Source organism: Dipodomys merriami, unplaced genomic scaffold (genome assembly GCF_024711535.1).
Source record: "Dipodomys merriami isolate MVZ:Mamm:240054 unplaced genomic scaffold, mDipMer1.0.p SCAF_97, whole genome shotgun sequence".
NCBI classification, from domain to species: Eukaryota; Metazoa; Chordata; class Mammalia; order Rodentia; family Heteromyidae; genus Dipodomys; species Dipodomys merriami.
Genome location: NW_027206590.1, coordinates 4,143,487 through 4,283,915, shown reverse-complemented (window position 1 = coordinate 4,283,915; position 140,429 = coordinate 4,143,487). Strand labels below are relative to the sequence as shown.

Sequence of the window (140,429 nt, the reverse complement as noted above, 5' to 3'; positions counted from 1 at the left end):
GCAGTCTGTGGCATCATTCCGTTCTGAGATATGTTTGGATGGCCTAGCCCTTGGGGAGTAGCTTGTAAACTCTTCTCTACAGTGACCCCTTTATAAACATCTCATCAGCACTCTGCTCTTGTGCAGACTTGAATGCCCAACAAATAAATATTGGACAGAATCTTCACTCTTTTTCTTCAGTGCTGGGGATCAAACCCAGGACCTTTTTAGATGCTAGGGAAAAGGTCATACCCCTTCCACAGCAATAGCTCCTCCCCTCCCCCTTCCCCTCTCAGAAGCTGCTGGCTACCCCAGCCATAAACTAGGGGCCCATACTGGGAATGGATCAAGCAATACAGTCACTCAGTGCAGTGATGTTTGTCATCAAAGACAGGGAGCATTTCATCCCTGTGTGACTAGACAGCTAAAGCAATGCAAGATACCAAACCAATGCAGAGCTCTCATTAATCCTAAGGGAAACTGGGTAAAATGACCTCATGGACAAGCTTGTCCTGGTTTTAAATTGGAGGTGGGGGGTGGGGGGGGAAGGGGGAGGCTGGGAAGGGAGGTGAAGGGTAAACAAAGGAGGAGGCTGCATGCTTGGTAAGAAATGTATGCATTATCCTGCCCATGTAATTGTAACCCCTCTGTACAGTATGTTCACAAATAAAATAAAATAAAAATAAAAATAAATAAAAAATAAATTGGAGATGGCCAGAAGGACCTTAGGCATGAAGTTAAAATGTCTGGAGAGAGCAGCCAATGACTGCCAGAACAGGTCTTGAGTATGGCCAGACAGGACAGAGTGGAGATTGGGTGGCACAGAGGAAGCAATGAATCACAAGACACTCCTTATGTCCCCTCTGCACAGGGCAGTTTGACCACAGTATCTATGCTCTCAGCTGACTCCATACAATACAAGAGGAAGTGCCAGCCCTGCTCACAGATGCTACTCAGGAATGGCAGAACTAGAGCCAGAGAAATTAAAGTCAAGGGTAAGATCTGAGAGCCTGGAAGAGCCAGTCACACGCAGAGGAGGGGCTGGAGCAGCTTGGCTCCAGATTGCAAGTCTGAGGTTTGCCCAGGTTAGGATTCTGATCTTTAGGTCAGACCCAGCTTCAGCATCCTTGGCCTGAGGACTCCCCTCTCCCATCCACACCCCGTCTTCTTCTTCTGCCCCAACAGGCTTTTGGAGCTCAGCACACACCAACACTCAGGTACCTTCTAGGTCTGTTTTCATGCTGCTTTTTTGTGGGGTTTTTTTTTTTTGGTTCTGGTCGTGGGGCCTGAACTCTGGGCCTGAGCGCTGTCCCTCAGCTCTTCAGCTCAAGGCTAGCACTCTACCACTTGAGCCACAGCCACTTCCGGCTTTTTCCTTTTTGCTTATGTGGTGCTGAGGAATCGAACCCAGGGCCTCAGGCATGCAAGGCAAGCACTCTACCACTGAGCCACCTTCCCAGCCCCTGCTGCTGTGTTTTTAAAGCCCTGTTTCTCCCCCAATTCCAATCCCCATGCCAGAAAAGAAGGCCAGCCTCGCCATTTTGGTCCCTCAGCATGTGTACCTGCCAGCTGCTTGCCTGCTCAAGGGGCAATGACCATGTCATTTACCTCACTTGACTGTCACCCGCCACCTCACGCAAGACACAGAGGCTGCCCAGGGAGGACATAAGAAGCATTATAGCATGGGGTTCAGACCCTGCCCTCTCTGTGTTGCTCAATGGCCTTGCCTACAAGTAAAGGTCACTAGCAATGTCAAGTGTGACCACAGTGTGATCGCCACCCTGGTCCACCTGCAGAACAGAAGATGCAGTCTGAGAGGGAGCCAACCTGCACCTTGTCAAGATGAAAGGCTAACAGAACCGGAAATCCCACCCTGGATGTAAGTACCCACACGAGCCTCAAGTCTGCCTTCCAGACAGACAAGCCAGCACACACAGTTCTCATTCTCTTGGAAGTGATCAGAGAAGAAATGGTCTCTGCGCAGGAGTGAGTCAGAGGAGCTCAGCTTCAGCCCCTCATCTCACTGTTTCCAGGTAGGCAGGAAGGTCTGCACAGAACATACTTGTGATGAACAATGGCTACTGGTGCACTGGGGGGGGGGGGGGGGGGGGGCGGCGTTTGTGTTGGATAGTCATCCAGTCACCCTCCAGCTCCCCGTTAAGTGCTTTCATTTTTTCATGGTATCACTTTTAGATACTTTACCCCGCACAGATTTACCTCAACATGCCTTAATACATTTCGAATCCACTTTTCACTTGAGATGGCACATATCTCAATGTACTTTACCAGATATTTTATTTCACTGACTTTTAATTTTGTGCATTCTACCTGTTGAAGGTAAAACAAACAGTGGCATCTGACATTAGTACAACAAGGACTGGGGCCCTGGTGTGCTTTTTCTTCAACTCTAGCACATGCTCCCATCCAGGACTCAGACCCTAAGCTTCTTCAGTGATAAGCTAAGGCACAGAAAAGCACACTACCCTACCTGAGGCCACACAGCATGAAGATGACCTGCCTAGGTCCCAGTCTCTTACCTACTTCAAGGCCCAGCAGGAACCCAGGGTCCCCAGATACTGAAGTACCCAGACCTGTCCTGGGTACTACATTAACAGCTACTCATGGTCCCAAGTGCAATCCCACCAACCAGGGACTAGTGTCACCCATGTATAAATCAGGAAACTGAGGCATTGAAGGGCCCTTTCCTGTCACCACTGCTGGTGACACTCACAGGGCACAGTCCCACAGCTAGCTGGACTGCTCTTAGTGGCAGGGACTGGAAAACTTTATTTCTCCTCTGAAACATGAAGAAACTGAACAATAGGTCAATCAAACACTTTGCACAGAAACCCCACCTCTGTGGTGGTCCATCCGAAAAGTCAGTCTGTGCGCTACAGAGCCTGGTCTTGCCCCTAGCCCCCCCTGCCAAGGGCAGCACGGGGACAGGCCTCCAAAGGCAGGGCACCCAAGGGTCTGAACACACCACGCCCAATGACACGACAGCAATCCGCCCAAAGCCCATTTCTCAAGATGCAGCGGGGGAGTGGGCAGTGTCCAGGGACAGGGCAGGACCTGCTGGTTGGCCCTCCAGGGCAGAGCGCAGTGAAGATGGAGGACGGCGCAGCAGGGAAGCAGTGGATGTGGAGAGGCAGTGGGTGCAGGGACACTCCGGCCGGAGGAGGGACGGGAGCTCACTTGAGGCGGTAGAGCACTTTGCGCTGCATGCGGTGCTGGACCTCCCCGCGGCGCAGCATGAGCTGCAGCACCTTGTAGATGGCGTGCTCCGGGTACTTCTGCAGGGAGACAGGTGTCTGTGAGCATGTCTGTACCCAGGCCCCCCTCCCCCGGGCTCCAGGGGACTTCACAGCCTACAGAAAGCTTCTACCTGTAGGCATCAGAACACTGGAGCGGCTGCTGTGTGCATAGCACTTACTGTCTCCACATATGTGAGCCAACTATTCCATGTGGCCGGTACTAGAACATTCCCATTTTATAGAGGCAGAGGAGCTAAGTCACTTGAAGTTACTAGCAAATAAGTGCTGAGATTTAAGTCTTTGTGACTATAGAACTCACTCTTTTGTCAACCTTCAGCTTCGCTAAGCCTCTCTGCTCATCCACACTGCTACATTAATGTTCCCAGGGTCCAAGAGAGAAGATGCATGGGGAGGTGGGCTCTTTGTCCCTGTGTTCTTAAATGCAACAGGTACACATGTGCTGTACAGGGTGGGGTCTAGTGGGAGGGAGGAAAGGAGGGCAAATGGAGAGGGTGAAGAAGGGTGAATATGGCCAAGGTATTTTATGTCCAAGTGTGAAAATGGAATGAATGAAGCTTATTGACAATGGGGAAGGGTGAGAGAGATGAATCTGATTAACGTAATACATGCATATATGGGTATCTCAAAACCCCATATACAACTGACCCTAATAAAACATGTGGGAGGAATGTTAGAATAAATGACTCCAAGAATGATGATGTGTGCTGGCGTTGGGGCTTAAACTCAGGGCCTCAACTCACTTGGCTTTTTCCCCTCAAAGCTGGCAGTCTACCACCTGAGCCACACCTTTACCTATGACTTTTTGCAGGTTAACTGAAGATAATTTCAGAGAGCCAGATCGTGGCTTCAAACCACGATCCTCAGGTCTCAGCTTCCTGAGCAGCTAGGATTAAAGGCAGGGGCCAGTAGTACTCAACTAACTAGATTCTTCTTACCCATAGACTTACAGATTACTAAAAATAAAAGCATAGACAAAGGTGACAGGCTCCCAAGTATCTAGAAAGCCCCATGTCCTCCAGGGGCTCACTGGGGCTCAGGTTACTGAGTACAACTTGCCACTCTGTATGCAGCCAACAGAAAGGATGAAAGAGACTGGAAACCCAGATGTGACCCTCCCAAGCCTAGCCACCCTTCTCTGTTGTACAACGTAAAAACTCCCCTTGTCCTGACTGAGCCTGTCCCTAGAGAGGGAAAGATGGCTCAACAGGGCAAGACAGGACAAAGAACAGCTCTCTGTCCCCCAACTAGGGCCTATGGGCTGAGTAAAAGGACACTAGTGCTGGGTGGAACCAGCCTGTCCAGAGTAACTTGCAGGACCCCACATCCCATGCTGGGGGAAGGCCTACCTGCTTGGTGAAGTCCTGAATGATGCTGTGCTCCGACACTTGAGAGCCAATGGCGAAGCGGCGCTTGAGCTGCTTCTCAATGCGGCTTAGCATCTCCTGGTCCTCCTGGCTGGTGAAGCCCTCCACTCCTGTGAGAAGTCAGATGGTGAAGATCAGGGCACTGGGGACCTCAGTCTGTCCATTCTAGGCTAGACACAGAAACCTCTAACCCAAGACAACTTGCCTGAGCTAGACCTGGGAGGTAGCTACAGAAAGAATAGTATGGCATGCTCAGGGACGGTGAAAACCTGCTCAGGAAGAGCCATGATAAGGCCAACATGGAGAATAACATCCTAGGCAGAGAGCACAGCGCGTGCAAAGTCAGAGGTAGCAATGCACCTGATTCATTCAGGTCAAGGCTAGGGTGGCAGGGACATGGCCAGGGTGGTAACTAGAAGCCAGGTGCCATAAGCCCCTGGGGACCAAGTGAGAGGCTGGCTTTGATTCTGGCAAAAGAAGCCACTGGAGGCTCTGCAGGAAACAATGAATTGCTTTGGCTGACAACTGCTAACAAGCACGAAGTCACTTGAGCTCTTAACACCGGACAAGATCCTGAGGTTGATCTGAGCCAGAAAGCGAGGTGGGAGCCAGGAGGGAAGACAGGCCATCCCAAGAGCCACACCTGGGTGGTACCCCAGAAAGCCCTAGAACGTAGGGGCTTATTTCCAACTTTTTTTTTGTCAGTCCTGGGGCTTGAACTCTGGGTCTGGACGCTGTCCCTCAGCTCTTCAGCTCAAGGCGAGCGCTCTATCACTTGAGCCACAGCGTCATTTCCAGTTTTCTGGTGGTTAAGTAGAGATAGAAGAGTCTCATGGACTTTTCCTACCCAGGATCCTCAGATCTCAGCTTCCTTAGTAGCTAGGATTACAGGTGTAAGCCATGGGCGCCCTACTTTATTTCCAACTTTTACTGTAGGTGAGCATCCCTGTTGCCCAAGCCTGCTGCCTCCTGGGTATGTGACACAACAAAATCCCTCCCCTTAGGGAGCCACTACCACCCCTGGAAAGTAGCATCTCTCCCCACCAAATACACCTGGCCCTGCCACTGCCCCTTTTACCACCTGGACTGAGTATCTGTCCTCATAGTCTGTCTCTCCTTGGCAAGCAAGAGGAGAGGCCAGGATTTGCTCTGTTATCTCTAGTACCTAGATGGTGCCTGGCAAGCAGGAAGCTCAAAGCATTGGCTGAGTAAGAAATCTCTTTTGCAGGACAATCCAGCAAATCACCAGTGCTTGGAAAAGTCTGCTGAAAGGTTAGGCAGAAACAGGCAATGTGAGTTCAGGGTAAGGGACCAGGAGCCTGGATTCCTGCTCAGACTGGAGGTTCTATGTGCTACCAAAAAGGCTCTGTAAACACCGATCTTTCTGATCTCTTAAGAAGGGGAAAGATGACTAGGGAGTGGCTGTCAAGACCACGCCAGGAGAAGCACTGATTGACATGGTTCAGAGCTCAGCACACAAGATGCTGATTGATGGACTGCTATTCCTCAGCAATGACAGGTCACAATACTGTGAACAAACTGGCTTAAGAGGATGGCATTCAAGGGTCTAGAGAGAAGCTGATTCCTCCTATTTTGAGGGGGAAATAGCTACGGGAGAGATGAGGGAAGATTTACTGTAGAAGATGCCCAGGAAAGCTCAGCACATACCGAGAAGCAGCACCCTGCCCTCCGACCCCAAGACTGTGGCCCAGCACCTACTCACCTGACAGGGTACCAGATAAAGCAGCATCTAACGTGGACACCTGGAAAAGCCTCAGGGCCTCCTCCACATCTGCCTCGGTGGCAAAAGGCTGCAGCTTCATCTTGCTCAGGGCCTCAGAGATGCGCACAATGGCCTCTAGTTGCCTGTAAGAGAAGTGGGGCGCTCAGGGGACTTCACCCAACTTCTCCTCCCCTAGACACAGAGAGGTGTGTCCAAAGGAGACAAAGACTATAGTGGAAGACTATAGTGGAGACTGCCAGCTGTCCCTTCACCCATCACATGCTCCTCAAGAGCCAGCCCTGCACCCCTGGGCCTCTGCTCTGTATTGCTTCCTACATCTCGCTCAGTGAAGCGAGGCCCGGCTTCCTGCTCACCGCACAGTGATGGGGATGCTGGAGCGGCGGTCGCTGTCCCTCTCATGCTGACGGGCCCCGCTCCGCATGATGATGTAACGGTTCTTCAGCTTCTCTGCAGCTTCGGCCGACAGCCGGGGGCCACACCTCCTGCAGGATGGATAGGGAGCAGCAAGTGTGAGACCACGAGGAAATTTCTCAGGGACTCACTCTGCCCTATACCCTCCACTGGCTTTCCCACCCCAACATTGCTGCTTGCTAACGGGGATGACAAGCCATTTTGGAGATTCAAGTGAAACCTGCCTGGCTGGCTGTGGTGGGCAGGTGCCACAGAGATCAGTAACAGGTGGGAAAAAGTCAGGCACAGGTGCAACAATGACAATTATACCTCCAACTAAAGAGTACTGTCAACACTGCCTCCAGCAGTCACTAGGGGAGCAGCAGGCATCCACTAGGTGGCGGGCTTCCTGGAAGTCTGCTCCTCCACAGCACACATCTGACTCTATTTCCAATTAACCACCAATAAGCTGAATATGGAGCTGTGGCTCAAGTGGTAGAGCACTAGGCAAAAGCTGAGGGTCAGTGCCCAGTCCATGAGTTCAAGCCCCAAGACTGGAATAAAAAAAAAAATGTGAGCCAGGCTCCAGTAGCTCACATGTATAATCCTAGCTACTCAGGAGGTTAAGCAGTAGGGTTCAAAGCCAGGCCAGGCGGGGAAGTCCATGAGACTCATATCTCCAATTAACCACCAGAAAACCAAAGTGGCACTGTGGATCAAAGTGGTAGAGCACTAGCCTTGAGGAGCCCTGAGTTCAATCCCCAGGACTGGCATTAAAAAAAAAAAAAAAAAGATTACAGAGATTGAGTGTGGGGATCCATGCCTATAATCTCAACATTCAGGAGGCTAAGAAGGGAGGATCCTTAAATTCCAGGCTACAAAGTCCGCTTCACCAAAGCAAAAGGGAAAATAAACCCTAGGAAACATAACCTAGGAAATGGAAGCTCAGAAGGGTTGAGCAGCTGGGCACCAGTGGCTCACACCTGTAATCCTACTCAGGAGGCTGAGATCTGAGGATCATGGTTCAAAGCCAGCCCAGGCAGGAAAGTCGTGAGACTCTCATCTCCAATTAACCACTAGAAAACTACAAGTGGTGCTGTGGCTCTAAGTGGTAGAGCGCTCACCTTGAGCTTAAGGGTTGAACAGCGCCCAGACCCAGAGTTCAAGCCCCCTGACCGACAAAAAAAAAGGGTTGAGCAACTTATCAGGGCATGCTACGGTATAGGTGGGCATTATTAAGATTGCATCTACAATGACCTGCCAACATGGTAAAATGTGAGGGAGCTTCACATTAAACTCTATTAACCTAACTGAAGATGGAGAGACTAAGGCCAAGAGCCAGTGGGATCTGTTCACGGCCAGAGAAGACAAGAGCAGAGCAGATACCTCAGAACCAAATCCTCAGAGGGGCCCTGTTAGGATATTCTGCGCAAGAAGGTCCAAGCCCGGTAACTAGGCTCTCTCCCCACTCAGGGAAGCCAGGCAACCTCACCCCACAGGGCCTGTGTCGGCACTCACGCTCGGCAGTAGGCAATGAACTTCTTCAGCTTGGCCAGGTCGATCTCGCCTTCCACAGCCTGGGTCTGTGTCAGAGCACTCACATGCAGAGTGATCACATGTTTGGCCAGCATCTAAGAGGCAAAGGGGACACTCATCAGCCCACAGGCCCTCCTGAGCCTAATACCCCCCACAGAGGAGGGTCAGGCTGGAAGAGCTGACTGGGCCCCAATCGGAGCCAGAAGGGCCGTTTCTATCTCAGGCCCACACTGCCAGCCAGCCTGGCCCCACTCTCCCAGAGCATTGCCCCCACCCACCTGGGACAGAAGTCTGCTTTTCAGATGGATAGTGGATCTACTCAAGCCAGTGACAGTTCATTCTAGGGCTTCTGCTGGAACTACTGGCGCCTCCACTCAACAGAGGAGTAGTAAAGCTATCAGATGGTAAGACAAAAATCATAGTTTTGTCTTTACCACAGGAGTAGTGGTCCAAGGGATTAAGCCTCCACTAAAGGGAGCAAAAGGGAGACAGAAACAAGAGCTGTCCAACAACCTAGATGCGTGCATTCAATCTCTGGACTTGTTGATTCTTTGAGCGATGAGATTTCTTTCAAAGTTTTACTATCAGCTCAAAGGTACTTTGCCTAACATGTGTGAAACCCTGGGGGAAAATTTACCAACCAGAACTGGGGTTCTCCTACTTGTACTTTCTGTTCATATGTAAAGGACTGAGCCCAGAGAGAGAGTCAGCCACGGATCACCCAGACCCTCAGTGGCAAAGACTGGCCAGGCCACAGGACTCCGGCTCCCTCTCCAAAACTGCAGGTGGTGGCTATGTGACCATCAGGAATGGCCAAGTGCCCTGCTCACCTTCCCCCAGGACCATGAGCCTGTCTGGAGCGGGGCCCTGTGGTCACCAGGCCTGCTGTAAACATACCACATCCCTCTCCTCGTTATGCTCATCCTTGACAATGAAGATCATGTCGAAGCGGGACAAGATGGTTGGCATGAAATCAATGTTGTCCTCCCCCTTCGTCTCATCCCAGCGGCCAAACACTGAGTTGGCAGCAGCCAAGACAGAGCAACGCGAATTCAGGGTGGTGGTGATCCCAGCCTGAGGGGACAGAGGGTGGGAGATGACAAAGAACCCCGGGATACTCACTGACTGACTCTCTTTCCTTCCCTTTCCCTCCCCTTTCCTTCTTCTCTCTTTCCTTCCATCCCTTCTCTCCTAGGCCTACTGCTGCCAGCACAGCCCTAGTCCAACAGGACTCAGCAAAGCTGCCCAGAGCAGCTTGTGGAGAGTTATCCATGCTGGGACACAGCAGGGTAGGCTCCCAGGAAGGGTCGTTCACCTTGGCTATAGAGATCGTTTGCTGCTCCATGGCTTCGTGGATGGCTACACGGTCATCTTCTCGCATCTGCGTTGGGGACAGAGAGGTCCATGACACCCATCCTCCCGCCCCCCGACCCCAAGCAAGAGACAGTGGCAGCAGAAAAACAAGCTGCAGCTACCATTCCCAAGTACAAAGAAAGATACTGAGTCACCCATAATCATGGTGACCCACATATGCATGGCTTTCCTCTTCCCAGTCTCCAGATAAACTGAGGCTCAGAGGAACAAAGCAATTCTCACAGTAACCACAGAGCAATTGACCCAAGGACAGAACATGTCTCCCAAACCTGTGGTAGTATAAGCCAGCCCCACCTGCAGTCACACAGCCTGGTCCTGACTGTGAGGCCCAGACTCACCTTGTCAAACTCATCGATACAGACGACCCCACCATCAGCCAGGACCATGGCGCCTCCCTCCATGATGAAGTTCCGGGATGAGGGGTCTCTCATTACCGAGGCGGTCAGGCCAGCAGCACTGCTACCTTTCCCAGATGTGTACACCTGAGAGAGGAAAGACAGGGAAGGTGTCAGTGCCCAAAGCTTTCTCCAGACCAAGCTGACCCCATTAAGTCAGAGGGTGTGCAGAAGCTCCAAGTCACACGTCTGATTATAGAGCACAGAACAGAAATCAAGATTTAATTGAGGGCTCTTTGCGCTGGAAGGGGAGGCCACCCTAGATGCTGTACCCTAGAGGAAACATGGCTTACCAGAGCCTCATCACAGTCTTGTAGGTGAGCACTGAGACATAAAGGAATGGTCACTTGGAACTGGCCTCGGAGCTGGGATGGGACTTCATTATTACCTATAATCTTACATTCTACATGTTGCCACTGAGACCTCAATATGTGCTAAAGTCCTAGCTGAGATGCCCTTAAGAGCAAGACACAAGCTGGGCATAATGGCCATAATCTTAGCTACTGGTGGAAGCTGAGATCTGAGGATCAAGGTGCCAAGCCAGTGTAGGAAGAAAAGCCCATGAGAAATCCAGGGACGGTGGCTCATGCCTCTAATCCTAGCTACTCAGGAGGCTGAGATCTGAGGATCGAGATTCAAAGCCAGCCTGGGCAGGAAAAGTCCATAAGACTCTTAAACCACCAGAAAACCTGAAGTGGCGCTGTGGCTCAAGTGATAGAGGGCTCGCCTTGAGCTGAAGAGCTCAGGGACAGTATCCAGTTCAAGACCCACGTCCAACAAAAAACAAAAAAGCCCATGAGACTCTCCAGTTAACAACCAAAAGGCCAAAAGTGGAGCTCTGGTTGAAGTGGAAGAGCACTAGCCTTAAGCAAAAAAAGCTCAGGATAGGCCATGAGTTCAAGCCCCAGGACTGACACACACCCACAAACATACACACATAAAAGAGAACACACAGCCGGGCGCTGGTGGCTCACACCTGTAATCCTAGCTAGTCAAGAGGCTGAGATCTGAAGATCATGGTTCAAAGCCAGCCTGGGCAGGAAAGTCAGTGAAACTTTTTTTTTTTTTCTTGGGGGGGGGGGGGGGGCGGGTCCAGTCGTGGGGCCTGAACTCTGAGCCTGGGCGCTGTCCCTCAGCTCTTCAGCTCAAGGCTAGCGCTCTACCACTTGAGCCACAGCGATACTTCCAGCTTTTTTCTTTTTGCTTATGTGGTGCTAAGGAATCGAACCCAGGGCCTCAGGCTTGCAAGGCAAGCGCTCTACCACTGAGCCACCTTCCCACCCCATGAAACTCTTATCTCGAATAAATACTCAGAAAATCAAGTGGCGCTGTAGCTCAAGTAGTAGAGAGCTCGCCTTGAGCTGAAGAGCTGAGGGACAGTGCTCATGCCCAGAGTTCAAGCCCCACGACCAACAACAACAACAAAAAGAGAACACACAGAGATCATGGGGCTTTTACTAGAAGATGTAACTTGACAACACGGTTCATATTTGCAGGTCACAGGATTTCTAGAAGACAGTGCCAGTATGAACAACTTGATATACTGCCTCTATCCAAAAACAACCTCCTGCTATACAGCCATAACCCACTAACCACAGTAGTCAGAAGCCCTTCCCTGTTGATCCTCCTAGACACCCCATTGTGCAGCAGGGACCCCTGCTCATCAACAGCAGGACTTTAGGTGAGACACTGTACACTGCTGTCCCTGTGTCTTCTTACGTACAGCACAGTGCTGAGGTTGCATGAGTAAATTCCCATCAAACGTAGTATCTAGCCATTGATTGTAGCTAGTATCATTCTAAGTATCACCCTTGCAACAACTGGAGAAGATGAGGTTCAGGAACACCAGGTGACTGTTCCAAGCCCACAGCCGATCAATGGCAAGGCTGAGACCAGAAGTGGCCAGACTCAGACCAGCGCTCCCGCATGTCCCAAGTCTACGCATGCCTACTGGTTCCTCCTCACTACAGAACCCGACCACAGCCAAGGGGAACAAGGAGATGGTGCTGGGTGTGTCCTGCCCACAGGTGTCCTAGGGACCAGAAGCTCTGCCTTTTTTCTTGCTGCAACAGGCAAGGGGGGGAGGGGCAGGGGGAGAGTGTCCCCAGTACTTACTCCAATGGGAGAGCACTTCTCCACAAACTTCAAAAGCTGGGACTTGGCTGTCCCAGGGTCCCCCAGCATCAGCAAGTTGATGTCCCCACGGCGAGTGAGTCCATCAGGAAGCCTGGGGAGAAGGGGCAGGCGAGCAAGGTAGAGTTCAAACGGCAAGCCAGCAGTCACCCCATCTCTAAGGAGCCTCAGATCAAATGGGAAGGTGGTCCAATCCCATGTTCACACCCATGCCTGGGACTGTGGCAGGCTCTGGCTAGCAATGAAGATAGAGCTTCCTTCCAGGGAGGGAGGATGAGGCCTGGCATGCAGAGCTGCCCTCAGGCAAGCTGCCATCTGATAAACACTCCTCCCAGAAGAAAAAGGAAGCCATCTGTGGGCTGGGCACATGCAGAGGACCAGCGCCACAGGGCAGCCTCCTGGCTCCACCCATGTGGCTAGGAGCAAATCCCTTCTCTTCCCCATTTTTCCCTCATCTACAAAAGCAACATCTTTGGGCTGGGGATCGAGTCTTCATCAAGATTTAGAATAACGTCAGGACTACAGTTAAGAGTATTATTATTGCTATTGTTTATATACTATTTTAGAGTTCCAAAAGAATACTGATGGCCTTTTTAAAAATTTTTCTTAATTTTTTACAAGTAAGCTCTTGCTCTGTAGTCCACGTGCGCCTCAAACTCTTGATCCTTCTGATCGCTTTTTTTTTTATTTTTGGTCATGGGGCCTGGGTGCTGTCCCTCAGCTCTTCAGCTCAAGGCTAGTGCTCTATCACTTGAGCCACAGCGCCACTTCTGGCTTTTTCTGCTTATGAATCAAAGCCAGGGCCTCATGCATGCAAGGCAAGCACTTTACCGCTGAGCCACCTTCCCAGCCTGATCACTGTCCTTTAAGTGTAGGTTTTTCCATCTGTTTCACTCATGTGAAAGAAAACTTTTAAGTTCAGAAAGATGGGGTTGGGATCCCATCTGAGAACATACAGTAACTAGAACAGAGAATAAATCTTTGGTCCCAAGATTCAAAGCTCAAAGCCCAGTCCTCTTTCACGGCCTACCCAGAGCCAGAATGGCCAAGGACCTCTGCCACAGGTGGGAGGGTAAGCAGCTGCCCAAGCCAGGGAGTAGGCAGCAGGCTGATGGTCCAGCAGAATGCGGAGAACAGAACCCTGTTTACCTGACAGCTCTCCTCCTGTGGACCATGTCCTCATCCCCCCACTTTCCCCCCCACTCCTACCTCCCCGCCCCCACAGCCACTCACCTCTTTCGGGAGCCTCCAAAGAGCAGGCAGGCAATGGCCTTCTTCATGTCCATGCCCCCAAAGATAGAGGGGGCAATGCTCTTGGAGATGACCTCGTATACATTGGGGAGGGCAGCCAAGCGACGGAACTCCTCCTCCTCCTGCGGGCTCACAGTTCCCGCAAAACTGCGGCCTAGGGTGGGGAGGGCAGGCGCCTCAGTGATTATAGGGATGCCACTTCCCAGCCTGGCCACAGTTCAGGAACTCCCACAGGGAGGCCCTTCTGGACAAGGCCAGCCAGGAGGCTCAAAGCAATCCCACATTTCCACAATCTCAAGAGAGCCTGGCCTCTTCTAGGTCCAGTAAGTAGGGAAGGTCTGAGCAATCAAAGGCAAAATCATGCTGGCCCATGAGGACCACAAGTCTCCCATTTGGTCAAGAGCCGGGAGAGACACTTCCATCAAGGAGTTATGTCTTTGGTCACGTTACCACTCACAGGGGAAGTCAGAGGTAACAGGGAGGATCTACAACCAGGCAGGCACAGGTTCAGATGAGGGACAGGTGGTGAATAGCGGCCAGAACCTAGATACAGTGAGTAAAAGGGGGAAATCAGACAGATGAGGTGGGAAGATGAGAGAAACAACCATAGAGGATCTGGTGGGGGTACAGGAGTTGCTGAGCAGCTAGAAGAGAGGAAAACGTGGAAAGAGAGCCAATGGAAGGATAGGAAAAGATAGGTCTGACTATGTTCTCTTCAAGATCTAAGTGGACACACCACATCAACAGCTAAATAAACAAGCTTTTACATACACTAGATCATGGACAAAGCCTGAAAAAGCCTCCCTGTTAGACTGGTCAGATTTAGGAGCCAGAGGCTATAATCACCTAAGATTTCTCACTGTGGTTCCTGCTGCTCTGGGTACAGGCATGAGCTCTCCACACCAGTTGGGAACACAGGACTTTTACAAGGCCCAGCCATTCATTCATTGTCCAAACCCCTACCAGCCCTCAGCCTCTCAGCCAGACCAGCGTCTTCAGGTCCTATCATTCTCTCCACAACTCTAACCTTCAAAGGCAATTTGGAGACTCCTCTTGGAAAAAGCCTTCAGACAAGGCCCAGCCCACCCTTTGCTTCCTGAGGTCCTCAGCCTCTCACTGGAATTCCACAGGATCATTTCTCCTCAGTTGGACTCTAAGCACCTATCTATCCTGAAGCCTGCATTCTTGTTCGACTCCTGGTACAGGGCTGAGATGTACACAGCACTCCCAGTGGATCATGATTAACTCTCCATGGACTGCACTGAGCCCTTCAGCCGTGAGCCCTAGGTCTCTTGAGCTTGCATTTAGGCAAACGCCCTCAGTGCAGGGACCACAGCTGGGGACACGGCCAAGACCAAGAGGGGTATTTACTCATTATAAAAAGGAACATTCTAGCTGGATACCGGTGACTCATGCCTGCAATCCTAGGTAGTCAGCACAGAGTTGGTTCAAAGCCAGCCCATTTAACCAGCAAAAAGTCCAACTACAGGCATGGTTCAAGTGGTAGAAAATGAGGTCTGGCCGGGCGCTGGTGGCTCACACCTGTAATCCTAGCTACTCAGGAGGCTGAGATCTGAGGATCGCGGTTCAAAGCCAGCCCGGGCAGGAGAGACCGTGAGACTCCTATCTCCAATAAACCACCAGAAAACCGGAAGTGGCGCTGTAGCTCAAGTGGTAGAGCGCTCACCTTGAGCTGAAGAGCTGAGGGACAGCGCCCAGGCCCAGAGTTCAAGCCCCATGACCGAAAAAAAAAAAAAAAAAAAAAAAGAAAATGAGGTCTGAGCAAGAATGCTGAACAAGAATGCCACTCTAAATTCAATCCCTAATACCAGCACAAAAATTAAACTGATGTAATCAGCAACCAGAGGATGACGGTAATGAGGTGCCTGTTAAGGGAGGTGTACAAGCTTGCCAAATGGCAAGGCCAAACCAACTCACCAGAGCCATCTGTATCCACCTGGATGCCCAAGACACGGATGTAGGAGCTCCGGATGCCCACACCCACCCTGTCACGACCCCTATTGGCTTTCAGGCCAAACTTCTTGATGGAGTAGATGCCCATGATGGTGACCCTATTCCCGGGAACAACTCTGTCACACAGGTACCTAGGAGGGGAGGAGAAAGAGAAGAGGAGGAGGTCCTGGGGCAGTGATTCCCTGGACCACCACTCCTACTGACTCACTGCCAGCTTAGCATTTCCCCCAAGCATCATAGCCAGGGCTAGCTCCACTCCTACAGGGCATAAAGAACCCTCTCCCTTTCCCAACCCCCTCAAGCCTGGATGGCTGAGATGTTTGGAGCAATGCATCGACAATGGCAGGGTCCTAACTCTCATGTGCTGGTTGAGGTCTCCAGAGGCTTTGTAACCCAGCCGCAATATGTTGGATACCGCACATTCATCTCAGGCCTTCAGCCATCTCAGAGGAAGACTTTTTCCTCCTGCCCTCCCACCATCCTAGCTAGGACCACGCCGTTTTCTGTCTCTGTATGATCCCATTTCAGCTCAGCCAAGTCAATCTGCCTCTGGGTTTTCATTTCCTCTTGAAAATGACACGAAAGAAGGAAGTCTCCAAGCTCCTCTAGAGCCAACAAAGCACAGATGGGGCAAAGGGCAACTGTGTGACATCAGAGAAGCCACTGAACCTTTCTGGGCCTGAGGAGAAGGTAAGATGACCTGTCTCAACTGTTGTAGAATCAAGCAAGGCATAGGAACAAGGCCCAGTTCCTCTGCTTAGAAAGTCATTTAAAAGCCTGAAATCCTAGCTGCTCAGGAGATCTGAGAACTGCCAGCGCAGGCTTAAGGTAAGTCTGTGGGACTATCTCCAATTATCTATCCAAAGAGCCAGAAATAGAGCTGTGGCTCAAGTAGTAGAGTGCTAGCCTTGAACAAAAAAGCTCAAGAACAGCAGCCAGGCTCTTAGTTCAGACCCTCAGACCAGCACCAAAAAAGAAAGTCATTTAACTATCTCACACTTCCACACCCACAATATGGTGCGATGAAGTGCCCTGAAGGTGATCAGAAGCACCAGGCACAAACGAATCATCCTCTCCTCCACACCCTGCACACTCCAGACCCAGCCACACCCAGCATGCACATTAGGGATGCAGCAGGATGCACCCATCTTTCGGACCCTCCCAACCTACCTGTCACAGTAGAGCTGCATGTGTCTGGGCATCTCGCCGTGGGGCACGGCATCAGGCAGCTCCTGCAGCTTTAGGGTCTGGAAGTCCACACACTTGCACTTGTCGGGCATGATGAAGTATGGGTCCAATGGGCACTTGGGGCGCCCAGCCTGATCCCTGTGAGAGGAGTAGGGGTCACCAGAGCTACCAGGAGAATCCAAAGGCTGGAGCTCATCCATTGAGTCAGGAACAAGATGTGGCCAACAGAAATTTAAGGTGGAACTGGGACCAGCTAGGGAAAGGCCTCAAAAGGAGGCCGGCTCCATGGCAACTGGAGTGCCATTGGAGGGTGGGAGGACTGAGAGGCCCAGCTCCTCCACTGGCATGCTGGAGGTGGCAGACAAGTCCCAAGCACAGTCTGTGGCCCCACAGGTTAAGAGCAGCTAGACCAACTGGGTTCTGCCATCTCATATCTGTGATCCTAGCTATTCAGGAATATGAACTGTGATCGGAGGATCATAGTTCAAAGCCAGCCCTAGCAGGAAAGTCTGTGTAAGTCTCATCTCCAGTAATCACTAAAAAGTTGGAAGAGGAGCTGTGGCTTGAGTGGTAGAGTATCAGCTTTGAGTGAAAAACCTAAGGGACAGTCCAAGTCCTGAGTTTAAGCCCTAGAACCATGCACATGCACACGCGCACACACACACACACACACACACACACACACACACACACACACACACACACACACACACACACACACACACGTGTGCATGTGTGCGCTGCTAGATTCTCAAGCCTCCTACTAAATAAACAAAACCCATTCACAATAATAGTCCAGGATTTTCTTCAGTGAGATTCTAGAGAGCATTCTGAGCATCTAGGTCTCTATGGCCCTATATAATAAAGTTGAATGAAGATTCAACAACTTTAATAGCAACATATGTAATACCACTGGAGAAAAACACTATACTACAGATGTTACTCCAGGTGAGGATTTACAGTAGTAGATTAAAAACCCACGCTCTGTGGAGCTAAGTTCTAATCAGAAGACCGAAAAGCACGTACGCAATTAACTACATAATGTAGCCTAGGTCTGTGTTCTGAAAGAAAACAAGGTATGTTATGTTGCAAAACAAGGCGGATGAGTGACCAGGCACGTATGTCAAATGTATGAAGAGTGAGGCCAAGCACTAGTGACCCACACCAGTAGCCCTAGCTACTTAGGAGGGTGAGATGTGAGGATCAGGTTTGAAGGCAGAAAGTGCAAAGCTGAGGCCACCTAGCTGCAGGGTGGAGAGCACTCGGGGAGGGAGAATGCTGGGGACAGGGAAGAATACTCTGCAGATTCAAGTAAGACTGACAACAGCTGGAATGAGGTATAAGCTGAGGAGCAGGCAGCAGAGAAGGCTGAGTAAAGGCAGCCAGAGTAAAGGAGGAGTCCTCTAGATCAGGGCTGGAAAATACTTGCTCCTAAGAACCGGGCAATAAGTAATGTAGTTCTTCAAGCCAAGAGACCACACTCCATCTCTATACTCGTGGGCAACACATTAAACAATGGAGTGTAGCTGTGCTCACTGATTCTGTGGCTGCTGGCATGCTGACCTGGCCTAGTAAACAAGTTTGCTGTAGAAGGTTCTGACCCACATTTCCTACCCAGCTGAGATCTATCGGGCTGAGCATCCTGGTGGAGAAAAGAGCCAACACCCAAGCGCCAGCCCTCCTGCATGAGCCTCTAACAGGCAGCCGCAGACAGTCCTTGCCACTGTCTGACTTCCAGATCTCCACTCCAAGGTTCTCCCTTGTGACCCACTCACGTGTTGCACTTCCTGGGCAGGGCATAGCCCTCCAGGCCAGGGCGCATGGCAATGTTGGTGAGGGTGTTGCGGCAGCCGCGGCACTGGATGGAGATGCGAGTGGCCTTTGCGCGGACGGCGGAGGCCGCAATGATGATGCCAGGAATCTTCACCAGGTGTGACATCATGTCTGACTGTAACAGAGCCATTAAGAGGCTTATTGTTAAGGAGTCAGGAGACAAGGAAAATTACCTAAGCAGCACTGGAGGAGGTGGCAGAGCTGTGGTAAGGGCCTGCAGCTTAAAGTTCAGTTCAAAAACTATCCAAAGGGACTGGGAAGGTGGCTCAGTGGTAGAGTGCTTGCCTTGCATGCATAAGGCCCTGGGTTCGATTCCTCAGCACATAAGCAGAAAAAGCTGGAAGTGGCACTGTGGCTCAAGTGGTATGAGCTGAAGAGCTAAGGGACAGCACCCAGGCCCAGAGTTCAGGCCCCATGACCAGAGAAAAAAAAAAAACTACCCAGAGCCAGGCACTAGCAGCTTATGCCTGTAATCCCAGCTACTCAGAAAGCTGAGATTTGGAGTTTGAAGCCAGCCCTCGCAGAAAAGGCCATGAAATTATTATCTCCAACCAATCAACAAAAAAAGCCAGAAATAGAGCTGTGGCTTAAGTGGCAAAGTGCTGGTCTTGAGCACAAAAGCTCAGGGACATCACCTAGGCCCGAGTTTAAGCCCCAGTACTGGCAAGCAAACACATACATACAAAATTTCTTTGAAGAAAAACAGAATTTTGCTTAAAACTAAATTGCAACTATTTAGTGATAAAGTATCATGTCTGCAATTTAAAGTTCGGTAGCAAAATAACAAAAAAGCAAAGCATTACCAATTAAATCCACATGAAGATATATGGATCACTAGTCTCTTTTTCTTCCTGTGGGGTTGAAACTTTTATAATAAAAAGCAAAAAAGAGTAGTAATAATTAAATAAATAAAAGTTCCTTTTGGCATTTTTTTCTTCCTACTCCAGGAAAGATGCTGTACTGGATTCTGGGAAGCCCTGAGTTGGGAGATCACCTCTGGTAAATGGAGCCAGAGCCCTGTCCAGACTCCGATGGCAGAACCCTGGAACAAGGCCTAGCACATGCATGTGGCACAGCTTTCTGAAGTCCGCCAGGGTGGCAGGAGAGGAAGAAACTGAAATTTGTCTTAGCCCTCTTAGGACATCTCCAACAGGCAATTTCTTCTGGCTGGCCCACCCTCATTGAGAACAGGCCATTCATAAGAACTCCCAGCAAGGAGGCCCTTCAGGGTAATGACTGCCCCATACCAGTCAGGCAGAACCTAGTGAAACTTAAGTTTGCTTCCATACATATTCAGAGCCTTCATGACGCCAACAAGCCCCCTCCAGAGCCTGCATACCGAGCCCAGGGCCTTGTTTCTGAAGTCTTGCTACTTCCTCTCCCCACACCACCACCCACAGAGCAGCAGACTGGAGGTCTACCAAACATGAGCATGGCTTCCTGGGAGTAGTGCATGATGAAGATGGCATCGCCTGACTGTAGATTCCACCCAGCTGAGTCACATGTATCCTAGCAGACCTAAAAGCAGTCCACACTTCACTTTCTCCACACTGCTTTCTCAGCTTCTACCCCTCTTCCACACAGCAATCAGGGAGCTCTTCTGTAAATCAAGTCAGGGGCTGGGGATATCATCATTCAGGGGCAGAGCCCTGTCCTAGTATGTACAAGGCCTCAGGTTGTATTCTTAGTACTGCTGTTAAGAAAGCACAATCAGGGCTGAGAATGCGGTTTGGTAGTAGTATGCTTGCCTGGCATTCATGAAGCCCTAGGTTCCACATAAACAGAAAAAGCTACAAGTGGCAATGTAGCTCAAGTGGTAGAGTGCTAGCTTTGAGCAAAAGAGTAGCTCAGGGACAGTGCCCAAGCCCCAGGACTGGCAAAAAAAAAAAAAGCTGGGCACTGGTGGCTCACACCTGTAATCTAGTTACTCAGGAGGCTGAGAGGTGAGGATCACAGTTCAAAGCCAGCCTGGGCAGGAAAGTCCATGAGACTTATCTCCAATAAACCATTCAGAAAACTGAAGTGGCACTATAGCTCAGGTGGTAGAGCACTAGCCTTGAGCTGAAGAGCTCAGGAACAGGACCCAAGGCCCAGAGTTCAAGTCCCATGACCGACCAAAAAACAAAAAGAAAATAGAAAACACAATCAGACTGTTCCTCCTACTTAACCCTTCCAGTGCCTTCTGTGTTCCAAACAAAACCCATACTTCTGTGAAAAGAAGGGTCTGGCTACCTGGCCTCTTCATCTTCTTTCCTCTAACCTTATGACACTGTGCACCAGCCACACTGGTTTCTGGTCCTCCATACAGGCCTCCACCCCTGCTGTTCCCTGAGCATGGAATGCTCTGACCCTGCTGCATCTGGTAGGGTACATACTATTCAGAGAAGAGGCCTTCTCTAGCCACCTTCACCTCCCTCAGCCATGGACACATTGCCCTCATTTTCTTTTCTTCAAACCTCTATCACACTAACCATACTAATCATATCATCTAACCACTCCTTGGCTTTCTCCCACTGAAAGCCCAAGAGAATAAGGGCCAGTTTTATTCAACATAATGAGTAGCCAACCATGGGACAGGAAGCAGCCTCTTCCCCCCCCCCACACACACACACACTGCTTGCATGCTGCTATCTCCTCAAGAAGCTTCTTTCTCCCTAGAGGTCCCCACACTTTCTTGTCACTCTCTTGATTGTTCTCATTGCATTTACAACCATCTAAAGTTATAATGGGTGATGTTTACAGGTTTCACAGTCTCCCCACAGGAGACCAGATATTTTACCTTTAATCTCTGCAGGGTCGGACCAAACTCAATGCCCTCTCTCCAGAATGAGTTCAGTAAACATCTGTCCAATGAGTTAGTTTTGCAAAAAAGATACAGACTCAGAATGCCAAATGCCTTGCTCAGCGCTCAGGGTCACACAGCTGGTGCCTGCGGCTGCCTGTCTCCAAAGCGCTCTCCCTAGCCTCCCAATGGACTCACTTTCAGGCTTCGAATGCTGGATGGGCTGGCGTCTGACTTGAGCATGACCTGGATGTCCTGGAGTGCCTCCTCGCCAGTGGGCCGGGGCCGGGTCACCTCATCAGCCACCTCCTTAGCAGCTTCCTCCAGCTGGAGAGGAACAAAGACACAAGCTGTTGGTGACAGGACAGGACCAGGCGGGGGGGCGGGGGGGGGCAACTCCAGGCCAGATCCCACTCACCAGCTGCAGGTGCTCGGCTGGCTGCTTGTACAAGTAGTCAGCCAGATCCTCATCGAAGCTGGCCAGGTCCTCCATCTCCACCTCAATCCAATACTCTCCCAGGTTGTAATGCCTCTTGAGTTCATCTCTGGGGACAGCACACAGACAGCAAGGATGCAGAGGAAGAAAGTAATGCTGGCTGAGGTACACACAGACTCCATCCTACCTACCCACTACTCTGTCACACACAAACACCTAGTTCCATATCATCCCATCACCAAGCCCTAGAGAGATTCCCTATTGCCAAGAGAGGCACTCTCCAAAGAAAATCCCTGAATTTTCAGCATGGCTGAAGGACAGTAGTGCAGTGCACACAGCAACAAACAAAGCAGGTCTTCTGCTGCAGGATGTTTCAGAGCCTTGTCTCGCTCTTCGAGACTGAAAGGGCACAACCTCAAACTCTGAGGCTATGTCTAGCCATGGACTACTATCACAAGAACCTATTTGGGAACCGTGACCTATGTACAATATCACAGACCCCACTCCCTTCTACCTCACATCCAACAGCAACAGAATACCCAGTCTGGCACTGAATACCCCTTGCTATCAGTGAACACTCCAGACCCCTTAGAATACCTTCCACAGCTCAAAAATGCCAGCTTCTCTGGGAGCTTACCTCCTTCCATACTTCCCCACAAAACAAAGATTCACTGCCAGTTTCTACCCTCCATTCCTGACTTATGAGCTTGAGAACAAGGTTGTCTCTATGCTTGGCACACAGGTGGCAGTGCCAGTTGCTGCACAAATGGAGATAGAAATGGCTTTACTCGTCTTTCTGATGAAGACTGAGGCCCAGAGACTGACACATGGAAGCCACTCAGCTAGAAAAGGCTAGGGCCCAATCCTACACCTACAAACCATGCCCTCACACTTTATGGTCTCCAAAGTAGAGGTAGGACCACAAAATTTAGTGATGTCACATGCTGAGTAAAGCAGTCAGGTGTCCTGGCCCAATCCCAGCTAGTTCAGGGCCTGGATGTGCAAGATAGGGATGAAGTTCACCTTCACAGCACCCAAAAGATAAATCCCCAGGGCTGGGAAGGTGGCTCAGTGGTAGAGCACTTGCCTTGCATGCATAAGGCCCTGGGTTAGACTCCTCAGCACCATATAAGCAAAAAGAAAAAAGCCGGAAGTGGTACTCTGGCTCAAGTGGTAGAGCGCTAGCCTTGAGCAGAAGAGCTGAGGGACAGTGCCCAGGCCCAGACCTCTCCCCCCCCCAAAAAAAGATAAATCCCCAGATCATCAGACATCATGGAATCAGACAACATGACTAAAGACCGACCAGCTGGGCACCAGGAATCCTAACTACTCCGGAGGCTGAGTATCCCAGTGCAAAGCCAGCAAAGACCTGAGGATCCCATTAACGAAGCCAGCCGAGACAGGAGAGTCCTTGAGACTCTGATCTCCAATTAACCACCGAAGAGCAGTTAGTGGGGTGTAACTCAAGTGGTAGAGTGCCAGCCTTGAGCGCCAATGCCCAGACTTGAACTCTTAAGAGTTCAAGCTCAGTTCCCCGCCCTCCCCCCACCCCCAGGAAATAGACAGAACCAGGGGCCAGGTGGCTCCACCCGGGTTGCTGGGTGGCCAACTCAGCAGGTGGCTCACCCCAAAGATGCCCCTGAGGTCGCCCTACGGCGAGGCCCCGTGGCCCCCCTCCGCCTTGGCGCCCTTCTCCCGGGCTCCTCGCGCGCCCTCCCGGACCGAGGTCCTCCTCGAGGTATCCCCAGGCTCCCACCTGTACTTGAAGGTGAAGCCCGTGCGGTCGGTGCCCACTCGGTACTGCCGCAGGAACTCCTTGAAGCGCTTCTGCAGCTGCGACTTGCGGGCCTGCCCTTCGTCGGCGCCGGGGTCCCCCCCGAAGCTGTCGCTGTAGAAGACGCCAGGATCGTCGAAGCCCGACATGACGGCCCCTGGAGAGGAAGCGGAGTTGAGCGGGGCTGGGGGGGGAAGGGGGTGAGGAACGCGCGCGGCGGTCCGCGGGAACCCCGGCCCCACCCGCCGCGCCCCGAGACGCAGCACCCTGCCCACCCCCACCTCCCAGGGAGCCCGCCCCACTCCCGGTCCCACACCGGCCTCACCGCTCCTTGACCGCCCCACGCACACCAGCAGAAACAAGCAGCTCCACGCTCCCGCGGCTGAGTTTCGCGGGAAAAAAAAAAAGTTGTCGCGTTCGCCGCCGGAAGGTGCGCTCCTATTGGTTCTCTTAGGCCCCACGGTCAACGATTGGGCCGCTCGGTGCCTTTAAGTCCCGCCTTCCTAGACGGATTCCCGAAGCTGATGGGCTGCCTTGCTCGTGACGTCACACGCCGCCTCTTTCCGGGTTCCATTTTGTGTGAGGAATAATTTGGCGGGAAATTTCTGAGCGGGGAGGAAGCCACGGCGGGAGCAAAGATGGCGGAGGGGCGGGTAGGCCGGGGGAGCCGGTGAGTTTTATCCTTAAGTCTTTTTTAAGTCCTGTGCGAAGATGAGCCATTCCAGAGCCACCAAAAGAGGGACTAGGAGTTCAGAACTGGTGAGGCCCGATTGCTCCGTGAGGCCCAGAGAAATGCTTTCCCGCGCGGCCGGGCCCTGCTCAGGCGCTTTCCCGCTCTCTCTAGGACCAAAATCGTCCCAAACTTGGGACTCTGGTGTCTTTTTTTGGCCCCGAGCCAGATAATAATGCAGAGTGCTTAATCCCCAGCACCAGGGGAAAGAAAATTAACAATGACGATTGTAGGATGTTTGTAATTCTTTGGCAATACTTATATATGAAAAACAATCAAGACCACACTTCTAAATGGAAATCTTGAGAAGAAAAAAAAAAGGAAGACTTGGGCTGGCAATGTAGCTTAATGGTGGAGTGCTTGCGTAGCATGTGTGAAGCCCTGGGTTCAATTCCTCAGTACCACATAAATAGAAAAGCGCCAGAAGTGGCGTGGCGCTGTGGCTCAAGTGGTAGAGTGCTAGTCTTGAGCAAAAGAGAAACTCAGGACAGTGCCGAGGCCAGGCCCTGAGTTCAAGCCCCAGGACACACACACACACACACACTCACATATGGAACACTTGGCATAATTTGTCTTCTGTTGGTTCTCCCTATGCAAAAAGAACTGTTATTTTTGCCATCATATCTATATTAGGAGCATTTTTACAGTTAGTAAAAATAAAAAAGCCCTCCATAGACAGAGACTGGAGGATCAGGAGTTCAAAGATAGCATGAGCTATACAGCAAGACCCAGTCTCAAAAAAACGAGTTGGGGGACTGGGAAGATGGCTCAGTGGTAGATGCTTGCCTTGCATGCCTGAGGCCCTGGGTTTGATTCCTCAGCACCACATAAGCAAAATGAAAAAAGCCGGAAGTGGTGCTGTGGCTCAAATGGTAGAGTGCTAGCCTTGAGCTGAAGAGCTGAGGGACAGCACCCAAGCCCAGAGTTCAGGCCCCACAACCGGACCCAAAAAAAAACCAAAAAACGAGTTGGTACTGTATGTTACCTACTTGTAATCCAAGCTACAGGTGAGGTGAAGGAAAGAGGATTGTGTTCAGTTTTGAGCAAAAAGCCTCTCTTATCTGAAAATATAATAAAGCAGGGGGTTGGAGGTATGGTTCAAATGGTTAAACACCAGAATAGCAAGAGAGCAACCCTGAGTTTCTAATGGTTCAGTTCACATTAGGAAATGACTATAACCCTAGTCCCTGTTCCAGCCTGTGGATCTGATCCTAATTTTCATGTTTGCCTGACACAACTGTCTCCTGGCATTCACACTGAGTTTCCCATTAGTGGCATTTCACTTCCCTAATTCTACTCAGTCCCTCAAAGAACACTTCCCCCTTTCCACTCCCTTCTTTTAAAATGCCTGGTTGGGCCAGGCGCCCATAGCTCACACTTGTAATCCTAACTACTCGAGGCTGAGATCTGAAGATTTTGGTTTGAAGCCAGCGGAGGCAGAAAAGCCCGAGAAACTCTTAGTTCCTGTAAACTACTCAGATAAAGCCAGAAGTGGCATTGTGTCTTAAGTGATAGAGCACTAGCCTTGAGCACAAAGAGGCTTAAGGCCAGGCCCAGAATTCAAGCCCCAGGACCAGAAAAATAAAATAAATGCCCAGTTGGATGTAGTGGCATTAGTCTTAGAAGCTGAGGCAGGAATATTCCTTAAGACCCCACCAGAGCAAAATCCTGTTTTAACAAAAACATACCATTTACCAATGTCCAAATTGAAGTCAACTTCCATTTTTCTTGAACACTTCCCTATTTCAACAGCTTTTTACTGATTAAAACCTGCCCTTGCTGTGTGCTAGTGGCTTACACCTGTAAACCTAACTACACAGGAGGCTGAGATCTGAGGGTCCCAGCTCAAAACCAGCCTGGGCAGGAAAGTCAATTTTATTTGTGAACATACTATACAGAGGAGTTACAATTACGTGGGCAGGATAATGCGTACATTTCTTACCAAGCATTGCAGCCCCTAAGACTCTTTTATCTCCAATTAAACACCAGAAAACTAAAAGTGATAATGGCTCAAAGTAGTAAGAGTGCTAACCTTGAGGAAAGAGCTTAAGGACGGCACCCAGGCCCCAACACACACACAGACGCACACACAGACACACACACAGACGCGCACACACACACACACACACACACACAATGAGTCAGGCTTTTTTAGCTTTAAACAATTGATAGTCTTTGACTGTTCTCCTCTTGTACAATTCAAGATGGTTTCTCTCCCTCCCTCCTTACCTCCATCACATAATGAGTATGTGGCCTGTTTCCACAAGAGGAAACTGGGCCCAAGGTGGGAGAGCCACAGCAGTGGTCTGATCCCTAGGGTTTGCATATTTGCATGCATTCTCATGATATGTATGTCCACAGTGGCTGCTAGACCAGAAGCACAATGGAACCTTCCAGCATGCCTTTCACAAAGGCAATTGGAAGCCCCTCCAACACCCACCCATCCCCAGCCAGATCTCTAGACCAGAACACAGATCCCTGGGTTCTTTTGTATCTTGGGGATAGGGGGTGGGAAGTGTCTCTGATGTATGTTTGTTTGTAATGTTTGTTTAACAGATGTGGGAGGCAGCTATATTGCTCTCATTTTTCCAATAAATAGGATGAGAAATGCTAACAAGGAGGGTGAATGGAGGTGAATAAGGGCCAAGTAGGCAGTAGGCATTGATGGAAATGGAACAATGAAACTTGGAAGTGTTTGGGGGAAGGAGCCTGGTAGCAGGGGTGAGTACCTGAGTGGAAATGTCACAGTAAAACCCATCACACAAAATAAATGTATGTATGCTAACATAATTAGTAAAGAAGGGGCTGGGAAGGTGGCCCAATGGTAGAGGGCTTGCCTTGCATGCCTGAGGCCCTGGGTTCCATTCCTCAGCACCACATAAGCAAAATGAAAAAAAAAAAAAAAAAAACGGAAGTGGCGCTGTGGCTCAAGTGGTAGAGCACTAGGCTTGAGCTGAAAAGCTGAGGGACAGCGCCCAGGCTCAGAGTTCAGGCCCCACGACCAGACCCAAAACATAATTAGTAAAGAAGATGTGAAGCAACCTGGACTGGGAAGGTGGCTCAGTGGTAGAGCGCTTGCCTTGCATGCATGAGGCCCTGGGTTCAATTCCTTAGCACCACATAAGCAGAAAAAGCTAGAAGTGGCGCTGTGGGTCAAGTGGTAGAGCCCTAGCCTTTAGCTGAAGAGCTCAGGGACAGTCCCCAGAGTTTAGGCCCCATGACCAACCCAAAAAAAAAAAAAAAAAAGGTGTTAAGCAACCTGCCCAAGATTCCAGATTTAATGGCAGAGCCAGGAGAGACAAAGATCTCCAGTCCCAATCCTCATGTGCTGCTGGCTGTCCCCTGCTCTGCCCACCTACCTCCCATGAAGAGTTTTTACTTCTATAGATTGGGAAGCCATATGTTTATAGTCTTTCAGGGGCTTTTGTGACTACGGGAGGTGGAGGAAGGGCCTGGATTTGGGACCTGGTTCCAGTCCTCCCTGACCCTCAGTCGGGTCCAGTTAACTGTGAGAATGAACACAGGGTATGAGGTGACTCCCACAGTACAAGAATGAGAAGCACAGGTGAGAGACCACAGAGCCCATGGCAACACTTTCGGTTACTGTTAGACAATGTTGTTTATTATTACATACCAACATGGAAACCAAAGCCACTCTTGTTAAACATCTTCCCCCTCACCCCACCCTCCCCATCCTCCCCAAAGAGATAGCCCAAACTTGTTATATAAAACAACAGAACGTAAGATATTACCATACTGTTCAAGTGGAACCAAGAACAAAGAGTGGATCCAACAAAAAAAAAAGAAACACAAGACACAACATCACTGCACATAGAAAAAATGCCTTTCATGACCCTTGAGAAAGCCGTCATGGTCGTGGCCAAGGTAGATACAGGGACAAAGGACATAGGAAGGCTCAGGATAGCTGCTGCTTTCAGCCAGGCCATATCTTCTGGGCTCTTTTGTAAGAACCAGAGCCACTGGGTTTGGATGTCTAGGCCACTGGCTGGATGTGCTACATATGCTTTCCAGGCAGGAGCGGGGGACATGCCACAAGCACCTCCCTCCATTTCAGAGGGATATGAGGAGAAGGTTAGAAGCCCTGAAGGCTTCCAGTGTCCCAAAGTGAAAAATCAGGCAAGAGATTCTGTGCCTCTCCAAGGAGAGGGTCCTTCACTGGACAGTTCATGGTCCCTGGGGACCAGCACACTGGCATTCATATTGCATAAAGTCCCACAGCCACTGTTGCCACCAGAAAGCTGAAGGTGAGGACCCATCGGAGGAATGGCGTCTGGGAGAGTCTGCTGAGCTGGGCGTTCCCTTTAGGACCCTCTGTGGAGTCTGAAAAAGAAAGGGAAGCATGGTCAACCCCAGGTGGGCAGAGTGTCTGACATCACAGATCTACAGAACAGAGGGACCTTGGCATCTGTGCTACAGTCCCAGTCTAAGGCCAGGATTCTGCTAGAACACAAATGGATTGAGTGAATCCCTCCAGAGATGGGAAGCTCACTACCTCTCCAAATCATCTGTCCTTCCATGCTCAGCCCCTGTGGGTTCCTTCTGGGCCCAGGGCATGTTTTCCAGACTCCTGCCTGTGATCAGGAAGGCCCTCCCTTTAAGCTTTCCTGGTCACTAGGTCTGAGCTGTACATCTCAGATGCTGACACATTTAGTAAGAACGGGGTAAGGTAATAGGCAGGATGGGAAATAGAGTGACACCTGTGGGGTCAGAATTTTAAATTTAATCCCAGGGCTACAAGCTCTGGCCCTGGCCCCACTAAACAGAGAAACTGCTACCACCCAAGACATAGACACATTAGCCACCAGAAGTAACAGGGATCTGACTTTTGGAAAATTGCAGTAGAAATTCATGAGACAATGAAATTCCAAAAGAGCAAAAAAATAAAAACAAAAAACACTAAGCTGGGTGCTGGTAGCTCATGCCTGTAATCCTAGCTACTCAGGAGGCTGAGATCTGAGGATCATAGCTCAAAGCCAGCCCAGGCAGGAAAGGCCCTGAGACTTTTATCTCCAATTAACCAGAAAATTGGAAGTGGCACTGTGGCTCAAGTGGTAGAGTACTAGCCTTGAGCAAAGGAGCTCAGGGACAGAACCCAGATCCTAAGTTCAAGCCCCACAACTGACAAAAGAAAAAAAATCTTATGTCCTTTCCTGCCTGGGCTGGCTCAAAGTGGTACAGCACTAGTTTTCACAGAGCCCAGGCCCTGAGTTCCATCCTCATAACTGACAAAGGAAAAAAAAAAATCCAATAAAACAAAACCAAACCTCACTGATCGTCTCCACTGCCTCCCACCCCATACATACTGTTGAGAACCATGACCTTACTGCAGAGTCTCCTTATACCACCAGGTGGCTACCTAGTCCCATCTGACTGGCCGTAAACTAATCCTCCAGGCCCAATCGTGTCAGTGGGGTCCCCTTGTGACCCTGGCAGAGGACAGGGGAGTTCAGTTGCCCCACTCCCCTCTTACGGGTGCCTGGCTGGGCAAGGGCACATTTTGTGGAATACTTTGGCCTTGTTGGAAGTCGTCAGATGTTTCTACTACAGTCATACCTTCCACAGCTCCTGGGGAGCAGGAGGAGGAGCTGACAGGCAAGACCCAGTCATACTGTGTCCTCCCAGCATTCCTGGTGGGGTAATAACTGCAAACAAGTCCCTTGCATCCAGCCTCACTTGGAGACCTGCTCATCAGTTCCCAGAGTCTCAAAAAGAGTCTAAGCCCATCTCAACAAAAATAGCTGGGTGTGGTGGTATAGGTTTATAATCCCAGCTGCATAGGCATTGTTTGTTTGTTTTTTTTTTGGTCCAGTCATGGAGCCTGAACTCTGGGCCTGGGTGCTGTCCCTCAGCTCTTTAGCTCAAGGCTAGCATTCTACCACTTGAGCCACAGTGCCACTTCCGGCTTTTTTCTTTTTGCTTATGTGGTGCTGAGGAATCGAACCCAGGGCCTCATGCATGCAAGGCAAGCACTCTACCACTGAGCCACCTTCCCAGCCCCCCAGCTGCATAGGCATTGTATGTAGGCAGCTTGTGGATCTAGGCCAGGCAAGGCCCAAAAACCCCCCACAAAACCCTATTTGAAAAGTAACTTAAGCAAAAGGACTGGAGTGTGGTTCAAAAGTGGTAGAGCATCCACCTAGGAAATTCAGGCCCTGAGCTTAAACCCATAGCTCACACCTGTAATCCTAGCTACTGGAAGGAAGCTAAGATCTGAAGACTGCAGTTCAAAGCTAGCCTTGAACAGGAAATCTGTAAGACTCTTATCCCCAACTAACCACCAAAAAGCAAGATGTGTGAATCTGTGGCTCAAATGGCAGAGTGCTAGCCTGAGCACAGATGCTCAGGGCCAGCACCCATACTCTGAATTCAAGTCTCAGGACAGCACAAAAACAAACCCTCCAGAAAAGAAGTCTAAATAGAGACACTGCCTTCTAAGCAGTGTCTGTGCACCTGAGCCAACAAACTAGACCAAACTCATTGTCTCTTGATTCTTGAGGTAGGGAAACAGTCACATTGAAGATTAACCCTGTGGCTCCTTGGCCTGCAATCCACTTGTCCCTTAAAACATTCAGAAGACAGAAGAGTAAAGAAATCCCAGAAAGCCAGGTGCCTATGGCTCACACCTGTAATCCTAGCTATTCAGGAGGCTGAGATCTGAGGATCATGGTTTCAGCCCTGGTAGGAAGGTTCATGAGACTCATCTCCAATTAAGCACCAAAAGTGAAGTGAAGGTCAGGCAATCATCAGAGCACTAGCCTTGAGAAAAAAGCTCAGGACAGCTCCTAGGCCCTGAGTTGAAGCCCTCTAAAGCAGCACACATGCAAAAGAAGTACCCAAGATGAACAGCTAGGCCATTTCCCTCCAGCAAGAAGAGATACCCTCCTCACCTTGCACCCTGCTGCTGGCTCGCCGGTGGAGCCCAGGAACTTGAGAGGGGCTCTGGTCCTTTGAGTCCTGGGTCAGCAGCCCCTGCAACTCCTCAAACAGCTGGAAAACAAGATACACACACCCTTCAGTCAGTGAATACTTCACCAGAACCCAGCTGTGGATAAGGCTTTAAGCTTGGTTATAAAACATTGTGGCAGGCTAGGAATGTGGCTTAGTGGTAGAGTGCTTGCCCTGGGTGAAGCCCTGGATTCAATTCCTCAGTACCACATAAACAGAAAAATCTGGAAGTGGCGCTGTGGCTCAAGTGGTAGAGCACTAGCCTTGAGCACAAAAAGGCTCAGGGACAGTTTCCAGGCCCTGAGTTTAAGCCCCAGGACTGGCAAAACAAAAACAAACAAACACTAATGGTGCTGTGGCTTAAGCGGTAATGCTAGCCTTGAGCACAAAGAGGCTGAGGGACAGTGCCCAGGCCCTGTGTTCAAGCCCCACAACCAATAAATATTAAAAAAAAAAAAAAAGTATTTTGGCAATAAAAAAATTAGAAGAAGCCGGGCGCTGGTGGCTCACGCCTGTAATCCTAGCTACTCAGGAGGCTGAGATCTGAGGATCGCGGTTCAAAGCTAGCCCGGGCAGGAGAGACCGTGAGACTCCTATCTCCAATAAACCACCAGAAAACCGGAAGTGGCGCTGTAGCTCAAGTGGTAGAGCGCTTGCCTTGAGCTGAAGAGCTGAGGGACAGCGCCCAGGCCCAGAGTTCAAGCCCCACAACTGACCAAAAAAAAAAATAAAAAAATTAGAAGAGCCGGGTGCTGGTGGCTCAAGCCTGTAATCCTAGCTACTCAGGAGGCCGAGATCTGAGGATCTAGGCTCAAAGCCAGCCCGGGCAGGAGAGACCATGAGACTCCTATCTCCAATAAATAAATCACCAGAAAACCGGAAGTGGCGCTGTAGCTCAAGTGGTAGAGCGCTCGCCTTGAGCTGAAGAGCTGAGGGACAGTGCCCAGGCCCAGAGTTCAATCCCCACAACCGACCAAAAAAAAAAAAAATTAGAAGAAAATGTAAATGCTCATTTATATTTTACTCAGCTTATCAAATATGTAACAGGTACAGTCCTGCTCTTCCCAAACATGGAGTGCCCCTGACCCAGGCCCCAGAGTAACTAACAGCTGTCCTGAATGCAGATTCACTGCAGCCATTCACGCCTTTGCCATCCACATGTGTAGCACTGCTCTGCCAGTGTTGAACAGCAGATGGTATCTGTATTGTGAGCTTCCCAGAGCTTGGGATGGAATCCACAGCTCCAGGGAAGGAAGGTTTTGTCTGAGTCAGGACACAGAGCCAGCTAAAAGCTATTGGATTTTTCTAGAAGTGACTGGATTTGGGGGAGTGATGGGAAAGGCACTGCTGTAACAAGTGTCTGATCAGTCTCCTCTGGGACCCCCAGCTGGAACTTCTGGCCCCGTGGTACCCTCAGTAATGGTATACTATACCATCTGGGGTGAAGAGGACCCCGCCCCTCAAGCTCCATCCAAGAATTCATCTTCAAGCTAAGCTCTGGTGCCTCACACCTGTAATCCTAGCTACTCAGGAAGCTGAGATCTAAGGATCGAGATTCAAAGCCAGCCCAGGCAGGAAAGTCCATGAAACTCTTATCTCCAATAAACCACCAGAAAACTGGAAGTGGCACTGTAGCTCAAGTGGCAGAGTGCTTGCCTTGAACTGAAGAGCTGAGGGACAGCACTCAGGCCCAGAGTTCAAGCCCCATGACCAAGAAAAAAAAAAAAAAATTCATCTTCAAGGCCCTGCTCCAACCTTACTTCCTCCTTCCCTTCCTCCTTCCCCCAGGACTGAAGCAGCTGTAGAAAGAAGTCAGCCACCCTCCTCACTGGCCTAAAGACAGGCCTTGTGTCCAGTGCCTGAAACTCTTGCAGTGCCAACTTGGTCACCCATAAGGTGTGGACACCTTAGAAGCTCCCCAGATTTATCACCACGGGATGGTCACGCCCCATAGGAACAGCAGCTAACATTGCTGGACAGACATTGTGGCCAGCACTTCTGCAGGGACTTTACTGGCACCAATGCCTTCTCCCTCCCAATGTGAAGATGGTGTTATTATCATCCCTATAATGCAGATGAGGAAACTAAAGCATGGAGATATTATGGGATTTTCCCAAGATCACCTAACTAGGAAGTGGCAGAACTACGACCCTGGTCCTTAAGTGCCGGCTTAGCCCTGACCAATAACATTAATGACACTCAGGGCCTGGAGACTCAGCAGGGGGCAGGACATCCTGGGCTGTGGGTTCCTCACCTTGATATTGAGCAGGAATGCGGTCTTGGCCTCTTCAATCACTCTCTGCCTGATCTTGGGGGTCATCTCCAGCGTATTCATGCGTGCACGGTAGAGCTGCTTGAACTTGGTGGCACTCTCGATGTTGGGGAAGGTGAAGAAGGCCAGGCCTTCACCAGAGCTGGGCAGGTCCAGGGCCTTCTGTGCAATCTTCTTGAGGACCTGGCCCCCAGACAGGTCACCCAGGTAGCGGGTGTAGGCATGGGCCACCAGCAGCTCGGGCTCGGAGACCCCTACCTCGTGGAGTTGCTTCACATAGTGCTGTGTGGCTGATGTGTAAGGGATGGTCTCCTGCCAGTGGGGCCCGTACCAGAAGGCCATGTCCTGCTCCAGGGCGGCCTTGCGGTGCAGCTCCTCCGGGAAGTAGAGGGGGGCGAAGACAGGGCTCGCCTTGTTACGCTCAATCTCCTCCTCCAGAGCCGTGTAGATATGGTACAGGGAGGCCATCACCAGCTGGAAACACAAGGACAGGTCTAGCTGTCCATTTCTGCACCTGGCTCATACCTGTCACCCCCCCCCCTCCCTGCCTGGGCCCCTGCCTCCTAGGACTCTCCAGTTCTCTCCAGGGGTATCTCCCCAGGGGAACATTCCACCATGGCTTTCTCAGCTAAAAACATTTTTAACCTTACTAACACATGCAGCCTTGGTTAATTCTTACACAAATACATTAAGGGTGATTCTGTTCCCATTTTACAGAAAACTAAGGTTCAGAGAGTGTTTGAGATCTTGGGGTTGCACAGTGACTAAGATATTAGGAGCAGGGTGCCGGTAGCTCATGCATGTAATCTTAGCTACTCAGGAGGCTGAGATAGCTCAGGGCCAGCGCCTCCTGGCTCCTAGGTCAAGCTCCAATACAGACACACAAAAAAAGAAAGTAGGAGTCTGATGCTACCAATGAACTACCATGGCTCTGGAACAGGGCAGAATACGGTGAAAGTGCTCAGAGGAGACTGGCCAGGCATCTCTGGGGTCTGGGGAAATGGGACCTGCAGAGCACAGTTCTCCTTCCTGTGGCCCCAGCTCTGCTGTCTTTGGGTACTGAACTGAGCAAGAGGTCCAGCACTCAGAAAACACCAGGTATACGTTAACACTCCAGGCTTGAGTTTGCAGGAGTCAAAGTTAGGAGTTCTCGTTAAGGCGAGTTATTTCTAAGCCCAAACATTCTTTTTATTATTTAATTTTTTTTCTGGTATGGGGCTTGATCTGAGGGCGTAGGTACAGTCCCTCAGCTCATGTGCTCAAGGCTAATGCTCTACTCCTTGGAGCCACAGCTCCAAGGTTTTCTGGTTGTTAATTGAAGAGTCTCATGGAGCTGGGGCGCTGTTGGCTCACGCCTGTAATACTAGCTACTCAGGAGGCTGAGATCTGTGAATCACGGTTCAAAGCCAGCCCAGGTAGGAAACTCCGTGAGACTCTTATCTCCAATAAACCACTAGAAAACCGGAAGTGGTGCTGTGGCTCAAGTGGTAGAGCGCTCGCCTTGAGCTGAAGAGCTAAGGGACAGCACTCAGGCCCCACGACCGACAAAAAAAAAAAAAAAAAGAGTCTCATCTGAGGATGTTAGCTAGGGTCATTGAACCACTAGTGCCGACCTTTATTATTTCTGTTAAGTAGCTGTACAAGGAATTACAATTCCATAAGCTCAAACATTCTTAGAAATCCCATTCCTTGAGAGGGTAGACAGCTAGGAAACTTGGTATAAGAGAGGCGGGACTTTCCAGTATGACAGACCCAGTTCCAACCCTGATCACCCATGCCCCAGCTGTGTGAGCTTGCTGAGTCATTTGCCCTCTGGCCTCAGCTACCCAGCCTAGGAAAGAGATGGTTCCAGGTCAGTGACTACAAGTCAGGTGGTTCCGTTCCACCTTGGCCTTAGGACATAATCCAAACACCTACTCTATGGGGCTGTGTGAGGATAGAATTAAGTTTTAGGTGCAACCCAGGAAGTTCCCTAGCACTTAGTCCTCCCATCAGCTGACTGTACCAGTCATCCTAGCAGCCTAACAGCAAGGAATTCTGGGCTGCCTCAATCGATGGTGCTCACTTTGAGGTGTGAATTACGGGCAGGATCCAAAGTCTACGATGGCTGTGGACAGCACATTCCAGCATCTCTGCCCCCATTGCCCAACCATGTGGCAATAACTGGGGGGTATATATTCTTTTAGAGATGGTGGAGGAGAAACACAAAGCTCTTCCTGCCATAGAACACAGGCAGGACCCCCAGAACTGCAAGTCAGACCTCCCCTCACCAAAGCATCCTTCAAGATGGAAGTGGGGCTCAGCAGAGCTCTGTGTCATGAGTGATAGAACCCAGTGTATGCCAGTCCTGGGGCGTGAACTCAGGGCCTGTGACCTGTCAATGAGCTTTTTTGCTCTACCATGTGGACCACACCACCACTTACAACGTTAACTGGAGATTAGTCTCACAGACTTTCCTGCCCAAGCTGGCTTTTAATACAATCCTCAGATCTTGACCTCCAGAGTAGCTAAGATTATAGGCCTAGCCATTGGTGCCAGGCCAATACAGTTTTTGTTTTATTTTTTTGGTACCAATCCTGAGGCTTGAACTTAGTGACTGAGCACTGTCTCTGAGCTTTAGTGCTCAAGGCTAATGTTCCACCACTGGAACTACTTCTGGCTTTTTGATAGTTAATTGGAAATAAAAGTCTCATGGACTTTTCCTGTCTGTGGTGGCTTCGAACCATGATCCTCAGATCTCAGCCTCCTGAGTAGCTAGGATCATAGACATTAGCAACTGGAATAATGCCACAGATGTTTTTGAGGGTATAAAACACCAATACCTGCCTGTTTTTTGGTCCACTTTTTCCTTCTATGGGCATGAATTGCACAACCATGCCAGGAAATAGTAAAATCAGGGCCTAGTGTACATTGAGTGCTTAGAAAGGGCCTGATGTTGAAATCCCATTTCATAGATGAGGGAGAAAAGTAGCTGGAACAGGCAGCTTGGGTCATTAGATGAGGGCTCCTGGTCTACTTTTTTTGGCCAGTCCTGGGGCTTGAACTCAGCCTTGTACCCTGTCCCTAAGCTTCTTTCGCTCAAGGCTAGCACTCTACCACTTGAACCACAGAACTACTTCCAGCATTTTCTGTTTATGTGATGCTGAGTAATGGAATCCAGTAATGGAATCATGCATGCTAGGCAAGCACTCTACCATTGAGCCACATTCCCAACCCCCTGGTCTACTATTAGAAAAGGATCCTGCCAGGGCCCAAACCCATCCTACAGACCATTTGGCCTTCAAAGGCAAATCCAAATTTGATCAGGAGAGGAGGGCATAGGGATTCATGCCTATAATCCCAGCATTAGGGAGGTAAAGGCAGGAGTATCACAAATTCAAGGCCAGCCTTGTCTTCAGAACAAGACTATATTAAAGCAGAACAAAACGAAAAGGCTGGGGCTGGAAATGTAGTGGTAGAGTAGTTGCCTAGCATGCATGAAGCCCTGGGTTTGATTCCTCAGTACCACATATACTGAAAAAGCTGGAAGTGACGCTATGGCTCAAGTGATAGAGTGCTAGCCTTGAGCAAAAGAAACAAGGACAATGCCCAGGCTCTGAGTTCAAGCCCCAGGACTAGCCAAAAAAAAAAAGGCTGAGGCTGTAACTCAGTGGTAGAGCACTTGCCTAACATGAGCAAGGCACTGGGTTTAATCCCCAGCATCACAGAAAGAATCAGGTCATGGGGCTGGGAAGATGGCTCAGTGGCAGAGCGCTTGCCTTGCATGCATGAGGCCCTGGGTTTGATTCCTCAGCACCACATAAGCAAAAAGAAAAAAAAAAAGCCGGAAGTGGCGCTGTGGCTCAAGTGGTAGAACACTAGCCTTGAGCTGAAGAGCTGAGGGACAGTGCCCAAGGCCAGAGTTCAGGCCCCACAACCGGACCCCAAAAAAAGAAATCAGGTCAGGAGCCTAAAGGTCAACATGAGACCCACGTTTCTTTCCTTTCGGTCTTTTCCCTGTACAGACAGCTGTGTTGCTTTTTGTGAATCACTCAACTTCGGTGAGTCTTCCCATCTTCATCAGGGTTGAGTCACAAGTGTATAAATTGGCCGGCACAGACTCGGTAGTATTGTTGCCTGAGGGCCTCCACAAACACTACGAAGCAGGCCCCGAGTCCACTATGTGACAAGGTAAGACAGATACTTCTCTGAGCTTCAACATTAAGATTAGTAAAACAACTTCCTTCATCAAGGCTACTTGATACCTGGCCATCCCTGATTCCAGCCTCTACTTAGGCCACTTAGATTGAGTCCTGGGCACACAGGCCATGTCCCTAGTAGGATTGAACCAATCAGGCCACTTACTTTAAAGCCCTCCGGGGTCACCTGGCCCTTCTGAAAGTTTCTCATAAACTCGGCATTCTCGGCCTGCACATGCACCTCCTTGGTGGCCTCCTTCAAGGCTTCGGACAGGTCCTGGGGTGTGCTGCAGAGGGAAGGAGAGAGATCAGTAATGGGAGCTGCACTGAGGGCCACGCCCAACATGCTGCAGCCCTCCCTCCCAGCAACCTCACTTTCTCCATGGCATCTGCAGAAAGAGGTGCCAGCCCTGTCACTGCTGTCACTAAAATACTATTCTTAAAGGGAAAACCCTGTCTCCAGTCATTCCCAGGGAAGGACAGGGGAGCCCAGCACAGCCCAGAAGTCCAGGGGAAAACCAGGCAGGTATAACAAGCCCTAGGATTCAACAAAACTGCTTTGATTTTTTTGTTGTCATTTGTTGTGGGGCTTGAGCTCAGGGCCTGGGAGCTATCCCTGAGCCTCTTTGTGCTCAAGACTAGAACTCTACCACTTGAGCCACAGCACCACTTCTGGTTTTTAAGTGGTTAATTGGAGGTATCATGGAGACTTTTCTGCCCTGGCTGGCTTTGAACCACAATCCTTAGACCTCAGCCTTCTGATTAGCTAGGATTACAGGCATGAGCCACCCATGCCCAGCTTGCTTTGTTTTTTAAATCAAGTATTTAATTTCTTTCAAAGTTGCAGATGCAAATCTTGTGGAACACCCCACACACACACACACACACTCTAGAATGTTATTCTCATCATCAAATTGTGCATTAAAAGGTCTAAGAAATTTCCCCTGTAGTCAAAGAGAAAGTCCTGTGGGGATGTGGTGGACAGGCCTATGATCGCAGCTGCTGAAGTGGCCAGAAGCAGAAAGATCCCAAGTTCAAGTCTATCATGAGCGATTTTAGCAGGCATGTCTCAAAATTTTTAAAGCTGGGGATATAGCTTAGTGGTAGAGTCCTTGCCCAGCACATGCAAGACCACCCTGAGTTCAATCACCAGTAACATGAAAGGAAGGAATGGAAAAGAGTTCGGAAGGAGGGGAGAGATGAAAAGGAAGGAGAGAGGAAGAGTGGGAAAGAGATCTATCTCTTTCTCAGATGTATTTCTGCTAAGGTATCTGAATCCCCCTTCTCAGAATGGACATTTCTCCCCTTCTCCAGAGCCTTTCCTGAAAACATGTCTCCCTCCCATACACACGGTTCAAATTCCCGGGCGGGCCAGCCAGCCTCGGAGGCCCTGTGGTTCGGACATGGCTAGAGCAGAGCGGGCTGCCCCCCAGGATGGGACACACCCGGACAGACACCTGGGACACACCTGTCCTGCGGCCCAGCGAGGTCACGCTCAGCTCAGTGTTTACAGGTCGTCAGCTCCCAGCACACCAAGCCAGACCCCTAAACCCCTAAAGTTGGCTGTTGCAAGGGCTGACACCAGGGAACACACCCCTCGGGGGTACCCTCCCCCCGGGCGCCAGGCACATAAATCACCCTTCCTCCTCCCGACTACTTACTGGCAGGACAGGGCAGGCAGCCCGTCCCTGCCCGCACGGCGGGACCGAAGGGTCGGTCCCCACCTCGCGGGGACCCCAGCTTCCCGTCCCGGGGCCCACACTTGCCTGTCTTGGTGCTGGCGCTCCATCGCTTGGGTCTGGGGGGGTTCGTCGGGCGGCGGGCGGGCTGGGCTGGGGTGCGCGGCTCTGCGGGAGGGGCCGATGAGGTCCGGATCCGGTCGTGCGGCGCGGCCAGTGGCTAGGAGCGAGAGGACGTGGTGAGGAGCGGCAGCCCGGCCCCTTTTATACTCGCGGGCGGGTCACGTGGCCCTCCCGGCTGGGCCCCCGCCCCGCCCCCCCGCGCCCCGCCCAGCATTGCGACACCGCCCCCGGCCAGCGGGCGGGCTGGGGGGCAGTCATATGACCCCAGGAAACAAAGCTCAGCCATGGGATGTTTAAAAAAAAAAAAAAAGGAAATCTGAGTCTGTGCTGAGCTTTGGCTGTGATTTAGCCCCTGCCAGAAACCCCAACCACTGACCCAGACACTCCAAGAATCTAGAAGGTTCCAGAAAGCAGTGCTTCTCAGAGCCAGAGGCTAGTGGGCACCATGAATACAACCCACCACAGACGACCCACCCCCGGGCCTACACTTACTACCGGGCAGGAGACTAGTGTCGGCTTCTTCCTGAGTTATTCTGCAGGGCAGATGCTTGCCACTTCACAGATGGGAAAACTGAGGCTTGGGGATGGACTGTCCAGGGTCACATATAAAGCAAGAACCTGGCATCCACTGGGCACTGGTGGCTCACTCTTGTAATCCCAGCTATCCAGAAGGCTGAGATCTGAAGACCATGGTTTGAAGTCAGCCCAGGCAGGAAAAGTCCATTTGAGATTCTTATCTTCAATAAATGACCCCTGTTCCCCCTCAAAAACAGCCCAAAAAACAGCTAGAAGTGGACCTGTGGGTCATGTGGTAGAGCACTAGCCTTGAGCAAAAAAAAAGTTTAGGGACAGTACTCAGGTCCTGAGTTCAAGATCTAGGACCAACACACACACACATATACACACACAAAATCAATAAAAAGAATCTGGCATCCAAAGGTCTACCTGCCTGCCTCCTCCACTCTCACAACACTTGGTTCCCCACACACACTACAACACTTACTCTGTGTGTGTGTGTGTTGTGTTGTTGTGCTTATGCATACACATGTATGTACTGGGGCTTGAACTCAGGGTCTCACTTGGCTTTTTTTGCTCAAGGCTAGCACTCACCATGTAAACCATACCTCCCCTTCCAGGATGGTGACTTTTATATAAACTACCTCGAGGCTTGGATGCCTGTGACATTCTTCCAAGACACATAGCTCCCTCTTTTCTCATCCTTGGTGCCCACTGAGCAGGGCTGGCCTTCACCACTCACCTGCTCAGTAATTCTTCATGAGATGGAGCAGCAACTCCAACTCTTTGTTTAAATGGAGTGTCCATATTGTGTAACCTCAAACTCATAATCCTCCTGCATCAGCCTCTTGAGTGCTGGGATTATAGGGGGACATGACTATAACCAGCTTCTTTTTTTTTTTTTTAAGGTGACTAGATTGTGCCAAGGACATTGGAGGTAGCAAGAGCTCTACCTTTAATGGGATGCGTGCCATGTGTCTAGACTTCTTTCAGTGGGTCTAGGATGGCCAAGTCCTCCCCTGTGTGTTCAAAAGTCACTAGTGCTTGGTAGAGTATTTGACCAAATCCTTTTTTTTTCTTTTTTCTTTTTTTTTTTTGCCAATCCTGGGACTTGAACTCAGTGCCTGAGCTCTATCTCTGAGCATCTCTCTGATCAAGGCTAGCTCTCTACCACTTGAGCCACACATCACTTCTGGCTTTTTCTGAGTAGTTTATTGGAAGTCAGAGTCTCATGGACTTTCCTACCAGGCTGACTTCCAACCATGATCCTCATATCTTAGCCTCCTGAGTAGCTAGGATTATAGATGTGAGCCACCAGCACCTGGCCAACTCTTCTTTTATGAACAACAGAACAGTAAGGGCAGTCAGCTGACACTCCTATTGCCAGATGTCACTGTGAGTACTTGCAGACTTCATTTCATCCTTTTCACCACTCTGTGCCTTGGAACCATTATTACCTTCACTTTACATATGAGGAAAACAAGGTAGAGAGGCTAAAACCAAGGTGTGAATTGGGACAGCCTGGCAGGAAGACTTTAAAACCTCCTGGACCATAGGGGTCTGTCTTTTCTTTGGGAGCCACAGAGTGAGACAGGACAATGTCTGTCTCTACTGTCTGTCATAGTTCCCACTGTCCTTCAGCAGGCACTACCTAGGCCATCCTGGAAGCAACCATCTTCCCAAGAGCAGCCTAGAAAGCAGATGGGCAGGGGACATTATCTGCTTTGCTTTGTTGAGTTCCCAGGCCTGGACCAGGTGCCTTGCAGGTGGCAGCCAATACTGAATAGAGGAACCATGGCTGAATGCCACAACGTCTCCTCCCTTTTTAGGAAAATTGTAGTATTGCCAGGCCTTATCACCACTGCCAGCCTAAGCTGGAGTCCAGCCACAATCATAAACTACAGTTCTAGCCAGGCATTTGGTTACTCATGTCTTTAATCCTAGCTACTTAGGAAGCTGAGAGCTGAGGATTTTGGTTCAAAGCCAGCCAGGCAGAATAGTCCTTGAGACTCTAATTTCCAGTTAACTACCAGAAAACCAGAAGTGGCACTGTGGCTCAAAGTGGTAGAGCACTGGCCTTGAGCAGAAAAAACTCAGGGACAGTACTCAGGCCCTAAGTTGAAACCCCAAGACACACACACACACACACACACACACACACACACACACACACACACACACACACACACACACACACACACACACACACACACACACACTCCTAAATCAAGTTTTACAGGTGCCATGTCCCCTAATCCTAATGACAGACAATTGACATTTTCATCTCCATTCTTTCTTTTCCATTGTTTCTTTTCTTTTTTGGTGGCATTTGGATTTGAACTCAGAGCCTCACACTTACTAGGTAGAAGTTCTACCGCTAAGTCACACCTCTAGCCTAGTTTTCTTTGCCACACAACTAGTGATAGAGCCAGGATTCCAACCATATCAGTTTGAGCCAGACCCCCACTCCTGTCTACTGCACCCCAATAGAAGATCTTGGAATTTAAGGTGCAGAGGGTAAAGTTTGCAAATCCAGTGTGCCAGGTCAAGGACCCCATAGAAAGTAAAGTTCATGTGATCTGATCCTCTCTTATTGAACATGGGGAATAGGGAACCCAAGATGGGGGTACTGGCCTAGGCTGTGCCCCCATTGGGGACAGCTTTCAGTGGCCCTGGGGATCCCTGGGAGGCCCCAGAGTCTGCTAGAACAGAGGCTACGCAGAGAACTCTGGGATAAAGGAGCCCAGGACAGGATGTTCTAGTCACGTCCTCTGCCTGCCCTATGCTGAGCTGTGGTCTTTGCCAGAGCTGATTCAGCATCTTGACTTCCCTTTCCTCAAATACTGGAGTGATCCAGATGTCCTTTCTCCAGCTGTGGTACACTGAATAGTGGCCACTAAGATCCACCTCCTGATCTCCTGGACCAGTGAACAGCTTTTCTTAAGTAGCAAGAGAATCTCAAGTTGAAGTGATGGTCTTGGATGATCCTTGTGGGCCCAAACTTATAAGAAAGTTCCTCATTAGAGGGAGGCTAAGCCAGGCGCCTGTGGCTCACGCCTGTAATCCTAGCTACTCAGGAAACTGAGATCTGAGGCTCGAGATTCAAAGCCAGCCCAGGCAGGAAAGTCTAGGAAAATCTCTTATCTCCAATTAACCACCAGAAAACCAGCTAGAAAAGGTGACAGAAGGACAGGAATTTTCCCTGGAACTACAGATAATAGCTAGTCCCGGTAACACTAGAGGACTTTTGACCTCCAGAATGCCTAGAGAATAAACCTGTACAGTGGCTATAGTCCTTTGCTACTGGCAGCCAAAAGAAATGAATACACCCCTATGCAGAGTGCCTATATCAGCCCTGACAGTCTCCATTTTGAAAAGCTAGAGAGGGCAGCCAGGCCCTTGGGGACATTGGGAGTATGTGTGTGTGTGGGGGGGGGTTTCTTATGTCCCAGCATGATGCCTGGTGCTCCTCCCCCACAGACGCTTCTCTGGATTAATAACTAACTTTCCTCTTTGTTCCCGCACAGCTGGATAGATACAAAGATGGACAGGATAGGCCCCCCCTTGATAGGATGTGCACGTTGGCCTGGGGTCCTAATGGAGGAAGTCTGTCTGGGACACAGGGAAAGGAACCAGAAGCAGCAGGCAACATGTTAGGAAAGTGGTTTAGAGTCAATTCTCCATCACAGGGCACGGAAGACAAATGGGTTACAGGGCCTGGAAAGAAGTCTTGTCTAACCAAGGCCCTCAGATGGCCCTGGCTGAGCCATACCCAGCCCCTCATCTGGTTCTCAATAGCCAGGAAGTGGGGTTTGATCCAAGGTGGCAGGAATGCCCACATCTGTTAAGATGTACACATTCACAGCTAGTTTAAAATAGCCACCAAAAATTCCAAAACAGAGCTGGGTGCCAGTGGCTTATGCCTGTAATCCTAGCTACTCAGGAGGCTGAGAGGTGAGGATCGCGTTTTGAAGCCAGACCAGGCAGGAAAGTCTGTGAGACTGAGTTCCAATTAACCACCAGAAAACAAGAAGTGGCACTGTGGCTCTAACTGGTAGAGTGCTAGCTTTGAGCAAAAGAGCTGAGGGACAGAGCCCAGGCCCTGAGTTCAAGCCCCTGTTCTGAAATAAATAAAAATTTCAGAACAGGCAACATAGGGAAAAAGTCAGGGATAACGCCTAAGATCTTGATCTAAGTGACAGGAAAGATGGAGTTGCTTCCTGCCAGTGGGGGGCTGCTCAGCAGAGCCCGTGGTCCAGTCCAACTTGAAGTGTGGGAGAGAGGGCTTTCGTTGCAAACAATGTGCAAAGATTTAGAAATCAACCAGAGGTTTCTCCCCTGTTCTAGAAGCCCTGCTTCCTGCTGCCTGAGGTTACAGCTGCCCTTTCTCCCATCACCGCAGAGAGGCTGAGGAAGCCTCTGGTGACTCAGCACAATCTGCCTTCCTCCCAACCATGACACAGCAGAAATGCAGCCTCCAGGGCGGGGTGGAAAAGCCACTCAGCATTCCAAAGGCTTGGTCTGCAGTGGGGCAGTGGGGGGAACAAAGTCCAGGAAAACAAAGTCAGGGAGAGTGGAAGGGATCGGGGAAGGGGGTCTTTTGCCCCAGCGGGAGGGCAGCAAGAAGAAAGGGGAAGTCACCTGGGGACGTTCCATAGGGTGTCCTAACTATGCCATGCCATGTACCGACCCAGGGAGGACATTTCTGCAGGGCAGGGAGCCCATGAGACCCAGCTTAACTCCACACAGCAGACAAGCTCGGCAAGACCACCCATGGCCCACACATCAGCTTCTGCACCCCTCGGTTGGCAAGAGACCCCACATGTAAGGGAGAAACCACTGGTGGACAGGCAGATGTGGCTGCCACATCTGCAGTAGTCAGAAAATGAGCACAGCGCAGCCTAAAGCAGACAGGCAGGGCAGGACGGATGAACAAAGCCACAGGAAAGTCAGCCTGGTCCTCCTGGCGCAGCCGGGTGGGAGTGAACCCTCTCACACAGACACCAGGAGCAAACAGGTACCTTTCCACTGCTCACCTTCTTTTCTCCTCCTCCTGCCCCCTGACTTTGCAGAGAGGGCAGCTGAGGTGGCTGGTGAGTCTTCTGGTTAACACCATTCAGTGCTCCCAGCTGCTCTGTATCCTGGCTGAGCCGGCCTGCAGGCTCCCTCACAGCTGTGCTTGCTGGTCTCAGAGAATACCTACCAGCCAGCCATTGTTCCAGGCTTTCCTCGGAGTTCTCTTAAGCCTGAAGGCCTTTCAAAACTCAGAAAACAGATCCTGTGCCTAAGAGCAAAAGCTAACCTGAAGCCTAGCACTGGTGGCTCATGCCTGCAATCCTAGCTGTTCAGGGGGCTGAGATCCAAGAATATCAGTTCAAAGCCAGCCCATGCATGTAAGTCCCTAAGACTTTTTTATTTTTTGGTCGGTTGTGGGGCTTGAACTGTGGGCCTGAGAACTGTCTCTAAGCTCTTCAGCTCAACGAGAACCTTCAATACTTGAGCCACAGCACCACTTCCAGTTTTCTGGTGGTTTATTAGAGATAAGAGTCTCATGGACTTTCCTGCCTTGGCTGGCTTTGAACCTCCATCCTCATATCTCAGCCTCCTGAGTAACTAAGATTACAGGCATGAGCCACCGGCGCTCAGCTTTCCTGAGACTCTTATCTTCCTGAGACTCTTGAGCAAGAAAGATCAGGAATAGCAACTAGGCACTTAGTTCAAATCCCAGCACCAGCACATTAACAATAAAAAACAAAACGCCTGTATGTCCAGTATGGGTGAATAGATAAATTGAGAAAATGTGGTAGAAATGAACACTTGACAATAAAAAAAGGAAATTAGGAAGAAAACATCTCTCAAAATAACCAAATACCTCTCTGAATAAGCAAAAAGACAAAGGACACTTACTATACAATTCCATTTGTGTAATATTACATATACAACATACAGCATTCTATCAAGGCCTAAGAAATGCAAGTTAAACCACTCATATGGGGCTATCTAGTAGAAGGTTTATCAAGGATCCTGAGAATACTTTTGGGGATTTATGATTAAGTGGTTCATGCCTGTAATCCTAGCTACTCAAGAGGCTGAGACCAGATGACCCTGATTCAAAGCCAGCATGGGCAGAAAAACCCGAGATACTTGTCTCCGATGAGCCAGCAAAAAGCCAGCAAGTCTTGAGCAAACAAGCTAAGCAATAGTACAAGACCCTGAGTTCAAGCCCCAGATCCAGCACACACAGACATCACATTGTAGACTTCAAGTATGCAGTATCTGATAGGCCAGTTGTATCTTCATACAGCCAGGCTTTCCTGTTCTCTATTCACCTTTGGGGTCCTCCTCTGAGCTCTTGGTGCTGCAGCTGTTCTACAGCACCCAGATTGGAAGCACTTTGAAAGCAGCAAGGTCTATCCAGTTGGTTCCCCCTGCTATGCCAGGGCAGACACCAGACACACATTCTACACATACTTGATGGATGAAGCGTGGCAGGTAGCAGCAAATTCCCTGCCTAAGATCACTGCTGACCTGGAACTTGAGGCGGCCAGGTGTGGCTAGCCTCAGACCCACCACTCATCTTGGAAACATGGCTAAGAGCTCTGGGCCTGGAAGAGCACAGACAGCAATGTTGGCTTCAAACATTGTCCAGCCTCATTCAGCCAAGGTCCAGGCACCAAAGTCCTACAGTTACATAGTGAGGGGAGGGGCAGTCTTTAGATATTACAGACCCCTGGCCAATGTGAAGTCTGATTTCAGCTCTAAGAACCTGGTTCTTCCTGGTTCTTGTGCAGTTCAATCTAGGCTCAGGATTTAGCAGCTGTGGACCCTTATGCTTCTATTTCCTCATTTGGAATTTTTCTTGTTTTTCCGGTCTTGGGGCTTGAACTCAGGGCCTGGGCGCTGTCCCTGAGCCTCTTTGTGCTCAAGGCTAGTGCTCTATCACTTTTGAGTCACAGCTACACTTCCGTTTTTCTGGTGGTTAATTGGAGAGTCTCATAGTCTTTCCTGCTGGGGCTGGCTTTGGACTATGATCCTCAGATCTCAGCCTCCTAAGTAAGTACAATAACAGGCATGAGTTACCAGCACCCAGAGTTGTCTTTTTTTCTCCCCTCAAAAAACAAGCTTCTTTTTTGAAATGATTTCAAATGCTCGGAGAAGGGTAAATAACCTGTCTACCTTCATCCACATTTTAAGCATTTGTCATGTCTTTTATCATCTTCATTCTATATGTCCCCATCCCTATTCAATCAAGTTTCAAAGCCAGGCATCTGTGGCTCAAGCCTGTAATTGTACTCAGGAGGAGTACAACTGAGATCTAAAGATCTCATCCAGCCCTGGGAGGAAAGTCCATGAGACTCTTTATCTCCAATTAAACATCAAAAATCCAGAAGTTGACCATTGATTCCTCTGGTCCAGGGCTTGAACAAAAAAGCTTAGGGACAACACCTAGGCTCTGAATTCAAACCCCAGCACTGGCAAATAAAGAAAAATGAACCCCTCTGTACAGCATTTTTACAATAAAAAGTATTAAAAAAAGATTACACAAAAATATTGTATACACATTTAACAAAACTATTCATCACTCAAAGAAGCAGTTAGAGTCTTAGAAAAAGGGGTACACGGGTTAGAGTCTTAGAAAAAGGGGTACACAGGAAAATTGACCACGTCAGGGGCTTGGGCTGAGTGGTAAACTAGGTGAGAAACCAAGAGGAGAGGGGAGGTTTCACAAGGCCAATTGTGCAGATGTGTCCAGGCTGTAACTTCCTGTGGCTGAGGAAAATGTTACTGTACTTTTTATCTGAGTTGGAGATGGCTTCCTCCCTTTGGAAACTTGATTTCCTGCTTTTAATAAGACAAAGGCCTGAGCCACCTTCTTGTACTTGGTTTCTTAAAAATGCCTTTACCTTAAAATCATCCTTATGACAAGTTTGTATATTTAGGGTGGCGGTTTCAAATATAGGTAGCTTAGTGGTAGAGAGCTTGCTTAGCATGTGAGAAACCCTTAATTTAATCCCCATTTTTTTCACTGCAGGAAACCCCCCCCCCCCCCCCACACACACACGAGAGTTTCAATTGACCAGGAACAAACGGCCTTTGTAGCCGACTCCCCATTCTTAGTTCCAATCTAGGACCCAGACTTCCATTTCGCTGCCCTGACTTGGTGGTCCTTGAGATCCACTCATGGAAACTGATTCAGGGAATCTCACAAAAAGGAGAGCCTTACAAGGCAAAAGTTTTAGGAAGGATTTGGTTTAGTTTGGCGGGGTAACATAGGGACAGATGGAGAAGAGAAACTTTTACTGACCTCCTTAAGGAAATGGTGGTAGTTTAGGACTCAAAAACTGTGGTTTTGTGAGCTGGGTGAGTCAGGCCAGTCTAAATGCTGAGTAGGGAAGATGGAGGAGGAGGAGGAGGAGGAGGCCCAGGTCCAGGCCCAGACAGCCTTCAGGGCTTCCCTTGTGTCTAACAGGCCGTCTGTTCTTTGTTGTCTGAGGATTTCCACGTCTACCTAGGCTGGCTCAGTCTCAAACCTGTTTCTTGAGCAGCTGGTTTGTGGGGGTCCCTCCCTCTGAGGAGCACACCCCACTCTCCAGTGGGCCCTGGGATTTCGGATGTGAAGCCCCTGCATGGGTCCCTTGGGGACAGGAGTCCCCTGAGCCTGGGGCGGGCGGGGGGGGGGGGGTGAGAGGCAAGGGAAGGGGCCTGCGGGGCGCGGAGCCTGGGGGGGCAGGGGAGGGAGCCTGCGGGGTGCGGGGGAACCTGGGGGACACAGAGCCCTGCGGGGCAGAGGAGGGGGCCTGCGGGGCGGGGGCAGCGTCCCGCCCCACCCCGGGCCTCGGCCCCGCAGGACCTCAGCCTGGGGTGGGGGGGTGGGGGCCCCGCGCTGGGCCCCGAAGGACGTGCTGAGACGGCAGGGCCCGCACTCGGCGACCCGCACGTCTCCCCCTCCGCCCCCTGCACTTTGCCCCAAGGAAATCAACCCGCGCCGTGACTCAGCGAAAACGGGGACCTCGGGACCGTGACTCAGCGAAAACGGACTCGGGACCGTGACTCAGCGAAACCGGGGCGGGAATCGTGGCTCAGCAGGACGCCGCTGGGGCCGGGTGCGGCCGGGCCGGGCCGGCCCAGCGCCCGAGGCGGTCCCCCCGGGGGGCGGGGCCTGGCCGGGCCGTGGCTCGGCCGCGTGGCGTCGGCCGGGCTCCCGTGGAGGACGCTCCCGAGCGAGGGTCGCCTCCGGAGCCGGGGAGCCGGGGCCCGTGCACGCCGGCCGGGCCGCGGGAGCTCGGCCGCAGCCGCCTTTGGCCTACCCCGCAGACCCGGCTTCCCAGCCCGCCGGGAAAAGGCCCGGAAGCGGCCTGTGAGGTCGGGACCCGCTTTCCCTTGCCTTTCTGCAGGGTCTCTGCGTCTTCTCCCCTCCAGCCGTGAGGAGGTCCCGGGGAGGGAGGCGCTGGGGCTCCCGGCCCGGCCTTTCAGCCTCGCCGGCCGCCAGGGCCATCCCAGTTGATATTTCAGGGATACCCCCAGTCCTCCCCAGATTTCCCATCCGCTTGGTCACGCCTCGGAGCTCTCGTATCCTTGACCTTGAAAGCGTCCTGCCCATCTCCTGCAATTCATTTTGGTGTGTATTATTTTCAGTGTTCAGAGGACACAGAGCCTTTGCTCCTTTGGGTTCCTCCCCTCAGAGTATTTTTCTTTTGTGTGTTTTCTTGACTTTCAAACAATTTAAAATAGTACACTTTAAAATAATACATTTTGCTTATATTTATTTTTGTGCCAATCCTGGACCTTGAACCCAGGGTTGGGGCACTGCCCCTGAGCTTTTATGCTCAAGGCGAGCACTCTTAACCGCTGGAGCCACAGTTCCACTTCTGGCATTTCTAGCGGTTCTTTGGAGATAAGAGTGTCATATATTTTTCTGCTCAGTCTGGCTTTGAACCACAACCCTCAGATCTCAGCCTCCTGAGGTGCTAAGATTACAGGCCTGAACCACCAGCACCCAGCAAAATAATACATTTTAAATCCACCAGTCAGGAAAGTCCTTAATAATACAACATTTACCTCTGAGATTCCAGCAGACAACATGGTAATTTATTTCTTTGCATTAAAAGATTAGAAGCTTGGGCTGGGAAGGTGGCTCAGTGGTAGAGTGCTTGCCTTGTATGCATGAGGCCCTGGGTTCGATTCCTCAGCACCATATAAGCAGAAAAAGCTGGAAGTGGTACTGTGGCTCAAGTGGTAGAGGGCCAGCCTGGAGCTGAGGAGCTAAGGGACAGCTCCCAGGCCCAGAGTTCAGGCCCCATGACCGACCAAAAAATAGAAGCTTTTAGCCAGGTACTAGTGGCTTACACCCGTAATCCTAGATACTCAGGAGGCTGAGATCTGAGAATTGCAGTTCAAAGCCAGCTGGGCAGGAAAGTCCGTGAGACTCTTAACCACCAGAAAACTGCAAGTGGCGCTGTGGCTCAAGTGGTAGACCACCTGCCTTGAGCTGAAGAGCTGAGGGACAGTGCCCATGTCCAGAGTTCAACACCCATGATCCAAAAAAAAAAAAAAAAAAAAAAAAAAAAGCTTTTGACTCACACCTGTAATCCTGGCTATAACTATTCAGGAGGCTAAGATCTGAGGGCTGTAGTTCAAAGTCACTATGGGCAGAAAAGTTCCTGAGACTCTTACCTACCTCTTACCTACAAATAAACACTAAAAAAAGCTGGAAGTAGAGCTATGGCCCAAATGGTACAGTGCTAACATTCAGCAAAAAAGCTCAGGAATAGCACCCAGGCCCTGAGTACAAGGCCCAGGACCAGCAAAAATAAGGCAGGCTCTGGTGGCTAGCACCTGTAATTCTAGCTACTCAGGAGGCTAAGACCTGAGAACTGCAGTCCCAGACAAACCTAGGCAGAAAAAGCCACCAGACTCCCTCTCCAGAATAACCAGCAAGCAAGCAGTGCAAGGTAGAGACCCTGAGTTCAAACCCTAGTACTAGCTGGTGCTTATAGCTAACAATTGTAATCCAAGATATTCAGACTATGATCTGAGGATTGCAGTTCAAAGCCAGGCAGGGCAGACAGATTTGAAAGACAACCAGCAAGAAGCTGGAAGTGGAGATGTGGCTCAAGTGGTAGAGTACCAGTTTTGAGGGTAAACAAGCTAAACAAGCTAGTGATGGTGGCCCATGCCTGTAATCCTAGCTACTCTGGAGGCTGAGATAGGAAGATCAAAGTTCAAAGCCAGTCTGGGCAGGAAAGTCCCTGAGATTCTTATCTCCAATAAACTACCAGAAAACCATAAGTGGCATTGTGGCTCAAGTGGTAGAGAGCTAACCTTGAGCTGAAGGGCTAAGGGACAGTGCCCAGGCCCAGAGTTCAAGCCTCACGACCAACAACAAAAAAGTAAAAGAGCTAGAGGCCCTGAGTTCAAGCTCCAGTACCCAGTAAGCACACAAAAACAGTTACAAACAATCCAAAAAGTAATGATGATAAGAGATACACAGCTAAATTCTGCATTGTTGCAATCATAATATCTACATAGTATCCTTTTTTCCCATTAGCAGAAGTGTTTTCTCAAATTATTAAAGGCTTTTTTTTTTTATTAAAAAACTTTTTTTTAGTGTATGTGATACTAAGGAATCAAACCCAGAACCTCATGTATGGTAGTCAAGTCACACTTTTAGCCCTATTTAAGACTCTTTGTTTTGGCTTTCTAATAAATTATTTGTAAAAGAATGGGGCACAGCCGGGCGCTGGTGGCTCACGCCTGTAATCCTAGCTACTCAGGAGGCTGAGATCTGAGGATCGCGGTTCAAAGCCAGCCCAGGCAGGAGAGACGGTGAGACTCCTATCTCCAATAAACCACCAGAAAACTGGAAGTGGCGCTGTAGCTCAAGTGGTAGAGCGCTTGCCTTGAGCTGAAGAGCTGAGGGACAGCGCCCAGGCCCAGAGTTCAAGCCCCATGACCGACAAAAAAAAAAAAAGAATGGGGCACAGAGATCTACTCAGTAGCCATGGTCATTTGTTCAGTGTACAAAAGACACTGCCCCTATGGTTAAACCTTTGGATAAGTGGGGTGCTGAGGCTCATGGGTCAAAGCCAGCCTGGACAGGAAAGTTTGTGAAGACTTTTTTTTCTTTTTGGTGGTCGTGGGGCTTGACCTCAGGACCTGGGCACTGTCCCAGAACTTTTTGTCTCAAAGCTAGCAGTCTACCACTTTGAACCACAGCGCCACATCCGGTTTTCTGGTTAATTGGAGATAAAAAGACTTTCCTGTCTGGACTGGCTTTGAACCATGATCCTCAGATCTCAGTCTCCAGAGTAACTAGGGTTACAGGCGGGAGCCACTGGTTCCTGTATCTCTGATACTTTTATCTCTAATTAACCACCAGAAAACCAGAAATGGAGCTGTGGCTCCAAGTGTTTGAGTGCTTGAGTGCTACCCTTGAGCAGAGAAGCTCAAGGACAGCATCTAGGCTGTCCTTGACCTAGGCTGAAGCTCCATGGCCAACCAACAACAAAAAGAAAAAAACCTTTGGATGGATGGCTAAGGATGGAGGTACTAACTCTAGCTGATTGCTGCTACTCAAAACATATCCTTTTGTTATTTTTTGGGGGGGGGCGGTCCGGTCGTGGGGCCTGAACTCTGGGCCTGGGCACTGTCCCTCAGCTCTTCAGCTCAAGGCTAGTGCTCTACCACTTGAGCCACAGCACCACCTCCGGCTTTTTTCTTTTTGCTTATGTGGTGCTAAGGAATCGAACCCAGGGCCTCAGGCATGCAAGGCAAGCGCTCTACAGCTGAGCCACTTTCCCAGCCCCTCCTTTTGTTATTTTAATGATCACCTTTTAATACATTGACTGCAGGCTGATTATTTTAAAACTCTACCTGACCTGGTCCCTGGACCACAAGCCTAAGAGGGATGGGAACTCTTGGGTCTCCTTGGGATACCAGTTCCCCTCAGTCCTGGCTGGTTCTGATTGTCACCAGTATGTGGCTCTTGGGGTAGGGTGGGACTTCATCATGGTAATTTCTGTCACCTTTCCTTCTGAGCATGCTGCCTCTTGTATCACCTGACATTCCCATGAGGTCAATGTTCCAGTCCCACATACACTGTGTGTGTGCTGGGAGCCTGGGAACCAGGAGTCAGAGATCCTGTCCTCAAGGGAGGGTCACACGACCAGTCCACAGTTCAGTGAGCAGCTAGGTTTTTTTGTTTTGTTTTTGTCGGTCGTGGGGCCTGAACTGTGGGCCTGGGTGTTGTCCCTGAGCTCTCAGCTCACTGTGACTTGAGTCACAGTGCTAGCTTTTTCTGCTTATGTGGTGCTGAGGAATCAAACTGAGGGCCTCATGCATGCAAGACAAGCGCTCTACCATTAAGCCACCTTCCCAGGCCCCGCAGCTAGTTTTCTCGGTGCCTGCTCTACAGGTGTCAACCCATCCATTAGTCATCAGTCATCCTTATTTTTCTGTTTAATCCTGTTTGCTTCTGTGTCTGGGAAGACAAGAGCTGCAGGGTTGTCTTGACAGAAGAGTGTGGCCAGTGCACTAGAGTCATAGCAAGGGAGAGTGACAACCATGTCTCCTACAAGGGACAGACACGATTTGAAGCAGGAGATACCGAGTCTGGTTGCATGGGGTAGGGAAGGGTGGCAGGGGAGAGGCTGACAGAAGTAGAGCAGGATTGAGGAGGATCCATGGTGGGGCAGGTCCAATTGTTTGTCTTAATTGATGATTAACTTTTGAAAAGTAGCCTGCTCAGAGTCACATAGCCGCACAGCACAACGCGAAGAGGTAGGGTGTGTGTGTGTGTGTGTGTGTGTGTGTGTGTGTGTGTGTGTGTGTGTGTGTGTGTGTGTGTGTGTGTGTGTGTGTGTGTGTGTGTGTGTGTGTGTGTGTGTGTGTGTGTGTGTGTACTGTGTGTGTGTGTAGGTACTGTGTGTGTGTGTGTGTGTGTGTGTGTGTGTGTGTGTGTGTGTGTGTGTGTGTGTAGGTACTGGCGCTTCAGCTGTATTTTGTGCTTACCTGGCAGATGCTTTACTGTTGAGCCATGCTTCCAGAACTTTTTTGTCAGTTATGGGGCTTATACTCTGGGCCTGGGCATTGTCCCTTAGCTCTTCAGCTTAAAGTTAGTGCTCTACCACTTGAGCCACTGCACCATTTTCAGTTTTCTGAGTGGTTTATTGCAGATGAGAGTCTCACAGACTTCCCTGCTCTGGGCTGGCTTCAAATTGTGATCCTTAGATCTCAGCCTCCTTAGTAGTTAGGATTACAGGTGTGAGCCACTAGCACCTGGCTTCCAGAACTTTTTTGCACAGGTTATTTTTGTGTAATTTTTTGTTTTTGTTTTCTTTAATGCCAGTACTGAAGCTTGAAGTCAGTTCCTTCTGCTTTCTGTTAGCTTTTTCATTCAATGCTGGTACTCTTCACACTTTGTATGTGTGGGGAGGAGGAGTTGTGGGGCCTGAACTCTGGGCCTGGGTGCTAGCCCTCAGCTCTTCAGATCAAGGCTATTGCTCTACCATTTGAGCCACAGTGCCACTTCGGCTTTTTCTGCTTTTGTGGTATTGAGAAATGGAACCCAGGGCCTCATGCATGCGAGGCAAACACTCTACCACTGAGCCACTTTCCTAACCCTTAAAGGTGGTCTTAAAGAAATGGTGGTTACATACATATAAAAGAATTTGTCACTTTGATTATTGTAAGCATGTAGTTCAGTGCTGTTAAGTACATTCACATTGGTGTATAGCCACCATCCCATCTCCAGAACTTCTATGTCTTCTCACTTGAAACTCTGATGCTGAACAATGGAACAACCAGATTTCTGACTCAATTTGTAGTGGGGGAGCATGAACTAGAAGCATGAACAAGGAGAGACCTACAACCCAGGCTTGATTAGAATGACAACTCAGACTTAATTAGAATGGCCCCTATCCAAGAGAGCATGGGGCATGGCCTTGCATACAACTCCAGAACAGACACTGTTGCTGTGGGCTATTTACTGGGTAAGTGCCCTGTGGACATGTTGTGACCTGCAGTCTTCTGCCTGGCAAAGGAGATGGCCACTGATGAGGCCCCATCCCACCCCACATGGCCTCCATGCCTATCAGGCTAGTCCGGGTCCACCGCCCACACTGGATGAGTTCATTCTTGTTCCTGCTTGTACTACTACCTTCTAGAAATATCTAAGAGCCCCTTCCCCCAACAAAGGAGGGTTAAAGGTTGTGCAAATACTGGTGGTATCTGATCTGCTCACAGCCTCTCCTTCACTCTTCTTGATATCAGGCCCCAAACTTCGATCTAGACGGAGGTACAGACCAGACAAGGTGTGTGTTTGGCAAGACTGAGTCACGGCTGTGGAAGGCAGAGACTAAGCCATTGCTGCCAGTGTAATCACCAGGGTGAATTCTGAGATGGATGAATGATGGGTCAGGAGGCTCTGAGTGACATGTTTGAGATGACAACTTCTGCTGTGCCCAGGAAGATGAGTGAGTTAACTTAGGGCATGTTCTAGAAGTATGCATGTACAAAGGGCACTGTGCTCAGGGCGTGAGAGTTTTTTTTTTTTTTTTTGGGTCCAGTTGTGGGGCCTGAACTCTGGGCCTGGGCGCTGTCCCTCAGCTCTTCAGCTCAAGGCTAGCGCTCTACCACTTGAGCCACAGTGCCACTTCCGGCTTTTTTCTTTTTGCTTATGTGGTGCTGAGGAGTCGAACCCAGGGCCTCATGCATGCAAGGCAAGTGCTCTACCATTGAGCCACCTTCCTAGCCCCTGAGATTTTGAGGTATGAAAGACAGCTCAGGTACTTGGATGGCACAGGGGTCAGACCCAGGGCCTTGGCCAGGAGGTAAAAGTAATGAGACTGGACTGGGAAGGTGGATTAGTGGTAGAGTGCTTGCCTTGCATGCATGAGGCCCTGGGTTCGATTCCTCAGCACCACATAAACAGAAAAAGCAGGACATGGTGCTGTGGCTCAAGTAGTAGAGTTCTAGCTTTGAGCTGAAAGGCTAGCACCCATGCCCAGAGTTCAGGCCCCATGACTGACAAAAATAAAATAAAAATAATCCAACTTAGAAGTATGTGTTAGGTTTTGGGGTGTGAATATTATAAAGCATGGTCAGATAGGCTTTTTTTTTTTTTGTCCTGTGTGGTGGTACTGAGGTTTGAACTCAGAGGCTTGCAGTTGCTTGCTTGCTTTGCTGGCACTTTACCACTTGAACCATGTCTCTAGCTCGGAATTTATTTAGTGCCAGTCATGAGGCTTGAACTCAGAGCCTTTTCTGCTCAAAGCTGGCGCTCTAGCACTTGAGCCACAGCTCTATATATATCTGAAACAAGAATCTCATAGTCTCTGCTATCTGGACTGACTAGCTAAGATTATAGGTGTGAACCACCAGCTCCCAGCTCGGATACTTTCTTGAAAATGCATCCCAGCCCAGTGTGAGGGGAATACTGCGGGAGGGCCGTGCAGATGCTTTTTCTCTATCAAGATGATTTGGAACTCTAGATTTCTAATACATACCCTGCTCCAGTGTCTTTCTGCTCTGCCCTCGGCTGAAACTCTGTCTCTTCTCCATCTCCACAAAGCCTGGCTCTTGACACATATATGGGAATGGGGCATTTGTGGTCTCACAGAGTGGGCTGACATCAGGCCATCAGGACAACACAGCAAGCATGTAAGATACGCTGCTCTTGCAAATTCACCATTCTCCCTTCCTGGTCCTTGCCTGGTACCCAGGACTCAGCCTCTCCTGCCTCTTCTCTCCCCTTCCCTTCCTTCCTCTCTGTCTCTGTGCTTTTCTGCCCTTCTTTCAGAATGTGCCGTGCCAGTGTAGCTGTCTCCCTCCTCCACGAAGAGCACTCAGCTCCCTCAGCCCCCTTCCCTGAGCATCTCCATGCACAAATCTCTGTGGCATGCTGACATTCTTTCCAGCTGCAGACTGGGACTATGCCCTTTAAGCATGAAAAAACTCAGTTTGACCTCAAGTCCAGTTTAACGTACACCTTCTCCACTAGCCTTAGACTTCAGGGTGTGAGAAGGATTAGAACACACTGGTATGTTTAGCCTCTGTCTCTTTCACGTCCTATGTCCAGGAAGCTCAGGTGTCTGAGCCTTAGCAGCTTTGGCAGCAATGGGTGACAGTCCTGGTTAGAGGAGTCTGAGGAGGTGACTGAGGATGGGGCTGGGCATGCTGGGGGGTTGAAGACCATAATCAGCAAGTTTCAGGGAAGGGAGAACCAGACAAGGAGGAAGCAACAAGTGAGAGGCTGGGGCCCATGGTAGGCAAGTGGACAGGGTTGAGAGTGAAGCTTCGCTCATGCAGACGAGGAGTCATGCATGGGGTCATCCAGGAGCATTGAGGAACTGTGGCCAAGGCCTGGGCTGGCCTGAACATGCATCCGAAGCTCCTGTCCTTTGATTCTGAGGTTCTGCCCTAGCAGTGGATGCACGTGGTGGAAGGTGGCTCCTGGAATAAGGCCACTAGCCACCCTCAACCACAGCTGTCATCTGGAAGAAAAGAGATGGGTCTCTGTGAAACACTGGACACCAGCCTGATCAGGGATGCACAAATGGAAGAAACAATCATTATCTGTACATTGCAATATTTTTTTTTGAAATACTGGAGTTTGAACTTAGGGCCTCGCTTTCTATATAGGTGTCCTTTTGTTTGAGCCATATCTCTAGTCCTTTCTTTTTTCCTTTTTTTTTTTTTTGGTCGTGGGTCTTGAACTCTGGGCCTCGGTGCTGTCCCTCAGCACTTTAACTCAAGGCTAGTGCTCTGCCACTAGAGCCATAGCACCACTTCTGGCTTTTCCTGCATGCTAGGCAAGCACTCTACCACTAAGCCACCTTCACAGCCATCTTAATTTTCTTAATTTTCTTCCTTCCTTTCTTCCTTCCTTCCCTTCTTTCCTCCCTCCCTCCCTCTCTCCTTCCCTTTCTCTCTCTCTCTCTCTCTTTCTTCTTTTTTTGGCAGTTGTGGGGCTTGAACTCAGGGCTTGGGTGCTGTCCCTGAGCCTCTTTATGCTCAAGACTAGTGTTCTACTACTTGAGCCACAGTGTCACTTCTGGTTTTTGAGTGGTTAATTGGAGATAAGAATCTCATGGACTTTCCTACCCAGGCTGGCTTCGAACCATGATCCCCAGATCTCAGCCTCCAGAGTAGCTAGGATTATAGGTGTGAGCCAGTGGCGCCCAGCTTTCAAGGAGATAGTGTGTCACCTTATTTTTCTCCCTTGGCTGTCCTGAACTGTAGTGTTCCTGTTTATGCTTTCTTGCCATACCTGGGATGACAGGCAAGCTATGTTATGCACAGCTACGCCCAGCTGTTGGCTGATGTGAGCTGTTGCCTGGGCTATCCTGGAAAATCAATCCTCCTGATCTTTGTCTTCTGAGTAGTTAGGATCACAGGGATAAGTCATGGCACCTGGCCTATAGCAAAATGTTTTTGTTTGTTTGTTTTGCCAGTGCTGGGGCTTGAACTCAGGGCCTGGGCATTGTCCTTGAGCTTTTTTTCAAGGCTAGTGCTCTACCACTTGAGCCACAGCACCACTTCTGGCTTTTTCTGTTTATGTGGTACTGAAGAATCGAACCTAGGGCTTCATGCACTAGGAAAGCACTCTATCACCTCAGCCCAACAAAATGTTTTGTAGACAAAAACCAACCCAAACCAAAGTCTTCTCAATCTAGCGCCACCAGAAAACCATGATAGAAGAGTGCTTCTGGGACAGGCGTGTGACCCTTGGCTGAACAGTCTGTGGGAGCCCAGAGCAGAGAATGGTGCAGAGGAGAATGTGCACTGTGTCCCACAGTGTCCTGCGCCAGCCCAGCAGCCTCAGCAGAAGTCCCGTCTGTCGTTTGTCACAGCTTATGTGGCCTTGAGCAAGTCTCTGCACTGAGGGGAGTCTGCTCTGATGCTACCACCTCCTGTGCATGCACAGGTTACCGGCGTCTGTGTACTAAATGGAGCCATCCAACCCAGCATTTACTAAGTCAATTTACAGGAATATGTGCTATGTCTCTGTCTCTGTCTCTCTTTCTCTGTCCGTCTCTCTCTCTCTGGCTTTTCTAGCCTCGGAGTGTCTCAGAATCAAGTGCATGTCCCCCTCTCCCCTCCCCCCCCTTCCTCTCCAGAAAGGAGGCTCAGTGACTCCATTTCCCAGCTTGGTAGCCTTGACTTAGTCGTCCCTTCTGACCCCATTTCTGTCTAAGACTGAGCTGCCAAAGGCTCCAGTGAGGGTTCAGCCAGCTGGCCCCCACTCCACAGTGCTCTGCCTGCTTCTGCTTTCTGGGTGCAGGGCTGGGGGGAGCGGGGCAAGGATGTGCCTCCCCTGGGTTTCACTTCCTTCTGAAGCTCCTCATCCCCACACCCTACTGAGCCTCTGACAGGCATGTCTGCCCTTGCTGGTCCCCACCCAGGCCCTGCTCCCCAGTTCTGCAGCTGTTTGGGGTTCTGTCTTTGCATTTTGTTCTTTTCTGGAGGGGGTGTTGTGGAATTGAGGGTAGAGCGGACAACACAGCAGAGTGAGGATGAACCTTAGTCGTTGAATTCACTTCCTTGTGTCAACAAATGGGGAAATTGAGGCCTAGAGAAAGGGCTTGCCCCAACTCAAACAGTATGCAGGTGGCTGCATGGACTGAAAGCTGGGTCTGTTGATCACCTCACAGTGTTTCAGCCACAACAGCACCTCGCCTGACCGCTCCCTCCTGCTGCTCTGCCCTGCCTTCTTTGGGTTCATGGGCTGATCAGGGGCGTGTGTGTGTGTGTACAGGCTGTCTAGGTGCCTCTGGAAACCCTGAGCTGGATCAGGAGGAGGTGACACACTAGCTAAAAGCCCCTCACTTCCCCTGGCTGTCTCCCCATCTGTCTGCATTCCCAGCCAGCCTGCCTGCCACCCATCCACAGGAGCTCAGGCCTAGTGAGCGCAGGCGCCTGCCCTCTGCTGGCCAAGGCGGGAGGTGCAGCTTCGGCATGGAGCTAGCCTGGGCTGTGGGGTTCTGGCTGCTGGCTGGCCTGCAACAAGGGCAAGAGTGGCTTCCAGAGGCCTGAGTTGGAGGTAGGGGGTCGGGGGGGGGAGGATGGGGCCCACCCCATCTGGCACTGTGCTAGGGTGGGCAGGGGTGAGGCCTGCCAGGTCAGAGCTACTCTGAAACATATATGGCAGCTATGGGAGCTGGCATGGGGGACAGCCTGTTACCTGGCCCCTCTTTTCTTGACCCACAATGGGTCCCTCATGACCCATCCATGGCTAGGAAGCTGGGCCAAGCCACCTACAAATGTCTATTAGGGAAGCAGGTGCAGACTGGGTTCAGCATGGCAGAGCTGTGGTTTCCACAGAGCAGAACACATCAACCTGGGAGAAAGGCTGAGGCCTAGAGGCTCAGTACATCTGCCCACTGCGGGACTGTGTTCCCCTAAACTCTCATGCCAAAGCTTTAACCCCTGGGACATCAGAATGTGGCTGGAGACGGAGCCTCTGAAGATGTGACTAAGACACAATGAGGGCTCGAGACTCCGAGTAGAGATTAGTGCCCCTCCAAGGAAAATCAGGTCACGTCATGCAGGAGCTGGCCATGTAAAGACACAAGGCAATGGCGACCTGTAGCCCCAGCACAGCTTTATCTCGTAGCCTGGTCTCGTGAATGTGAGTGGACAAGCTTCTGTTGCCCAAGCTCACAGCGCTGGGGTTTGAACCCAGCACCTCCTGCTTGCTTAGCTGGTACCATACCAGTGAGCTATGCCTCTAGCCCCTTACCTCCCTTCTCTGACATTGGGAATTGAATTGATAGCCTTGTGCATGCTAGACAAGCCTATCATGTGATACCTCTAGCCCTTACGTTTGCATTTTTTTCCTTTGAGTTAGCATCTTTCCGTGTGCTATCAGCTGGCTTTGAACTCAGAATTTTCCTTCCTCTATCTCCTAAATAGCTGAGATTACAGGCATGCACCTCACTGCCAGCATCTGTGACATTCTGTGATGCAAGAAGCGAACAGGTTGTTTGGAAGTACAAATCCTAGTTTGCACATATGTGTGGATGGTTTGAGACTAGTACATCACTTTGGATCTCTGCTCCAACACACCTGGTCAAAATGAAACCTCTCCCTCCCTTTCTCCCTTCTTCTCTTCCTGCCTTGAAGCCTTGAGGTAAACTGAGACAACCTCATGAGGGGTGTTGGGAGCTCCTGTGGCCCACAGGGGGTGATGCCCAGGCAAGAACTGTGGGGGTCCAGTGGAAGATGGTGGGGAGGAGAGGGGCAATGGTACGAAAAGATTGGTCATGATTGTGATTTAATGAGAATAAAGGAAGGTCAGAAGTGGAGGCATGGTTCAAGTGGCAGAGCACCTGCCTGGCAAACCTGAATTCAACCCCCCCTAGTATTGTGCACTTGGTCTGAGACCATCCCCAGGGTTGGGCTCCAGCATGTTTACCTGAACCCTCATCATAGCCAGAGTCTGGAGACTGCAAGACTTGAAAGGTCAGAGAGCAAGTCCTTCCTGCAGTCTCAGCAGAGGTGAGCTGTGGAATGGCATATTTCAGGTTCTAGCTCTCCAGCCTCCAGGACACTGTAATGTCACCCTGCAGTAGCCGTGTGTGTGTGTGTAATGTAGTATAGGGGTGGAGTGCAGTGGTGCCTGATAAGGAGCAGGGCTTCTGGAATCTACTTGATGTCCTGTAGGCATGCATGCATGCATCACTGCTGCCACCTGGTGGTCACCCTGAGTCACTGGCCCTGAGCCCAGGCAAGGGGAAGGATTGGACCAACCTCCCTCCAATGGAATCAGGCAGCAGAGCCTGATTCACCCAGCACTGCCCCCCTGGCCAGGCTCAAAGCAGCCATGACCACTAAGGGCAGCAGCCAAGTTTGGGAGATGGGTGATGTCCTTTGGATGGGGGCCCAGCACAAATGCTGTCCTGGAGGGGGCATGAAAGGCATTAAAGAGGCTGAAGTCCCTGCAAACAACCCAGGAGTTGGAGGGGCAGTGCTCTGGGCAGGTGTCTGCAGCAGAGGACACTTTAGACTGGACAGCAATAGCAACATATAGTTTTGTGTGTGTGTGTGTGTGCACCATTACTGGTGCTTGAACTCAGGGCCTTGTGCTCTTAGCCTTTTGACTCAAGACTGAATTTTACCATTTACGCCACAGCTCCAATTCCAGCTTTTTGCTGGTTATTTAGAGGTAAGAGATTTGTCTGCCTGGGCTGGCCAGGAACCTTGATCCTCAGATCTCAGCTCCTGGGCGGCACCTGGTAGTGTGTGTGTGTGTGTCTATATGTATGTATATATATGTATTTACATACATACACACACACACACATATATATATTTTTTGCGTGTCAGGTGTGGTGTCACTTGTCTTCACAACAGCCATGAAAAGATTATTAAGGAAGTGGACGCACAGGGAGATTAGGTAATTAGCCTAAGTACACACAGCTCAAAGGGGCTGTCCAGAATCGGCTACACCACACCTGAAGGTCCAGTTGCCGGGTACTGACACTGGGTCAGGGGCTGTCAACAGCAGCCAGGTGATGGAGGTCAGCAGCTGCTGCCAACAAACTTCCAGAACTCTGGTCAGCACTTCCTGCAGGCTCTACCCTCCTGCCTGGAAAGGGACCCTGCCGCCGCTCAAGCCTCTATCAGGAGGCTGGTCCTCTTCCTGTGCTATAGTTATTCTCCCCACCCCCCATGCTGTGCGGCCCCATCTTTCCCTGAAGCCTTGGCACTCTCCTCTCTGCAGTGGGCCTCCAGTGACCCTCTTCTTCATTTCAGAGGTAACAGCTACTGAGATGACTGTCCCTATGGCCCCCTCTCATGTCCCCACGGGGCACCACTTCATCCCCAGCACCCAGTACCCTTGGTGTAGTGGCTTTGGGGAATACTCAGCACAGTGAGGAGCTGCATGTGTGGAGAGTTCCCTGCGTTCCTGGTGGATGGAAGGAGGAGTCTTGACCTTTATGAAGTCATACCCCTCTAAAGGGCCCTCTAGGTACCAGGAGAGGATGAGGGGAGCAGGCAGGAGAGGCAGCAGGGAGGAAGGAGTTGGGACCCCTCTTTTATGATTTGGTAGTAACTAGCTGGTCCCTGCTTCCACAAGCCTCAGTGTTCCCGCTTGTAAATGGTGGCTTTGCAAACCATGGATTCTGTGGGGCTGCCGTGAGGCGTGGGCAGAGCCGGAGTGTCTGCACTCGGGTGGCTGGGATGTGTCATCTTGGGGCACTGCCCCTCCCTTGCTCAGGGATGGGACCAGCCAGGCTCCACCTGGCCTACCACACTCTAGCTCCAGGTCATCCTTCAGAGCACAGGATCTGGGTCCTCCCCTCCCCGCTCTCCAAACTGCAGATGGAGTGGGAGCTGCTCACACAGACCCTCCTTCACACCCAAGAGCACAGGCCAGAGTGGATCTCCATGCTGATCACTGTTCTTCTTGACTTGAACTTCTGGGCAGGTGAGTTGCTACAGCCCCACTCCAGGCCTCTGCTTTCAACATCCAGGGCTGGGCAAGGAGGTACCCAGAGCAGGGCCTCCTGGGGGCCTGGTGTGCAGAACACAGATCCAGAGCGGTGGCACCCCAAGACCTAGGATCTCTGCAGGGGTCCAGCACCTTGGGCTGTGTGTCAGGGCAGCCAAACTGAGCTTCAGTGTTGTCATCTGCAAAGCAGGAACTGTGTGGTTCTGTTCTTATGAGCCTGGCAGTTCATGTAACTGGCTGAGTCAAACCTCAGACTCCACACGCTGCTGCGAGGATGGTTTTCTACCTTTATTTGGTGGTACCAAAGGCAGCTTTCTTGTACAAGAGGACCAGCCAACAGCTGGGCCCTGGGTGGGTGGAGCCTTGTGGAAGGACGGCCACGTCAGTGGTACGTGGTGGGCCTGGGCCTTCGGCATCCTCTGGGCCTCACCTGGCTGCCTGGGCTGGCCTCCTCACCACGTGCAGCTTCGTACCTGGACAGTGAGCAGCTCAGCAGGGGCCACCCACCCTCAACAGCCAGCCGAAGCCTGCTGCCATGAGGCAGGGGCTGGGAGAGGGTGGGGCTGTAGCATGGGTTCCTCTGTCACCAGCCACTAAGGAAGGGCCTCCCAGGGGGCCAACTAAGCAGCCAGGTTGTTGGGGCCTCCAGTTCTCAGCCAGTTCTTAGTGGTGGTGGGGTGGCAAGGGAGGCAGGAGCAGCCATGATTCTGATGGAGGCTGACCTGTGTCCCCAGTTAAATCTTCTTGTCCCCAAGGCCCCAGGCAGCATGGCCCAGCCATACCTAGATCTGCTCCGTCATAAGGAGGAGAGAATGGGGTAACAACACCCCCAAAGCAGCCTTAATACCAAGAGAGGGGAAGAGGCCTCAGCCGGGGTGGGGGCAGGGGGGGGGGGCCCTTGGGCTGCGGGTGCCAGGCCCTCGCTCATAAGGCAAACAGCATGTCGTCGTCCTTCTCCTGGGTCTTCCTCCGAGGGGCTGCACCAGGACGGGGGCACGGGGGCCTCTCAGTTGAGGGACTGGCCAGGTTGGGCAGCCGGTCGGCGGCTTTGGCGCGTTCTTCCAGGAACTTGTCAAATTCTGAGGGAGGAGAGGGAGGGTGGGTGGGGCACGCAGAGCTGGGGGAGGGGTGGGGGCCAGGGCGGGACTGTACTACCTTCACTGGTGACGCCGGTGGGCTCTTCTGCATCGTTCCCCTGAGAGTGTAGAAAGAAAGGCGCAGAGGTTAGTAGCTATGGAGCACTGGCCAGTCTATCTTGCAGTCCAAGAGGCAGCCAGGACCTAGGCCTTGACTCATCCTTCTTTGAGCTGCAAGACCTGGGGTGTCTCCTGATCCTTTAGAATGGGGACACTCATGGTTCAAAGCCAGACTGGACAGAAAAGCCGAGGAGCCTTTCCTTCAGTTAATTAGCAAACTGCTGGACTGGAGGCATGACTCAGCTGGTAGAGACCCAGATGTGACAAAGCAAGTAGAGTGAGTGCAAGGACCATCCTAAGTTCAAACCTCAGTATTGGGACAATGGCAACAACAACAAAACTTAAAAAATGAAATGAGTCTCAGGCTAACTTGGTGATTGTTGGAAGCTAAAATGAGTCTCCAGACTGGCATTTGCCAGGGCAAAGGGGCCAGTGACCTCCAGTGGACAATTCCATTCTACTCAAGAGTCAGAGGGGTAGGCCATCTGGTTCCATGGAGGAAAAGCTGACACCCACGGAGGCCTGGAGCTCCCCCAAGCTAAAGCTGGAAAGCAGGGATGGGGTGAGGCTTCTGACCCCAGAAAGGTCCAGCTTCTGGGCCCTGCCTAGAGGAATGCAGCCTTGGGGCCCAGCAGGCCCCGCCTCCTTTGTTCCTGGTACCTGGGTGGGAAGGTGAGGGTGGAGGAGGAGCCCTCAGCAGCAAAGCCCAGTCTGACCCCCACCTCCTCTGCCCCCTGGGGTTCTGGAGGCCCTCTTTGGGTGCTTCCCTGTTCTGGGACATAGCTGGGGCAATGCTGAGCCTGGGAGGGGTGGGGACATTGACATATGTCCCTTCTCAGCAGCTGTTCACCTGGCCCAGGGGACTGTACCATTCTACGCTGGCCTTGTGTCCATTCATTCTCCATGATAAGAATGGGATGCCCAGGTGGGGAAGGGGAAAGCTGGAACGTACCACATCCGTGGACAGCCACTGCTCAATGTCCTCCATGATTCGAGCCTGGGTGGCAGGGGTCTGGAAGGCAAGGGGCAGGGCAGTCAAGGGTAGAAGCCCCCAGCTGGGCAGCCTGGGGCAGCTGCCACCCCTGGACTTGGGCATCATTCTTTTGCTCAGATGGCTGTGTCCTGCTGGGTTGGAGAGCCTTGGATTCCCACCGTTCTCTTCACTGTGCCAGTCTTTGGGTGAGTGTGTGTGCGTGCAGGCAGGGCCAGGAGACTGGGCAGGAGCGAGGTTCCTTGCAACCAGAGCAAGCCAAGCATCGATAGGGGGCCCTTTACTTTCAAAGGTGGGCTGCCCAGTTCTGACATATCAAGGGGCCAACAGGTGGGGAGGGCATATGTGGTCATGCACGTGTATGTGCACATGCGTGTACACGCATGCACAGGTGTGGCAGCAGGGGGAGCAATGAAGGCAGCATCATGCGGTGCCTTGCTTGGGTGGGGAGGGGAGGGGAGCCTCGGCCCAGGGGTCCAGAGCCACCACTGTCCAGAGCACAGTGAACAAGTGTCCTGGCATTTCACATAGGCTCCCCGAGGGTGGCCTGAGAAATTTAGGGAGACAGAGAAGCAGCCATTATAGTATGGCGTCTGCCAGGGGCTCTGATGGGCTGCAGGTTCCAGAAACACCAGTGTGTCTGGTGCCCTCATATTTGTTGATAGCAAAGAGGAAGTTTTTGAGCCAGTGGGTCAGTCAGTGGTGCAGGGGCCTCCAGTTCTGGTGTCCACTGCACCATGTGTAACCACTGTACTACCCTGTACAGACGAATATGGGGGCCTGGCATACCATCACACCTGAGGGCGTGAAGAGGGAAAACCCGCTGTGTGGTGAGCAAGGCCACCGGCTGCAGAAGTCATGAATTCTGCATGGAATCCTGGACAGATGTGGTGGTCCACAGCCCTGGCCCGATTTCATTTTGTACTTTCTACTTGGAATCATGTTCTGATGGTTAGAGGGTCAGCCTTGCTTGCCAGCCAGACTTAAGGCCCTTGTGAGCAAGTGTTTGCTGGTTCTTCAGAAATTGCCCCTGTGCAGGAGGAAGCGGTGACTATTGGGGGTGGGGGTGGGGGCGAATCTGTCAGTTTCCCCTTTTCTGCAGGTGGAGTTGCAGGTGGACTGCCCACGGTGGGCTACTGCAGGAGCTGAGGGAGTCAGAAGACCCAGCAGTAGTCATGCTCCTGGGTTGCCCTGTGCCTGGAGAGGCAGCTGTAGGCTGTGTGGCGACGTATGTGAAGATGAAGATGTGAAGGGTTTGGCCTAGGGCTGGACACAGCATGGGCTCAAGAAGTGATTGCTTATGAGGGTGAGAGGAGGCCTAGAGGCCCAGCACATGGGAAACCAGGAGATGCAGGGGTGGGATGGAGAGCTCCTGGAGTTACCACATTCTACCCTGGAAAGCTGGGCGGCGTCCCCAGCTTCCTTGGCACTTTCTTAGCTTTCTTCTGGAGCCTTTTAAACGAGAAGTCACATAGATGACCTCCCACACTCGAGACTTTCCAGTGGCTTCTACCTCACCTAGGACAGAAGCCATAATCCTCTCGGCCTCCCTGAGGTCTCTGGATCCCTGCCACCTCGCACATGTCCTCTTCCCCTCCCCCCCCCAGCCCTGGCCTGTGAGTCAATCTCCCACCCCCTGCCTCTCCAGCACCTTCCAGTCAGTTCCTGAGCTGCTCTGCTCACTGAAGTGGCGGTCCTCACACCGCCAGGTGCATACTCAAAGGGAAAAGGATTGTGCTTGCACTCTTGCCAAGGTGGAGCGTGGCCACAGAGTGCCTGGTGAGGGCACGTGGCTGCCACTCAACCAGAGCAGAGCCAGCGAGCACATGGCTAGAAGCGTGCCGGGGAGTCCAGCATAATGCATGAGGCCCCTCCCTGCCCTCCGCCCGTGCTCTTGCAGGTGACAGGTCTCTGGAGAGCAGTGAGGGGGCAGCGACCAGGCCCTGGGCTCTGCCTGTGACCGAGTCACATGTGGCAGATGTGCATGCTCCCACACAGCCCACTGTACACATGATGGCTGCCAGGTGGAGAGGAAGAACCATAGTTGGAAGGATGGATAAACTGCCTGAGGACCCGCAGCTGGCATGCAATGGCAAGGGCTGCAGGATGCCAGCTTCCTAATGTAGGCTTGGGCTGACGCTGGCAGGCTAAGCAGGGGCCCCTGACAACCTCTCCAGCCGTCTCCTTAGCTGTCAATTTGGAATTGATGCATTCGCCACAAAGGGCCAACGTACAAAGGCCCAGCCTTTTACATTTGTATGTGTGGGCCCCCAGCGATGGGTAGGTCTTCCCTCCTTTCTTTCTGGAAGATCTGGGTGAACCTGGGCTCCTCTGCTTACCGCACTGGTGCTCTGTTGCCGGGCATCCAGGGCTCCAGCCAGGCCATCTGTGGCTTGGGGGGCTTCATATTTCACCCTGAAACAGACAGCCGTGGCATCAGATGCTGCCTAGCCTCAGCAGACCACCTGCCACGGAATGTGAGGATTGGGGGGACTGTGTAGGCTTGGTGGGGCCCAGGCAGAGAGGGCACCGGCTGGGGTCCCAACTCTCCTGGGAATGGAAGCAAGGCTCTGGTTCTGCCTCAGGGAGTTAGGCGTGGGCATGCAATCTGTGTGACAGGCATCAGCAAAAGCTAGGGAATTTAGGGGGGGTGTCTGGCCCAAGGTCAGGAACAAGATCTGAAGACTGTGACCACAGCTGGGGGCTGGGCAGTAGGGCTTTTGAAAGCTTGTCCCCGAGAACAGACAGCGCGTGGGAAGGCTGGAGCCCGGCCTCGGTGCACAGGGTACACAACAGGGCCACAGGGACTCCCCTATGGAAACTGCAAGTGGCTCCAGCACGGAAATGAGGTGAAAGTCCCGGAGGACTTGCCACCTGTGGGAGTGGGTATGGGCTGTAGGGTGGGGAGATGGACATACTGTGTTTTGTATTCACACCGCCCTGAATTCTGAACTGTCCAATGCTAGCTGCCTGGCCCAGGGGTACGGGCAGGGCCTCCCAATGCGCATAGATCGTGACATGCTGTTACCACTGGCTTGCAGGATCCCTGTCCCATCCCTGCCTGTGTAGTGTCCAGTTGGTACCCTGACCACAGGGCTCTCCTGGCCATGCTGGGCTGATTTAGGGCACGTGTGCCTTTCCCCCTGGTGTGCCCACCAGCAAGCCAGGTGCAAGGGTCCTGAAAGGGGCTCTCTCCCCAATGGAAAGCCAGCACCTGCAGGGACCAGGTCACTCACCCTTTCCGTTGGTCAGCCAGAGAGCTGCCCCGCGTCAGTGCAAACATGTCAAACTCATCTTCCAGGCGGCCGGAAGCTTCTAGAGACTGCAGACCAGCCCTTACACTGCTGGAGCCCAGGTCTGCAGGGACAGAAAGGCCATGTGTGGGATCCTCCCACTGCCTGCGAGCAGTAGATAGACCCTTTCATGGTTGTGGTGAAGATGCTCCCATTCTATCTGCTAGGGGAAGCCGCTGAGCCGTTAGGACAGAGAACTTTGAGTCTCAGTGACTCAAAGTGGGATCTGAGTGATTTCCTAGGGCTGCATGAAATAGGGAGTCATTGATACTAAAAACCAATTCCAGTGACAATGATAACTGCTAACATTTATCAAGAGTGCAGCTGGATGTGGTTGTGCATGCTTGTAATCCCAGAACTTGACAAAGCAAGGCAGAATTGTGGGTTCTAGACCAGCCTGGTCTACACAGAGAGACCTCATCTCAAAACTTACTACCTCTTTCCCCACCCAAATACACCAAAGAGGCTGGAGAAGTAGTTCAGGGATAGAGTGCTTACCTATCACAGACAGGCCCTGGGTAGGTGCAATCCCTACATCTATCCCCTGTCCTAGCTAGTCCTAATCTCAGCCTGTTCAATGCTCCTGACCCAGGAGTGCTCAGGAGGGCCCATTCCTACCGGTTACTGAGGAGCAGAGCAGCACAGTAAGTTTCAGAGACGTACCCAAACCTACCCAGGTGATCTGAGTCATGGAGAATCCGTGGGGAGGGACAGTGGGATTTGTGGGGTCGCAGGGCTCAGCACCTGTGTGATCCCCATGGGTAGAGCCAACGCTTATTTTCTTCTAGTGCCTAACCCTTAGACAAGATTCAGCTTGGGACCTCGCTGAGGTGGGGTCTGCTGCTGGTGAGGAATGGGACACACCCCTGTGAGGGTGGAGCTGCCTGAGCACTGGAAGGCGCCATCAGCGGGGCCCCACTTACTCATTCCTGCCAGCTGGGATGAGAGGCTGCCTGCAGTTGCAGAGTCAGGGCCCATGTCGATGAGGTCAGCTGCTGGCTCGGTCTCACGTGCAGCCTAGGAGAAGGGAGATGCCCTGCTGCAGCTCCCTTCCTTTTTCCCAGAAGCACTGAGGCCCGTGTGCTCTGCCCTAGGATCTGTCTCCAGGGCCCATGCAGTCTGACTGGGAGTTAGGGAGTTGCTCCCTGGCTACTTTGGGCCCCGATCAGCCACAGCCTTGGGAGGCAGGGAAGTCCCCTGAGGCACTAGCCAGTAGCACACCTGTTTCCCTTAAAGGAGCAGTGGCATAAGGAGTCAGAAGGAGACTTCCCTGGAGCCTGGGTGGGAAGAAGCACTACCACATGCAGGGCATCGGGGAGTGGGTAAGAACAGCACCACTGCTTCTCATCAGCACTGAGTCAGACTGCCCCTTCCCTTACCTTGGCAGTCTGGCCTGTTCGGAACCGTTCAAACCTACAAGACAAAAGACCCCAGTCAAAGGGACAGTGAGGCAGGTCCCCAGGTAGAGCCCCGCGTCAGAGCTTTTCAAATGGCTGGTCTCAAGGATCAATGCAGGGGGTCACCATGAGGGTGACAGGACATCTAGTGTACACCCGTGTCCCACAGAGTTGTTAGCAGTGCCCTCTTCATGTGCAGAAGGGTTTCAATCCAAATGACCTACGCGATCAGTTATACAGTCATCTTAGTCACAACTAGGACGAAACAAACAGTAACTTAACGGAGGAGAAGCAGGAAGGGACAACACACAAGCAAGGAACAAACAGGTGTCCTTCCCTATAGACTTCCACACTTGGTGGTGTGGTGGCTCTCCAAGGCACTGTAGGACAGGTCTCCTGTCTGATGGAGCCACTTCAGGTCCGAGGAGGTCGGTGCAGAGGAGCTGAGGGCTGGGCCTTGGTAAATGTCATCCATCACTTTTATTTTTTCCTTTTGTGCCATGACTGGGGCTTAAACAAGGCCCTGGCCTTGTACTCTCACTTGACATTTTTGCTCAAGGCTGGTGCTATACCACTAGAGTCATAGCTGTCTAGTGTAGAGTAGCAATGGCTGGGACCCAGAAAGCACTGGCAAATGGGGGGCCTGATGAATGGTTGTTGGGGGGACCTACTGGGCAAACAAGCAGGAGAGGCCAGGAAGATGTGACTGGCAGGGTTCCATCCCAATCTCAACTGACTGCAAATCACTGGGCCAGTGTCTATTCATGAGTAAAGACACAAGAAAGGCTCCGAGGGCTCGAGGGGGCTGGCAAAACTAGCACTGTTTAACAGGGGTACACTGAGCACTCTACATGCTTCCATGACTTCTACTGGACCAGCTCTGTCACAGCACAGGGAGTGTGGCAGTCAGAGCTTGTGCAGCCCAGCCCTCCCTGGTAACAGCACCTGAGTACGCCTCCCGGTTCACACCATCCTGGTGGTGCAGTAATGCAGGGCACAGCAGAACTAAGCCATCAGTCTCTGCTGGGTCCCTGACTCTTGCCCAGGAAGACAAGCCAGACAAGTGTCTAGGGCTGATCCACTTGAGGGCAGTGCCCTGGGGACATAATCCTGAGGCCTTGCTCTGCTTGTCCCCCTCTTCTTTTGGTTCTGAAAGTTACCTGTTTATTATTATTATTACTATTATTATTATTATTAGCTTATGTGGTACTGAGGAATTGAACCCAGGGCCTAAGTATGCTAGGCAAGCACTCTACCACTAAGCCACATTCCTAGCCCAACTACCTGTTCATTAATAAAGGCTATTCTAGTAAATTCTCTCCTGCTTAACTTGGGAAGGAAGAGCTTATGTAGCTTGCAGTCAGAAAGCTCTCGGCCAGGCACTGGTGGTTCATACTTATAATCTACATACTCAGAAGGCTGAGATTTGAGGATCACAGTTCAAAACCAGTGTGGGCTGGAAAGTCTGTGAGATTCTTATCTCCAGTTAACCAGTAAAATGCTAGACATAAAGCTGGCCTCCACTGAAGTAGTAGAGTGCTAGCCTTGAGTGAAAAACTAAGGGACAACAACTAAGCCCTGAGATCAAGCCTCAAGTCCCACACTAAGTAAATACCAAAATAAATGAATTTGCCCAGGACCAAGTGCAGGTAGAGAGCTAACTCCAGGGAGGGCTGAAGAGGGCAGAATCGGGTCACAGGAGTGCTTGAAGAAGATGGTTCAAGCCATGTGCCTGGTGGCCTGCCGTGTGCTTGAGAGGGAGATGAGGGAAAGCTACGCTGGAAGGAGGCCAGAGGGACAGGGACATGGGAGAGGAGGGCTACCGTTCGTGGCGCAGAAACACGTTGTTGAGGTTGTCGTTAACCATGAGCAGCTCCTCTGTCAGCTGTTCGTTGGAGATGCGTGGGATGAGCTCCAGGACCCGCTGCTGCATGGCTCGGCATGTGCGGTTCAGCTCCTGCAGGGGGTGGGGAGGGAGATTCTGGTCACACGGCCTAGCAAGGCTGTCCTTACTGAGACGGCTTGAGCCGAGGCCTGCTCTGGAGGAGGGCCAGTTTCTAAACTGGCCTTTGGGAGTCTATGGAATGGCTCTGCGGGTTCTACAAACATTTGAATTTCACTTCCCAGTGGTTTACATAGAATTAAAGGACTCAGTTAATTTGAGGTGGTGTTCCATTAGGTTGTCCAGGCTGGCTTTAAGCCAGGATGTCCAGTCTCAGCTTCCCAAGTAGCTGAGATATGTGGCATTGCACCTGGCTCTATGCTAATTTGTTGTTGTTGTTGGTTGTGGGGCTTGAACTCTGGGCCTGGGCGCTGTCCCTCAGCTCTTCAGCTCAAGGCTAGCACTCTTACCACTTGAGCCACAGTGCCATTTTCCTTTCTGGGCTGGTTTTGACCCACAATCTTCAGATCTCAGCCTCCTGAGTAGCTAGGATCACAGATGTGAGCCACCAGTGCCTGGCTGATTTCTTTCTTTTAATAAACTTGTTATTTTGGAATAATTTTAGACTGGCAGAAAAGATGCAATGATAACATACAGAGTTTCCATGTACTCTTCACCTAGGCTAAGACAGTAACACAGGCACAATACTATTAGCCAAACTATGCACACTCTATTCGGTTCCACCTGTTTTTCCACTACTGTATTTTTTCTGTTCCAGATTCCTACCCTGCCTTTAGTTACCTTTGATCATATTTAAAGTTGTTTGGGAAAAAGAGGAAGAAATTGGAAGCCACAGTCTTAGACTGATACTGGTAAGCCTGGCTATTTCGTTCCTCAGGCACCTGCTGCTGGGTGAACAGGTGTCGGGTCACGGCTGCTGGCCTGGCTGACTACTGCCATACACTAGTGCACTTCGCTCCTGGAGAGATCATCAAGTCCAGGCTAGGCTCCAGTGTTTGTTTTGATTACCTGTGGACCCTGCTGACCTTCCTCTCTCGAGGCCTTTGGGGTTTCTTCATCTGCTACAGTCCCAGGGCAGGGCAGGGCAGCTCAGGATCAACATCCTGGGGCCTCCCCTTTTCTTCCCATGACCACTCTGTTTCCACTTTCATGCTGGCTACTCACAAGATCAGAAGGGCATGTTTGAAGCTGGTTCCCGTGGATTAAGTCCAGCTCTGGCTATTTGCCAGCCACATGACCCAAGATTACTTGTAATATTGCTTCACTTTGCCTCAGCTTTCTGACCTGAGAATGGGCATGATAAAAGGTTCTACTGATGGGCTGGGAAGGTGGCTCAGTGGTAGAGCGCTTGCCTTGCATGCATGAGGCCCTGGGTTCGATTCCTCAGCACCACATAAGCAAAAAGAAAAAAGCCGGAAGTGGTGCTGTGGCTCAAGTGGTAGAGCGCTAGCCTTGAGCTGAAGAGCTGAGGGACAGCACCCAGGCCCAGAGTTCAGGCCCCACAACTGAAAAAAATAAAAAAAAAAAGAAAGAAAAGGTTCTACTGAATGTGCATCACATATGTAGAGAGAGCCTGGCACCTGGGGAGTACCCATCACCTGGGAGCTGTTACCGTGCCAACTCTGCCGGCTGGCTCCAGTCTCCGAGTTCTCCAGACCACCCACCCTGCATGGCTTTGGCTAGGGACAGGAAATGAACTGCACGGTAGCAATTCAGATTTACCACCTTTTCTAATCCTCAAATGCACGAGGCCTTCAACCTGACATTCCTGCTTTACTCCCCACCCTCACCCCTCCCGTGTAGGCACCCCTGAGCAAGTCAGCTTGTTAGTCATAATGACATGGAGACCTGCCCTTGAGGTCTCAGGCCTGGTGGGAGGGCAACACAAAACCCGAAGAACACACTGAGCACTCCGCCCCTCAGGGCTTCTGGTGACTCTGGGCCTTGGTTGGGGGTGGTTTCTAGTTTTCTCCATGTCTCTCCTATGTAGTGTCCTCCAAACACAGCCTTTTCTGCTCTAATGGCTCTTCAACTCAGGACAGGATCATGGGAATAACATGACACACAGAAATGAAAACCAATAGTTCCCACCTGCCTTACCTATTTGCTTATCTTTTTTTTTTTTTTTTTAAGTCAGTCGTGGGGCTTCTGGGCTTGGGCGCTAACCCTGCACTCTTCAGTAAAAGGCCAGTGCTCTACCGCTTGAGCCACAGCACCACTTCTGGTTTTCTACTGGTTTATTGGAGATAAGAGTCTCACAGACTTTTCTTCCCAGGATGGTTTTGAACCATGATTCTCAGATCTCAGCCTCGTCAATAGCTAGGATTACAGGCACGAGCCACCGACACTGGTGCCCGGCCTATTTGCTTATCTTAAAACTCACTCTGTGCTGGGTACTGGTGGCTCACACCTATAATCTTAGCAACTCAGGAGACAGATCTGAGGATTGTAGTTCAATGTCAGCATAGAAAGACAGATCTCTGAGATTCTTTTTTTTTTTTTTTTGGTTGGTCAAGGGGCCTCAACTCTGGGCCTGGGCGCTGTCCCTCAGCTCTTCAGCTCAAGGCTAGTGCTCTACCACTTGAGCTACAGCGCCACTTCTGGCTTTTTTTTTTTTTGCTTATGTGGTGCTGAGGAATCGAACCCAGGGCCTCATGCATGCAAGGCAAGCACTCTACCACTGAGCCACCTTCCCAGCCCATCTCTGAGATTCTTATCTTCAGTTAACCAGCAAAATCCAAAACTGGGGTGCTGGCCTTGAGCATAAAAGCCGAGTAAGGGTATAAGGTCCTAAATTCAAGTTCTAGTACCAGCATAACACAACGAAACAAAATAGGACAAAACAAAAGAGACACCCCACACCGCTCCATCCTTCCTGCTGCCCACGTGCAGGTTTTAAGGAGTGGAAGTCCCATGTCCAGAATTCATACACATGAGGAAATTGGAGCAGGAGGTACTATTTTGTTCAAGCCAGCAAGTACTATAGCTGAGATCTGAATTCTAATCAATTTGAAACAGTCCAAAGTCCCTGTTTATAATGCCTTCCACTGCTCCAGGAATTCCAAGTGAGCCCTGAAGATTGCCCTGTGGGCTGGGGAGAATTTGTATGTGGCAGATAGGGAGGGCGCAGCAGGGCCTGACGGGAAGCTTTTGGCTCACCTGTAGCAGCTCCAGGTCTGAGGGCTCGGCCTGGGTGGGCACCAGCTCCGTCAGCATCTCCGACATCACCCTCACATTCCCGTTCACCATCTCCAGCTCACTGCGCAGCTTCCCGATCTGAAACACCACAGTGAGGAGAGAGAAGCTGGGATCTGGAGCCCCTGCTGCTCCCAAGAACAGAGCCTGGACCGATGGTCGGGTAGAGCCCCCAGGAGCCTCCTCACCAGCACCCTCTCCAAGCAGCCTCCCTCCCAGCTCCCAGGCACAGCGTGTGCTCCATCAGAAGCCAGCACTGGGCTTGCCATGCCCCACCACCCTTCACAGAAGCTCTACCAACCATGGCCATCTCCACACCAGGAGCTGGATGCAGGAAGAAGCTAAAAAGAGTGCAAGCTGAGGGGAATGAGCCACTGAGTGTGGCTCCAGCTAAGGTGGCAGTTAATGAGGCCCTGGGGGTGAAGGGTCCTCCGAGGGAAGAAGGCGGCTGCAGGCGCCTGGTCTCCCTCTCTCTCTCTCTCTCCTAGGAGGACTGAGATTTGGTTTTACTTCTGTTTTTTTTTTAGTGTCTCAGGCTCACCCAAGGAGGGTCCTAGGGCTGCCACCAACTCTGAGCAGGAAAGATTCACTTGCTCCAATGGTCAAGAGCCGCCCAAGTCCTAGGCCTGGGGAAATATTGCCCGTGAAGCTGCACAGTGTCCTCAGAGGTGAGCGTGAAGAGGTCACTGTGTGGTGTCTATGGGGTGAGCGCTATGGGCACCCCATGCATGACCAGGACGACACCAAGAGGGGGTTCCCAACATTTTGGCCAGGTTGTTCCCTTAAGAACATTTCTTATCAAGTCAGCTCATGGATCTAGCAGCCAGAGAACTATATTTTGAGAAATGTGAGTATATTCTACATTGTGTGATGAAGTTATAATTGATTTCAGAATATTATTATCAACACTATGCAAAAGCATGATTGTGATCTATTGACTTTGTTTTGGTGCCAGTCCTGGGGCTTGAACTCAAGGCCATGGTGCTGGCTGAGTGCTTTTCTTCAAGGCTAGTGCTCTATCACCTGAGCTACTGTGCCACTTCTGGTTTTTGAGTGGTTAATTGGATTAAGAATCACATGGGGACTTTCCTGCCCCGGCTGGCTTTGAACCATGATCCTCAGATCTCAGCCTCCTAAGTAGGTAGGATTACAGGCACACATGTGTGCACAGGTATCCTCATGTGCCGGGCTCCACTCCAGCCTAGCCACATGTTGAAGTCCACAGTGACAGTATCAAGCTGCTGGCATGGCCATGGATGTGCCTCAGAAGGCAGAGTGGCTTGGTATACCACAAACAGCTCAGAGCCACCAGACCAGCTGTCACTCCTCCAGCTGCAGGAGGAAGCCGAGACTCAGAGAAAGCTTCAGCATGCTGCTTGGACCGAGGTAGGCAACCCTGCAGAGCTAGCTAGGGGGCAGAAAAACTAGACTTATGCTGAGTCTCAAAGCTTTATGGGTCTTTGTGGGGAGCACCCAGGGGCAGTCCACGTGCTATTATTTGTATAAATGTTTTACAACTGTTTCTGGTCAGAACCCCAGTTCAAGTGAAACAGCATGTTATGCAAAGTGGAAGGGAGCACCTGGCGGGCACTTCCTCTTCACGGTGCTGCCCAGAGGACTCCATGAAGACCTGCTCAAGTCAGATGAAGTACAGGACAGTGCCTGCGAGGAGTCACACAGACTTGAGCTTGAATCTCAGCAGACTCGGACGATCTGTGTGACTCTGGCTGAATGAAGGTACCCCTCTGAGCCTCACTCTAGGGGTTGCTGGGATGATGAAGGGCAACTCCACACACAGTCATGTCCGTACTGCCAAGGGCCCCTTCCCAGCCCAGACTTCTGCCCAGGCCTGTCTGTACCTGCTCGGGGGTTGGTGTGATGGGTGTATCATTAGGAAGTATGGCCGGGGCAGGCGGAGGGGCAGTCTGCTGGTTCAAGTCTCCTCGCTGGCTGGTGTCAGAGCCCACGGAGTTCTGTCCTGATGGTGTCTCTGATGTGAACACGGTCTAGGGCAAAAGACAGCTGATAAGGCCTTGTGGGAGGGGCCTCAGGCTGGCTTGTCCTCCTCCCCCCCACCCCCCGGCTTGCTAGTGGTCTACCCCTCACCCTTTGAGGGGTGTGGATGGGCGACAGCATGTCCAGGTCAGTCATGGGGAACTCCAGGCCCTTCCTCCGCAGGTCCTCGTAGACGGCAACGACACCTGTCAAATCGGGCGAGCTGCGGAACGCGTCAGCCCAGGACTGAGAGGGACAAGGGGACATGGCCGGTAACCGCTGCTCACCTTCTTCCCTGGGAGCCCACCCCATCCCAGCACTCTCTCTCTGGGAGCAGAGATTCGTCCCGACCTCTTGTTCCTTGTTTTACATGCACAAGCCTTACTGCACATGTATGGTGACCATCCGGCCACTGCTCACCCCAAAAGGAAAACCAGCTCAGACACGGCCCCGGGGGGAGAAAGCAGTACCCACACCGCCCTCCTGCCCCCCTCACCCCAGTACGAACCTGGATGAGATTCAGCACCTTGTCGTGCACGATGGTGGGGGGGTTGTTCTTGGGCAGGATGGTTCTCACGAGCACGCCCTCCACGAAGTCCTGGCTGGCCACCAGCACGTGGAAGCGGTGCCCGCAATTCTTCACACACGTTTCCAAAACCTGGAGGGCAAGAGGTGCGTGAGAACAGCCTTGCAGAGGACAGGAAGTGTGCAGCCACATGGAGGCCCAGCAGAGGGCAGGGGACGTCCCCAGACAGCCCCTGGAGGAGGGAGGGCAGGAATGCTGGGTTTGGCGACTGCTGCCAGGTGAGAAGGGGTGAGTCGGCCAGAACTTTCTCCCCCAGGGTCGTCGGCACCACTGGGTCCTGACTGGCCTGGTGCGGAGGCGTGGCGGCTCCCCAGTGGAAGTTGAAGACAGCCTGAGCTTTCTAGTAGTCCATGGTGAGGTGGAAGACTGTCCCTTGTGTTCCCTCCCACTGCCAGCCTGCAGGAGTTGCCCTTGCTTTCCAGTCCACCTGGACCTACTGCTGTGGGAAGGCTCCTCACTCCTGGCCCAAGGTCCTGAGGTCAGCATGCCCACCAGCCTGGCCTGCACACAGGGCTGGCTTCAGTGTTTTGTTTTGTTTTTTTTTTTTTGGTCAGTCATGAGGCTTGAACTCTGGGCTTGGGCACTGTCCCTACGCTCTTCAGCTCAAGGCGAGTGCTCTACCACTTGAGCCACAGTGCCACTTCCGGTTTTTGAGTGGTTTACTGGAGATAAGAGTTTCACAGACTTTCCTGCCCGGGCTGGCTTTGAACTGTGATCCTCAGATCTCAGCCTCCTGAGTAGCTAGGATTACAGGCATGAGCCACTGGCACCTGTCTCTGGCTTCAGTGTTGATTGCAGTGAGTACTGTTAAGATGTCGAAGTGCTAGGTAGTTCCCAGTTCCCCTGCGCACACGCCACATCCCCATTTGGCCTGAGTTTACTGAGCCTTTGTCACCTGGCAGGCTCTTTAGCCTGGGTAATTCACATCAGTGGTTTTGGAGGGAAGTGGCCTCAGCTCCCTATACAGGGGGTGGGGAGGACTTTCCTGGACAGCTTCTCTCTCTCTCTTTTTTTTTTTTTTTGCCAGTCGTGGGGCTTGAACTTGGGGCCTGGGCACTGTCCCTCAACTCTTCAGCTCAAGGCGAGTGCTCTATGGCTCCAGTCACAGCGCCACTTCCGGTTTTTGAGTGGTTTACCAATGGTGTGACAGGACAGACTTTGCCCATGGCAAAGTCTTCCTGCCTAGGAAGACTTCCTGCCTAGGCCTTGAGTGAGGAGACAAGGGTGGACATGAGTCCCATGTGGCTTTCAGGAGACGGGTTCTGCCACTGGACTGTCTGATAGACGGATGGAGGGACGGACAGATGGAACAACAGGCACTTACTGTGAGAGCCAGCATCACCTCGTGGAAGTTCTTATTGCCCACGATTCTCTTCTTCACTGCTCGGAAGGCATCTTTGGGGCTGGGCAGAAGGAAAAAGGCAGACATGAACATTTCTTCCTCAGCATTGGAGACACAGTATGGCAACTTGGAGGGGGCTGGCCCCCTCCCTGCACAGGCTGTGATCCATGTCCTGCTGCCCCTCCCCAGCCTATTCAGGAGGGGCCCCTGCTCCAGGCCCACTTTGTTGCTAAAGTATAGGAATCTAAGCCCCCTCTTGGAGCACTCAGGCAAGATTCCTAGGGAGGGGTTTGGGGTCTGCAGCCTTCTCATACCCCAAGGGGCTTCTCTGTCCAAGTGAAGACAAGGCTGAGAACTACTATTGTGCACAGTGGTCTAATAGCCCAGCCTGGCCAGCTAATCTGCCCAGTTATCCATCTCTCCACTCAGGTCTTACCAAGTACCCATGTGGGCACCAGGCTAGAAGCTGGGACAAGAGGCAGACAGACACCAGGCTTTTCCCCCAGGGATCTTGAACTCCAGGAAGACAGAGGTATTTGAAGGGGAAAAAGCAAGTTCCTAGAGAGGAGTATGTGGGAACAGTGAGCACTTCTGAAGCGGTGGCCTTGTAACCGAGCTCTGAGAGACGGAAAGGATGGGGAGGGGCCAGCAGGGCAGAGCAGCCTGGGCCATGCCCTGGGATGGGAGGAGGGAGCAGGAGGAGGCCATAGAGTGTGGAAGAGAACCAGGACACTCAGGGTCACGGGGGAGGGCAGATGCCTTAGAGCGCAACAACAGGAAGCCTATGGCTGCATGCTCTTCCTCTACCTGTGCTGCACCACCGCCACCAGCCTCAGCTCTGCACAGGTGGAATCAGCGATGCCAGAATGCTCAGGCCCTGCTCCCATCCTCCATGTCTCTAGTAAAAGACCTACTCCTATAGGAAGCTCCCCCAGGGCCTCCAGTCTCTAGGTGTCCTGGTATGGGACGCTAACCCTGGCCGCCCTGGTGGAGAAGACACTGCCTAGAGGTCAGGGACAATCCTCTGGACCCCTTCTCTCAGCAGGGCCTGGAACACTGCAGGAGCTGGCGATACTTGTCTAGGCTGGTGAGTGGCCTTTTGGATCTGTCCTCTCTCTGCCTGTTGAGGGCTCCATTGGGAAGTACAGGTCTGACCGAGGTCCTGGACAGGAGTACAGGCAGAAGCATGGCCTGGGGAAGCAGGTCCTGCATGGGGTGGCACTGCAGAGGCTAGGACTGCAGTGGAGGGGATGGGCAGGCAGCGGGTTGGGGGGGTCTGGTCCAGAAGAAAGAATTACTTCTGCCGGAGCATTCCTGGGGCAGCTCCTCACCCTTTTCTGGCCCCTCCTGGAGGCAGGACTATGTGTGAAGGCATTGGTCTTCGGGATGGCATGTTGGGAAGCTATGGAAACTGAATGAGGTGGGCGTAGCGGGAAGTCATTAGGTCATGGGGATGGTCATGCCCCTCCTCAACCTTTTCCTTTGTTTATGGTACTAGGGGTGGAACCCAGGGTCTTGCACCTGCTAGGCAAGTACTCCACCACTGAGACATATCACCAGACCTCCTCACTCTTCTTTTGCTTGCTTCCTGGACATGAGTTGAGCGGTTTGTTCTGTCATGTACCATTGCTGTGTTGTGCCTGCTTGCCTCTCCACAGGTCCAAAGCAACCTCTGAAATTGTGAGTCAAAATAACCCCTTTTTCCTTTTGAGCTGATTACCTCAGCTAGTCAGGTGGACCACTTCGGCATTCTACTGGGACTTGTTTCAGATAGTGGAAACAGTGCTGGAAGTGGACTGTGTGCCACTGCTGTCACCTGCTATTCAGCTAGAGCACAGAGTGTATGACAAGCAAGCACAGTGTATGACAATGTGGAGACTCCACTACACACTAAGGTTTAGATAATGAGCTTGGTGGGAGTCAAAGGTCATGCCTGCCTTTGCCCACTGCTGGGTCTCAGATGCTGCGTGCAGTGTCTGGAAGATCCAAGGTGGCGTGGAGCCTCAGCATGGCTGAGGATGGTTCTGATGGGGCCAGGCCACCACTGCCCTTTCCTCATGGACCCTGTCTTACTCCAGTGGGGTGTTCTTGTCCCCCACCCCTCTGCACACACACAGCCCCACCTGGTGATGGGGAGCACTCTACACGGGTGGGAGACAGCACAGAGAGGAAAACGGGGTCCTGCTCTGACGGTAGATTCTTTTACCAGAATGGAGGCCTCTGGCTGCATTTCCTCCCGGTTGTGGCCACACTCTCACAGATCCTTCCTGGATTTCCTGAGATAATAGTGACCCTCATGTCCCCTCTCTGGGGCCCTTAGGCACCCAGGCTTTTGCTGAGCTTTGCCTTTGAGGATGAAGACCTAGAGAGGTAAATGATCTTGTCTGAGGGCTCCTCACATGGTTGGTCAGCAAACAACCAGAGGTCAGAAACTTAGACCCAAGGCTTCCCCACACCCAGTGCCCTGGCAGGGTTCCTGGGCACTGGGCAGAACCATGGCTCACATACTGAACTTCCCAGTGGATGCCAGCTCTGATTGGTCCCTCTGCTCTGCTTCCCTGTTACTGCCTTCCACATGTCCTCTTCCTGCCCTGCTGGTATCAAAGCTGAGTGGAAGTGTGCTGTTGCTCACTGAAAAGCTGGCCATCCCTAAAGCACAGTCTCGCCCCCTTGGAGTGCTGAAGAGCAACAGGAGACCACCTCCTCATTATGAGAATTCCCAACTGGCTTTGTCCCCGAGGAGTTGCTGCAGCAAGCTCAGATCCAGGAGGCCTGGGCTGCTGCTGGGGCGGCAACACAGGGAGGGGCTAGCTGGCCAGCTCTCTACCCAGGGCTTTAAACTTTATATCCACAAGTGTCTCATCTACTTGATAAAGGGAATGGGCTGATCATGGTCCAACAAGGTTTAAAATGTTACAGTATGGTGGGGTCAACTTGGTGGCGACAGTAGCGGTGGGCTTGGGTGGAGTTCTGGCTGGAAGCAGGTGAGTCAACACTGCCGTGGGCTGTGGGCAGCAATGGCAGACCATCCCCGCCTGTGTTCCTCAAACCTCTCCTCCAAGGGTCCTCACCCTTCCTCGGTTTCGTTGATAATGTCGCAGATCTCCATGTTGAGGGCCCAGTCCTCGCTCTGAAGGGAGCCATCTGTAGCTTTCTCTGAGAAGAAGAAATCATAAATTACATGGGTGTTGGAGTCTCAGTTGGACTCAGGAGAGCACAGAGTGTGATGTAATTAATCTTGACTGTCAACTTGACTAGACTGAGAGACACCCAGTGGATTAGCTAAGCACATCTTTAGGTATTTCCAGAGATGATCTAATGATCATGAGGGCTCTGAATAGATGTGAATAGATAGTTGGGAGGTGGAGGAAACTGTGGAAGGGGGGACCTAGCTGAAGGAAGGGGTGAGTGGGAGGGGGTGTGTTTCTGAAGGGTGGATTTGCTTCCTGGCTGCCATGAGATGAGTAGACTCTCCCCCTTGTCCCTCCCTTCTGTGATGTTCTGCCTCAGCTTAGGTCAAAGCAATGGATCCAGCAGACAGGCTGAAACCTCTGAAACATGAGCCTCCTTCAAGTGATTTCTCTCTGGCATTTCTTACAGCAATGAAAAGTCTGACACACTGAGAGGTAGGGTGCAGGGCAGGAAGACAGAGGGCAGAAGACAGGATGCTTTCTGGGAACCCAAGACAGGCCAGTTTTACCAAAATAATTGAATTTGTTCTTGGGCTCTCTACTTGCCATGGGAGGCTGAATGGAACCCCGTTGTTGCACAAATGAGAAAACCTTGGCTTAGAGTTCCACAAGTGGATGATTAGGACAAGAACTGGGACCGGCTTAGCCTCAGGGGGCTTGTTTTTCACATGGTGTCAGAGGTAGCATTTAAAAAAATTTTTTTATAAGATCACAACATATATAAAATCACATCTTGAAAATATATATATATATATATGTTTCAGAGACAGGCTCTCACTTTGTAACTCAGGCTGGCCTTGAACTCTCGATCCTGTCTCAGCATCAGTCCTCCTGCCACACCCATTTTATGTTTTGAGTTGGTAACATTCACATGGTCCAAAATGTAAATCATGCTAAGCTGGAATGCAATGACTCCCCAGCGGGTGCACCGTAAAACAGTTTTCTCCATAATCTCCCAGGGACATGCCATACCTAGGGAACAAAGACTACTCCCAATGGATCACCTGGACTCCTGTCTCTCTCTCTCTCTCTCTCTCTCTTTTTAAATTGTGAAAATACTGTACAAAGGAGTTACAATTACATGGGCAAGACAATGAGTACATTTCTTATCAAGCATTGTAGCCTCCTCCTTTGTTTCCCTTTCCCATCCCTTCCCATCCTCCCCCGGCCCTCCCACCCAATCCTCCCTGCCCCCTCCCCGCCTCACTAAAGTTGTAAAGTTCGTTTTTAACATAACGACTTGTACATCTCATTGTTGCAATAGGTCCACCTGTATCCCTATTTAACCGATTTGTTTTTCCCCTTCCCCTCCACAAATTATACCGACATCAAATACAGTGAAAGCAGGGGTTATGCTGTGGGGGAGGGCTCCTGTCTCTTTTTGAGCCATGGTTTCTGTCTACAGACTGGCAATTGCACAGAATGGGTATACAACGACTGCTGGTGACTCCCCTTTTAGTTGATGTGAAAATCACACCACCTAAAATGAGCCACCGTCTTAAAGCTACAGTTCAGTGGTGCTTGGTAGTCACAATGCCGTGGCACCACCACTACTTCTGTCTGTCTCTACTACACTCATGCTGGGATGATTCTTGGCTGAGAGCTGCACATGAGGAGTCTCAGGGCCCCCTCAAAGCCAAGGGCAGCAGGGCATGATGGCACGCACTGAGATTCCACCACTCAGGAGGCAACAGCAGGGAGGACTGAGAGTTCAAGTTCAAGGCTAGACTGGGCAACACAATGTGTTTGAAGTCAGGTAGATAGCTAAATCCAGGATCTTTGTTGAGATATGGTTAAGGTGCCATACTGGCACCTTACCTCTGTGAGCTCCAGTATGAGGCACTGAAAAGTGCTGGTGAGTGACAAATGCAGGAATGGACTGTGCTAGAAAGTTCATAAATGTTTTCTATGAATGAAGTGCCACCCTTCACTTACATGCAAGGCACGTAAGTCAGTCCTGTATTAAACTCAGAGCCTGGGTGCTCTTCCCTGAGACTCTTTGTGCTCAGGGTACTCTACCTCTTGAGCCACAGCACCACTTCTGGCTTTTTCTGAGTTTACTGGTGATAAGAGTCTCACAGACTTTCCTGCCTGGGCTGGCTTTAAACTGTGATCCTCAGATCTTAGACTCCTGAGTAGCTAGGATTACAGGAGTGAGCCATCAGTGCCTACCTATAAGTCAGTCCTTCTAACCACAAATACCCACTGTCCTTCCACTTGCACAAGCATCTAAGTCAGTCCTAACCACAGACACCCACTGTCTTTATACCATCTTGAGATGTGTCCTCATGCAGACCAGTTTGGCCGCACTGACCACAGACACTTCTGTATCCTGCTTCCACAAGCTACTTTCCATCCCATCCAGCACCTGCATGCATTCTCACAACACTCAGGTAAGATCCTGGCTCCAGAGGTGGTGCTACACATTTGCTGGCCTCTGTGGCCATCCTGCTGGGCTCAGTGCACCTGCTGATAGGCCAGTCTGGCCGGCGATTCCTGTCCTGCAAGGCTCTTTTGACAGCATTGGGTGAGAGATTGCTCACTACGGCCCAGTCGTTTATATACTAGGCCCATTCTAGGCACTAGGACACTTGGTAGACAAGAAGGACACAGTCTCAACCCTATGCTGAGACTTAAGATAGACTTAAGAACATTTTCCACCCAGGTCTGTCAAAGGACAAGGAGGATCAGAGGTCTCTGTGTGACTGTGGGAGACTTGCTTCTCCAGGCTGGTGGCCCATCCAGCAGCCATGCTCCTGGCAGGCTGGGTGGCATAGTCTGCCCTGTGCTTCTGAGCCCTTGACTTTGAAATTAGCCTGGCTTTCAGTCCTACCAGTGGATCCTGCATTCAGGACACAGGCCAGGCAGCTGGAGCAGCAGGGCAGTTGCTTTACCTCTAGATTACAGTCAGGGCAGGAGACTAGGAAGGTCTTCCTTCTGTTAAAAGACAGAATCCTTCCAACCATAGACCTTTGCTGGTGCTGGCTTTCCTGTGCTCCACTCCCCACTTTCACGGACTCACATGGAAGAACCAGCTGTGCTGAGCAGTGTCCGCTGAGCAGGGGTAGCTGTGGACAGACTGGGGCAATGGCTACTCAAACACCAGAGCCTGCTTTTCTCCTGTTGGCCACACCTCGGTCACAGTGGGTCCAGCTCAAGTCTTTTACTGGGCCCTTCCCCGGCTGCCCCCAGCCTCTCCCGTAGATCGCGCCTCAGCCTCCTCCCTGCTCCTGCCTCACTCCACCCACTAATGTCCATGCTGCCCCAGGGACCAAGTCTGCCTGGGCCCAAAACTTGCAGAGTTCCCCTGTACTCAGTCTGGACTTACCATACCTAATATTTAGCTTCCCAAGTTATATCCCCCATGTCCTCCAGCATCATTAGCTGTTCATATAAAGACTGAGATTAATGCTCACCCCAAGAGGTGTACATTACTACCGGTAGAGGACTGAACCTTGAGATGGGGGCATCTACCAGTGACGTGGTCACAGATACCAAGGCAAACTCCTATCAGTGTGTGCGCTGCCCGCCTCCCACAGGGGCCGGGAGTTTCCACATGGCCAAGTGTCTTTCCTGACCCCCATGTACTTGGCTCTCCCTAACCCCAGTCACCTGCTTCCTGCAAGCCTCTCAGGGGTTGCCTGCTCGGCCCCTCAGTGCTGCCTAGGGTACCCTGGAAAGCAGGGGCACCTGTCCTCCCCAGGGAGGTGGCCAAGGTGCTGAAAGGACCCTGGTGAGTCGGTGGGTGTGGAGGCCAGGCCAGGCCACTTAGGGGGAGCCACACAGAAGCTGGAGATGTGGGGGCCAAGCTGGGGGACTTCCTCCTAGACACGCACACACACACACACATGTATATGTGCATGGGTTTGTATGCCAGTACAGGGGCTTGAACTGAGACCCCCTACTCCCACTTGGCTTGTTTGCTCAGGGCTGGCACTGTACTGCTTCACACTTGAGCCATACTTGCACTTCCAGCTTTTTGCTGGCTTTTTTTTTAAATTATTGGCTCACATTGGTTACATGGAGGACTTGGTTATCATGTACTGTCGACGCTGTGTTCTTATCCGTGTCATCCCCTCCATCACACTCCCTTAAGGACACAGTTTTAAATTCACAGGAACCTGAGGATATGGGCATGCTCTGTGTTAATTACCAAAGTAATTCAGCTTGCTATTTTAAGGAAGGGAATAAAAATGCTGCTGATGGTCATGAGTGATTCAGAGAAAGAAAACCGACTCCCTGACTGGGAGCTGTGGGCCTTCAAAGGTGGCTGGCAGGGAAGCGCCCTGGCCTCCAGCCGTGTGGCAAGAGCATTGGGGGGAGGGAGGCGCGACTGCAGACCTCCACTGACTGCGGCCCAGGGCTGGCAGAGTCCGATGGTTTCAGGTCACTGGGCACCTGTCTGTCCAGCACCTTACCCCTCTCTGCATTGGGCCTGGTACAGACCTGTCCTGCCCAGGAGGCTCCAGGTATTCTGCCTGGCATGAGGCCTACAGGCCTTCCCTAATGTAGATTTAGCCTGCTTGGTCTCCTCTCCTAACTCAGGCCACCAGGAAGGCCCAGCCCTCCAGGTCCCATGTAAGATCAGGGTGAGTCTGCCTGCCTGCCTCATGGTGGTGACTTTTAACTAGTCTGTGCACCAGCGGGTGGAGCAGGGGTGAGCCCAGTGAGGCCCACTGTGACTCAGCCAAGGGGAGTGCGTGGCCACCTAACACCACCATCACCTAGCTGCACTTCAAGCGGCTGGTTCTCTCACCTATACCTCCTCAGTGGTAGTCTGGAATCCTGGTCCTAGGGGAGCTCTGCTCCGCCATGCTCTGGAGAAGGCTGTCCTGTGGGTGCTCAGTGGAGCTGTGGACAGTGTTGTGGGTATGCCCACTGCCCACCTGCTGCCACGTGGGCCATCTCCCTCCCACCTGCATGTTCCAGCTGTGCCCAGTGCTCTTGCCGCATGGCTTGGCTCTACTTCAGGCCCTGTATCACCTGCCCTGGCCTGCACCATCACCTCTATACACACAAACCTGCACCCTTCTTTGTGCAAAACCATCCCTGGTCCTCTGTTGCCAAGGGTTACAAGCCTAAATTCTTCAGGATAGTCAGGACTGTACCCAACTTCCAGGCCATCTTTCACACCTGTGGCACCATGCGCAATGTCATCCTTCATGGATCAGACATCCACTCTGCACAGGCTGGCCAGGCACTCTGGGTAAACCGAGCATCTGACTGAGACGCACTCATCACTCACAAGGTGGATGATAAAAAACTGGGAGGGGGGGGGCAGAGAGACTGGTAGCTTGAATATGCCATGTGGTTTATAAGTTACAGATCATAGACTTGAACCCTATGATGTCTAGGTCTCAAATCCACATCTTCTGTGTGGCATCAAACCTAGGCCTAGCATAAGCTAGACAAGCTTCTACTACTAAGTTACATCAACAGCCCTTTTTAATTTTTCTTTTTTGTTGGTCATGGGGCTTGAACTCTGGGCCTGGGTGTTGTCCATTAGTTCTTCAGCTCAAGACAAGTGCTCTACCACTTGAGCCACAGTGCCACTTCCAGTTTTCTGGTGGTTAATTGGAGATAAGAGTATCAGGGACTTTCCTGCCCCGGCTGGCTTTGAACTGCCATCCTCAGATTGTAGCCTCCTGAATAGCTAGGATTACAGGCATGAGCCACCAGCACCTGGCTCAGCCCTTGTTTTTTTGAGACAGGGCCTCATCATATACCTAGGCACTCAGAAATGAACTCCTCCTGCCTCTGAGTGCTGGGATCACAGCCACACCACTGTGCCCAGTTCAGATCTTTACTTTTAAATCATGTTAATTTGCCTCTCAAATAACTTGTGTGTCCAGGCCTAAGAAAACACTGGTGGGGGGTTGGGAATGTGGCTTAGTGGTAGAGTACTTGCCTAGCATGCATGAAGTACTGGATTTGATTCCTTAGTACCACATAAACAGAAAAAGCTGGTGCTTTGGCTCTCGTGGTAGAGTGCTATCCTTGAGCAAAAAGAAATTCAAGAACAGTGCCCAGGCTCTGAGTTCAAGCCCCAGGATGGCAAAAAAAATACTGGTGGACAAAACCAGAGGTTCCAGTCTCAGCAAATGTGCAGTCTGGTGGAGGTCATGCCAGAAAGGGGAGAGGGTGAGGCTGCTATGACAGAAAAAGGAAGCCCTGAGTCACTCTGAGGGTTAGGACTGGGGTGCAGGATGAGTTGGCTGAGCCTGGCTCTGGCCCCTCCTTCCGCACCATGGCAACAGCATTGCAGAGAACAGGGACCAAATGAACATGATGAGCAAGCACTGGTCACAGCCTGTATGTGACCCTCATCGTGTGTCACCCCATTGTGTGTCCACAGCCTGTGTAGAGAGGAAGTGGAGTGGCAGCTAAAGCTAGCCTTCCCTCCTTTCCACTTGGCCACTTCCTCTGCTAGGGACGGACTCTTCCTAGGCCCACCTGCTAAGCGGACAGCAAGGAGAGGGTCCTTATGTGTTTGTAGAGTGATGGACTGACCTTCCGGGAGGAAGAGCACGGGTGTGCTGTCAGAGCTGACAAAACTAGGAGCTGTCCTTCAGACTCGTAGCCAGGAAACAAGAGCCTCTGTTGCTCTCCTGTTGCTCACAACTGAAAGTAGCCTGGCTTTAGATGCCACAGCCCCAGTTGTTTCTGCTGGATGCCTGTGCTGTGGAACCTTCAGCTTGGATCTGAATGGTGCTGATCTTTCCTGAAGCCTGTGGTTGGGAACTCAAGACCTGGGAGCAGCCTGGCTCTCCTCATAGCTCAGCTTCCTGCCTGCACCCCCTAGCCTGGTGGCCAATTTGTCTCTCTGTTCCTCCTATCAGGCTGCCAGCTCCTCTAGGGGGCAGATTATGACCCCTGAGTGGGTCAGTTCTCTCTACTGGGCGTGGCCAGTGGAACTGACCACAGAAACCTGCAGGACCTGCTTGCTGAATGACTGAGTGATGGCCTTGGCCACATTCCGCACAATGCACCTCTATGCTACTTTATTTAAGGGACGGCTCCCTCCCTCAGCTCTTGCTGACTCCTTAGTGGCTGCGCTGTGGAAATTCTAGTCTTTTCTTCCACCTGACTGCCCTTGGAATATTTGGAAAAAATCCCATATCCATTTTTTTTTGTCAGTCGTGGGGCTTGACCTTTGGGCCTGGGCACTGTCCCTGTGCTCTGAAGAGGTGAGTGCTCTACCGCTTGAGCCACAGCGCCACTTCCAATTTTTTAGTGGTTTATTGGAGAGAAGAGTCTCACGATGTTCCTGCCTGGGCTGGCTTTGAACCGTGATCCTCAGATCTCAGACTCCTCAGTAGCTAGGATTACTGGTGTGAGCTACCAGCACCGGGCTCCATTTTTTTTTTTTTTTTTGGTCGGTCCTGGGGTTCGAACTCTGGGCCTGGGCACTGTCCCTGAGCTCTTCAGCTCAAGATGTGCTCTCTACCACTTGAGCCACAGCACGACTTCCAGTTTTCTGGTGGTTAATTGGAGATAAGAGTCTCAGGGGCTTTCCTGTTCAGGCTGGCTTTGAACCTTGATCCTCAGATCTCAGCCTCCTGAGCAACTAGGATTATAGGTGTGTGCCACTGGTGCCCAGCCCATACCCTTTTTTTTAGGGGGGGGGTTGGTTGTGGGGCCTGCACTCTGGGCCTGGGCACTGTCCCTCAGCTCTTCAGCTCAAGGCTAGCACTCTACCACTTGAGCCACAGCACCACATCTGGCTTTTTCTGCTTATGTGGTGCTGAGCAATTGAACCCAGGGCCTCATGCATGCAAGGCAAACACTCTACCACTGAGCCACCTTCCTAGGCCCCATATACTTTCTTAATGCCCTCCTTCCACCTAACATCTTTACACCCAGGGATGGGCCAATCAAACAGGATCTCTGCAGTTGTCATTACGTGCACTGAACCCTGGAGACAAGACCAGCTGTGCAGGTCACCTGCAAGGGCTGGTGGGAACTTACAGTTGCTGGCACTGAACGTGGGGTCCAGTGGCCTTGTCGAGACCACTGTCATTACATTTACTAATGCCACTGTGAGCAGCCAGGGCTCCCTGACTGGCTGCTAGCTCCCTGTGTTTCACTTTTGCAGTCTCCATTTTTGCTACTTCTGACCACTTAGATACAAGTGGCTCCTTAGGGAGACTCTGCTTTTGTCCTCTTCTTGTTTTTGTTTTTGGTGCTGGTCTTGGGGCTTGAACTCAGGGCCTAGGCACTGTCCCTAAGCTTCTATGCTTAAGGATGGTGCTCTACCCCCTGAGCCATGGATCCACTTTTGGTGGTTAATTGGAGATATGAGTCTCCCAGGTTTTCCTGCCCTGGCTGGATTTGAACTATGATCCTCAGATCTCACTTTCCTGAGTAGCTAAGATTACCAGTACCCTGCAAGGCTTACTCTCCTGAGAAACCCAACGCTTGTGTCTGCAGCTGAGCTTCCTGCCACCACCAGGAGGAGGCCAATATGTATGTAATGGGCAAGATACAGAAGGGGCCATTATAAAAAGTTCATTCCAGATGGACACCTTTCCATCCCAGGAGAAATCTGTAGGTCTCTTTCCATATTAAGGGGCAGTAGCAAGGCAGAAAAACTAGAAGCACATGATGTGTGTACCACTGTACATAGCCATTTTACTTCTCCACAGCTGGGGTAACAGGAGTACATGACCATGCCCCCAAGCCATTGGTTGAGATGGAGTCTCCTGAACTTCTTTTCACCTGGCCTCAAATCATGATCCCCTTATCTCTGCCTCCCGAATAGGAGAAGACAGTTTTTTGTTTTTGTTTTTGTTTTTGCCAGTCCTAGGGCTTGAACTCAGGGCCTGGGCACTGTCCCTGGGCTTCTTTTGATCAAGGCTAGCACTCTACCACTTGAGCCACAGAGCCATTTCCTGCTTTTTCTGTTTATGAGGTACTTACTGAAGAATCGAATCCAGGGCATCATGCATGCTAGGCAAGCACTCTACCACTAAGCCACATTTCTAGCCAAAAGGCACTTTTTAAGCATAGTGTCTATTGAGCACAAAGGAAACACCAAAGCAAATGTTACTACAAAAATGTCAGCCACAAAATGACTGAATATTTTAAAAGTTACATGCATACAGTAGCTGGGTTTTCTGTTTCCGTTTTCCCCAACCCCCCCCCCCCCCCCTTCTCCCAGCCAGTAACTTGTCTTGAAGCCCATTTTCCAAATGAACAACTCTTTTCAGACACAGCCTGGAAAATTCCATCCGTTTCCTAAGTTGCTGAGCTGCCCTTCCTCAAAACCCTGGCTGCCTCTCCCCTGTCATTTTTTAACCACAGGCCACAAGAGAAACCCTAAAATACCATACAGACGCTATTGCTTCTGCAACCTACATTTCTCTAGCTGATGTGAGGAGCTACAGGACCTCACCCAAGAGACTTTTCTTTAGATGAAGGAGTTTCCTCAGCTTCTTCCAGGAAGCAAGGACACACAGAGAGGTGTGAGGGGGCTGCAGGCCGAGGTTGCAATCCCTAGACTGGGGAGGGTAAAAGCTGTTACTGACAACCCGGGAGCTGGATGGAGAGGGGCTTGCATTAGCTAGGGTGCTCCCTAACATACACGCATACGCACGCACACATACATGCGTGCGTGCACACACACACATACACAATGTGTATGGATTTTAACTTTTAAGGAATCTATTCATGAGGCAAGTCTTTATCTGGACGATAGACCACCAGATTGGAGACCTGAGCCAAAGGCAGCTCAAGTGTGAGGGCAGTGTGCTGGCAGGACTCTCTTTTGTTCTGGGACATTGTCTTTTGGGATTTAGGCATTCAACTAATTGGAAAAGGCCCACCCACATTATGGAGGGTGATCTGCTCTACTGAAAGTCTACCAATTTTTAATGTTAATCTCATGTAAAAAAGGCCTTCTTGCCAGCGCCAGTGGCTCACACCTGTAATCCTAGCTGCTCAGGAGGCTGAGATCTGGGGATCATTAGTCATGGCCAACCTGGGCAGGAAAGTCTGTGAGATTTATCTCCAATAAACCATCAGAAAACCAGAAGTAGTACTGTGGCTCAAGTAGTACAGTGCTAGCCTTGAGCCCAGAGAGGCCCAGCAACAGCACTCAGGCTCAGAGTTCAAGCCCCACGACTGACAAAAAAAAAAAAAAAAAACAAACAACCCCAAAATGGATAATGTAGCCTGGCCAAGTTGGCACACAAAGTTAACTACCAAAGTAGTTATATTGTACCAACTCAAATAAGTTCAAATTGAAAGTGATCATTTCTGTCTGTCCTTAATTAAAGTCTCTGACTGAGCCGCCTGGATGTTCCCTTTTCCTCTCCTTGTTGGCCCTTCCTCCCTTCTCTATCCTCAGGAACAAAGCCTGGCTCCTCCTGCAGCAGCAGCCCCTTCCCAGTGTGCCATGAGTCAGAGTGTCATGGCTCTGGGGTGAGGGACCTTTGGGAGGTTTGTCACTTGGCTGGGTACACAATGGGCGGGGCAGAAGCTGCCACCTGAGCCCATCTACTCTGGAACAGACCCTGGTTTAGGCATCTTAGGTCCAACACTGAAAGGCGGTGGATGGGCTAGTGGGCAAACAAAAATATGGGCAGTGAGGCTGGGCATGGTGGTACAAACCTGCAGTTCCAGCTATTTGGGAGGTTCCGGGCCTGCCTACGCTACAAAGCAGGGCTGGGTCTCAAGAAAGAGCTGGTGGCTCACGCCTGTCATCCTAGCTACTCAGGAGGCTGAGATCTGAGGACCAAGGTTCCAAGGCAGCCCAGGCAGGAAAGTCTGTGAGACTCTTATCTCCAATTAACCACCAGAAAACCAGAAGTGGTGCTGTGGCTCAAGTGGTAAAGAGCGCATCATCTTGAGCTGAAGAGCTAAGGGACAGTGCCCAGGCCCAGAGTTCAAGCCCCACAACCAAAAAAAAAAAAAAAAAAAAAAAAAAAGCCAGATACTGGTGGCTTACACCTGTCATCCTAGCTATTGAGGAGATCTGAGCCAGCATAGGCAGAAAAGTCTGGAAGTAGAGGTGTGGCTCAAGTGGCAAAGGACCAGCCATGAGTGAAAAAGCCAAGTGCGATCATGAGGCCCTAGTACTGGCACAAATAAATAAGACAAACTAAAGAGGTGGTTCTGTAGCTAGTAACTGAGAACTTGCCTAGCATGCACAGGGTCCTGGGCCCGACCCTCAAGCAATTAGTTTTATATTTAATGTCAAGCAGAAAAAAAAAAACCCATAAACTAGCCAGGTGTGGTGGTACATACCTGTAATATCAGTTACTCAGGAGTAAGAGGCAGGAGGATTCCAAGTTTGAGACCAATTGGGGCAAAATTTTGTTTCAAAAACAAAACACAAACAAAAGGGCTAGGGTTATGACTCAAGTTGTCGAGCGCTTGGCTAGTACCTCAAAAACAAAAACAAAAAACCACAAGCTAACTCACCAGAGCCATGATTTCATGGATCTAATTACACAGTACGAGGCCAAATTAGCGAGCCAATTAAAGGAAACACTAGGAAAATAATAATAAAGGTGGCAAATGGGGCCACGCAGAGCCTATGTGGGGCACAGAAAGGATCGTAGCTAGGATTGCTGGCTCCGATGGAGAACTCCTGGGTAAGGAGGTAAAGAGTTAACTCATCCCCAATCCCTCTGCTTCTCAGGAGGGGGATGGCCTCAAGCTAATTAGAAGACACTGAAGGTTTTTGTTTTCCTCTCAAGCAAGAGGAGCGGAAATCCGGGACTTTACTCTTATTTCTGTGAGCTCCATGAGAGAACAAAACCTATTTACCAGTTCCATCCAGAGTCAGGCAAAGGCCTTCATTCCCAAGGGGGCACAGCTCCACCCACAACCTGAAACCTGACCTCCGGGTGCCTATGGCTGCCACTCAGCCAGGGACTGCTCAGGCCCCAGGGACACAAAGGCTGCACGGGGGTCAGGGCTCTGTGTGGGCACCTTAGCTCTGCCCCTAACTTCCTAGTGTGCCCCAGGATGGCAAGGCCAGTGCAAATAACCCCGGGGAGCTCGCATAGGCACCTTGTGTTGGGCGGGCATCAGACAAGTGTTTCACAATGCCACAGCCTCACAGCAGCTCTGGCTCAAGGCTGCTGTCATTAGACTTACTTCATAGATAGCTAAAGCAACAGAAGAATAGAGAGGTGAAGTAACTTGCTCTAGGAACAAAGCTGTGCAGACACCTGGACCGACTCAGATTCACCTCGGCCTTTCTACGGTGCATCTGGCTCTTGTGGAGGCCTGTCTAGATACTGTCACCTGTCATTTTCAGAACAGAGCCCTGGGTTCGAATCTGGGTGCTGTACTCATGAGCCAGGAAACAGGAGTGTTAAGATGTGCAGACTGTGCAGGTCACACTGCAGGCGAAGAGAAGAGATTCCGGCGAAGGGGCCGGGCAAGGCAGCTGCAAGCAACACGAGCAGGTGCCCTGGGACCCTACTATGAGGAACAGTGTCTTCATCACTTCGCCCAACTGCTCTGACACCGAGGGGCAGCAGCCTATGAGCCTAGGGGCCAAATGCAGCCCACTTTTAGATGGAGCAGAGCTATAGGTAGTTGGAACTTTTTTTTTCCCTACATGGTTGAAACAAAAGCTAGAGATGAAGAGTTCATGGCCTGTAAAGATGACATAAACTTCAATTCCAGTGCCCACAAGGCTTTACTGGAGCACAGCCTTGCCCATTCGTTTCCCTATTGTCCTTGGCTGTTCTTACACAATAATGGCCATGCTGCATCCTTCCGACAGAGACCATATGGCCTGAGAAGTCTCAGATTTACCATGTGGCCTTTATAGATGGGCTCTAGGCAAGTCCACACTGCTACGGGATTCAGGCATCCCCCTCTGCCTTCTGTGCAGCCCAAGACCATAACTGGCGGCCCAGTTCTGGATGACAGGCTCTGAGCTGGCAGTTCTCACGGGCACTCAACTGCCCTCCCTCCCCCCACCAATTGCCTCTGCCCTTTGGTTTTGTGCAATCATTTTTCCTCTCTGAACAGTCTGTTTCTTCCTCCCTGTAGCACCACCCCTTCCTCATCCCCACTGCCCCGGCTGCTCCTGACCCTAGAGGACAGATCAGGTAGCTCCTTCTTTGTTACCATGGGGAATGGGTGGGGACTTCAAACAGGTGGAAGCAGAACTGGGCTAGAAACGACTCTCCTGCCTCCCACCCGTGTCCACAGTAGGGTGTGGATGCCCACGATGCTTTCTAGCCGTCTTCCCCAACAGGGCTCCTCGTTTCTGTCTGTGGCTTCCTGGCTCACTTGTGGGCCCCCAAGGATTCTCTCTCTGACCCTGTCACCTTTTCCCTGTACTCCAGGGGCCCAGACTCAGGCTCTGAGCATCTTTTTCCTACCACCTGGCCCCCTGGGGGCTGGTCCTGGGCACTGTCCCCCTTCCGTCTCTGCTGTCTGCAGCTTGCTTTCATCAACCAGCTGCAATTTGGACTCTACGTGCTGGAGTGAGCTGACAGAAATAGAAAACAGAACTACGAGGTTGGCCTCTGATTTCTGTCTATAAAACAGAGCCAGGGAAGACCTCGGGGAAGGGATTTAAGCGTCCAGGGCTGAGTCAATATCCTCTAGTATTAAGATCCTGGATTCTGTGGGTCACCCACCAGCTGCTGCTTTCCTAGGACTGGATACAGGTGGATGATCTGGAAGTTGTGCCAACACATGGGCCTGTCCTAAACTCTGGAGCTCAGTAACATAAATCTTGGAAGGTCTGAGGGGTGACAGGCAGGGCAGCGAGGAACAAGAGGATCCTTAGAGAGAGACCCTGAGCAGCAGAGGGACCCTGGGAAATGCTCCTTCTCTCACACTCACTCCTGGGAATATGGAAGATATAGCAGACCTCACAGAGCCACCAGGAAGATGGACATGTAAGTACTAGCGCAATGTTTTCATACACCTATTCCCAAAGTGTTACCTTCCTTGCTTCCCTCCTTCTAGGTGCCAGCTGCTGAAGGCCAGATAGGTAAGGGTGGTTCTTTTGCTCTCTAAGTCCAGTGTAGCAAAGAGGAGACACTATGCAAGTCCAGGGGTGGAAGGAGACAGTGTTGTGGTAGGTGATGATGGCAGATGATGGCAGCAAGAGCAGGTACTCTCTGGGGACCAGCGGATTCATGCTCTCAACCGCTCCCTGTGAGGGAGGCCCTCACTGGATGTGAGAGAGCAAAAAACCAGTGGTTGGGGCTGAAGAGGTCTGGGGAGGTCTCAGGGAGGAGGTAATGGGACGAACAAGCTCTTCACAGGGACCCAGAAACAGGCACCAAGGCAGGAAGCCAGCAGGCATCAGACAGACGAGAAGTTCGTGAGGCCAGTGCTCTCCTTTCAACAAGGGCCTGTAGCAAAGAGAGGCCTGGTTTACAGGAACACCAGTGGTTAAAATTCAGGCATCTGAGGAGGGTCCCTTGAGCCCAGGAGTTGGAGACACTATCTCAGAAACAAAATAATTACAATACTTCAGCTTCAACATCTAAAAGATATGGATTTGTATAAGTGAGTGTGTGTGTGTGTGTGTGTGTATGTGTTGGTATTGAGGTTTAACTCAAGGCCTGACACTGTCCCTTAGCTTTTTTACCCAAGGTTAGTGCTCTACCAGTTGAGCCACAGCTCTTTGGTGGTTAACTGGAGCTAAGAGGCTGGCTGATTTCAAACTGTGATCTTCGGATCTTCTTCCCCTGGGTAGCTAGAATTATAGACATAAACCACTAGCCTCTGGCTTTTTTCTTTTCTTTTTTGATTGGTCGTGGGGCCTGAACTCTGGGCCTGGGTGCTGTCCTTCAGCTCTTCAGCTCAAGGCTAGTGCTCTACCACTTAAGCCACAGCACCACTTCTGGCTTTTTCTGCTTCTGTGCTGAGGAATGGAATCCAGGGCCTCATGCATGCAAGGCAAGCACTCTACCACTGAGCCATCTTTCCAGCCCCCTGGCTTTTTTTCTTTTTGACAGAGTCTCCCTATATTGCTCAAGCTGGCTTTGAACTCATAATCTCCTTGTCTCAGCTCTTATAAAGCTGGGATTACAGGTATACCCATCACAATTAGCTCTTTCTGAGCCTCTTCAGCTTTGGCTCAAGTTTTGGAGACTCTGTATATTTCATTTCAGCTTCTCTATCAATTCCTTGGGGTCTTGGGTGAATCAGTCTTCACATTCCTCATTTTAGGCCTCATTCTTCTCTTGAATAGGGTCCAAAAAGAGATTTTTCAGTATGAGGTCTGTCAGCTAGCTCCACAGCATCCCAGAGAACTTGTTAGAAATGCAAATTCTAGGCACCTCTCTCAGTCCCACCAGTCCAAAACTCTGAGGCCTGACAGAGGCAGCCTCCAGTTCCTTAACAAGCCCTTCTGGGGATGCTGATTGGAACCATGGGGTTAGCAAAGTGGGAACCCTTCAGCAATAACAATTGCTTTGTGCTCTAAGGTATTAGGCGGTAGCAGCATTCTTTTTAGCCAAAAATATTTCTTGCCTAAGAAAGGTAATCTTTCAGGTAAGAGGAGATGCTGAGTTTTCTATAACCAGACCCCAGTGAACCTCAGAAATATGTGGTTGGCTTTGGAAGCTAGATTTATTTACTTCTTTTTAAATAGGAAGTCTCAAATAGAGAGGGGAGAAGAAAAGAGAGGAGAAGGGAAAGGAAGGAGAAGGGAGGGAGAGGAAAGGAGAACTGCCTTCTCTTTTCAGCTCCAAAACAATGACTCACTGTGGGGTGTGCACCTGCGCTTCAGGGAGCGTCCTGCTGTCCATGTCCTGGACGGCCAGACCTCAAGTCCAGCCACAGAGAGCTGTGGTGGTGGCTGTAACAGAGCTGCACGGCACACTGTAGGGAGATTTGGTTTCCAAGGGATAAGAAGGGTATGTTTTTATCTAAAAGATGTAGCGTTCGCAATGTGGACTTAGGGCTAAGTCATCAGAAAGATGCAGAGAGAATTCCACAGTACTGCGTGGACAGGACCACACCCAGATGGCCCCTGGGTGCCTGGGGTCGCACTTGGTATCTCCGTGCCAATAACAAGCCTTACGCCAGGTGATGGTGGTTCACACCTGTAATCCTAGCTGAGATGTAAGGATCGCAGTTCGAAGCTAGCCTGGGTGGAAAAGTCCCGGAGACTCTTATCTCCAATGAACTAGCGAACAGCCGGAAGTGGGGATGTGGCTCAAGTGGTAGAGCGCCAGCCTCGAGTAAGAAAGCAGCGGGGACGCCACGCTCACGAGGGGTTACTGTCCCCTAACAACAAGCAATACGGGGAGAGGGACGGCACGGACAAGGCACACACAGCGGGCCCGGGAGACCTGGGCGCCACGGGTCCCGGCGGGGGCTGGGGCGAGTGAGGAGGGCCAGCCCCCCGAGGGCTGGTCGGTGACGAGCCCGGGAAGGCAAGGCCCGCTTCCCGGCACTGCGGCCCCGGCACCAGCCGCCCCGGCGCCAAGCCCCGTCTCCGCCGTCTCTCCGGGAAGGGGCTCCCGCCTTTCTCACGTAGCTCTGTCCCCAGAGCAAGGCGGTCGGTGGAGGAAGCAGCCCGCACCAGCCGGGCGGCGGGGACCACACGGAGCGCGCGCGAGAGGCCGGGCGCGGCCCAACGCCTGCTCACCCTCCGCTCAGTCCCTTTAACCCCAAAACTTTCTCCCTCCACTTGGGACCCCAGCACGTTCACATTGGCAGAGCCGCGGTCACTCGGACCCGCCCCCTCTCTTTAACTATTGGTGACCACCAGCATCCATCCCCAGGACAGGCCTCGTAATGGTCCGCGCTTTTGTCAATCAAGCTTGGGCGGGAGAGTGGGCGGGACCAAGCGGAGCGACACGCTAGCCTCCCGCCCTCCCTGCTTTTCCGAGTCCCACCGGGTGACCTGGAGATGCCTCAGGCGGGGGCCGAAACTGGCGCGTAGCTCTGCCGCGGAGCCGTGCGGGGCTCCAGGGACTCACCGATGCGTTGTCCCACTGGAGAGCTGAATGGGTTCCCCAGGAGAAAGTCCATCGTCGCTGCTGCCACTACCACCAACCCCAGGAATCAGCTGACAGCAACCGCCAGCGCCGCCGATCTGTCACGTGACTCGCCGGACGGCCCGCGGGGAGGTGCTGGAGGGGGCGGGGCCGGAGCTGCGGTGCGCAGCCACAGGTCCCGCCCCAAGACGGAGGGCGCGGCCGGCGGAGCAGCCCCTCGGCGCCGGCTGACGTCACTCCCAGCAGAGGGGCGGGGCCAGAGAGGCCAGGTCTCTAAGCCACGCCCCATCTGGCCACGCCCTCACGCGTTCCGGAGTGATTGTATCACCTAGATTTCAAGGTCCATGCAGCCAGTTGGAAACTGGGTCTCGCTCGGGCGGGTGTCACAGTATCTTAGTCTCCAGTCCTTTAACTGTCGGGGATGACCCTAAGAGGGTGACAGCTACTCGGTCCTGAAGAAACTCCTGTTTCTCTTCGGGTCTCCTCGCACCAGGATGAGACCTCTCTTTCTCAGCCCAGATCGCCAGGAGTGAAGGTCTGTGTTTGTCCCCTGAGATCAAGGGCAGACTTAATGACCTGCGGCTGGGCCAGCCAACACCCGAAGCCAGCGCGCAGTGGGGCCTTTACCCGGCCCTGCTGTGGTCCAAACAGCGAGCTTTCATTTCTTCTATATACTGGAATTAGATCAACCACATTTTTTTTTAATGCCCACTGCCTACTGCTTACCTGTGAATTTGGAGATTACATTTATGACTTGTGAACTTTGGGGGACACATCCAGACTATAGTGGGATGAGTCTTCGAGGTAGCAGACCTTTACAACCCAAGGTCTTAGAAAAGCTGGGCTTAGGGGCTGGGAAGGTGGGTCAGGGATAGAGTGCTGGCCTTGCATGCATGAGGCCCTGGGTTCAATTCCTCAGCACCACATAAGCAGAAAAAGCCGGAAGTGGTGCTGTGGCTCAAGTGGTAGAGCTCTCACCTTGAGCTGAAGAGCTGAGGGACAGCACCCAGGGGCAGAATTCAGGCCCCAGGACCAACAACAACAACACAAAAAAGCTGGGCTTAGATATAAAAGAAAGTTGTTCCATGTGAGCAACGAAAAGAAACCAGCAAGGAAAAAACATTGTTCTATCAAGTCATTTAGTTTGGGGGTTTTTGTTGTTGTTTATATTGGTCCTAAGGCTTGAATTCAGGGCCCCAGTGTTATGCTCAAGGCTAGCACTCTACCACTTGAGCCACAAGTCCACTTCCAAGTTTTTGCTGTCAATCACATTTTTTTAACCACATTGTTTTTTAATGGTCACTGGTTTCTGTGAGAATGTGCAAAAAACTGTGAACCTTTCAGAAAGAAAGAAAGAAAGAAAGAAAGAAAGAAAGAGAGAAGGAAGGAAGGAAGGAAAGAAAGAAAGAAAGAAAAAGAAAGGCCAGTGTAAAGAAAGAAAGAAAGAAAAAGAAAGGCCAGTGTACAATTTTGTTTATATCCTCAGGGACTTTCTTGGATCTCAACTACAGCATTGGACATAGTTCTCAACCATCTTTCCCATATTTGTGATTCTACTATCTTCAACCATCCTGGCTGTGTAGTCAGATGACACCCACACACTAGATACTTGATCACTTGGTCACGGCTCTTCTGAAAAAAGCACACGGATAAATCCAATAACCAGTGCATTGCTAGTATTCCCACTGCAGAGTGCTTTAGGAATTATTGATCATGATTTCTATGAATTTTAAATCTGAAAGGCTATGTTGGCTTTGCCCAAATTGTGGATGATGGAAACCTTGGAAGCATATGCCTTGTGGAATTCATTTGTTTACTTCTTTGAGTGGCCATGAGGCCAACATACTTACTGTACACTATATAAACTGCTTTGAAGTGTTTGGAGAATGCTATGAGACCTGTTACAAATGCTTTTCCCCTCACTGCTGCTCCAGATGCTTAGTGAGTGCCGGGATACTGTGTCTACTTTCTCGTGATGATCTAACACAATGGCTGGCAGATAAAATTTAAACCAGTCTATCAGAAACTATTTGAGTATAAAGGGTGTGTATGTATACTGAAGATGACCTTCATATTAAGTAGTTTCTGAATCTTCATTTAAACATACTGCTTGATGGTATAGTGGCGCTGTGGCTCAAGTGGTAGAGCGCTAGCCTTGAGCTGAAGAGCTGAGGGACAGCGCCCAGGCCCAGAGTTTAGGCCCCACGACCGGACCCCTCACCCTCCCCCAAAAAATAAAGAATGAGAAGTACTACATAAATGTGACTATTGTTTCCTAATTTAAGCACTTTTAGACAAAAAAAAAATCAGGATATGCTGCATCCACAATTTAAAGACAATAGCGTAAGCAAAGTAGAGCCAGCCAGGTTCTGTTGGCTCATGCCTGTAATCTTAGCTACTCAGGAGGCTGAGATCTGAGGATCGTGGTTCAGAGCCAGCCTGGGCAGTAAAGGCTGTGAAACTCTTATCTCCAATTAACCAACAAAAAATTGGAAGTGGGGCTGTGGCTCAAAGTGGTAGAGCACTAGCACTGAGCAAAAGAGCTCAGAGACATTGCCCAGGTCCTGAGTTCAAGCCCTATGACCTGGGGGGGGAAAAAAATTATGGTAGGGTAGTATCTGAAAAACAGATAGGTTTCATAATTTCATAGCAGCTATTATTAGGTAAAAGACACCGAGACTGGACTACAAATATTAAAAATGTGATCTTTAATAATGTAAGTACAAAATTTTGCTTCTTTATACAACTGTAATGGGATTTGGACCAAACCACTAGGATTTATTTAAAAAACAAAATAAAACAATGATATAAAACTGCAAGAAGGCCAGAATCCAAAGTTTTTCCTCTAATAGTACCAAATACCACAAGGTACAGATTATTATACAAATGTGTACAAATCTTAAATACAAATACAACAGGGCTGGATTTCAAAGGAAAACAGTGAAAAGGCAAGTCCTGACCAGGACATTAGGAACACATACAACTGACAATAACTGTACTACCCACATCTTCCTGGCCCCTGAATACCCTGTTGTCTATCAGGAAGCTCCCCTGGGTACCGAGGTGGCATGGTGTAAGGTCCTGACACATGAATGCAAGCTGCGATGTCTGCCTTCTTGATTTTAGTTCCCCTGTGCTCCTTTCCTTCTGTTTGTCGATTAAACTACTCTGGACTGAGAAAGAGGCAGGGCAGCCAGCGTGGCTTTGGGAAGCTGCGTGCCAGGACTGGCGGGGAGGCGGGAAGGAACTGAGTGGGATGCAGGCTGGCTGCACCATGCCCAGACTCCCTGCGATGCCATCTGTGCCATCGAGGCCAGGCCAGGGAAGAACACGCTTACTTCAGAGCTTAGTTTGGGCAGGGTCTCACATCAAGCTTAAAAGCCACCCCAGTGCTCCTTTCCTACCGGGAGGTGTGGTTCTTTGGAACTGAGGGCAGGCGATTTCATTTTTAACATTATTGTTTGGTTGGTTTGTTGGTACTGGGGTTTGAACTCAGGGCCTCGTACTTGCTAGACAGGTGCTCTACCACAGAGCCTTACTGCCAGCCCTCACTTAACATTATTGAAGGCCATGAAGTTCTCTATAGAGTTAGAATCCTAACATAATGACTCCTTTTTGAGGTATGCTTTGAAATGTAGATGATTTGGGATTTTCAGAACAGACCAGAGGAAGGGAGGGAGAAATGACAGGTCTGTATGTTCCACATGCTGCTGCTGGTGGAGAATTCTGTAGTTAAATTATCTATACAGAAATTTACAGGATAAATTAAAATCTAAGAAACTTCAGAGAGTTAAATATACATAATTAAAACACACATTCACACACATATATAAATAGACCTACATGAGAATTGAGTACTTTTTTTTTTTTGCCATTCACTTCCGTGTGGAATGTGGAATGTTCCTATCTGCCCACCAGGGGAACCGGCAAGACGAACCCAAGAACCACCCTGGGCCCGGCTGCCCTTCCACCACCACCTAGCAGCTAAGCAGCAGAGTCTGGGGATTTGGTGGCCAACCTAATGCTGCCAATGAAAGACAGCAGCTCTTGGCTTTGCAGACCCAATATTCTAGCAGATTCGCCTGGTGACACTGACAGCTTTGTTCACTTCAAGGTTTTTTCTTTTTGCTGCCAGCAATCTTATAGCAACTTGGCCTTTACTGAGGCTGGCAAGGGTACCAATGCTTACAACAACTGAGACCTGGAACGGGTATAGCAGGACTACAGAGAAGCCCTACTCAGCTCACCTAGGCCAGGTCTAGAGCTGCAGTGGGAAAGGTCTTAGCACCTTCCCCAGGACATTGCAAGTTGAAAGGCTTTGGACTCTTGGTCAGCTGTCATCATCCCATAATCTTTCTCATTACATTTCCGACTGAAAGACAGGTAAGGCAAATGGTCAGTGATGGGTCTGGAGGTACAACTGAGTTTGGAAACAGAAAAAACAAAATCACATTTTAGCTGTCTATGAGGAGATGCGTGTGCATCCAGAACAAGTCCCTAGGCCCCTTACACTGATTTTTTTTTTTTTTTAAGGCAGATTTATCCACAAGGGAATAAAAAAATCCAAGCCCACATTCATGCCAAAGTTTCCTTGTGGCTAAACCTTTGCCCTTCCATAAAATTATTAAAAGCCAAGTAGTTACAGTCCTATGTATATACTGTACATTATATACACACATATGTATAGATAAAAAACTTTAAAACCTATACCCAGACGAAGGGGCCCGCGGAGGGGTCTGAACAGTCGTGTCTACACAAACCAGCAAAGGGGCGGAGCAGGGCCTGTCCCAGGGCGTCTGGCTGTCACAGTCCAGGCATGATGTAGGCAATGTTGTCTAGTGTGTTCGACTATAAAAAAGAGAGTGTTCAGGTGAGAGCTTTAGTGTGGGTCCTCATGAGCGGTGAATGGAGTCGCTGTTACGCTAGGAGTTTTCCGTGCACCTCTCCATGAATCCCAGGGACATTGGTGGCTCATGCCTGTAATCCTACTCAGGATGCTGAGATCTGAGGACTTCAGTTGGTACCTCTAATTAACCACCAGGAAACTGGAAGTGGAGCTGTGGCTCAAAGCAGTAGAGTGCTAGCTTTGAGCAGAAAAGCTCAGGCATAGTGCCCAGGCCTGCAGGTTAAGTCCCACGGCCACCACCAATAACAAAAAAAAGGCAGAGCCCCTGCCAGGTCTTTGTATGGAGACAAGTACATGCAAGAAGACAGGAGTTACTGCTTCAAGGGTGCGATGCTCTCCAAGCACCACTGTGGGAAATGACCTGTTTTTAGTTTTACTGAAGGCACAGCATGCAACTAATAATCGAGCACCACATCCTGCAGACATTTCTTTTTCTGGTTGGTCGTGGCCAGGGCGCTGTCCCTCAACTCTTCAGCTCAAGGCGAGCATTCGACCCACTTGAGCCACAGCGCCATCTCCAGTTTCTGGTGGTTAATTGGAGATAAGAGCCTCATGGAGTTTCTTACCTTGGCTTTGAATGGTGATCCTCAGATCTCAGCCTCCTGAGTAGCTAGGATTATAGACATGAGCCACCAGTGCCTGGCTAGCCTGCAGACATTTTGAAGGGAGTGTCACATGCCTCTAAGCCCTGGGAGTCTAGACTACTCTCTAGGGGCCTGGCTCTAAGCATCTAAGGAGAGCAAGGAAAACTCACCAGGACCTGTTTGGGACAGCCATTCAGTTCAGGTAGTTGTGTGGTCAGACATGCCAAGGGACCAAGAGCACAGATAATGGAGTCCAGAAGCACTGACAAACTGCCAGACACCGCCACCATGCCCTGAAAGGAGAGGAATCACACTCCATGTTCTTTTTATGGTCTGCTTGACCTCCTTAAATGGTGTTGCAAGTCCCCATTCCTTTCTATGCCCTCCCAGTAGCTACTGGTGTTCTGTGACACAGCAACATTCACTAAGTATTCTTTTGTCTTTTTTTTTTTTTTTTGCTAGTATTAGGGTTTGAACTCAGGACCTCCTGTTTGCTTGGTTTTCTTGCTAGGCTGACTGCTCTATCATTTGAGCCATAACCTCTAGTCCAGCTTTTTTGTGTTTTTTTTTTTTTTTTTTAATGTCTGGCCTGGCTTGGATTGCAGTTGTATTATTCACTCTTCCTGCACAACTGCGATGACAGGTGTGTGCCATCAGACTTGGCTTCTTATTGGTGGTTGAGTTGCAGATCTCAAATTTTTTGGCGGGGCTGGTCTCATAGTGCCATCCTCTTGATCTCTGTCTCCTCAGTAGCTAGGAGTACTGTCGTGAGCCTACAAGCTCAGTCCCTGTACTGATTTCTTAGTGTAAAAATGGCTGATTTCTTTTTTTTTTTTTTTTTTTTTTTTGGGGGTCTGGTCGTGGGGCCTGAACTCTGGGCCTGGGTGCTGTCCCTCAGCTCTTCAGCTCAAGGCTAGCTAGCACTCTACCACTTGAGCCACAGTGCCACTTCCGGCTTTTTTTTTCTGCTTATGTGGTGCTGAGGAATCGAACCCAGGACCTCAAGCATGCAAGGCGAGAGCTCTACCACTGAGCCAACTTCCTAGCCCAAAATGGCTGATTTCTTAGCTGAAACATCTTAGAACTACCGTGAGAGTTAAACTATTATGACCGTGAGTTATGGAGTAAGTTCGAAATGGAATAAGGTCACAGAAATGGAATGTGGCAGCTTTGAAGGTTAAGTGATTTTGAAAATGAAGCTTAAAAGGGCACAGATCTCCCTTGGGCAGCTGGTTGTGTCTAATTCAAGTGCATAGTAATGAGGAGTGTGAGCAGCTCAGCTTCTCTGTTTGTTATCTACTTGCAAACCAGGAGACTCCCCTGTACAATCTAGCTAGGCTGCTTATCTAAAACCTGGCAGGGACTACAGTGAACAATTTTCACTCCTTGAGGAGGACCTGAGGTCAGAATGGCAGAGGACTTGCATTCATCTTTTCCACTCTAAGTGTACGTGAAACGAGTCACCGCATCCCAGCCCTATGAGAACCACAGGGATGTTGCTGAGTGCTTGGGGCCCACCTCTGTCTCCTGCAGGCGGTGTCCAATCAGGCTCAGGGACTCCCCCAGCAGCTGGAGGTGAGCGGCGACATCAATGGGCTCTGTCTCGGGGGCTTTGGCGGGTGAGGCTGGGAGCAGCATGGTGGTGGGTGGGGACTTCTTTGGAGGTGACAGGACTCCCACAGAGGAAGCTGAGAAGAAGGGGAGGGGGAAAGTCTGCTGACAGCCTTGAACATCACAAAACATTATTCCTGGTTTCCCCTTTTCATGAACTATACCACTATAGCATGTGGACTAAATGTAGCTCATGACTTCTTTTCCTGTGAACCCAAAATAGTTTTACATTTTTAAAGGGTTGTGGAACAAAACAATGTATCATGGTACCAATAATGCATATGGCATACAAAATCATACTTAACTTTTTCTTTATATAATTTGCAGTATTAAGGACTGAACTCAGGACTTTGCACTTGCTAGGCAGGTGCTCTATACTTGAGTCATAACTCCAATCATTTTATCCTTTTTGTTTTTTTTTGTGTGGTATAGGGGCTTGATCTCAGGGCCTGGGTGCTGATCTTTAGCTTTCTGACTCAAAGCTATACTGTACCACTTGAGCCAGTGCTCTACTTCTGGCTTTTTGCTGGTTAATTGGAGAAAAAGAATGTCAAGGATGTTTCTGCCTGTGCTGAGTTTGATCCATGAGCTTCAGATCCCAGTCTCTTGAGTAGCTAGGGTTATAGGAGTGAGCCACCTGCACCCAGCTCTCCATTATTTGAGGGAGGGTCTCATTTTATACACAGGATGCAGAATTCCTACTTGTGCTTCCCCATGTCACTGGGGACAACAAGACACACCTGCCACTTTGCTCAACCACGTGCTTACTGATAGCTGGGCACACGTGCCACACCCAGCCATTGTTGACACCTGTTTACTTTTATGCCTGAGTGGGCCTCAAGTTGGAATCCCCTACCTCAGCCTCCTGAACAGCCAGGATTAAATTGTAATCCCCTACCTCAGCCTCCTGAACAGCCAGGATTACAGGCACGAGCTGCTGTGCCCAGCTACTTCTAAATTTTCATGAGAAATGTTAGATGATCTCTGAATCAATTTTATACATTAGAATCTTTTTTTTATTTTGCAGCCTGTAGTATTCAGTAACAAAACCTAGGTGTGCTTCAAATTTGAGCTGTCTTCCAATTTTTTAGAAAGCATGGAGGACAAAGGGTGAACAAATGCAGCAGCAGTCCTCACTAGATGCTATATTGAAAATGAACTATGAAATTTGTGGGTGTAGATGGAAGGGAAAAACTGGGAGAGAGCAAAGGAAGGGGTGACACTGTCCAAAAAGAAATGTATTTATTACCTGCCTTACTGTAACCTCTCTGTACATCACCTTTATAATAACTTTAAAAAAAAACAAAGTCAAGAGCAAGGAAGTGACTGCTACCTCTGACTTTCACGCAGCCTTCCGGGCCTGATGCTTTTCTCTTCACAGTTGTAGCCTCGGCTTTGTTCTGTTTGTGCTGCAGGTACTGGGCCTTTTGCTTCCAAATCTGTAATCAGATCAGTGTACAATAATTAGGAATAAATTAAGAAATACAAAACAAAAAAGAAAGAAATTACAGAAGAATAAAAAGCAGAAAGGGAACAGTGGAAGGAGGGAGGGAAGGTCAACACTAACTTTTAGGTTGAGGTCACCGAATTGGCTATGGATAGCTGAAACCTGCTTTGTTGACTTGTGTTTCTGGGTCTCCTGATTACTATCTGAGATACAGTGCAGGCCTTTTGTTTTGATTTTGTTCTTGAAACAAAGCCTGCTATTACTTGCTTTTCCTGGGCTGGCCTAGACTCATAATCCTCCTGCCTTTGTAAGTGGGATGACAGGTGTGACTCACCACTGCCATAAGTGGGGCTGACCTTTAAGATCACTGCAAGGCTGAGAAGCTGGGATTACAGGTGTGCCCTACTGTGCTGGGGCTGTTAAACTGCCATCCCAAGTTAGATCACAGTAAGGTTGAAACATAAAACTACAGAGCAAACATCTGGATCAATGGAATGTCCACGCGGTTTCAGCCTTTTCTTAAACCTGCTGGCTGGCTGGCAACACCAGTAGCAGGGGTAAGAATGACACATAAACAGCAACAAGAGGTGATCTGCCTTCCTGAACCACTTCCTATCCTCCAGTAGAAAGGGGGCTGTGCACATTCAGGTGTGACTATTCTTGTCTTACTAGCTGCTTGATAGCAGTGTACATGATTAATGCCAGTAAGGATGGCCACCTGCAGCCTGCTATGGATATTACCATGTTTTTATTCTTTTTGGTGGTACTGGGGCTGCAGTGCAGGTCCCTGAGCTTGCTATAGGCAAGCACTCTATCACTTGAGCCGTATCTCCATTCCTTTTTGCTTTGTTTTTCAGATCTTTATGCTTTTTGCCTGGGCTAGCCTCAGACCACAATCCTCTGTGTAGCTGAGTTACAGAAGTGCCTAACTACACTCAGCTTGTTCTTTGAGATAAAGTCTAGCTTTTTTTTTGGTGCCTGAATTAGTCTCAAACTTACGATCCTTCTGTCTCTAGCTGGACCAAAATTATTGGCTGAAGCGTGATGCTCAGTTTTCAGATCACAGCTGACTACTGTTTGTAGTAGAGCTCTGACTAGATTTTCTTTTAACATTTAAATCTCTGTCCAGGTTTGGTATTTTTTTGGGGGGCTCAATTAAAAAAAATTTTAGAAAAGATACCATATTTATAGGTGCGCTTTGCCATGACCCATTCAACCCTGACAGTATTACTGCCCTCTGGGAAAGCATCTCCCACTGCTTTGTACTTTCTTTGCACTAGTCTACTGCTGTCTGGCTGACTATCTACAGAGGACTGACACGGTTTGGAAGGCAAAGAGCAACGGGAAACATGTCTGAATGATACTTACCAGCTTGTCCTTTTCTGGCAACTGCTTCCACACCTCAGCCAGCTTTTTACTAAGTTCCCCAAAATCTGACAAAAAAAGAAATAATAATAAAATAGGATTATATTTAAGAAAACAGATGGGAGCAAACGGGGAAGAGGGTGGTCTGGTGAGCACAGGTAAGGCTCAGATACACACACACACACACACACACACACACACACACACACACACACACACACACACACACACACACACACACACACACACACACACACACACACACACACACACACACACACACACACACACACACACACACACACACACACACACACACACACACACACACACACACACACACACACACACACACACCCTACTCTCCAGGGAGCTCCACAGCCTCCTCCTTGTTTCTTTATGTTTGTCCTCATAGTACAAGTTAGGTCGAAGACCACATGTGACATAGAATTTGATAAAAGAAGTTAGCTGCCTCCCCCGTCCCATTTCTGAGCGATCCCAACTAAAGAATGACTTCCTTATGTCAGCCCAGAAGCAACTGTCCAATGGGTACATATTCTTCCATCTGTGTGACGATTCTATGCTCTGTCAGGTACATTCCGGGAACCTCACAGCACAGTGGAGGGGCGGCTGTCTTATGCTTTAGTTCAGTGAGATGTGTATGGCTAAATGGGCTAAACGTCCTGTGCAAGGTGTGTGAAACAGTTTCTTCTCATTTCACCAACTTGATAAATACTTTAACAATATAACATTTTGTTATGCCTTTACTCAAGGGTAGGTGTGTGTGTGTGTTTAGTTTTTACATTAACTTTATTTTTAGAGGCAATCTGCATGAGTTAACAAACCCCCATCATTGCCAACTATTGTAGGAATCATATTCTTTCTTACACATACCAAAAGCTGATACTTAGCAATGAATTCTGGGGGTTGCAAAAGAAGATTTACTGTTTGCACTTGTCTGTAAGGCTTTGTTACAAATTAAACATACACATAAGTGCCATCCAAGGCAGTTTAAAAAATAAAGGTCAACTATAAAATGTTGGAAATAAACCACATATTCATGTGTGTTTAATCTGTGTGCTTCCCCTCCTTACTTGGAGACAGTGATCTCAATATGTAGCCTAGGCTGGCTTCAAACTCCTGATCTTCCTGCCTTTGTCTTCTGAGTACAAGGATTACAAGTGTGTGCCAACATGCCTGACTCCTAAGAATGGTTTATAAGCATTTAATTTTATAGTTTTCTCCCTTTTATCAGTTTAAGAGATGTGTATAGAAAGCTCAACTCTTTTACTGGTGGGGTAAACTAAGGGAAAATCTAAAAGGATTTGTAGCCTGAGGAAAGAAATGATATTTGTGCTCTACGACTATGGGAAGAAGTTGCCAGCTGGCTGAATTAACCCAATTACGTTGTTTCAGAAATACAGAGGGGAGTTAAAAACAAAAATCCTAAACAACAATGACAACAACAACAACAAAAACCAAACCCAAACCCCTAAGGAGCAGAAAGGGTCTTACCTATGCCAGGATGGTCAGCCACAATGGTCACGCGATACTCTTTACAGAACACCTGGTAGGCAGACATGTTCTTCTTTTTTGGCTAGGGCCACATAGAAAACAGAATAGGACATCAGAGGACGAGAACCCAAGCGCAGGACCTCCCGACTCCATGGTAACAGAACACAAACTGCAGCCATGGTCTTGCATTTAAAGGAGAGTTCCCTATACTAGTCAGCTTTCCATGCTACTTACCAGTCAGAGATGAACAAAAACCAATGCTCAGTTCCCCTGCAAACCCAGCCACTCTTCCTACATCCCATCCCTTGCTATGTTCTTCTTTTAGAACATCTTTACCCCCACACTATGTGGATTATCTAGTTTGCTCATCCTTGAAAACCAGGACCCACAAATTTTCCTTCTCTATTTGGGCCAGAAATTCAACAGCCAATTCCGTACTCTTTTTTTGTTTCTCTGGTTCTGATTTCAAATCTTACAGGACTCTGCTTTTCTGTCCCTTGCTATTTATCACTTCACATTCTGGTGGCTCAGGGTGAGAAGTAAATAAAGAACTGAACACTGCTTTCTATGAAAGCAGGTCTGTCAATACAAAAAGCAACTGTAATTTGTTTCCATTTTATTTAAACATTATCTTTCAGTAGCTATACAAAGGGGTTTCGATTCAACAAATCAATTTACAAGTACAATATATCTTGATTAATGTTACCAACATGTGGTTTTTGTGTGTGTGTGTCAGTCCTGGGGCTTGAACTCAGAGCCTGGGCAGGGTCCTTAAGCTTCTTTTGCTACTTCTGGCTTTTTGGTAGCTTAATGAAGAGTCTTACAGACTTTCCTGCCCAGACTGGCTTTGAACTGCAATCCTCACATCTCAGCCTTCTCAGTAAGTAGGATTACAGGCACGAGCCACCAGCACCCAGCAAATTCTTATCTCCAATTAAAGCTGGAAGTGGAACTCTGACTCAAGTGGTAAAGCACCAGTCTTGGGGAAAAGCTAAAAACATAAGGCTTGAAGTACTGGCACACACAAACAAAAAAAGATGATCACTTTCTAACGTTAATCTCATAAACTAAGATGTTTTCTATATGGTTTTCCTAAAGAAAGAAAATTAGAAACCATGCTTTCCTCATTTGCAATAATCGAATACCATGATTTATTCCCTACCTCCTCCTAAGACAGCCCTTCTCATCCTGCAGTTACTATAATGACACAAATGAGTCATGCTTTAAAAAGCTACTGGGAACTGTTTGCCTTAACGTTTTTTTTTATTTTTATTTTTTTTTCTGGGTCGATCGTGGGCCTCAACTCTGGGCCTGAGTGCTGTCCCTCAGCTCTTCAGCTCAAGGCTAGCACTATTCCACTTGCGCCACTTCTGGCTTTTTCTGCCTATGTGGTGCTGAGGAATTGAACCCAGGCCTCATGCATGCAAGGCCAGCACTCTACCACTGAGCCACCTTCCCCAGACCCTTGAGTCAAGTTTTATGAGCAAAACCTAACAGAGATCACAATCCCGGTGCCTAACATCAGAAGCACATCTTGTTTTGAACGAGAGTTGCTTTACTTGCTGCCTTACTTCTTACACACTGTTCTCTGTGGTAAGTATCCCCACAAACCTAAGACAGCATGAAAGCGAGCAGGTCAGTAGCTCTGACGTCAACTCCAGAAGGAACTCTGAACTCCAGGGAGGCATGGAAACATCCCTAGAGCACCTTCCAAGTATCTACACTGGATGACATGGTACTCACTTGGAAAATGGTGTCATGCCTGCTAAAAACTTAGTTTTGTTTTTTTTTTTGGGTCCGGTCATGGGGCCTGAACTCTGGGCCTGAGCGCTGTCCCTCAGCTCTTCAGCTCAAGGCTAACGCTCTTGCACTTGAGCCACAGTGCCACTTCCAGCTTTTTTCTTTATGTGGTGCTGAGGAATCGAACCCAGGGCCTCAGGCATGCAAGGCAAGCGCTCTACCACTGAGCCACCTTCCCAGCCCCAAAACTTAGTTTTTTAAGATTTTTTTCTTCCTTTCCCTCCCTCCTTCCCTCCCTTCCTTCTCTCCTTCCTTCCTTCCTTCTTTCCTTCCTTTTTTAACTGGACCTGGGACTTGAAGTCTGGGCCTGGTGCTGTTCCCAAGCTTCCTTTGCTTAAGGCTAGTAGCTCTACCATAGCTCCACTTCTGGCTTTTTGTGGTTACTTGCAGATAAGAGTTTCTTGGACTTTCCTGTCTGGGCTAGCATCGAATTGTGATCCTGAGATCTTAGCCTCTTGAACAGCTAGGATTATAGGTGTGAGCCACTAGCACCTGGCTAAAATTTTAGTTTTAATTGGTTAAGGGCAGACTCAGTTTCCTCATTAGTTTGGGGGACATAAAGTTTAATGAAAGAGTAAAATGTGTAAAAGAATTAGTTTCAGGGGCTGGGAAGGTGGCTCAGTGGTAGAGCGCTTGCCTTGCATGCTTGAGGCCCTGGGTTCGATTCCTCAGCACCACATAAGCAAAAAGAAAAAAGCTGGAAGTGGCACTGTGGCTCAAGTGGTAGAGCACTAGCCTTGAGCTGAAGAGCTGAGGGACAGCGCCCAGGCCCAGAGTTCAGGCCCCACGACCGGACCAAAAAAAAAAAAAAAAGAATTAGTTTCAAAGGCTGGGCTTTGGTGGCTCACACCTGTAATCCTAGCTACTCAGGAGGTTGAGATCTGAGGACTGCGGTTCAAAGACAGCCCAGGCAGAAAAGATTATAAAACTCTTATTTCTTAACAGACCACTAGAAAACCAGAAGTGGTGCTGTGGCTCAAGTGGTAGAGTTCTTAGCCTTGAGCTGAAGTGCTGAGGACAGTGCAGAGGCCCAGAGTTCAAGCCCCACGACCGACAAAAAAAAAAAAAAAAAATTAGTTTCAAAATCTTAGTTTTTGAAAAATGACTTGTCTATGTGCCTTGCAAAAAACTTTTTAACAAAAATCTTTACTCCTGAGCTGTAGGATTAATCTAGTTAACTATTACTTAATTAACCAGTCAATATTGACTAGTGAGAAACATAGCAAGAATATGTGCATGAAAGATTTCATAACTCATTTGGCTATATTATAAAACTTGCAAGTTGGGTGCAAGGTGGCTCACGCCTATAATCCTTGTTCTTCAGGAGGCTGAGACTTGGGGATTGAGGTTTCCAGCCTGGGCAGGAAAGTTCCTGAGACTGTAATCTCCAATTAACCAGCCAAAATCTAGAAGTTGAGGTGTGTCTCAAGTGGTAAAGCACCAGCCTTGAGTGAAAAAGCGAAGTGCTTAGGCCATGTGACTTCAAGTCCTAGTATACACACACAGACACACAGACACACAGACAGACATACACCAAAACAAGGAAATTTGCAAAGAAGGATTTTAACAGTTTTTTAAAATATAATACTGTATATGTTTAACCTCTCTATCCCTAGGCCACTTTAACTATAACAAAGTAAGACTAAGTTTAAAACAATTAATCAGAGTTGGGGACAGTGGTTCACATTTGCAATTCTAGCTATCTGGAAAACAGAAATTCGGAGATCACTGTTTGAGGTCAGCCCAGGGAAAGTGTTCCTGAGATTCCACCTCAACCAACAGGTGTGGTGCCATGTGCTTGTCATGCCAGATATGTGGGAAGTCTAAATAGGAGGATTATAGTCAATCAGCCCATAAACTCAAGACCTTTTATGAAATATAACCAGAGCAAAAAGGACTGGCTGGAGTGCCTGCTCAGGAAGCGCAAGGTCCTGGGTACTACCAAAAGGCTAGTAATAATAATCACAATATTTAACCAACATATTGGATGTAATTTTGCATGCAGTAATAAAGAAGCCTTCCTCATACCTCTTACTAAGGGGCTTTATTCAATGACATAGAAGATGAATTTACTGAATAAGTTCTGAGTGGTAGTAGAGCAACTGAGTAAATTATGAAAGCCCCACAAAATTTAAAGTTCAAAGCCTCTTGACATTGTCTTGGCTACACCATACACCACATATTTGATCCTGAATGAAACATATGAGAAGTGACAGCTTTTCTGATTAGTGACATTGGAAGCATTTCAATGACAAAGAAGGAAAAGTAAGCCAGGTGCCGGTGGCTCACACCTGTAATCCTAGCTACTCAGGAGTCTGATTTCTGAGGACTGCGGTTCAAAGCCAGCCAGGGCAGGAAAGTGAGTGAGACTCTTATCTCTTATCTCCAATTAACCACCAGTTCCAAGTGGAACTCTCAGAGTGCTTACCCTGAGCTGAAGAGCTCAGGGACAGCACTCAGGCCCTGAGTTCAAACCCTACAACAGACGAGGAGGAAGGAGGAGGAAGGAGGAAAGAGGAAGGAGGAAAGAGGAAGGAACCCAAAAGGAAGGAAAAGTTTCAAAAGTAACAGAAAAAAGTAACTTATTAAGAGGTTACTGAACTGAGCATGGTGGTAGATGCTTGTAATCCCAGTTCTTTGGGAGGCTGAGTTAGGATTGTTAATTTGAAGACAACCTGGGCTACATAATGAGATGCTGCCTTAAAAACAAACAAACGAACACAATTAAAAGAGCAAAGAAGCAAAAAACAGTCCTCTGCCATTCATCTATTAATGTACTACAGACATCCGGACTATAGCCAAGAGTGAAGCATATAATCTAACAGATAAAACAGATAATGATGTCTGTGTAATAAAACACCATGCTATTTCAGGGAAAGTCCTGGGTGCTACGAGAACATGTAATAGGAATGCTTCACCAAATCAGAGAGTCAGAGGAAGAAGTGACTTCAGAAGAAGTGGCTTTAATTTAATCTAGACCTGACAGATTTAGACAGAATTAGACAGATGAAATAATTATGAGTGTCCTGGGCAGAGAGAACATGTGGTACACTCATCAAAAGATAGTAAGAGGTGGGATAAGAGGATGTCCAAAGCTGAGGGTGTGTGTGTGTGTGTGTGAGAGGAGAGAGAGAGAGAGAGAGAGAGAGAGAGAGAGAGAGAGAGAGAGAGAGAGAGAGAGAGAGAGAGCACCATTGAAGAGCATTGAACAGGACTGTTGAAAACACACTGGAAAAGAGCAAGAGCAAAAGGAAGAGAGCCATCTGGAGGCTGCTGCCAGAGGGCCAGGGGACAGGGATGCGGCCTACAGCAAACAGATTGGACAGGAAGGAAAAGAAACAAGAATTAATGAAGGAAATGTGGCAAAGTAGAGACCAACAGAGCTGAGTTAGAATCCAACTATAAATTGCTAAGAGTTGTGCAAGTGGCTTCATCTTCATGAGCTTCCACTTCCCTCTAAGTAAAACTTGGAGGGCTGAGGATGTAGCTCAGTGGTAGAGCATTTGCCTAGCATATGAATGGCCCTGGGTTCAATCCCTAGCACAGGAGAGAAGGAACATAAAAATCTTTGGACGAGACCATTTAATTCAGAGGTAAGGGTTACCCAGTTAGTGGTGCCGGTAGCTCACGCCTGTAATCCTAGCTACTCAGGAGGCTGAGATGTGAGGATTGTGGTTCAAAGCCATCCCAGGCAGGAAAGTCTGTGAGACTCGTATCTTCAATAAACCACCAGAAAACTGAAAGTGGTGCTGTAGCTCAAGTAGTAGAGTGCTTGCCTTGAGCTGAAGAGCTGAGGGACAGCACCCAGGCCCAGAGTTCAAGCCCCATGACCCCCCCCCCAAAAAAGAAATTGTTATTAAGGAATTGTACAAATGAGTTACAGAACAATATCACCCCTTCTTTCGCTTTTCCCTATTTTCCCCCTCTGGTCCCTACCCATAAGTTGCACAGTTCATTTTTTACATAGTGTATATTGGATACTATGACTGCATTTGTTCACCCTTCTTCCTTTCATTACTGTGTCCCTCTTTTGCCCCCCCTCCCAGAAAAGAAAAAAAAAAGAAAAAAACCATAAAGAACACCAACAATAACAACAAAAACCCCGTATGTTTCCATTTCCTGGAATTTGTTTTGGTGAGTAGTATTTTAGATGTTGAGAGGAGTTAAGCCTCTGGGCTCCTCTCCTATTCTAAGTCTGTGTGTAAATGCATAGTGGCTCCCATGACTGCTCCCTGGTGGACACGTCCTCCCCTTACACATGGGCAAGACTGGTGAAAACAAAGGTCACCAGTCCCAGGATTATATTCTGTTATATAGCAAAGGGGATTTACAGCCATCATTAAGATACCTAGTGGGTTGAATCTGAATCAATCTAAAGGGAGACTATCCTTACTGGCCCTGACCATATCAGACGAACCCCTAAAAGAGATAAGCAGGTCAAAGAGACAATCTCCAATTAACCACCAAAGAAGCTAGACTGGAGGCATGGCTCAAGTTGTAGGGCATCAGCCAGGAAAGAATAAAAAGGAACAGAGTCCTGGACCAGCCATGATATTGATTGCTTCCTTACTGACCAGGAAGCACTCTAATGAGTTGAAGGAAACTCATGTTACATCTGCTTTTGCCCTCCCCCCACCCCTTTTTATTTTTTATTTTGCCAGTCCAGAGGCTTGAACGCTGGGCTTGGGCTCTGTCCCTAAGCTTCTTTTGCTCAAGGCTAGTGTTCTACCACTTGAACCACAGTGCCACTTCTGTTTGCTTTTGCTTCTTAAAGACTGTCATCTTCTTCTTCTTCTTCTTCCTCTTTCTTCTTCTTCTTCTTCTTCTTCTTCTTCTTCTTCTTCTTCTTCTTCCTCCTCTTCCTCCTCCTCCTCCTCCTCCTCCTCCTCCTCCTTCTTCCTCTTTCTTCTTCTTCTTCTTCTTCTTCTTCTTCTTCTTCTTCTTCTTCTTCTTCTTCTTCTTCTTCTTCTTTTCCTTCTTCTTCTTCCTCCTCCTCCTCTTCCTTCTCTTCCTCTTCTTCTTGTTTTCCACTATATGAGATTTGGCAGAGTTTGTTTCCCTAGAGGCAGGTATTACACTGAGGCAGGATATTAGATGCATAAAAAAATCTCCTTGTCAAGCCAGTCTAATATGTAAACAGACTGGTTTTCAAGTATATTTTCTGTTTTTGCAGGACTATAAGATTTAAGCAACAGTGATTGTAACATTAGCCAGCGTGTAAGCCACACCCTGTGCTAAGGTATTACTTGTACCGGTAATGGAACCTAATCCCATCGTACAAAGGAGCAAACAGGAGGAAGCAGGCAATCTTAAGGGGATAGAGTAAGCAGCGGTTTGCTGAATTCTTCAGACAGGCTTTGCACCATTTATTATAGTCTGCTTCTTAAATTAAAAAAAATATATAGAACGAACAATCTTTACATTTTTTACTAAAACCAACCTCAGATTCCAGGATAGTACTTTTTTTTCCCCCTTTCCTTTCCTCCACTTCCCCATTATTCTTCCTTCCTCTTTTGAGATAGCGTCTCACAGGCTAAACTGATTTTGAACTCTTGAGCTCCTGCCTTAGAACTTTTATTTTTGTGAGAGAGAAAGAGAGAGAGAGAGAGAGAGAGAGAGAGAGAGAGAGAGAGAGAGAGATCCTTATATAATACGATCACAAATCTAATTATATCTTATTAGTAGATCAACAAACAATGCAGAGCGTGCCAGGCACTCACTGCCAGAACCAGCCTTAGGTTGCTTGGAGGACATGTGCACATTCTGGGAATTTACAGAAACCTTAAGGCCTATGTTGAAAGTGGCGACACTACAGGACCCTTTTGAGTGACAATGAATGGGCTTTTATTAATTTAGTAAGACCAAAAGGTATGTTTGATATGTGGCTGTATCCTCCTCCCAAAATATAATGAAAAACATCCACTCTGATGGGATGACTATTGGTTTCCATTGGAAACCACCAAGGTATGATCATACTTTTCCTTAGAAAGCAGGACACACACACACACACACACACACACACACACACACACACACACACACACACACACACACACACACACACACACACACACACACACACACACACACACACACACACCAACACCAACACCAACACCACCATCAATAACCACATAAGCAATACAAACAAAAAGCAAAGACTACCCTTCATCAGGCAGTACAATTTCTCGTCTTTGTGTTAGTCCAAATCCCCCCAAGTCCACCCTCATTTTCACACATAAACTGCTCACCTCCTAGTACAAGGGGCCCCTTTCCTCATACTTGAGGGCCACAGCCCCGCTAGCATGACGCTAAGCTATATGAAGTGGTCTTTCTCTGTCCTTCTGTTTCTCCTTCAACGTAAGTGCCCCCTCTTTCTTCTCCCAGTTGGTCACATAACCAGGCCTGGTACTGCTTAGGTTCCAGGATCAGAAGAGAGAGGATGGCTTCACAGAGGGATGGCTGGAGAGTCCCTCCCCCACGATGGCCCCTGTAGTCTTCTACAACATTCTGCTCATGGGCTCATTTCTTTTGTTGTTGTTTTGTTTTGTTGGTTTTGGGGCCTGAACTCTGGGCCCGGGCACTGTCCTTAAGCTCTTCAGCTTAAGGCTAGCGCTATACCACTTGAGTCACAGAGCCACTTCTGCTTTTTCTGCTTATATGGTTCTGAGGATCGAACCCAGGGCCTCACGCACGCAAGGCAGCCCCCATGGGCTCATTTCTGATCTATTCTTACATTTCATTTATTGCACACGGACACACAATTCTGAATCCAAGTTCTAATGGTTCTACTAAGTTGTGGGCTTTATATGGTTCAAAGATAAAGTCCCCAAAATTATTTTTGCAACAACCTCAGCTCTGTAAAGATATGGCATGAAACTGGCAACTGTTCTGATGTCAACCTATTGCTACTCTTGGAACGTTAAAATACCCAGCAGTGCCCCCGTGAGTTGGTGTAACCCACAGGACCTGGGCACATAAGGCCCCAAACACATGTACATATATCACCTCATTTACTCCTCGGTAGTTTTTTTTTTTTTTTTTGTGGTCATGGGGCTTGAACTCTGGGTTTGGGCGCTGTCCCTCAGCTCTTTAGCTCAAGGCGGACACTCTACCGCTTGAGCTACAGTGCCACTTCCAGTTTTCTGGTGGTTTATTGGAGACAAGAGTCTCACAGTCTTTCCTGCCCAGGCTGGCTTTGAACCATGATCCTCAGATCTCAGCCTCCTGAGTAGCTAGGATTACAGGCGTGAGCCACCAGCGCCCAGCTACTCCTCGGTAGTTCTTGTCCAACACCTCACAGCTCCGAAGGAGCACAGCAAAGTCAGGACTTAGACCAAGCTATCTGGCTCCTCAGCCCAACACCTTAATTGCTTAACTATGCTGAGTGTACTGTTTAGTCCTTAATTTCTAAATTATCTTCTTCCAAATCAGTTATTCTCATCTTTATTAGTTTTATTATAGTTCAGGTCATAAAATCTAAGACTGAAGGACCCACAGCTTTTAGTATTTCTACTAAGTGGCTCTCCAGCCTCTGCTCACTGACGGCTGATGGATACCACAGTTAATACACATTTTTTTACCTATGGATGGGCTCTGTCCCTAACTTTTAGACAGTTCTTAGACTGAAACAAAACACAGCAAAGAATACTTTTTTTATAGCTCCAGGAAGGTTTTGTGCCCAGGTTAGGTTTCAACAACATGGTAAATTGAAAGTAGTAGTGCGTAGTTGTAATGAATTCCAGCGCTTAGGAGGCTAAAGCAGTAGGATCCAGTGTTTAAGAACACCTGGGCTACATAACCAAGACACTGTCTCACAAACAAACAAAACACCCTGCTCCCCCCCCCCCCCCCCATGGTGTATAAATAGTTGTTGGAGGAATGACTAGATTCAGGCTAGTTCTGATTTTTTTGGATAGTCACAATCTAACATCAAGGTTCTGGCTATAAACTAAACGTCTCAGTAGCTGCTAGCCACATAGGGAATTGCAAATGAAAAGTCTACAACCTTGAGGAGATCACTATTTCTCAATGCACTCAGGTTCACTTGTTTCTACCCTCCAGGATGCGAGGTCAGGTGTCAGACCCTGTACACTTTCTATGGGATATATTCAGATTAAGACTTTCTTGCAATATATTACTGAATTTATAAATGTCTATGAAAACACATGCCTTTGACCATAAGGGCCTCATAGCCCAGGCTGGCCTTGAAATCTTTTTCTTTTGTTGGTTGTGGGGCTTGAACTCTGGGCCTGGGTGCTGTCCCTCAGCTCTTCAACTACCACTTGAGCCTCCGCACCACTTCCAACATTTTCCATTTATGTGGTGCTGAGGAATCGAACCCAGGGCCTCATGCATGAGAGGCAAGCACTCTACCACTGAGCCACATTCCTAGCCCCTGGCCTTGAAATCTTGATCGTCCTGCCTGCACTTTCTAATGGCTGAGATTAAAATGCATGCTACCACATCTGGCAAAATGTCTTTGTTTTTTTAAGGAGACACATAAAGACACAGCCTTAAAACACAATAGTAGGAAACTTTCTGGAGTTGAGAGCAAAGAAATCAAACGTAGGCAACTGATTTCTCATTCGTACTGCCTGCATGGACAGTGAGCAGCCCAAGATCAAGAATCATGTCTTGTTCATCTCTGCCCGGCCTGGCTCCTACCAGAGCATAGAGCCTAAGCACTTGAATGGTGGGAGAGAGAGAGGAGAGAAGAGAGAGGAGAGAGAGAAGAGAAGGAAGAGAGAGAGGGAGGAGAGAGGAGGGTGAGGGGGGGGGAAGAGAGAGGGAGAGAGGGCGGGGAAGCGTGTCCAGGTCTTGCCTCACAAACCCGCTCTGTGTGTCCACAGGGTTGGTCATCATTATGCTAGTTTTGAAAATTCCTCTCCCTAAATGAACTCAAAGCACATCTCTTCACATCTCTCAGTTGTCCTGACAGTCAGTGTGGCTCCTTCTAAGAGCCACCTGGAATAAACCTTGGCATTCTCAATACCATGACCGGCACAATGGGAGAACAACACTATGAAGAAAGCTGTACATAATTAAGACTGCTCTTATTTTTTGTACAGACAGACTTGGCTATTGGCAACGTTTCACGCTTCGATTCATTCCAAAGATCCTCTTGACCCTTGCTAAACACCGGCGGCTCCTCAGTGGCTGAACAAGTTCATTTCCTGTTCAGGGAGAACCTGAGCATCACTAACCCCGCTGCAGAACACATCTTACCTTTTCTCCCCGCTCTCTCTCTCTGTCCCTCTCTTCTTTTTTCTTTTTTTTCTCACCATGTCCATCCATATGGAGGGCAGGAGGTGCAGGGGTGGGGGTGGAGGCTCCAGTGTATGGGAGGCTGGGGGGAGGACCAGCGGTCATGGGGGCCTCTCCTGCTGCCGCCATAGACAGTCCTGAACTTCTCTTGGACTTGGAGTGTCGCCTCTCTTTATGCTTCTCCTTGTCCTTCTTCTTTTTGCTCTTCTTTGACTTCTTTTTCTTCTTGATTTCCCGGTAAGAATCATCTATTACTAATTCACCGGCCTCTAGCTCCCCACCAGAGGACGAGTCTGATTCTACTAGAACGGGCTCGAGCCCTGACAGGTCAAGGTTAGCACTTTGGGGTTCTGGAAACTGTGAGGCATCGGACATACAGCCTTCAGGGCCAGGAGATGCATGTGAGTCTGAGGATGACTTGTGCTTTTTCCGGGCTGTTTTCAGGAAGTTCTGTAGCTCGTGTCCTAGGAGTAAAGCACCTTGCTCATCCCGAGCTGATTTCTTAGAGGATTTCTTCACAGCTGCTTGTTGGGAAGGGTACTGAAAAGATTCCTCCTCAACTGAGCTGCTTCCCTTCTCCTTTGGCGACAGAATGAGTTTCATCTTTAAGCCGTCCGGCTCACGAAGGGTCAGTGTTTCTGTGTTCACAAAGAGTGGCTTCATTTTTTTGGATTTGTGGGTGCTGCTGTCCTCCAGGGAGAGCTCCCCACTGCTGCCACTGCCCTTCTTCCTGTGGTGTTCCTTTTTACTCTCTGAATGGCTGGAGGAGCTAGAGGACTTCTCTCCTGCCTTTTTGGGGGGCTTGGAGCCTGTGGCCAGGGGGGAAGTGATAGCTTTCAACAGGTCCATAGCTGTATCGGCAGGTGGCGGGCTGGACTTTTTCTTTTTCTTCTGTGATGATTCCAAAGACGAAATGTCTAGAAATAATCAAGAGAGGTACTGTCAACAGGACAGGAAGCAACTTCCAGCAAGTTTTCTCTCTCCCCGCAAACAACCAACTAACATGAGGAAGAGGCTAAGAGGAGTGACTTGAGGGGAGACTCTTTGGTTCCTAATGTTTGGAGATGATACTCATGTATACTTCTTGGCTTGATAGACTTTGCCTTTGAACCTTGAGACCATTCTTGCCACTAAAGTTGTTTCTCTTCGCTGAGTCTTCACAAGCAACCAAAGAGAGCATACCCAGAAGAATAGACTATAGCTGTGGGATTAAGGGTAGTTGTAATTTAGATTAGATCACAGATAGAGTATCGTTTGTTTCTGTGTTCAGGACAAACTCATCCTGGCGAAAGGTTAGATATAGCTAAGAAAACTGGTTTTGTGAGTGGATATACACTGGCTGAGAAATGACTCAGAGACACGGGCCAGAGGGTCCAAGGATTGCATTTGGCAAAAGGATAGCGCTAGATAACAATGGCACAGATAAGTGAATGGTTGGGGGGAGAAGGAGCCTGGTACCTGGTATATCACAAATGAAGACTGTTCTTCTATGCTGAATCCTCCAAAATACCAGCCCTCCACCTCTCTCCTCCTTCACAATGGTTTATCGGCACTCAGAACAAGAACCACTGTCCTGTTAAATAGGCCACTGAGTCAGCAACATCTGGATCCTTTTCCCCTACCCCTACTCCAAGAACCAGAGATGTGCCTAGCCCACCTGCTGCCCTTACCTCCATAGTAGTAATCATCAGAGGAGTGCTTCCTCTTCTTCTTGTGTGTGTCCGTGCCCAAGAAGTAAAGTTCACTATCCTGCAATAGAAAAGCAAGTATTCACCAACTAGAAGATGAGGAGACAAAGAGTTGGACACTATTTTTTTGAGTTAATTTTTTTTTAACTTTTAAAAGTTTATTTTATTGTAAGGGTGATATCAGAGGGTGTTACAGTTATATAAGTATGGTAATGAGTACCCTTCTTGACAAACATTGTTATCCCCTCCCTTGTTTTCCCCCACTTCCCCATGGGCACTATTCTTTTTATTTTTTTGGTTGTGGGACTTGAACTCTGGGCCTGGCTGCTGTCCCTCAGCCCTTCAACTCAAGGTGAGCACTCTATCACTTGAGCCATAGTGCCACTTCTGGTTTTCTGAGTGGTTTATTGGAGATAAGAGTGTCATGGACAAGTTGGGCACTGGTGGCTCACGACTGTAATCCTAGCTACTCAGAAGGCTGAGATCTGAGGATCACGGTTCAAAGTCAGCCCGGGAAAGAAAGTCCATGAGACTCTTACCTCCAATAAACTACTAGAAAACCAGAAGTGGCACTGTGGCTCAAGTGGTAAGAGCGCTAGCCTTGAGCTGAAGAGCTCAGGGACAGCACCCAGGCCCAGAGTTCAAACCCCAAGACTGACAAAAAGAAAAAGAAAAAGAAAAGACTTTCCTACTTGGGCTGGCTTTGAACTGTGATCCTCAGATCTCAGCCTCCGGAGTAGCTAGGATTTTTTTTTTTTTTTTTTTGGTAGGTCATGGAGCCTGAACTCTGGGCCTGGGCGCTGTCCCTCAACTCTTCAGTTCAAAGCTAGTAGTCTTCCACTTGAGCCACAGCACCACTTCCGTCTTTTTCTGATCATGTGGTGCTGAGGAACCGAACCCAGGGCCTTATGCATGCAAGGCAAGCACTCTATCACTGAGCCACCTTCCCAGCCCCTGAGTAGTCAGGATTACAGGCGTGAGCCACCAGAGCCCAACTTGGGCACTATTCTTATTCTTTGATTTCCAACCTCACAGAACAAAATAAGGGACAGGAAGTAATAAAAATAGACATCTTTTTTCCTCTTTAAGGTTTTAAAAAAGACACTTCTGTCTTCAAACATTAGGAAATATGGTTAAAGTGTAGTTTAAAACTTTATTCTGTTTAGAGCGTACCTTTAACTTCTTCTTGGAAGAATTCCTGACCTGAGCAGCGATTTCTTCCTCTTCCCTTAAGAAGTCTTTGTAAGAGCGTTTCTTTTCTCGTTGGCTCCGACCAGCGGCAAGTCCTACGTCTTCAAAGCTGTGATCACCATCAAAGCAATCTGGGAAGCACAGGTGCATTTGAGAAAGGAAATGAGAAAGTCAAGTAAGTAACAAGTGAACGCAACCATCCCATTTCTGAATTAAAATTATGTTATAGAGAGTCCACTGAAATACAGGGCTAGACCCAGAGAGTCAAGGATATTTCTTGATGACCTGCTGCAAACCGTAAGCATCCAACCTGAAGAAACAGTATTTCCATACTATGCAAATGTGCATCCTCAGACATGGTTTCTTAGTTGTGACTGGCAGTAGACAGACTTGCAGAGGTTAAGGCTGAAAAGAATAAGGATTCATGTGCTGCGCTGCTCTGTGGGAGTCCAGTGTGTGATTCCCATGCCCAGACTCCTGCACACTGGAGCTGGCAAGGACCAAGAGTGCTGCAGGGGATCACCCCAGTAAGTTAAGAGACTCTCAATTCAGACTCTCGTGTTGGAATCCCTGTCCTGGTGGTCGTTTCCACGGGCCCAGTCTGGGGATGATGGAGGCTGAGTGTCTTAACAATGCTCTGGACCATCACTTGGGAGTCCAGGCTGAGGTGCCCGGTCCTGGTTTCTATATCCACGGCCTGCCAGGACTGAAGAGATAACCCCCTTTGGAATGCTTCTCTGAGTAAGGGGCCATACCTTCTTTCTTCACGGAGTCATCATAAGCCATGGTGGAATCTGCAGGGCCTTTGAGAATGTGTCACTGTGTCCAGGCTCCTTCCCGTCTACAGGGCCAGGTCTGAGAAACAAAGAAGGAAAACCCTCCTGTAATGCGAAATCACTGTGGAGAAGCAACCATCCTGGTGGAAATGCGAAGTGATCCAGGGGCCGACTGGAAGGGCCTTGAGAGAGACAGGAATGTCTTGTCATCTCCTCATTCTGTCTGTGAGTACACCTGGGTAGAAACTGCAGGAAGTGTGCTAGCCTTAATAAGATTTGAGTCAGGAATTAAAGTTGCTTGGAGGGAGTATATCAACTACTTCCTAAGATTAAAAATACTTCCAAAATTAATGAGAATTTCTGGAATGCCAACACAGCTGTTTTTTAACAAGGAGGCAGGGTAAAAACTTGACATTAAGTCAGGTTTAGTTTAGTCTTGGTGACAAGCAGACAGGTAAAGCCAGATGAAGAGGAAGAGAGACCATCAAACACTTGAAGACCACAGGAACCTACTAGCTGATGAGCTGGTAAAATTTACTGTATTATAACTTAAGATAGAAATGGTGATGTTTGGGCATCATGTAGAGGACAGCATATTAAAGAACTTTTAATGCTTTATTTTGCATTGTTAAGCTACATGAATTTGCTACAATTCATGGAGGTAATAAGGTAGTTTTTTTTTGCTTTAGTTGGCCATATGACAGTTTGCAACACTAATAGCCTTTTTTGAAGGCTAGGTGGGAAACAAGGAGACTTGTCCACTGTTCATACAATTTGTATGATTCCAAGATTTTTCACTAATTAGAAATATTATAATTTAAATGTTTTCAATACTGTGTTGGATACTTAACTTTATCTTAGCATTCAAGTTCAGCTGTCCACACTGACTTTGAAGATGGCAATGTAACATACTGCACTGTAAGACAAAGTTCTTCAAATACAGGAAGGGCAAAGCCACAAGTTCTGGAGGAAATCTACAGGAAGCTTAAAATTATATATGATGCCAGTGGCTCACGCCTGTATCCTCATTATTCAGGAAGCTAAGAACTGAGGATTGCAGTTCAAAGCCAGCCCAGGCAGGAAAGTCTGTGAGATTCTTATTTCCAATTAACCAGGAAAAGCTGAAGTAGAGCTCTGGCTCGAATGGTAGAGCACCAGCCTTGAGTTAAAGAGCCTGATGCCATGAGTTCATGCCGCAGTACTGGATTGCTTACACACTCTCACACACACACACACACACACACACACACACACACACACACACACACACACACACACACACACACTGGCTCGAATGGTAGAGCACCAGCCTTGAGTTAAAGAGCCTGATGCCATGAGTTCATGCCGCAGTACTGGATTGCTTACACACACACACACACACACACACACACACACACACACCACACACTCACACTCTCTCTCTCTCTCTCTCTCTCTCTCTCTCTCTCTCTCTCTCTCTCTCTCTGTGAAACTTTTTGAAAATGTCCTCTTCTAGTTACTCAAATGTTTGAAAGTTGATCTGACTGGTCATTTATTCAAATTTTATTTTTACCTTCCTCATTACAAATGTGATTTAGAAAAACTGAAGGACATTTTGAAAGATATAACTTTTGTGAATAAAAAGATGAACTGGATTCACAAGAGGAACTTTAGTAAGTTAACATTTAAAAAACACTAAAAAGTAGAAAAGACTTACTTGCACAGAGAAAATAACACATTGGTAGGCCCAAGTTGAAAAAAGAGAGGGGAAAAAAGTATTGCTAAAAATGATTGACCAGCTTAAGAAACACAAAAAGGTAAAATGAAGGAAGGCCTTGCTCAAGCTAAGAACACCTACAATGAAGAAACAAAATTAAGTTTAAAGACAAACTGGAAAAGGGCTGCTCCAAGGGGCCTATGCACCCGGTGGGAAGGGATACAAGGTCAGGCCTTATATAAACACTTCAGGAGGCAAGATACACAATGTAGCAGTTTCTCAGGTTTCAGCCTTTAAGTAATAAACTAAGTTAAATGGGGACTACTTCCCTCTACTTCCATTTGAGCAGGGCTCCAAAAGGAATGGAGGTGGGTTATAGAGAATTACATCCATTCATGTAAACATGGCACTTCCTCTCACTGGCAGTGAAATACTAGGATTAGAAAAATACATAAATGTTGGTTTTCTCAGGCTGATAATGTCAAGAACGACTGTAGCTTGAGAACTGCACTTACATGCTTTTCATGCTCAGTGATTTTCGACAAAAAATGAAAAAATAAAATTCTTCAAAAATAACAAATAAGGGGCTGGGAAGGTGGCTCAGTGGTAAAGTGCTTGCCTTGCATGTATGAGGTCCTGGGTTTGATTCCTCAGCCCCACATAAGCAGAAAAAGCCGGAAGTGGCACTGTGGCTCAAGTGGTAGAGTGCTAGCCTTGAGCTGAAGAGTTGAGGGAGAGCGCGCAGGCCCAGAGTTCAGGCCCCACGATTAAAAAAAAAAAACAACAAAAAAAAACAAATGAAACCCCAAATCCACACATACAAAATCCAAAAACTGAAACTTATTTTGTGTTACAAATATAGCCATTATTCTGTGATCAACAAGACACTTTTAAAAGTAAGTAAGGGCAGGCCTAGACACTTCTAAGTAGCCTTTCCTTCTCAGACCATCAGAATTGACATTGGTCATGCAGTTTGAAGTCAGAACAGGAATAGGTGCCTCTGTAGACACTGTGAGAAAGAAAACAACTGTGATTTAGCGGACACGGAAATACATTGGATGTCCATAACTAACTGTCCTGAAAAACCTGTGCCATGAAACGGAAAATTACAAACAGCTCCTTAGAGGCAGGCCAACACAACCCATATTGTATTGGCATTATGTATTAGAATTCGGCCTGCTTAACTTTCAGTACACTGAAACACATTTTATATGTTTCTATAGCATCATATTCTATAGAAAAAAAAAATGAATGAGAGCTAATCCAATTCCCTGAAGAGGTGGAGCAGCCCAGAACCTGAAAAGCCCAACGGGTGGCACCCCTCATAGCTTGGGATGACTAATGGGTCCTTGATTTCTAAGATAAGATCAGGGTATTATTGTACTTCAGGGGTTAATTGTGCTGGCTGACTCATAAAAAAGAAAGATGATTCCAGATAAAGAAGTCTCAAGCAACAGTATAAAAGATAGGCAAAGTTCAAGCAACATTCATGTAAGATTAGGTGGACCCCTGATTACTCCTCCAGGTGGCGAATTATTATCTGTGATTAACATTACATTCAGGTTCAGGGATAGGAAGCGGGTTGGAAGGATTAATGAAAATGAAAAAAATTCGGCTTAATTTTCACATCAGAAAACATTAATTACATTAAACGTTGGCAAATGTAAAACAGGTGTTAAAACCTGAATTTTCCTGAATTCCTTAATTTTGGAGTTTACAAAATTTAGTGTTTTTAACTTCAAGAAACAGGAATAATTTTACAGTTATGTCTGTCTATGGACTGGGCAAATCTTCATTACAGGTGAAAGTTCATTACTTAATCATGTTTATGGAAGTAAGAAACATACTATCATAAAAAATGCATACTTGGGTAATGTGTAAATTTGTTCTGAGGCTTTTTCTTCAGAGTATGAAAAATGAAAGGCAGAGCTGCCGTTCAACTTGAAGATAAAAATACAAGTTATTGTCAGGCATAGGTTTTTGGGATGACCAAAGCAAGGAAAAAAATTTAAATCATAGGATGTAGGACTTTGTTATTTTGTAAAGTCAAGCTACCAAAAATGTTTTAGAAGGCGATTTTTTTTTTTTAAGGTCATCACTACCTGCAATTCTAATCAACCTTCATCATCCCACCTGTAAGTTGGGCAGAAAAAGAAACCCTAAGCTCCAGGTCTAAAGCTTTGTCCAAATGGTTCATTTTCCTCTTCCTCCAACATTCCTTTCGGGAAATCAAATTGCCAGTTCGCGCAGGTAAAGGAAGACTCTTGAACATCTAAGATCTGTTTCTGACATTTTGGTTGTTGATACTTCTAGGATACAAGCAGGTGAGATCTTCTCATTTTCGTGGGTTTCCTCCAATCTCTGAACATAGCGATTGTGAATTCTGCCACTCCCACCTCCAAGGACCCACCAAGCGCAGCACTCACAGCCCCTGCCAGCTCTGGGAGCCAGCAGAGATTCCCGCCAGCCAGAGATGGGGAATTGAATCCTTTCAGATTGCAGAGCGAATTATCCGGACCACGACCACCGCACAGATTGGTTGACAACACACATATTTCCATGGGACCAGCGATAACAAATTCTGACCAGGCTCAGGCGATCAACAACAGGCTTTCCTTTGAATTCAGGTTTTTTTTTTTTTTTGTTTTTTTCAATTTCTTTTAAGATGAGGGAATATAATCAGCCACCAGTTTAGCCATCAGAGAGAAAGAAGGATGGCCGATTTCTTCTCTTCTGCATATTATAAAATAAAGTGAATCTACAAGTAGTTATGGAGGGGGGGAAAAAAGGAGAGGGGCTGGATTGGAAGAGACTCCTCGCTATGAATGCATATCCAAACCGGGTCGCAGCAAACAGACAGACAATACTAGGGTCCGGGACCACCATTTCTGGGTCCCCAATGCAAGTCAGTGGGGTTTCCCCCGGGGGGGGGGCTGTTCTGCAGCATCAACTAGTTCCACAACGCTGTTTTCCCGGGAAGGGAAGCGCGCTCCGCGCACCTCCCCGGGCGGCCGGGCACCCAGCGCCCCCGTGGGCGCGGCCCCGGCCCCCCGACGGCCCCGCGCACCCCAGATCGCAGCCATCCCAACCGCGCCCGGCCCGCCCGGCTTCCCGCGCCTGGCGGTCCCCGGCGCCCCCGCGGGCGGAGGCGGACTGGAGGGCAGGGGAGGGGCGGCGGCCCGCGGGCCCCGGGGCGCCCGCACGCCCCCTCCCGGCCCCGCAGCTTTCCCGCCTTCCCCGTTTGAACAGCTCCCGCCGCCTTCCTCCGGCGGCCCCGCTCCAACCCCTTCCCGGAGGCGGCTGCAGCCGCTACTCCAGTCCCCGGCTCGGCTCCCGGGCTAGGCCGCAGGGGGTCTGGGACGCCCCCGAGGCGGTGTCGCGGGCCCCGAGTGGCAGCAGGCGGCAGGCCAGGGCCGTGGCCACCTCGGGGTGGGGGCTCGTCCCGGTCTCGTGGGGGGTCTTTGCTGGCCGCTACCTTCACTCCGCTCGCCCGGATCCCGCCTTTGCGCCGCCGACCGCCGCCATCTTGGAGAAGGAGAGAAAAGCGCGAGCGTCCAGGGAGCCTCAGTCGAGCCCAGAGCGCAGGCTCCGTCTCGAGTCGGGGGAAATCCCTTTGGAGAAAGAGCGCCGAGCGCATCGAATGAGAAACCCAGCTTGCTGAGCTGGTGCGCTGGTATTGAGAATTTGCTGGGTACCAGGCGTGGGCTAAACCTTTCTGAGCATTTTATCATTTTCCAAGGCTTCAGGTTAAGATATTCATTGCATTAACAAATTATTATCTTAATCTCAATTAAGAAACGATTATCTTAATTAAGAAATGCTTATCTTAATAATTGCATTATGATTATCTCAGAAGATCATGCTATTCTTGCAAGATATTTTTATACAGCACAGTATTTCCCCTCTTTGCAAAACTCAGAGGCATGCTGGTTAATAACACTGCTGCTTATTTGTAAGCTACTGTCTATACTTGGATATTTGGGCTATAGGATGATGGGGGAAGACCTTATCTTTGTAACAATACGTTGTAAAATAATTTGCATGTCTAGTCGTTACATTTCTTACTCCTAAGTTATTTTCATTTAAAAGGAAGAATCTTCACAGAGATGAAATTCCATTCAGATACAAGAGAGAGCCTGATTTCTCTGATTTGCAGTGGAGACCTTGGATAATTGGGTAGACACGACAATATTCTGAAATTGGTTTAATATAAAGATCCTATATATCTAGAGCTAGTATATTGAGCGTCTTCTAGGTGAACTCCACCTTGGGAGGAGTTCTAGCTGCCATCTTTCTACTGTAGAACAGTGGGATTAGAGGGTTGATTGGCTTCTAGGGTTGTGAACTTCATGAGAAAATGCAAAATCATGTTGTTTGTACACATGTGGGTTTTTCTGGGTGAGGTTAAGAAATTCTGCCCTAGCAGGGTTTTTCATTCCAGAACTGGATGAGTGCTTAAAAATGATGAACCAGGAGAAGCAAGATTGCCTCAGTTCTCACTGCTTATGAGTGATGTGATAAGAAGCTGGATTACCAGATTTGGCTCAACACACACACACACACACACACACACACACACATGAGTATATATATATGTACACACACTCACAAATTACATTGTATATATATATATATATATATATAATTATTTTTGTGTGAGTACTGGGGCTTGGACTCAGAGCCTGGGCACTGTCCCTTAGTTCAAGACTGGTGCTCTACCACTTGAACCACATTCTGGCCTTTTGATGGTTAATTGGAGAAAAGAACCTCACCAACTTTCCTGACCTAGGCCGGCCTTGAACTGTGATTATCAGATCTCAGCATTCTGAATTAGAGGCATTATAGAGGATTAGAGGCATAATGTGCCCAGTACAACAATGTCCTTATTTATTTATTTATTTTTGTCAGTCATGGGACTTGAACTCTGGGCCTGGGCACTCTCCCTCAGCTCTTCAGCTCAAGGCAAGCGCTCTACTGCTTGAGCCACAGCGCCACATCCAGTTTTCTAGGGGTTTATTGGAGATAAGAATCTCACAGATGGGCTGGGAAGGTGGCTCAGTGGTAGAGCGCTTGCCTTGCATGCATGAGGCCCTGGGTTCCATTCCTCAGCACCACATAAGCAAAAAGAAAAAAGCCGGAAGTGGTGTTGTGGCTCAAGCGCTAGCCTTGAGCTGAAGAGCTGAGGGACAGCGCCCAGGCCCAGAGTTCAGGCCCTACCACCAGACCCCCCCCCCAAAAAAAAAAAAAAAAAAAGAATCTCACAGACTTTCCTGCCTGGGCTGGCTTTGAATCTTGATCCTCAGATCTCAGCCTCCTGAGAAGCTAGGATTACAGGTGTGAGCCACTATCGCCTGGCTTTTCTAGTGGTTTATTGGAGATAATAGTGTAATGGACTTTCCCTGCTTGGGCTGGATTTGAACCGTGATCCTCAGATCTCAGCCTCCTGAGTAGTTAGGATCACAGGCATGAGCCACCGGCGCCCTGCTAAGAAAATCCTTATTTTTAGGAAATAAGTTCCAAAGATTTGGAGGTAGCCAGGTACCAGGGGCTCACACTTGTAATCCTAGCTATATAGGAGGCTGAGATCTGAGGATCACAAGCCAGTCTGGGCAGGAAAATCCAAGAAATTCTTATCTCCAACTAACCACCAAAAGGCTGGAAGTGGAGCTGTGTCTCAAGTGGTAGAGGGTAGCCTTGAGCACAAAAGCTCAAGGACAGCACCCAGACCCTGAGTTAAATCTGGTTTGGAGGCAAAGATCACATCAACCACTAATGGGATCTGTTTTGGGGGCGATGTGTGTGGGTGCACAGTGTTCTATGTGGAAAGAAAAGGCTCCGGTGTATACTTTGGAAGGATCCAAGTGAAGGGCGCCAGAAGATTCTTAGCACTATTCTTGTAATTTGTCTCTAAATCTGAAATGAAGTCAGGCTAGGCGAGGCTGAGATCTGAGGACCAAGGTCCAAAGCCAGCCCAGACAATCCATGAGACTAATCTCATGCTGGAAGTTGAGTGACTCAAGTGATAGCAGATAAGGGAGCACCAGCTCCTTGAGTTCAAGTCCTACTACTGGCCTAGAAGACAAAAGAAAATGTAAAGAGCACAGAAAAGTTAGAAGAAATCTAGGAAGAAAATGCTTGTTTGGCTCTATCATCTTCCACGTGTATGGGGATGTGCTTCCAGCCATGCATTCATGCTGGGACTCTTTCTAAAGCTGGTTGAAGGTCCAGGAGTCAAGGAGGTGCTGGAGACATGTGGAGATGGCAAAGTCCTACCTCAGTCTTTGGAGGTCTGCAGGGTAGAGCACCCTCTTTCCTGGTGTAACTGGCCTTGGTGGTCCATCTGGAGAGGGAAATAGGGACTCTCCCCTCTAAAAAGTTGACTCAGCAGAAAAAGACACCAGGGTCCGTAAATTTTCCTTTAAAAAGAGCGTCCAGTGCCCTTGGTGGAAAGCCCTTATTGTATCCTCACAACATTCTTCTGAAATAGGTTTTGCTTTTGGAAATAAATCAGTGACTAAAAACAATGTTTCACTCTGTAGCCCAGACTCTACAAGTGCTTAGTCCTTCTACCCCACTTCCTAAGTGCTGGGATTGTAACATGTATCACTTGATTCTATAAAGCTACAGTTTTTTTTTTTTTAATGGAAGGGAAGCTCAAGAGGGTACAGTTATTGCCCCAAATTGTTAGTCACTATACCTAGATATATAGTCACTATACCTAGATGCTGCTATCTGAGGCTCTACCAATAATTATACAACTGCGTTCAGAAAGGCAGTGTCTGGTTTTAGGTCAGTTAAATGAGGATTTTCTTGGCTCTGGGAGGCCTTCCTGAGTGTTGCCACTAGAGGACGCCACCCACCCAGTTCACAAGTGCTTTTGCTTTTCCAAGGGAAAGACTTTCTAGAAAAGAACTCTAGCTTTCTAGAAAAGAAATCTGCAGGGGCCTCTTCTAGTTTTGTACTCATTTTTGGCTTTGAGTTATTATTATTTTTTTCACAAAAGGCTTCCTGAATAAGATTTAGGCTCCTCAAATCTAGATTCACCGCTGTTTATGCAAAAAACTTGGGCATTACAACAATGGGCAGACTGGAACCCCCGAGGGGCCTGAATAGCAGGGAATCTGGGCTGTGGCCACTTGGAGTGCCTGTTTGACCTTGACCCTCTGCTACACAGATCACAGCTGCCTGCGAATGCTTGTTGAATGAATAAAACCAGGGAGGTGAACAATCCCCAGGAAGCAGCCACTGCTTTTACCTCCTGGTGGTGGGTTGGGCTGGAATTGCCTGAAGGCTCTTTTCTCCACATCTCAGCTCTGCCACTAGCCAGTTCACCTCTGCCCTCCCTCCGCCCTCCCTACCTTAGTTCAGGATGACTGGCACCACTCTGGCGCTGCAAAGGTCTTTTGGGTCTCTGGATCCCCGTGGGAGGTATACACCTTGGGGTTTCTGTGTGTGAGAAGCCTGGGCAGATCCTTGGAGGCTCTCTTCCTCCCACCTGCTCTCCAGTCCACAGGTTCAAGGACTTAGAATCTCGCTCTCTGCCTTCTACTTCACCATTGTGTGAATCATTGTGTCTGATTTTTTCCATCATGGGCTAAGTGGCTCATTTGCAGTCTTCTTCCTGAGCTTGCTTCATAGGTTTTGGGGTTTTCCCCTGACTTTGCTCTTCGCATTCTCTCTAGGAACCCTACCCACTGCAGGGTGTGTGTGTGTGTGTGTGTGTGTGTGTGTGTGTGTGTGTGTGTGTGTGTGTGTGTGTGTGTGTGTGTGTGTGTGAAAGGCATCCTGACAGTTCCCACCTGCCTCTGCTGAGCTCCCAACGCCCTGACACCATCACACCCCTCTTCAGGAGAAAGGCTTTGTGGGGGTCCCCCAAAGGCATCTATTCCTCACCCCACTCATTATTTACTCTTGCTCTTCACATTCTTGGGAGATGTGGAATCCATCCATCCATCCATCCATCCGTCTGTCCGTCTGTCTGTCTGATCTCTCTATCATCTCTTTATATTTTGGGGCCCGTACTGAGGCTTGAACCCAGGGCCTGAGCGCCATCCCTTAGCTTTTGCATTTAAGGGTAAGTGCTCTACCACTTGAGCCACAGCTCCGCTTCTGACTTTTTGGTGTTTAATTGGAGAAAGAGCGGGGGACACCCTTAGTTTCCATCCCCCCAGGTGTTTAATTGGAGAGACTTTTGTTTTGTTTTGTTTTTTGCTCAGATTGGCTTTAAATCTCAATTCTCAGATTTCAGCCTCCTGGTTAGCTAGGCTTGCACACCTGAGCCACTGGGGCCTGGCACTGTATATATAAGACCTTTAAGAAGCGAGGCTTACTGGAGGTCTCCTGGTATCCTAGAAGGAACCCCCAGCTGCTCTGTCTTTCCTGGTATCCAGGTCTGGAGGCAAATGCATTTCACCACAAGCTGCCTGTCCACAGACTACCAAATGTGGAGTGCTCTGCTCGTGAATACTAGGACAGACATCACAACAAAGATAAATATATGCTTTTGTCAGAAGCAGCTCCTGTGTTCCTCCCAGCATCTAGGGCTGTCTCTTCCTCTTACTGTCCACAGCCACAGAACTGATTCCCTACCTGCCCCCTCCCCGCCCCCCCCCCTTGACTTTTTGGAAAGCCAAGGAGTGCATTGGAGCTCAGAGTGCAAATAACAAAGCAGAGCCTTAAAAACAAATGTTTTATCTTGAATCACAGAGGTCTAGGGTAGTTTAGAAGCATGCCATTGTGCCATCTCCCTGTCCTTGATGGATCCCTGTGTATGAGAATTGGTTCCTGTTGCTCTTGAGCAGACAGGTCAGTGTGTGTGTGTGTGTGTGTGTGTGTGTGTGTGTGTGTGTGTGTGTGTGTGTGTGTGTGTGTGTGTGTGTGTGTGTGTTGCAAGAGGAGTGGAGCTGGCTCTGGCAGGCAGTGTGCCAGAGGAGAACTGTTTCTCCAAGGTTGTCTGTTCACATCCTGCATCCACACTAGCCACTTCTCTCCTTCCTTATAAATAAACACAGCCCTGTCAGTGCTGTGGCCGGGCAAAAAATATCAATAACACGGCTAATTATGGAAATTGCATAATGCATCATTAGTTAGTAATTATGACTTTGTCAAGCGCCTGTTAATTTTTATGTAAGAATCACTCAGAGTGTGACATGGAAATATTAGCTTGTCATCGCTTGCCTTTCTGGTAGGAGAGAATGATCTTGAAAGTTAGGTTAATGATGTGCCACAGGAAGGAGGAGGAGGAGAGGGAGGAGCTGGGGGAAGATGGGAGGAGGGGAGTAAAGTAGATTGGGGGGGGCAGGAGGAGGGTGCCCCACACAGGGAGATGCAGGTGGGAGGATGGGGAGCTGGTCTCAGAAGACCCATCATGTCAGCCCTGCTGGCTTCCTGCTTCTATCCAGAGAAAGCCAAAGAGTTTGCATGGGGTGTTGACACATTTCCCTAATAAGAAGGCATTATCATTTCACAGCCTCCCCGGAGATTCTTGGCATGTCTCATTTTGCTTGAATAAATTATTAATTTGGTCTAATTAGGCTCATCCAGCAGCTGGAAAGCGGGCTGAGCTAATTCAGGATTCCTGTGCACTCTGCTGTGTGTGTGCCTGGTTGGCTGGAGGTGAGGGAGGGGATTGCAGGTCCCCTGATCAAGGTGGCGATTGAGGAGGGAAGAGGGCCCTGGAGGTGGGAGACAAGGTTTTATCCTACTCCTTTACTTCTGTCTGTCCCTCACAGATATCTGCCTTTTGAGCGCCAAGACCCTCTGTTTATTCAGATACCTGGGGGGGGGGTCTTATGTGAGCAGCAAAGTTGCCTAGGTTAGTAGGTCGAAGGAATAGATGGCTTCAAGATGTTCCTTGGTCTTGTGTTCAAGGGGCTTCATCATCAGGTGTGGGTCTGCTGAGTTTATTTCCTCTGACTTCCAGACTCCCAAAGACGGCATCAACAAGCTAGAATTTGGAGCCAGACAACTCTGGGTGCAGGATATGGGTCCTGCTCTGTGAGCTTAGCCACTGCGCACTCCACACTGCAGAGGTGGGAAGAGATGATAAATGCCACGCACCTTCTGCTCACCCCTAGCAGTTTAGGAGTCTGAGCTCTGAGGATCGTGGTACAAAAGTCCAGGAAGAAAAGTCTAGGAGACTGTTTATCTCCAGTTAACCAGCAAAAAGTCAGAAGCTCACACAAAAAAGCCACGTGATAGGGTGAGCCCCTGAGTTCAATTCCCAGGACTGGCACACACAAAAAACAAACGTGTGTGTGCTTTCCAGTGTGGTGTCTGCTGTGGCTCAGGTGTCCAATAGATGGTAGTTATGGTGCTCACATCAGAAGTAGGGGAAGAGTTGGTCTCTGTTGTTTTATGCAGGAGGAACAAAAAACCAAGAATAAGTTATGACTTACTCAGAACGAGAAGAAAGACTTACTATTTTTTTTCCTCTTGCTCCCTCACAGTTGACACTGGCATTTTGCTATTTATTTTGAAAAAAAAGTTTGCTAAAAAGTGGTCAGTAAAAAGCAAATCTGTGCCAGGTGTTGGGGGCTCATGCCTGGAATCATAGCTTTTCAGGAGGCTGAGATCTGAGGATTGAGGTTCAAAGCCAGCCCAGGCAGTAAAGTCCCTATGAGACTCATATCTCCAATTAACCACTCAAAAACTGAAAGTGTCAGGGAAGGTGGCTCAGTGGCAGAGTGCTTGCCATACATCCATGAGGCCCTGGGTTCGATTCCTCAGCACCACATACACAGAAAAATCCCAGAGATCTCCTGCCACTGGGATAGGGACAGACACCATGTGTTCCCTCTCCAAGGGTGATTATGGGCCTTCTAATAAACCTTACAATATATATATTTTTTTAATAAGAAAGAAAAAGCCAGAAGTGGCGCTGTAGCTCAAGTGGTAGAGCACTAGCCTTGAACTGAAGAGCTAAGGGACAGTGCCCAGGCCCAGAGTCCAAGCCCTACGACTGACCAAAAAGCAACAACAACAAACAAACAAACAACCCCCTCTCCCCCAAACTGGAAGTGGCACTGTGGCTCATGTGGTAGAGTGCTAGCCTTGAGCACAGAGAGGCCTAGGGATAGCGCCCAAGCCTAGAGTTTAAGCCCCACAACTGATTAAAAAAAAAAAAAAGTAAATGTGCTTGAGAGTCATGATGATGATGATGATGATGATGATGATGATGATGATGATGATGATGGCAACAGTGATTAGTCCTGGGTCTTGAATTCAGGGCCTAGGTGCTGTCCTTGTGCTTTTCTGCTCAAGGCTGATGTTCTGTCGCTTGAGTCATATTTCCACTTCTGGCTTTTTGGTGTTTTTTTTTTTTTTTTGAGCCAAGAGCCTCACAGAGTTTCCTGTCTGGGCTGGCTTTGAACCACAATCCTCATATTTCAACCTCCTGAGTAGCTAGGATTAGAGGCATGAGCCACCAGCACCCAGCTCTGATCATTTTTCATTCTCTCGCAATTTCTTCCCATGTAATGAGGTTTCAAGATTGAACTTAGTTTTGAGAGAAGAAACTATCTTCTTGGGGTTTTTCTGTGATGGACAACCCGCTTCTAAGCAGCATGGGGACCCACTGAGTCCCCGGACCCCTGCTGGCACTTGGGCAGCTCATCCGGTTGTCTCCCATGTTCTTTATGGGCCTGACTCGCAGACAGGACACAGCGTTGCTTTCAGGCCAGGAGCTCCATCTCTTCTAGGGGCCCCAGCTTAGTGGAGGGCACCTGAGGGTCTTTCTGAAACTTTCTGACGAATCAAGAAAACGCACTCAACAACACAGCCGTGGTGATTGTAATTTAATCTAGCTTCTGTGTTCCTAGGAGCTTGTAATACCTCAAGGCCAGCAATTTAAATCAATCAACAAACATAATAACATCATCTTCTCTTCCCAAGTGCCAGCTTATCATAATCAGAGAATCAGAAGCTACACAATGTCCTTGCACTATGAATGCAGAGACTGAGGTACAGTCAGCAAATTGTCTCTTTCATGTTTATTTTTTGGTGGTACTGGAGTTTGAACGTAGGGCCTTGCTCTTGCTAGGCAGGTACTTTACCACTTGAATTATGGCCTAGCCCTTTATGTTTTATTTATTTATTTTAAAAAGGGGGTCATGCTTTTTTTCTCCCCAGCCATCCTCATAACAATTTTTCCTACCTCCACCTCCTGAGTAGCTGGAATTTACAGATATTTGCCACCACAGTCTTGAATTTGCTTTTGTATTTTATCTTTTATGTTTTTGAGATCAGGTCTCACTAACTTTTTACCAGGACTGGCCTCAAACCATAATCCTCCTATCTCTGTATCCCATGTATCTAGAATTATAGATGTGAGTCAACCTGTCCAACCTGGTCTGACGCCTGTCTTTTATTTTTTTCTCTCTTTGTTGAGCTTAAACTCTGGGCCTGGGCACTGTCCCTTAGCTCTTCAGTATAAGGTGAACACTCTACCATTTGAGCCACAGCACCACTTCCAGTTTTCTGGTAGCTAATTGGAGATAAGGATCTCATGGACTTTCCTGCCTGGGCTGGCTTTGAACTGCGATCCTCAGATCTCAACCTTCTGGTTAGCTAGGATCACAGGCATGAGCCACAGGTGCCCAGCTTCTTTTCTTTTCTTTTCTTTTTTTTTGTCGGTCGTGGGGTTTGAACTCTGGGCCTGGGCACTGTCCCTCAGCTCTCCAGCTGAAGGCTGGCACTCTACCACTTGAGCCACAGTGCCACTTCTGGCTTTTTCTGTGTGTGTGGTGCTGAGGAATCAAACCCAGGGCCTCATGCATGCAAGGCAAGCACTCTACCACTGAGCCACCTTCCCAGCCCCCAGCTTCTTTTCTTATTGTTATTATAATATTGTTATTGATATTCAGAGGGCTTACAGTTACATAAGTCAGGTAAAGAGTACATCTCTTTTTGGACAATGTCACCCCTTCCTTCATTGTCTCCCAGTTTTCCCCTCCCATCCCACCCACAAGCTGTATTTTCAACATAGTGTCTAGTGTGTGCCACTGCTGCATTTGCTTGGTCTGACGTTTTCAACACTTCCATTAATTTATGTTTTTGGATTCTTTCTTCACTACCCATGCCAAGGCTGCTGCAGTTCCCATCTACTGGCCTTCCTGAGTCCAGTCTCTTCCACAGGAGGCCACTCAGCTTCACAGGAAGACAGATTCTCCTGGAACAGGACTTTTTCATCATAGTCCAACTTTTTCATGCT

The 140,429-nt window shown here is 49.5% G+C and overlaps 4 protein-coding genes and 1 non-coding gene across 9 annotated transcripts; all 5 read right to left on the bottom strand.

Annotated features, from left to right (window-relative positions):
- Positions 1 to 2,271: 2,271 nt before the first annotated feature.
- Positions 2,272 to 23,829, bottom strand: Mcm5 (minichromosome maintenance complex component 5). Its single transcript, XM_070014372.1, has 17 exons — positions 23,754 to 23,829; positions 23,411 to 23,585; positions 21,637 to 21,763; positions 21,417 to 21,545; positions 18,379 to 18,551; positions 16,586 to 16,741; positions 15,380 to 15,546; positions 13,424 to 13,595; positions 12,173 to 12,284; positions 10,001 to 10,144; positions 9,604 to 9,669; positions 9,186 to 9,362; positions 8,271 to 8,383; positions 6,716 to 6,844; positions 6,342 to 6,484; positions 4,601 to 4,728; positions 2,272 to 3,272 (listed from the first exon to the last, which is right to left on the bottom strand). Exons 2-17 carry the CDS (start codon positions 23,575 to 23,577, stop codon positions 3,171 to 3,173), a joined length of 2,205 nt encoding a protein of 734 aa, XP_069870473.1. The 5' UTR covers positions 23,578 to 23,585; positions 23,754 to 23,829; the 3' UTR covers positions 2,272 to 3,170.
- Positions 23,830 to 27,834: 4,005 nt separating this feature from the next.
- Positions 27,835 to 39,886, bottom strand: Hmox1 (heme oxygenase 1). The gene is made up of 6 exons (XM_070014398.1): positions 39,869 to 39,886; positions 39,341 to 39,473; positions 37,741 to 37,861; positions 33,379 to 33,870; positions 31,067 to 31,166; positions 27,835 to 28,499 (listed from the first exon to the last, which is right to left on the bottom strand). Exons 2-6 carry the CDS (start codon positions 39,361 to 39,363, stop codon positions 28,375 to 28,377), a joined length of 861 nt encoding a protein of 286 aa, XP_069870499.1. The 5' UTR covers positions 39,364 to 39,473; positions 39,869 to 39,886; the 3' UTR covers positions 27,835 to 28,374.
- A 23,728-nt stretch (positions 39,887 to 63,614) lies between these two features.
- Tom1 (target of myb1 membrane trafficking protein) lies at positions 63,615 to 99,494 on the bottom strand. Its single transcript, XM_070014495.1, has 15 exons — positions 99,356 to 99,494; positions 82,317 to 82,401; positions 79,228 to 79,306; positions 77,826 to 77,975; positions 77,429 to 77,563; positions 77,182 to 77,328; positions 75,287 to 75,403; positions 72,048 to 72,181; positions 70,207 to 70,240; positions 69,751 to 69,844; positions 68,771 to 68,891; positions 67,874 to 67,949; positions 65,496 to 65,555; positions 64,503 to 64,542; positions 63,615 to 64,426 (listed from the first exon to the last, which is right to left on the bottom strand). The coding sequence occupies exons 1-15, from the start codon at positions 99,405 to 99,407 to the stop codon at positions 64,272 to 64,274; spliced, it is 1,479 nt and encodes a 492-aa protein (XP_069870596.1). The 5' UTR covers positions 99,408 to 99,494; the 3' UTR covers positions 63,615 to 64,271.
- A 2,564-nt stretch (positions 99,495 to 102,058) lies between these two features.
- On the bottom strand, positions 102,059 to 130,769 carry Hmgxb4 (HMG-box containing 4). Of its 5 annotated transcripts, XR_011370281.1 has the most exons (12): positions 130,695 to 130,769; positions 125,503 to 125,602; positions 124,730 to 124,878; positions 123,539 to 123,617; positions 121,830 to 122,785; positions 110,802 to 110,883; positions 109,290 to 109,354; positions 107,808 to 107,913; positions 106,382 to 106,551; positions 105,034 to 105,156; positions 104,084 to 104,221; positions 102,059 to 103,745 (listed from the first exon to the last, which is right to left on the bottom strand). XR_011370281.1 is itself a non-coding variant. In XM_070014479.1 (11 exons), exons 2-11 carry the CDS (start codon positions 125,531 to 125,533, stop codon positions 104,177 to 104,179), a joined length of 1,806 nt encoding a protein of 601 aa, XP_069870580.1. In that variant the 5' UTR covers positions 125,534 to 125,602; positions 130,695 to 130,769; the 3' UTR covers positions 102,059 to 104,176. The 5 variants fall into 5 exon arrangements, 4 of the variants coding, with proteins under 4 accessions (XP_069870580.1, XP_069870581.1, XP_069870583.1 ...); XM_070014479.1 differs by having other exon boundaries at positions 102,059 to 104,221; XM_070014480.1 differs by having other exon boundaries at positions 102,059 to 104,221; positions 105,040 to 105,156.
- On the bottom strand, positions 110,160 to 110,285 carry LOC138821992 (small nucleolar RNA SNORA40). The gene has a single exon (XR_011370285.1). It is a non-coding gene; the product is annotated as a small nucleolar RNA SNORA40 (small nucleolar RNA).
- Positions 130,770 to 140,429: the final 9,660 nt, after the last annotated feature.

Coding starts and splice junctions, on each gene's coding strand:
- Mcm5 (XM_070014372.1), bottom strand. CDS start 23,577: ATGTCGGGCTTCGACGATCCTGGCGTCTTCTACAGCGACAGCTTCGGG. Junction 18,552..21,416: donor CCAGCATTCGAAGCCTGAAA/GTGAGTCCATTG, acceptor GCTCTGTTACAG/TCAGACATGATGTCACACCT. Junction 8,384..9,185: donor ATAACGAGGAGAGGGATGTG/GTATGTTTACAG, acceptor TTTGCCTCTTAG/ATGCTGGCCAAACATGTGAT.
- Hmox1 (XM_070014398.1), bottom strand. CDS start 39,363: ATGGAGCGCCAGCACCAAGACAG. Junction 33,871..37,740: donor TGACCCCGGAGGGCTTTAAA/GTAAGTGGCCTG, acceptor TTGTGTTTCCAG/CTGGTGATGGCCTCCCTGTA. Junction 31,167..33,378: donor CATTCCTGCTCAATATCAAG/GTGAGGAACCCA, acceptor CTTGTTTTCCAG/CTGTTTGAGGAGTTGCAGGG.
- Tom1 (XM_070014495.1), bottom strand. CDS start 99,407: ATGGACTTTCTCCTGGGGAACCCATTCAGCTCTCCAGTGGGACAACGC. Junction 70,241..72,047: donor GTGTTTCTGCGCCACGAACG/GTAGCCCTCCTC, acceptor TTTGTCTTGTAG/GTTTGAACGGTTCCGAACAG. Junction 69,845..70,206: donor GAACAGGCCAGACTGCCAAG/GTAAGGGAAGGG, acceptor CCCTTCTCCTAG/GCTGCACGTGAGACCGAGCC.
- Hmgxb4 (XM_070014479.1), bottom strand. CDS start 125,533: ATGGCTTATGATGACTCCGTGAAGAAAGAAG. Junction 122,786..123,538: donor TGATGATTACTACTATGGAG/GTAAGGGCAGCA, acceptor GATTATTTCTAG/ACATTTCGTCTTTGGAATCA. Junction 105,157..106,381: donor ACCGCCTGCAGGAGACAGAG/GTGGGCCCCAAG, acceptor CTCTCCTTTCAG/GGCATGGTGGCGGTGTCTGG.